The sequence below is a fragment of the Phodopus roborovskii genome, unplaced genomic scaffold (genome assembly GCF_943737965.1).
Source record: "Phodopus roborovskii unplaced genomic scaffold, PHOROB, whole genome shotgun sequence".
Classification (NCBI taxonomy): domain Eukaryota; kingdom Metazoa; phylum Chordata; class Mammalia; order Rodentia; family Cricetidae; genus Phodopus; species Phodopus roborovskii.
The window spans coordinates 15,800,230-15,944,408 of NW_026126563.1; the positions used below are offsets into that span (position 1 = coordinate 15,800,230).

The 144,179-nt window shown below is 42.4% G+C and overlaps 2 protein-coding genes and 1 pseudogene across 6 annotated transcripts; 1 reads left to right on the top strand and 2 right to left on the bottom strand.

The window, feature by feature from the left end:
* Positions 1–25,153: 25,153 nt before the first annotated feature.
* Positions 25,154–77,961, bottom strand: Ss18 (SS18 subunit of BAF chromatin remodeling complex). Of its 5 annotated transcripts, none has more exons than XM_051202138.1 (11): positions 77,794–77,961; positions 74,603–74,679; positions 65,931–66,015; positions 53,900–54,053; positions 50,409–50,630; positions 38,617–38,784; positions 37,888–37,992; positions 35,026–35,118; positions 34,123–34,245; positions 31,295–31,428; positions 25,154–26,757 (listed from the first exon to the last, which is right to left on the bottom strand). In XM_051202138.1, the coding sequence occupies exons 1-11, from the start codon at positions 77,860–77,862 to the stop codon at positions 26,731–26,733; spliced, it is 1,257 nt and encodes a 418-aa protein (XP_051058095.1). In that variant the 5' UTR covers positions 77,863–77,961; the 3' UTR covers positions 25,154–26,730. The 5 variants fall into 5 exon arrangements, with proteins under 5 accessions (XP_051058095.1, XP_051058096.1, XP_051058099.1 ...); XM_051202139.1 differs by lacking the exon at positions 77,794–77,961 and adding an exon at positions 77,159–77,177; XM_051202142.1 differs by lacking the exon at positions 37,888–37,992.
* An 18,190-nt stretch (positions 77,962–96,151) lies between these two features.
* On the top strand, positions 96,152–131,606 carry Psma8 (proteasome 20S subunit alpha 8). Its single transcript, XM_051202026.1, has 7 exons — positions 96,152–96,273; positions 106,709–106,835; positions 107,918–108,042; positions 112,718–112,840; positions 126,639–126,758; positions 126,980–127,042; positions 131,316–131,606. Exons 1-7 carry the CDS (start codon positions 96,172–96,174, stop codon positions 131,406–131,408), a joined length of 753 nt encoding a protein of 250 aa, XP_051057983.1. The 5' UTR covers positions 96,152–96,171; the 3' UTR covers positions 131,409–131,606.
* Positions 113,267–114,193, bottom strand: LOC127234934 (40S ribosomal protein S2-like; annotated as a pseudogene).
* Positions 131,607–144,179: the final 12,573 nt, after the last annotated feature.

Below are 144,179 nucleotides of genomic sequence, written 5' to 3' on the forward strand. Positions count from 1 at the left end.
GAATTAATTATAGTCTTTGCCCCCAAGAAGTTTATAATCTAGCACGAGGATAAGACGGTAGTCAGATAACTTACACAAGAGAGCTTCAAACAAAATAGAATGTGAATTCAAAAGAAAAAGATAGGTAAAGAGACAGAAGTTTCTGCCACTGCAAAGGGCCTTAAAGGGGTTTTTTAAACGGGAATCTATTAAGCAGGGTGGGAGGACCGGAATTTCACGGAGACACCCTAAGGGCAAGAACCCAGGAGACTCGAATCCTGTTGCTTCTCAAGTGTATCTTCTGTGCAAAGTTACACTGAATATTAAGCTATATATGTTTTAAAGATTGGCTTGGTTGTCACCATTGCTGCTTCTGATCATCCAGAACCAGAGTAATTGACTCTAGTTTAATGGCTAGTGTGAAAGTACAGGGTTGTCCATGCACTCTGTTTGCCTGTGACAATCAATGTAAAAGGAGCACTCCAAGTCCAAGCTGCCTCTCAGTCCCTGCAACTGTGTTCTTGTGTCATAGACACATGACCTACGGGGCATCTACCTTTCACCACCTGCCCACAGAGACAGACAAGCAATGACTTTGTGGTGTTTCCTTGCTGGCGATGTGTCCCTTATTTCTCAGGTATCTTCCCTTTGAGAAGAAAGCCCACTATAGCACACCTTATAACTCAGTAGGGACTAGAGGGATGCTCAGCAGGTAGAGGGGATCTCTGCGCAAGACTGATGGCCTGAATTCGATGCCTGAAACCCACTCATGGTAGAAGGAGAGGATGGAATCCTGAAATGACCTCCACAGGTGTGCCAGGGTGCACGTGCACACACACACACACACACACACACACACACACACACACACACACACCACCCCGCACAGCAATGATAATAAATGATACTTTTTAAAACATTCAGCAGCATTAACTATACCCGACATCGAGGCTGCGCATCCTCAAGTGTATCTCTGTAGGTTGCCCAGCTTGCGAAATGAGACCAATTCAAGTCACCTAGATAACGTAAACACTGTGGGAAGATTAATCACTCAGGGTTCACTGAGCGCTTTCGATATGAAAAGCACGACTATGTCACGAACAGGGCTGTGACTTCGGGGGACACAATAAACAACAGGCAGAAATGAACTTCTAAGACAAAGGCCCTATTCTCATGTAAATGCTCGGTAATAAAGGCTGTGGGAGAAGGCTGCAAGGAGTGTTAAAATATAAACAAGTATGTTCCACGAGGAGTCAGCAGATTTTATCAAGTTAATAAATTACTACAATAGTGTGCATAAAATCAGACTCATGCAGAACCAGCCCTGAGAATATCGTGTGTGGCTCCTGGCATCATCTGGCAGGAAGGAAAATCTTAGTGACTTTTGGAGAACATTGGATCTGGGAGATTTTTAAATTAGGCAAGGGTGATGACCCAGTTTGGGTATGAAGGCTTAACAATAATACCAAAGAAGAATAAAGTCTAAGGAGAGGTCTCAGAAATGTAACTAACTTTAACCATTCAGGGCTATGCGACAAAAAGAGAATCCCAAAAACTGAAGGCAAAAGGAAACGTGCGTGCGTGCGTGGCGGGTGTGTGGGTAGGTGGATGGGTGCATACATATCCAAGTGGTCTCCCAAAGAGGTCAGAGCGGGACCTGAGGCTCATTTCTCTGTTACTCACCACCTTAAGCCCTTGGGACAGGAAATAAGCAACCTGAAGCTCCCCATTTTACTAGGCTAGGCTGGCTGGCCAAGAAGTTCCCATGATTCACCTGTCTCTGCCCCCACCCCCAACAGTGCTAGAGTTGTAGGCACCCCCATGACCATGGCTGGCTGGCTGCGTTGCGTCCCTTTTTTTTTTTTTTTTTTTTTTTTTCCTTCTCATGTAAGCTAGAGATCCACACTCAGGTCCTCATGCTCACACAGGAAGCACTCCTATGCACTGAGCCACCTCCTCAGCACCCCCAGAGAAAAATTTTTAAGAACTCCACCATATACTGCTTATTATCAAAACCTTAGTATAAAATGTAAATGGACAAAGTTTATAATTAAATATAAAATTGAAGAAAAATGCTTTCTGATTTTTATTAGTGTGTGGGAGAAGAGAGTTGTTATTTTTCCTGGGATTGTGATTTGACCAAAGGAATCCTTACACGAAATATAAAGACTACAGCATTGAACATCAATACACTAGAAGCAGATGTGCTAAGCTTAAAGATCAGTGTGAAGCTTGTAAAGTCACTAAGAATCCCAAGGGAGGAGGTGTGTGTTAATTAGCTATTGCGGAAATAATGCTGTATAATCAACCACAAATCAGTGCCACACAAGGAGAATCTCTTGTCTTCCTGACGCTTGACATGATCTGTGTGTCTGTGTCCTCCTTAGACCACTGGCCTAACCCAACTTCCATTAGTTACAGCAGTCAGAGCAAGACATCTTTGGGAAGCAGACTCACATTTCTAACAGATTGTGTGTGGGTTTTTTTTTTTTTTTTTTTTTTTTTTTTTTTTTCCCTCTTTTCTTTTTGGTTTTTGAGACAGGGTTTCTCTGTAGCTCTGGAGCCTGTACCGGAACTCGTTTTGTAGACCAGGCTGGTTTCCAAGTCACAGAGATCCGCTTGCCTCTAGAGCCTCCCAAGTGCTGGGATTAAAGGCGTGCACCACCAACACCCGACTCAGATTATGTGTTAAAAAGGAGAGGTGGAGACAGAGTGACTTTTCTAAGGCTGCTTGGTTTGGTAGGGGCAAGCATTCTCTTAAAGACTGTCAATGGTGAGTCCTGCTGTAATCCTACCTTTCAAATGCGGGAAGCTGGAAGGAGCCCAGGTGATGTGACTTTTGTTTTACTTTTATTACACATGTGAATATGTGTGTGTTTCTGTGAGTGTGGCCATGTGGAAGTCAGAGGACAACTTGGAGGAGCCAACTTTTCCCTTCCATTATGTTAGTTCCGAGGATAGAACCCGGTCACCAGGTCCAGCATAGCCTTCATCTGCAGAACCATCTCATCTGACCTGTAATTTCACTTTTTAAAAAAAGATCTTAGTTTCAAGTATGTGTGGACTGGAATGAAGGTAACCACGGAGGTCAGAGGAAGGCACCAGAAAGCCCAGAGATTCCATTCCACATGGGTGTCCGCCACATGTTCTGAGTGATGGCAGTCTAATTCCGCAAGAGTAGTATTCCTGGAACTCTTTAGATAGCTCAGTGATTAAGGGCACTTGTTCTCACAGAGGACCCAGACTTGATTCCCAGCACCCAAATGGTGGCTCCCAACATCTATAACTCCAGTTCAGGAGATCCAACACCTTCTTCTGAACTCCATGGGCACCAGGCACACACACGGTATACACACATACACGTAAGCAAAACACTCGTAAGCACAGAATAAACCAAATCTTTAAAAATGTGAAACAGTTAGTACTGCTCTTAACCACAGCTCTGGCATGACTTTTTAACTGATAACTATCAGTTAACTATCAGCCCCAGTGGGGGCTGACTGGGGCTGACCCTGTCGTTACAGCAGTCCACTTGCACCTAACAGTTCCTGAATGAGCTGAGGCTGTCCATTACTGCACCGGGAACGCTGACAGAGCTGCTCCCTCCAACAACTCTGCTCCAGCCACCACCGCTTTGGACAGCTTACCCTGGGTCCAGTCATTAGAAGCCTCGCTGAACTCCTGATGACCAGGATTACTCCCCAGTTTCTCACAGAAAACTTCTGTTTGGTGCAATAAGAGGCCTGTCGTTGCTTTTATGTGGGGTTTGTGGCTGATTCAAAAAGAAGCTTTGCTAGGATTGGTCACTTCCTCTTGGCGAGATACTCAAGTTGCTTGGTTCGCTTTTTAAGCCAGCTAACAAACACTCCCTGCGCTGCCTCCTGGTATTGTAACAGTGTGGGGATATTTTGATTACAATCTAACAAATAAAGCTTGCCTGAGGATCAGAGTGCAGAGCCAGCCACCTAGCTAGCCATAGAGGTGGTGGCACACACCTTTAATCCCAGCACTCGGGAGACAGAGGCAGATGGATCTCTGTGAGTTCAAGGCCACCCTGAGCTACACAAGATTGAATCTGTCTAAAGGAGAAACAGAGCTCACACAAAGGTGATCCCAGCACTTGGGATCCCATGCCTTTATTCCCAGCACCAGGGAGGTGGAGACAGGAGTGGCATGGCTGGATGGAGTGAGGAATATAAGGTGGGAGGAGACCGGAGAGAGATGCAGTCTGAGAACCCCTAGAGACAGGACCGCCCCTTTGGTCTGAGGATTCAGGAAGGGGAGAACTAGTTGCTGGCTAGTTTGCTTCCCTGGTCTCCAGCTTTCGCTCCTCTTTCCCCCACTCAGTATCTGACTCTGGGTTTTTATTATTAATACCAATTAGAATTTGTGCAACATAGCAGCCTAGGAAAAGGGTCCTCCCAGTAGTTTGTTTTTCACACTAGTGCTCTTTGCAGGGTGTGGAGCAAGCCGAGCTGCTAATGCAGAAGGAGAGACTGAAGAAGCAATAAAGAAAGCGGTGGCCGTGGCAGAAACGGCACTGGTGAGACAGGAAGGAAAGAGTCCAGAGCACCACGGGGACAGAAACCTCCGGGAACAGAGGCAGACAGGGTGACAGACAGCCGTAGACAAAAGAATCAGTAGCAAGATAGGCAGCCATGAAAAAAGATGGCAGGCCACAGCTGCTAGAATAATTCCAGGGACTGGCTGGTGGTAACTCTGCTGGGTAACTTCGTGTGTCATCCTGTATGTCATTTCCACAGAGATAAGGTCTCTCACTGGACTGGACTTCACCAAGCAGGTTAGACTAGATCACCTGTCTCAACTTCCCCAGCCCTGGGATTGCAAGCACACACCATCATGCCCAGCTTGTTATATGTGTTTTGGGACGATGCAACTCAGGCTCTTATATTGCAAGGCACAGACTATACCTACTCATTTATCTCCAGTCCCCAGGAAGCAAATGCGTTTGTTTTTCTTCTGTTGCTATAAGAAAGTACTCTGACAAAAGCACCTTTTGGGGAACAAGTCTTTTTCTGGCTCACAGACCAAAGGCTCCATCATGGAACAAAAGCAACAGGAACTTCAAGCAACAGGTTCCATAGCATCCGCAATCGAGAAGCAGAGAGTGGTGGATGCACACTATGTTTAGCCTCCTTTCTCTTCTTACACAGGCCCAGATCTCATCCAGGAAACAATGCCATCCGGAATGAGTGAGTCTTCCAGCATCAATCAAAGACATCAAAATAAGCCCTATAGGCATGCCCAAAGGCCCGCCTCCCGGATGAGGCTAGGTCCTGTCAAGTTGACAATTAACACTAACCAATATATTTATATAAATGTTTAGAAAGCATTCTATAAATATACCAGTTAGTTAACTGCTGTTTAAAAATATTATACATTCTGACCCAGTAACTCCATTTCTGAAAACATGAAATAATATGTATACATTACATTTTTAATGATCATAGAGTGTGGCTCCTTATGCTATCTTCATACATCAGCGTGTACTTTGTAAATATTTATAACTTTAATGATATTTTTCCAACTAAAATTTACCCTTCCTGTTGTTTTTGTTTTCTCTGTCATATCATTTTAAACACTTTACTCTTTATCCAAATGCTATGTATATAGAAACCAAACATTTGATCAAATAAAATATATTATTATAAAACCAAAGGAAGTTTGAAGGACTCCCAGAGCTTGCCAAAAGTAGTTCTGGGGCAGATGCCAGATCTAGACATGGTTTGGTTGTGGCTTGTTTGGTTATGAGTACCGTGTGGACACCAGTTCAAATAACACCAGTGACCATTCTGGGCTCCTTGGCTGGCTGAGACTTCAAAGGCAATAAACCCAGTTACTTCCTGGCTAATTGGTATGTATTTCATAGACATAGGGATAGCCTCAAGGTTGGCTGGAATGTGGCAAATGCTTTTGCCGTCCTGCTTCCCAAGATGCACATAGCTGCATCTTCTCAAGCCAGACTGCCACTGCAATCCACAGTCACCCTTCTAGACAAATGGAAAGAAATTCAGCTCCCCACCCCTTGGGAACAGGCATTGAATGAGGATGAGAGGTAATTCTGACCATTCTGTGTGATTTTACTCACTTCCCTGTCTTGTGGTAGGATTTGCTTTCTTGCATTTTCTCCATTCTCTTCCATATTTTCCAGTGAGACCCTCTTTTTCCATGCCTGGTTCTTCAAGAGACAGTTCAAATAGAGCCTCTACATGAAGCCCTAGAAATATCCCTTCTCTACCCTGAGGAAGGGCTTGGCTCTCTTCCCTGAAGTTCTTATTGCTTTGTACTTACCCCATTGCACTAAGTACACACTGTCTTGCCCTGTGTTTTGTTGTACTCCTGCCTGCATTCTCAAAATGAGTTATGACACTTCATCGTCGTCGTCATTGTCATCATCGTCAGATATCTTATCCTTTTCTGCTGACACTATATAACTGAGCAAAACTTCAGGACTGAGTCAAGCCTATCTCTACCACACTGGGATTACGGAAGGATATTTGACTAAGAATACACAGTTTTGCCATTCCTGCCTTATAGCAACTATACACTAAACACTGCCCAAGAAGGCCTCCTTTCCATTCTCTTACAAAGAAGCTAATCAAAGCTTTCTTACCTTAGTCTTGCCCTAGTTTCCGCCACTTAGTTTCTCCATAGATTCTGCAGTTAATTGGACTTCTTCTTTGGAGAGAAAGACCATTCATTCATCTAGAACTGTATCAGTTCCTTCTTCTGATTACATGAGCCATTGGTGATGAGTGTATCGCGGTTAAATAAGGATCAGGATAAACAAATAGGCCGAATAGATGTTTATTCAGGGAGAAATAACTTACAACCTAGACAGATGACATCATTGTCAGTTTGACTGGATTGGAAGTCTGTGGTTCAGGTATAGGTGAGTCCAGAGGGCATCTCTTCCAGGGCCTGATGGTTCCAAACAACAATCTGGATAGAGAAACATTGATAGCAGCAGGAATGGAGACAGTAACTTAAAGAAAGAGATGGATAAGCTGGGAAATAGGTCAGAGATGTAGCCCTGTCTAGGCTACAAAGGAGGCCTGGGGCCCTGTGACCTTTCATGTGCCACGATACACGTAGTGGTTGAGTTTTCTAGTCCTACTCTGTCTTTGGCTTCTTTCTTGTGGGTCATGATGCCTTTCCACTCTCCCTCTTCGTATTATTCTTCTGCTTCACTAGGACACAGAGATCCTGTCAAGAGGTAGGTGACCTTCTCCGTCCATAGCCAAGGCCCTCTGAGATCTGTGTCTCCCACCTTATCAGACATCTAGTCTATGACCTGTGATCACCCTCTTCCCTGGAATGTCTCTTTAAGTTCATTGGTCTCTGTCCCAAATGAGTCTGTGTGGGGCACTCTTTTCTTATAACTAAACTATTAACAAACAGCCCAGTCTTCCTGAATCTTCCACTTACTTCCATTGTGACCTCTTTACATAAGTCCTAATGCCAAAGAAATCTGCAGCTACGGTTTCCACTCTCTCACCTCCACAGGCAGTGTAATTCTTCAAGATCCAGTACACCAGAAGAGTAAGAAATGTAGGAGAATCTGTAGCGTGGCCCAGCAGTCTAAGGCACTGGATTAAGATATGTAGGAGAAAATACATTCTGTTTTTACATGTCTGAGATACCTATCATTTTAAATGCAAATTTTCTGTTTCAAAGTTGGTAATGAGGGTCTCAAGCCACGATCAGGTGGTAAATACTTGCCTGGTTCTCTGCTGGAAGGTGGGTGTTTTCATATATATATATGTATATGCAGTTTTGCACTCACCACTTATGTGGAGGGTATAATTTATAACAATCAATTATACAACACTTTTATGGCAAATTCTATTCTACCAATGGATTCTCAAAGTATGTTTTCATTGACTTTTGCTAAGTTCTTGGGTCCACAAAAACACCTGTGGCTCCAGTTCAATAAAGGGATTTTGAGGGCAACAGACTTGGGCTAGTTGTGTGTGACCACAGGGCTAAGGTGTTGGACTTTCATCATTGCTAAAGACCAACCATGGGCAGTGGTACCAAGTACATTGTCTTATACCAGTAAAGGTAAAAATGATACAGACTTCCATGGGTGTATGCAAAGCAGAAACAAATTTTATTAAGGAAAATTACAGGAAAAAAAAAGTAAAAGTTGAGGAATTAAAGAAAGTAAGAAATTCTCCTGAGAGTGGGAGGGGCTTCCAAGAGAGGAAAAAGATATGAATATTCTTTGTCCAGAATTTTCATGGGAAGAAACAGGACAGAGCTGAGGTCATTGCTATGAGACTGATTAAGTCTCTGGACTACTCAGACAGAGACACCACACTATAAGGCCCGAATGCACTATGTATGGCCACCTAGTGCACGCTCTATCCACATGCTGTCCACATAGCTAGGACTAGTCACTGTCTCCTGTTGCTACCTGAAACTTGGCATGTGTTTCACGCAGTGCCTTAAACTCCTTGTCCCCACAGCTTCCAAGAGCACCTGCAGTGTTCCTGGTTATCCCCTTGCCTGTACCATGGTCTGGAATCTCTTCCCTGAAAGGGGTGGAGCTTTTAGAAGCGCTCCTTACAATTTATCCTATTATGTTAGCCCGTGAGAAGCAAGGATATGTGAAGGGGCAATAGTGTCTAGCATGTGCTCCCTAAAGGGTCTCGTGGATACTGTCTAGCTGACCCAAAAACACTGGCCAAGCTAACATCTTAGGGTTTGTATCTGTCTCCCATCAGGTCCGTTCACTTGGGTTTCTCATACCCAACTGTAGCTCTCTGCTTCTTATACCTGGTGTTCCTAGCCTTACTGACAGCCTGTAGTTTTCACCACAGGTCTGCCTCCCTTGCTGTCTCCTGTGAGATAGCTCCTACCTCAACCTCAGGAAGGACATCAATGTTGGCTGATGTTAATGAATAAAGAAGAGTAAAACAATAAAGACATAACCAGAATGTCCCTTGTTCGCTGAAGATACAAATTTTCATTGTTGTTGGCTGGCCCATGCAGCTAGCTCTTTTCAAAATATTAGAATACTTGCTTAATTTTTTCATACTAACCAATTATTTTCAATTAATCAATACACTATTGAGCTTAATTGGCATTGTCAACACTTTATGCATCACTTTCTAAAGTTGAGGCAATACATATCTTGTTTATGGCATTATCCAATTCCCCTTGTGTAAATATCCCCACTGAGGCAGTTAGTTTTCAAGCTTTCAGTAACAGCATCACTAAGTTGAGATGGGAGTAGCAAACTCTTATATTGAATTTCTACTATTCAGATATGACAAACACACACCTTCTCAACAACATAGAAAGGAATGTAGCAAAAGAAAGTGATACATTTTAAGTATGCATTATCTTTAAAAAAAAATCCTAATTTCATACCATTTTAGCAATGTCTAGATTTAGCTCATAAAATTCTTGAAAATGCAAAGACTGGTTTTTATGAGCTGGCTCACTACCCTATTGCTTTTAAGTAACATGAGGAGCTCTGGGGTGGGACAGCAAATAGGGAATATGGAACGCATTCCTGCAGGAAGAATACAATTAGAATGACGGTATTAAAAGGTAGCTGAGGGTGAATCCTTGCAGGGCACCAAGACATAAAAGTAGACAGTTTAAAAAGAGAACAATAATATGAGAACTTGCAGGTGGAGCCGTAGGAACAGTATCAGCAGAGAAGGTGCTCAGAGAGGCTGGTAAGAAGGGGATTTGGGGGAGGGGAGGCAAGCAGCATCAACAATAACAAGAGGTGACAATAACAAGAGCATCAACAAATTACCCATTCCTTCAGGAGGCCATTTATTCATTAATGCACCATCCTGGATGAGTACTCTTATATTATGGTTTGAGAATGAACTGTATTCTGCATGATTGACACTTGGCCCCCCCCCCCAGCTGGTGGTGCTGTCTGTTTTTAGGGGAACCAGGTTACTGGGGGAAATGCCTTTGAAGGTCATACCTGGTTTCCATCCCTTCATCATTCCCTGCTTCATGTCTACCATAATTAACTTTTCCTGGGGGGGGGGGCTGTAAGTGACCATCTCTTAAATACACATGAGCCACCAACACACCAAAATTACAACTCTATCAAACTCCAACTTGGGAACCAGTGAGCATATTGGGATTACTTATAGATTATGAACAAGAAGCTCCTCATAGGAGTGTAGTGACCCCAAAACAGCTGCAAAGTCCTACCCTAGCCTAGACGACAACCTGGCAGAAGCTGAGACCCCTTCCATTTAACTATTTCTTTCCTACTCCAGTATCTCCCAAGGTCACTTGGGAGAGAAAGGACACAAGAGAAACAGCTACAGTCTTAGTTCAGAGTAATGTGACCTTCCTTTCCTTCCTTCCATTAGTGAGGGGCAACAGCTGCATTAACATTGCCACAGAACTAGCTACTCCTGCATTGTTCTGCTCAGGCTACTGGGCCAGGAAAATCTCTATTCCAAAGTGGGGGTGGAATGGTCAAGTTATGCCTGGTGGAAAAAAGCTACATTGCCTACTACATGAGGAGAGGAACCTCACTTGCCTGTTGGTACCATGCTGCTCTGCCCAAGATAGGGAAGCACTCATGGACCAAGCGAGCTCTCTGAACTGTGGACAGATTAAACCTATCCTCCTTCAAGTTGTCCTCCTAGGTATTTTGGTCACAGCTGTGCATAACTGACTAACATACTGGATGGCTTGGAAATCTAGTGTATTCATTCTGTGTAGGTGTTTTGCCTGTAAGTAGTTAGACAGTTGTGAGTCACCACGTGAGGCCTGGGAACAGAACGTGGATCCTCTGGGAGAGCTGTCAGGACTCACTACTGGGCCATCTCTCCAGCCCCAAGGAAATCAAGTATTGTGGAGAGCATGAGTACAAGGGTGGCTGGGATTCTTACACTAACTCCTCTCTCAAGAGCAGAAAGGGTGGTAAAGTTAAAGTGATGTGGTGGTGAGAAGTTCTGGAAAATCCAGGAGGCCGTGTATGACAATCTCAAGTTGTTCCTCTTTATACAAGCCCCAGATGTCACCAAAACCTCCTAGGAACATATGGCCTGAGGTTTCTGGAATGCTGAGAAACACTACATAGGTGTCTATCTCATTCCAGAAAAGCAGAAACATTCTTCATGATGTGACACGTAGCCTTACAGCAGTAGGCAATGTCTGAGCAGTCCCTGGGTCACCTCTAGCAGGAAGCATTTCCAAGGGATTTTGTGGTGTACACTGATTAAATTGAGTTCTTCTGAAGGTTTCAGTCACCTCTGCAGTAAGGCTGGAGGTTCATGCTTGTATGTTCACAGTGAGGGGGAGAATAGTCAAAGATTGTGTCTCCGGGACTAGACTTGAACACAGCTGTCCACTTGCTGCTAATACTAAATTAACTTTCAAAGAGCCATGTGTGGTGGCATACTGGTTTTTTTTTTTTTTTTTTTTTTTTTAATGACATTGACCATAATTCATCTAGTCTAAAGCACTGCTTAGTACAAGAGGAAGACACATTAATATCTTATGCTACAAAGGAAAATTATTCCTGATTTCAGAAATAGTCACGTATGAGCAAAACCAGACTCAGATCAGATGTAGTTTAATGTTTTAATGTATACATCTTATTTTGTCTTCCTGAAGATAGCATTGGTGTGTGTGTGTGTGTGTGTGTGTGTGTGTGTGTGTGTGTGTGTGTGTGTACATGTGCACACATGCATGTAAAGGCCAGAGATTGATATCTTATATCTTTACCATTCTCCACTTCATTTTTAAAAAATACATTTTTACTATTTTTTTGAGAATTTCATACATACATATAATGTATTATTTAAGATCTTATTAATTTATTTATTACTTTTTTGAGACAGGGGTTCTCTCTGTAGCCCTGGCTGGCCTCAAACTCAGAGATCCACCTGCCTCTGCCTCCTGAGGGCTGAGATTAAAGCTGTGCACCATCACCACCACCCAGGTATTTATTTTTATTTTATGTATGTGTGTGTTACTTGCCTGTGTATAGTGCAAAAAGAGGCCACCAGATCCCTTAGAATGGATGTTACAGTGAATGGGAGCTGCCATGTGGGTGATAGGGACTGAACCCAGGTCCTTTGAAAAAGCAGCAAGCGCTCTTAAACAATGAAACATCTCTCCAGCACCATACAATTGTGATCATATCAACCCCAACTCTTCCCCCTAACTCCTCCAAGATCTACCCTCTCCTGGGTTTGTGTCCTTTACAACTTAAAACAAAAAACCAGTATTACCCACTATTACCCACTGAATCCAAGTCCTTCTTCCCATATACTCTTGAGTGTGGAGCTACCCATTGGAACATGGTTGACCTACAAGGGGTGACAACCATAAAGAAACCTGACTCAATGGCTCCTCAGCAAAGAGAGAGAGTGTGGGGGGGTCATCAGTCCTCACTCTTTCCATGCTGGCGTACTGACTGGCTTATTCTAGTGAAGGAAATCATGGCTGCTGGGAGTTCATGATTGCCGCCACCCTGTCATGTCTGGAAAAACCATTTCAGCGGCCCACCCTGACCTCTGCCTCTTACTCTCTGTCACCCTACTTCCACTGTGTTCCCTGAGCCCTGGGGACAAGAGCCACCCTATTTTTGAGTCCAGTTCTCTCACTGAACCTGGAGCTCACCGATTTGGTAAGAATAGCTTGCCAGCTGCCTCCAGGAACTCACCTGTCCCTTTCCCGGACTGGGATTGTAGGCATGTGCCATTGTGTCTGGCCTTCATGTGAGTGCTGGGGATCTGAACTCAGATCTTTATGCTTGAGCAGCAAGCATTTCCCCCACGAACCACCTCCCCATGCCCTGAAGATAACTTCTAATCTTTAGTTCCAATTGTGAATCCATGTAACATGGCTAATCTTTCTCAGTCTGAACTTTTGTTCATTTTCCCACACCATGGCAACCTCATTGAGGCATTAGCATAGAGGACGATAAAATTCCTCACATACTAAACAATGAACTCCTGCTGTTTATTCTGCATAGAAGAGGAGAAATTATTGCTAACAATCACACATGCCAGACAGAACCCTATCAGCCTGCATGTCTACTACAGGAACTTGAAAATTCTTAAAAGCCATAAAACGTTTAAAAGGGAACCAGTTTAACAGGTAGCTCGATTGAACACGGTTGAGTGAGTATTACGCAGTAAAGAAAGCCATTTGGAATCTAACAATGTGTGGGGAGGATTCTATAAAGGGATGGGAAATGGGACAGTCACACAGCCACGCTGTGAAAGTGTGTGACAAGGGAGGGCAGAAAAAAAGTGGCTATGGTAAGGCCATTACAAGATCATACACTTGGCACTATGGTTGATAGCATATTAGCTCCAGCTTTTCAGCAAGTAGGGTTCTAATGACTTAGCTCTGGTGGAGAGTGGCAACCACAGACTGGACAAGCATCTCGACACTTCAGTTTCAGTGCTAGGCAGACACAGTACTAAACTACATCCAGCTACAGCAAGAGATGGTGCTGCTCTGCACCCAGGAATGCCAGCAAGGACCAGACAGGACAGCTGCCAGAAGTCCAGAGCCCCAGGACAAGACAGCTGCCAGAAATCCATGACCCGAGGACCAGACAGCCACCCAGAAGTTCAGGGCCCCAGGACAGGACAGCTGCCAGAAGTCCAGAGCCCCCGGACAGGACAGCCACCCAGAAGTCCAGGGCCCCAGGTCCAGACAGCCACCCAGATGTCCAGAGCCCCAGGACTGGGCAGGACAGCCACCCCGATGTCCAGAGCCCCAGGATAGGACAGGACAGCCACCCAGATGTCCAGATCCCCAGGATAGGACAGGACAGCCACCCAGAAGCCCAGAGCCCCAGGATAGGTCAGGACAGCCACCCAGATGTCCAGAGCCCCAGGACAGGACAGGACAGCCACCCAGAAAACCAGGGCCCCCCTCACAGCTCCAGAGTATCTAAAACACCTGACTACAAGCCAAAATTATTTGGGGGATGCAGACATCATGTGGTTCACCCTGTTGGATTTTAAAGCTGCGTGGGACTGTTGACTTCCTTTTATCCCCTTTATTTTTATCTTTATGATGGGGGATTCTCTTCTCTCTGCCTGCCCCATGATTGCTATTTTGGAGGAAGTTGACTTGTTTGATCTACGGGAGCCATCGACATCCTAATGAATGGTAACTTGAGTCCCACCCACATCCCTTTTAGATGGTACTCAGCTGACAATCGGGGGTTTGAACTAATGCTGGAGGGCTCTGAGGGCTTTTGATGTATCCCAGGTTAGAAGGCATGTGTTTGGGTGGCACTGAACAGGACAGTCTCTAAAGGCCCTTGCCCTGGGTGACCCACTAGAAAGCAGGGCCTTCGAACTGTGACTTCGTCAGGAAGGCACCTTCGATTTGTGCTTTGGATTGCAGTCTTCTAAAAAGACGCTCAGAGACCTCTGTTACACTTCCATCATGTGATGACATGTAAAAACACCTTCCATAGCAGACATCTTAACTACCTATGCACTACCTGGGACTTTGGCTTCCAGAGCATCGGATTGAATTTCTGTTGTTCTAAGTCACCCAGTTTCTGGGATCTTTCATAGGACTTTACACAGGCTAAGGCCTTTGTGCTGCCACACTTTTGACTTGTTTTAGTTTAAAACACAAAAGCAGCGTTTAGCTCTTTCTGTGACTCTCTTCCTGTAGACCAAGCTAGCCCTCACATCTCAGTCTTCCTGCCTTTACCTCCTCAGTGTATACACCATCACCCTACACGTGATCTTTTTTGTAATAAAAAATATTATTTATGTGTCTGTGAACATGTTTGTTATGTGGCATGTACATGCCATAGAATACATGCTCTCTGGAGGGCGAACACCTTTTGTGAACTTGTTTTCTTCCACAATGTGGGTCCTGCGGATCAAACTCGGGTCTTCAGTCTTGGCTGCAAGCACTTTTATCCACTGAGCCATCTCCCGGGTCCTTGTTTGTTTCTGATGTGTTCATTTCTGTGTGTGTGCATGCTATGTGGGTACGCACAGGCCATGGCATGACTCTGGAGAGGGGACTGGCAGGAATTTGTTTTCACCTATGACCATGTGGGCCCCAGTAACTGAGTTCTGGCTGCCAGGCAGGGCTGGAACCCCCTTCATCTCCTGAGTCCATTTCACCAGTCCATGACCCGCTACTGATTAAATTGTGTTATTCTTGTTTTTACTATCTCCTCAAAAATACCTCTCAACATTCTATCTGAATTCAACTTTGATTTCCTCATGTACACTCACAAATTGAATTTCAGCCCCCTTTGGCTTTTATGTGTGTGTGTTGCCTGTATGTATGCGTGTACAGCACATGAACACCACGGATCCCCCGGAATTGGAGTTATGGACAGGTGTGAACACCGTGTAGATGCTGGGAACCAAATCCAGGTGCTCCTAAGTGGAGCCGTCTCTCCAGCCCTTTTTCTGTTGTTAAATAAAGGTGTTTAAAGCTGTCAGTTCGGTTTTAAGGACATCACTATCATCTGATCCCCACCTCCCCACACACACACAGAGACTGGACACACACATGTGTGGGTGCATGTGTATGACTGTTTGCAGAGGCTAGAATTTGACACTGGGTGTTGTCCTCATCACTTACTGAAGCTGTGCTTCTTACTGAACCCAAAGTCTGTGTGTTTGACTAGTCTCGTTGACCAACTTGCCCTGCCCACCTCAGACTCCAATTCCCCCCACATTTGCACAGCAAACAGTTTATCCACAGAACCATCCCCACAACTCTTCCCTCTCACAATTTTAAGTATGCAGTGCATTGTCATTGCCTACAAGTATAGGTTTTGAGTAAGAACTTTCATTGTAGCTCATTTCCAAATTTTCTAAATTCTTGATTTTTCTTTAAGCAGGAGATGCTGAATAATACATTTTTAAAATTCCTGGCACATGTATTATTATCAGAGAAGTGGCTTATATCCTACTGAGCCTTTGAATTGTGATCAGGCAGCTTTTAAGTCAGCAAGAGGTCAGTTTGAAAAACTGTGTTTTATACACTTGAGAAGGCTGTGCACTGGCAAGTGCAGCTTTCTGCTTGGCCTATTAGATTTTCAGCATCACCACTCTCCCATGAGCCACATCCTCTGGCCAGATGTGGCTACTGAGCACCTGAGAGTCGGCTAAAGACACTGTAAGAAGAAAATACTAATGGGATTTTAGACAACCGTACAACGGCTTTAAAAGTCTCATAAATTTAGATGTTGAACTAGCACTGTAACTATATTAGATTGAGAAAAATAGATCAAAATAATCTTTTCTACATTTTAAATGTAATTCCTAAAAATTTAAAAATTCCATCATCACCTTTTGTTTTGTTTTGTTTTGTTTTTTTTCCTTCCCTCAATTCCAGGGTGTGAACCTGGGGCCTCACACATGATCAATCAGTAAGTGGCCTACAACAGGTACACCTGAGTGTAGACAGACATTTCTGTTCCTACTGGTCCCACAGCCGTTTAGTATCAAATGAAACAGTTTGGCCGATGGCTCAGGCTTGTTATTTGGCTAGCTCTCTATTAAACTATGTATCTCCACTTGGTCTTGGATTACTGGTGGTGCCTGAACCCTTCTTCAACAACTACATGGCATCTCGAGGGCCACTCCCTCTGTCTCCCTCTTCCAGAATTCTCCTAGTCTGGTAGGCCCATCTATACTTCCTGCTCATCCATTGGCTGAAACACCTTTATTCATCAACTAATAAGACAAACATACATTCACAGCAGACAGAAGGGCATCCCTATCACCTGAGTGCACACACACACACACCACTTTTCTAAAATTTTGAAGTAGGGTCTCACTCAGTTGATCAAACCTTGAGCGTGTGATCCCCCTGCCTCAGTTTCCAGAGCCGCTGCAATTATAGCACACCACCAGACCCAGCTGACATATTTCCATTAGAACTGTCTGTGCTGTCGGGTTTCCTTTGAAGGGATCATTTCCCAGCACGGCTCCATTTGCATGCTATACTCATGCTTTATGTGGTCCACAGCTGTATCTTAAACATGTCGTGTTTGCAGTCCCTCTTCATTCCTCTAAGAATTGGTAGACTTCATTTTTGCTGTATTATTTTAGGGATCTCATAAAAATCAGACTGAGTCTTCCCTGCTCTAAATCCTTCCAAGGAATGAGTTCAACCTGGCTACAGTTGTGCCTACTGACGTATACAGATAGAATCCTATTGCTTTTGTTTGTATTTTTACTTTTGAGACAGTCTCATGACCCCAGGCTGGCCTTGAACTTCTAATCTTCCTGCCTCTACGTCCCAAGTGCTGAGATGACAGGGTATGTACTAACCTGACAGTTTTACAATGCTGGGAATCGAACCCAGGGCTTTGTGCATGCCAGATAAACACTCTACTCACTGAGCTACAATCAACCTGTATTTTCAAGGTTTCTTCTACCATTTCCCATCATTCATGGCTTCCATTGGATTGGTACATTTTCTTTATTTCTTCTAAAGATTTTCGGTGATTGTTCTGCTCACAAAATCCAAGCATACAGTTCATCGATCACACTCTCATCTTGTCACTGTACCATTTGAATGCTATTTATCCCTACAACACTGCTGCAAAATGAAGACACATACTCCCAGGCAGCAGCTTGTACAATACACATTGCATAGGAGCTTGCAGAATCCAGCGAGGCTGGGAAGGCTGACCTGTCCATCTTTGGTACAGTTGGCTGAGTGATGGCAGCTTTTGATTGGAAGTTGATGGTTTCTGGCTGTGTCCAGTTGTGTCCACTGGCTTCCCCTTACATCTTTTCCCCTCCGTTCGCCTCCCTAACCTGAGTAGATTGCTGGGGAAAGGCAGAGTGACAAGTGGAAACAGAACTTCACAAGCTTTAGTTGGCACATGTCAACATCCCATTGGCCACAGAAAGTTACACCCAAATGTGGCTGTCTATAGAGGGCACAAAACTCAGCTCTGTTCCTCTCCATCAAGGGGACTGTAAGAGGCCCAGCCCGAGGGGTGTGGCCTCAGAGGGATGAAAACTTGGAAGCCATTAGGGTCACCAGTCTGTTGTACTTAACATTACCATTTCTTCAACCCTAAAATAGTATCCTATCAAAAACTTACAATTTACCAAGCCAACTCCATATAATCTCTAGCTCTAAAATTCTACACCTTCCCTCTGGATAATATGCAACTTAAGCTCATCCTCTATGTATGGATGAGGTATCCTCTTGGTCACTGCTAAGTCCAAGAAGTCTTTGTCCTCATTGCAGAATCCGGAAGAGCTGAGCTGATGAGAGCTCCTCTTTTGTTTGCTGACAATTCTCTTCCAAGTTTTATTTAACACATAATATACTTTCTTTCAGGTAAAGATTTTCCCTCTCAAACACAAACAGAATGTCTGCATGTGAACCAAATTGTTATTTGATATGATTGAAGCTTACGTGTGTACTTGGTCTAGTTAGCTTTTCTTTGTGTCCTGCTTTCCTTACCAACCCCCTCTGGGCATTTTTTTTTTTTTTTTTTTTTTAAACAACACTCTGCAGTCAGCTTTCCTATGTCAGAATTGTTCCTTCATATTTTTTAAAAGAATGTTTTCTGGTGCTGTGGAATAGGACAATTTCTCACACTATCATCTAACACCCAAATTTTCTCTCCACGTCTGATCTGTAATTTATACCAATTGGGCATTTTTTGCAATGACTGTATTTTTTGCTTACAAGATTTCCAAATGGAGTTCCTATGTAACATATTTGTTCTGACTTGTAACTCCCCATCTATTTGAAGAGACTGTGTTTGACATCTTAATGTGCACTGCGTTCACACAGTGTGAATATGTGTTCTGAGTCTGACTTGATTTGAAGATGATCCATCTGTGTAATAAGGTCTTACTTCCTTTTCCCCTTCTCCATGTTTCTTTCCTTCTAGGCTTGTGTTTGTTCTGTTCACTCTGAAACCGAGTGCAGAACCAAAGCTTTGAGAATTTGCTTCCAATGGCTTTAGCCACCCGTCCCCTCTGTAATACAGATGTTATTCTTCATTAATGAATAGCAAAAGTGATGACAGCTGAAGCTGCTGCTTAACTCAAAGACATTTCGCAGCATCATCCAAGCTCCAGGATGACTTGGTTCCACCCTAGATCTCCATCTCCTATCACCACTCTGCTCCAATTCCTCAAAGCAAGGCCCCAGGTATTTCAACCAGTTCCTTTTTCAAAGCTGGACAGCAGCCACAGGGCAGCCCCAGCCTTAGTGTGTAGCAGCAGACCTGGCTCTGACATCAGATCCCAAGTAAGGACTTTAGTGTTTATCCATCTGTAGGGAACAACTTCCGAAGTGCCACCAACTTCATAACCCAGGTCTAGGGCATAATTTTCTCTCTGCGTATGTTACGATGCTACCTTTGGTCAAAGCTTTACTTGAGCCTGGATGTACCTGCCTCTCCTTAATTTTCCCCATAAGCAGCAGCAGGAAACAGCAGCAGTTACATCATGGTGTTACCAGGCACAGCAATGGGAGGAAACGCCGTCAGTCAACACCCTGCCCCACAAATATTCACATAATCATACACATATCCTGAACAAGCCAAAATGTGACTACCGGCTTCTTGTTCTATGTCTAAAAAAAACATTTTTGGCGGCATTAATAACTGAACATAAACTGGAACCATCTAACGACAGCAGTATTCAGTTCAAAGGCATTTAATCACGAGTACTCTGAGGGAGAGTTACGTGCTTCTGATTGGCTGTCTGGATGTGACTGCTTTCTATGAAAACTCGGTTGTGTCTTCTTGAAACTCCAGAAGCTTCTAGAGGGGTGGTGTTTGTCAAGAGGATAAATGACTCTGACAAGAGCCTGAGAGTCGTGAATAAAGAAAAACATCGAGTGTTTATTTAGAGAGTATTACTCCTCGGAGCCAGCGTTGGCACTAATGCATCCTACATTAGCGTGCCGCATCAGGAAATCCTGACTTCTTGGTGCCAAGGGGGTAATTAATATCAGTTCATGTTTTCAAAATGGCTGTGTTTACGTGGGAATGAGGACTGAGGATAATGTGGAGAGCCTGAAGTACAAAAAGCTTGCTGTGAAGCGAGCTCTTGCGAGGCAAAGAAAGACAGAAATTAGTGAACGGGAAATGGTATGTGTGTGAGTGGAGTGATAGTAGGATTGTAAAGAATGCTACCACACTTCCATGCTCTTAAATTAATTACTATCTTTAACAGACACAGTGCCCTAAGACAGCCCAGGTTTAGGAAAGAAGGTAAGCTATGTGATAGCTTCAAGCAGTACTTGAGTCCAGTCTTAAAAAGCTGTAAAACTTAATCATGTGTATAAAATAGTATATGAAAAATGATACTATATTCAAAGTATTTTTCCACTATTAAGTTCATCTCCCCCTGAGGCTTTGTAGACAAGGGTTACTTCAAACTTGGAATCCTCCTGCCTCAACTTGACAATTTTTTAGACCTTAAGCATCCCACCCACATATAAATATGGGTAATCTGTTTATTGTTTTCTAACCTAAGAAAAACTGGCATGTGCTGTACAATTAAGACAGGCACATCAATACGGGAAGCCAAAAAGCTACAAAATAATTAAGACCTGCAAGAGAGTAAAATAGAAGTCAAAATAAAATGAAAGGTGGGAAGGTCTCATACAAATCTCTGTCAAACAAAAACAAACTGTTGACCAAGTGTAAGAGAGATTTTCGCCGCCGCTGTTCTGTGCCCGGGCGCGGGGCACCAGCCCCAAAAACACACAGAGACTCGATAGATATAACTGTTGGCCCGTACTGTCACAGCAGCCGCCTAATTATAACCCACGCGACTATGTATCTCTCGGGGGGGCGGGGGGCATACGCTTTCTCCAGCCTCCACTTGCTCCCCTTCCTACTCCCTTCCTCCTTGTCTCCTAGTCCCTCCTATCTTCCTTTCCTATTGGCCAACAGTGCTTTATTATTAACCAGTATGAGAAACATATATACATAATGGCATCTCCCATCAACCAAGTTTACACAAAGTTACCAAAATGAGTGTAACTGGTTATTTAGTATATGCTGTGTATGTGCCTGTGCATGTGTGTGTGTGTGTGTGTGTGAGTGAGTGTGTGCACGTGCACGTGAATGGTTTTCCAGACAGGGCTTTTCTGTGTAGTCTCAGCTGTCCTGGAACTCGATCTGTATGACCACGCTGGCCTCATACTCAGAGATGCGCCTGACTCTGCCTCCTGAGTCCTGGAATTAAAGGTATACACCACCACTACCTGGCTTTTATCAGTATTTTTAAATTGAGTGGATCTATGAAGATCCTACTTAACTCACTCAAATGAGAGAGCACAGGATGGTCTTACAAAAGCTAGCCTCAAACTCACAGAGATCCACCTGCCTCTATCTCCTGAGTGCTGGGATTAAAGGTATGTGCCACCACCGCCTGGCTACTTGTCATTCTTAAAACATAACTTTATAAAGAACATGTCTTAGGGAAGTATGGCTGGTTATCATACCACACAACCCTGTCCTGGGGGGTTGTATAGTAACAAACTCTTAGTAACCAAAAGTGTCCCTTCCCTTCTGTCACAGTACAAGTTCAAGCACAGGCATCGTTGAGTCCATCTGGAGACCTGTGACTCTCAGTGCTGCCTCAACCTTCTAGAATGTTTTCTAACCTACGTGGACGGACACCCCACACAAGCAGGCATCATGTTCCAGGCAAGAAAACACAGAAAGGAGAAAACGCCAGTGCACATTCACAAATGAGCTAAGGAGGGTGGAGCCCGGCTTCGGCTTACATCCTATAGGCCTGAGGGTCCCGGACAATGAGCTGAAAAGGAGGATTTAACCATTTCCAGCTAGGCAGTCACATACTCACAGGACATGGGGTAACTTTTGTTAAAGATGAGAAAATGGTAGTAGGAATAGTCAATATTCTCTAGCGGGAAAACAAGTGATGGCAACAGAATATTCTAGATTTCTTATTCACCTGTTCGAACAGTAACTTTATTTTGAAATGTACTGCCAATAAATATCTTGTAGTATGAGGACACAGTTAACAATACTATCTTAAATAGAATGTATTTCTGTCTCAAGGTTTCTGTTGTTATAATCAAACACCATGAGCAAAAGCAACTTGACAAAGGAAAAGGTTTATTTCCCCATCATCCAGGAAAGTCAGACAAGAACTTAACAGCAAGAGCAGGCAGGAGCTGATGCAGTGGCCACGGAGGGTGCTGCTTACTGGCTTGTGCACTCCTAGCTTGCTCAGTCTGCTTTTTTACAGAACCCATCACCACCAGCTGGGGGTGGCTGTACCTACAGCCACTTAAAAATATATTCTCCAGACTTGCTGTTATCCTGAGAGTTCACCTTCCCAAAAGACTGTAGCTACATAAACCGTCACAAAGACTGACTTTTATTATGATTAGCTTTTTTCTGTGTCTGCACGCCTGTCTGTATGAGTGAATGTCCTGTGCATGCTGGTATACACTGAGGCCAGAGATCAGATCCCTCAGAGCCAGAGTTATAGACAGGTGGTTGAGAACCACGTGACGTGAAGGCTGGGAACCAAAACTTGGGTCCTCTAAAAGAGCAGCAAGCACTCCTGTTAAGCCACCTCTCTAGCCCCAAAACACTAAAATTTAAAAACATTTACCCATAGATATATGAAACATGTGCACATAAACAATACAGGCATACACACGTGTGTGTATACTCAAATGTGTGTGTGTGTGTGTGTGTGTGTGTGTGTGTATGTATGTAAAATATCCCCCCTACTCTGCTTACTGGACTCTACTGAAGTAATGAAAATTATATTCCATCATCTGCTTCTGAGATGATGGACTAAACAATAAACAATAAAACAAGATTTGCTATCTGAGACTTGGACAAATAAACAATAAAAAAGGATTTTCTATTGATTCCTTAATTTTTTCCTTAGTAATTCAATACAGGCACTTTGAGTCAGCTATAGAGATAATTATCAGGTGCAAAAAAATAATATCAAAGCACTTCTAAATTTCAACAAGTGATACATTTTAACATGTTCTAGACAGTTCATATTAAGTATGTGAATATTTGTTAAGTTTGCGAATAACTTTCATCCAATACAACAATACAGAGGAAAAGAACTTTATCTCTGTGGTAATTAAGTAGTTCTACTTAAATGGATCTATTTAGTCTTTAAAATGGAATATTCAATATACCTTACATATAATTACATTTTTAAGAAAAGCCATTAAATGGCATTGCAAATCACTGTAAGAAAATGACTTATTTAGTATGTGGTTAAACAGTTTTATATGGGGGAAAAGCTAACACCCTAAACGATACCAAGTAAAATTTGGAAATGGAAGCAGATAGGAATACTTAATAAATTTGCAAGGTAAAGAGATGATAAGACCCTATTGGGGGCGGGTACAGAAGACTTTTAACAGTGAAAGACATCATATATTTTTTTTTTGTTTGTTTGTCTGTTTGTTGTTTTGTTTTTCGAGACAGGGTTTTTCTGTATTGCTTTGGAGCCTGTCCTGGAACTAGCTCTGGCCTCGAACTTACAGAGATTGGCTGGCCTCTGCCTCCCGAGTGCTGGGATTAAAGGCGTGCACCACCAACGCCCAGCTTAAAAGACATCACAATTAAAAGTTTTTAAAGTGACAGATAAAAAGAAGACCAACATACATATAAAGTTAGCACATAAGAAATAAAGTGTACATAAACAGCCCAAAAGCACATATAAGGAACTCTGCTGGGTACTTTTATGAAAATTGTTTCTATAATAGTGAAAGGCAACTCAGAAAGGGGCATCTCAAATTAAAAAAAGAAAGAAAATGTTACAAAACAGCAAAGCATGATTCTTCTCTTGTTGGAAAGAAAATAAGAAACGTCCAATGAAAAAACAAAAAAACCACTTTTTTTTTTTTTTTTTAAAAAAAAAAAAAAAAAACAACTATGAGAGTTGCTTATTAATTTTTTGTTGTTTTGGTTTTGTTTTGCTTTGTTTTTTGAGACAGGGTTTCTCTGTACGTAGCTTTGGAGCCTGTCCTGGAAGTTGCTCACAGAGATCCGCCTGTATTGCTTCCCGAGTGCTGGGATTAAGGCCGAGCGCCACCACTGCCCAGCACTTGTTAATCTTTTACTTCATGTAGAAGGAAAGGCAGCAGTCTGAATGTACAGATTCCAAAGAACATTATTATTGAAAATGAAGAATTCAGGGAGAGAAGATTCCTCCGAGTGCAAGGCATTCTGTGAAAATGAGGAGTCGCCGAGGTCCTCACTGACACATGTATGAGCTATGGAACAGTGTTGGCCTCTGCTTATGAGAAGGTGTACAGACACCAGCTGATCAGCCTTGAGTGCCAGGTGGATGAACTGGGTCACCACACACAGGACCACATGTTCCGACTCCGCCCTTTGCCTTGCAAGTTCATTAAAGCCCCAACAATTGCCAGCAAAATAAGCTACAGGATAGTGCTAACAGCTGCACACATGGGCTAGCACACTTACCATTAGTCACGCTACTCTTGTTAAGATTTTGTGTGGTGCTACAATATTTATTCATTAGCGTTCATTTAATAAAATGAAAGTTTTACCCTTTTTTTTTTTTTTTTTCTGTATGAAATGTCAACTCTGGTAGAAAAGCTACTGGTAAAGTTATTGTTCTTACTAGGTACCAAAGGAGTAAGGAAATCTTTGTCACCACCAATTAAAAACTTTTACGAAATAGGACTGTTATAAGACAATTAAACCTTGCAAATGCACCAGTCTCCAGGAGGAAAGTCCTAGAGGAAATTCTGCTTATTAAAATTGCAATTTTAGTTTCCATTAAAGGAGAATAAGACAACAGAAGATGGGATGGCAAGACAAATTATTTCTTAATGTCAGTTGAGCTCATTTCAAATGAGATAACGTATCTCCACCAGGTTGGGATCAGCACAATTTTGTCTCCTCAACTCATTTATCTAATTCAGTCATCTTGATTATAGCCTCATGGACTTCATTTTCAGAGAAAGAATTCTGCAGCAAACAGCCTACACAACACACTGATTACTGAACAGTTAATTCTAATTAACTTGGGCATGGCAAGAGAATTTTGATCAAGTCCTAGAATACAAATACAGTCTATTTGTACTGGACTAACTTACATAAAAACCCAGAGTATGGTCTCCAGACAAAACAGTAGAGTCAAAGAGATCTAATTTAAAGAAACAAATGAGAAAATTAAAATCACAAATAATTTATTCTTTCGTTAGAGTTGATACAGTTTTAAATAGCAACAAAGTACACAGTGGTGGAGGCTTCCCATACCTTATCTGCTCACACCTGATGCCTATTTTCTATTGACCAAGTTATTCTGACCTTAAAACACGCTCTCACTCACACAGACACAGTGAAACCCCTCCTTTGATTACAGTATGCTGAGAACGGTGTGCTCTGCTTCTCTGAATTTATGGTACCCTTCTGTTCTGTTTCCAGCTAGAAGGGGCAAAAACTAATTCAATTACGAAGATTATGCCCTATTCCCTGGATACAGACAACTGTGAGGACACAGCAGCTTACCTCTGGGCTAGATGTTTCAAAGTCTGCTCAAACAGATGTGTTTAGAAGTCTCTCAGTGCATGCTTTCCTGTCCAGTGCAATATCTGAACTGACCTAAAATAATCCGTCTCAAATAATGATTGTGTAAGTCATACTTGAAAACAAGGAACCGTAAAACACAACCTCAAGGCTTTCCATAGAAATGAGAAATGCCCCATCAGAGGCATTCTCCTGTCACAGCAACTAAGAAGAGAGGAACATGAAGATCCCCCTCTACTCGTATCCAACTAAGAAAGTTCAAATACAAGCGTGTAAAGTCTGCCCCATGAACCAATTATACTAATGCTAAAAACAACAGTATCATCAGATCAACGCCGAGTCCTCTTTGGTGCGGTTAGAGTGTGCTGACCATACTCACTTAGCTCCCTGATACTCAAACAAGGTAAAAACCAACACTTTTTCCTTTTCAGTTATTGCTGTTTTGAGACGTTTCACACTTCATTTACACGGACCTGCCAACATTCGCAGATGCAACATAATTATTGCCTTGCATTTGATAACAGTATTAGAATCATCTTTACAAAAAGGTTTAATGCACAAAACTGGAAGGCTTTTTAAAAAAAGGTCTTTGTACTCAAAAACTGTATCACAGTGCCCTTGCTACCCTGGTGGATACGAGATGTGGGTTTCCTCTAAGAACTAAATACGTGTGGTGTGAAATCTGTCTTCTCCTTCACCTGTGTCTTCAGACACCACAGCGGCCAAGAACCCACACACTCCACATCAACAGCGCTTCTGACTCTGCCCAGTGCGCAGTGTACCGCTTTGCATATTCATCACATGAAATAAACATAATATACAAAATATTGCTGCTGTAAAAAGTGTACATTCCCCCCTTACCCTTACAAAATAATCTGTGGAAAAGTATGAACCCCCCTCAACCTTCGTAAACATACAAAGCTGTTGACACCTTTCAGTCTGTGACAGTCCATTTGGAACACAGTTCCAAAATCGCTGCAAATGACTTTATGTCAATGTATTTTCTGTCCAATGTTGCCATCTAGAGTAGAAATGTGAAATCACTAAACCCTTTACAAACTAATGCACAATGGCTGCTTGCTAACAACACAGCCACTTATGCAAAGATTTCCCCAAACGAGGCGGAATGGAAGGCGTCTTCGCAGGGAGGTGTCCACAGGGCACAAATTGTGACAATATGGCTGCTAACAGATACTGGCTATTGGAATGTAAGGATATTTTCACTGCTGGTAATTTCCATATTGACCCTAAAAGATAAATTTAAAAACAGAATTAGATAAGAGTTTGACCTAAGTTGGTTTAAGACAGAAAGTTACAAATGTAATTCATAATGTTATCATTTCAGGAAAGCAACTAAACACCCATCCAGTAAGTCCAAACATTTATTTACTAGGTATTATTGCTCTAATTTTCCTGATATTATGTTCAACAGCAAAATGGTCCTAAATTACAGACAGGATTAGTACTTCAAAGTCGGATTTGGTGGCACACACGTGTAACCCTAGGATGGGGGGGGGGGTGCAGGGTGAGCAAGTGGCTCTATGGCCAGTGGAGTCAAAATGAATCTCTGGGTTCTGTGAGAAACACATGCACATATGTAACGAAACAGTAAAGCATTGTAAAAGGGTAACTGCCAGCATCCTGTAGTTCAGTGCTCAATGTTACAGAACCGAAGCCCTACACTGAACTCAAGTTCCAACTCTGCTGCTACCTTTGTCCTTGCTTAAAATACTCGGAGACTCAGTCTCCTCACCCGTGAAGGAGACAGTACAAGTTTCAGCTCGAGGTCACAATTTCCTTTCCCTCCAGGGCTGTCTTAAGGTATAAACTATACCTTGTGTCTATCATGACCCTAAGGAGACAGGACATGAGAAAGGGTTTTGACAAGCACGGTGCCCTGGTTTATGTCTGCAGTCCAGGCCACTACGGAGGCCAAAGAGGGCTGCTTCAATCTAGAAGGCTGAGACCAGGAATATGGTGAACCTTGTCTCAAAATAAGTAAGTTACCTTATTCACGGATTAACTGTAACACACCAAGCCTCAACACTGGAGGGAAATATTTCCCTGTGCATGTGTGAAGTTGGATGCTAATGATGAAAGTTTATTGTACATGATCGCTGGGGAGGAGCCTGGTGAGAAGGTTCAGCAGGCTTGCCATGAGGCCAGAGACTGAGCTGGAAGGACAGTGTAACTCCCACAATGGCCTGATTGCCACAGGTGTGCCACATTACTCCAGTAAATGTATTTTTTTGTTTTTGTTTTTGTTTCTTAAAAGCCTTTAGTGGTTGTTGTTTACACTAATTTTTAGGGAGTTCCTTTTGTCTCTATCTGGGAAAAGACCTTATTCATTTGTTTCCGCTACACTCACCAACAGTTTGCAGAGGCTCTTCTGATTTGTTTTTCGTATCTGAGACTGCTGTCCTGGGATGTCTGTGCAGTGGTCCCGAGTACAAATACTTCTTGGGTTTTGTGTGTCTGGTGAGTACAGGCCAGGAGGAAACCCTATCTGGACTGGGAAAGCGCCTGACTTTGTCAACAGTGCATGTCCCCAATGGTTTCTACTGCCCCCAGTGTAAGTTCGGGAATGCCATCGAGTGGGCTGTTCTGTCACACTGAGCTGCCATCACCTAGGAGGCAATGACACCTGGTAACTGTCTAGCTCCAGGCTGCAAGTGCCGAAGGGGCAACAGTCCGGCACTAACTAGCTCATCTACCACGAGACTTAATGAGGGAAAAAAAAAGTCTGTGTCCACACACGTAGACCTGGCTGTCAGGTACTTATATCGAAATGGCAGAAAGCCTTATCACAGAATACTACTTAGCTATAAAGAATCGCTTATAATCACAATATGAGCAAACACCAAAACAATTATTGCCAAGAAGTCCACCTGGGCTTTCAAGGTGGCTTAGCAGGTGGCACCTGTGATGACCTGAGTTCAGTTCCCAGGACCCACATGCAGAAGAATGGACTACCACAAGTTGTCCTCTGACACCCACACACTTGTTGCAGAGCATGTGTGTACACACACACAAGGAATAAATTTAAAATATGTGAGAAAGTAAGGGAGTCAGATAACATATAGGGGTCCCTTCTCTTCTACAGTGACAGGGTGCCTATCGGGGACGTCACGGATGGATGGGTACAGCGGGAGCCTTAGGGCATTGAATGCTTCATTATCTTTGTTTTGATGACTTCGTAGGCGTATGCAGCTAAGACATATTAAAGATATATTAAACTATACAATTTTAATGCATGGCTTGTTAAATGTAAATTACGTAAATCAGGTCTCAAGAAAGCTATTTTGTTTGTTTGTTCGATTGACTGATTCAGTCTGATACAGAGCCAGCCTCCACCTCACAATGTACCTGAAGATGACTTGAACTCATGATCCACTGTCTCGATCTCCCCAGGACTCAAGATTACAGATGTCAGGCACTACCCCTGGCTATTTCAAAATGGGCATTCACTACTGTAGCCATCGGACAAAGAAAATTGGGAGGGATTGCAGGTAGAGGGGAGTTTCGGGAAGAGGGAGCTGCAAAATGGTTCTGAGGTAGCCTGACATCTTGCTCAAAGAAGAGCAAGAAGAAGCAACTCATGGTGTGAACACATAAGAGACTGGAAAGAAGTCATCCTTCCTGGGACAATACGGGTACAACCCCTAAATCTTCATGAGACTGAAGCCACCCCTGAGAGAGGGCGTTAGAACTTGGCTATTGTTATTAAACGTCACTCCAGGTCCTATGTGGACAATGGCAGAATGGAATCAGACAAGTCTGAAAGGGCAGACCCAGAGACCAAATGTGTGATAGTGGACTGCCGACTTGAGATAGAGAAGGTTTGAAAAAACAGCCAACTACTGGATATACTTTTAAGGAAAAAGTTATGAGGTGTGTTGCTTGGCTCAATGTTCAACTACCAAAAGAGTGGTGTATAAGCTCAGGGTGACTCAAGGTTGTCAACCCAAGGAACTGGTTCCAGAGATGGAGAACACGAATGTCCCATGAACTAGTGTTTGCTCTCGATTTCCCTACTGTAAATTTATATGCCTGAACTAAATAAACGGCTCTGACAATTGTATTACTGGGCTAAGGAATCTGCTTTGGTTTTATGCCAACATCCATCCTCAAAAACAAACAGATCAAAGACTAGACAGGCAAGGCAGCCTGGCTGTAACCCCAGAGCCAGAGGAACTGGTATGTGCTGGGTTCTGGTGATAGATCCTGCCTCAGTATATGGACACATGAATACACAGCACACACAAATTTAAAAACCCGACAGATCAGGGGTATTTTCTGTAGGATTGCTCAGTGACTCACCTCAATCCCTCAGCTTTGTCATCTAGCAGTTCTCAGGACAGGTGTCCTTTGTGTAGAATTGCTCTATGACTTACTAAGTACCTAAGCTCTCTCATCTAGCAATTCAGATAAGCAGGAAGAGCTGCAAAGGCAAGACAAGTAGGAGACTGATGTAGATGCTCAAGGCCTGTAAGTGTGAGAGAGGAGCATATGCCAAATGCTAAAGGAAGGGAGATGCAGACCGCTGCTCTACAAGCCCTCAGCACCCCGTCTCACCTGTTCAGCATGTTACTAAAGTCACCTTTTAAAATGGTAGAGTTTGGAATAAATCAAACTCTCTAATCAGAGTTTTAATTTTTAAAAAACTGTCTTAAATTAACTGCGTGTATCTGTGCATGGGTCCAAGCACATGTATGCAGTGCCCATGTGGCAGAGTTGGAACCCCTGGAGCTGGAATCCTGGGTGACATGATGCTGGAAACTGAGCACGGGTCCTCTGCCATTGCAGCAAGTGCTCTAGCCATACTCTGGCCCAGCAGTTAAGAGCACTGGCTGCTCTTCCAGAGGACCTGGGTTCAATTCCCAGCACCAACATGGCAGCTCTCTGCTGTCTGTAACTCCAGTCCCAGAGAACCTAGTGCATTCTTCTGACCTTCCTAGGCACTGCACATACATGGTGCGTAGACATACATGTGGGCAAGACACCCGTACACACAATATAAGCCAAAAAATAAACTTCCGCGCCCACCCTTACCCCGTGTGTCAGTCTCCTGTACTCCCGTCTTCGCTGAAGGAAGGGAAGTACCAAGGGTTACAGGCGAGCGCGACAGAGCGCATGGCAGAAGCGCTGGCTGGTGGCCCTAATGCGAGTTAATGTAGTGTCTGGGCTGCTCCTCGGGTCCCTCATTTAAACTATATACCGTCTCCACGTTGTGACTGTATCAATGTCCTCACTGAAACTCCGCCTCACAAACCCGAAACTTTCCGGTAACAAGTGAGAACGGGCACCTGTAAGTGCCTATGGCACAAGTCTGAAGAGTTTGATTAAAAAGAACAACGTAGATGAATACTACTGGGTTCCAGGCAATCTTAGGACAAGACACATTTCAACACCTGAAATCTAAGGATTAGAAAAAAAGACACTTGGTGGTAGACTTGGTGGAAAAGTTCAAGTGCTAAGAGCTCTGACGGCAAAGGGAGACGTTTGCCAGGTGAGCTGCCTTGGTGAGCTGCGAAATGAACGCATGGGCCCATGACTCAACAAACATGAAGGACTTCAGAGAAACAACTGATGGACGGTGTGCCGAGGGCTATGTGTGATGGTCCATGCCTGAATCCAGTTCCTGGAGGCTGAGAGTGGTAGATCATGAGTTCAAAACCAGTTTGGGCACCACAGTGAAGTCTTGTCTCAAAAGTCAGTAAAACAAACCAACAGCCGCAAGTGCATGGAACACTGTGGTGACTCCACAGCTGGTGACTAACTTACCTGGTCGTACCCATAAGGCCTCTGCTGTGGTGCCTGGGGTGGTCCTGGCTGTGCCGCTCTATAGCCCCCATACTGCTGACCTTGACCCTGAGGATAATTAGGATACTGAGGGCCTGGACCACCCTGGGAAGGACCTGCAAGACAGTTCATACCAACAAATGCTCAGGTTAAGTTACAATGAGTCTCCACAATTTCAGCAAGGATTTCAAATGAGATGTAAGTATGTCCTTGTGCCTAAATTAAACAGGACAGTTTAGCACCCTGACTTTCTCAGGGTGTGCTGTGAAATAAACGTTAATGGCTGTAGTAAAAGAGAAAGCATTGGAACGCTGCTTCAGTGGCATGAGTGTGCTAAATGGACACACTGGGAGCTGGTAAGATCAACTCACGATGCAATAAACCAGGGCAACTCCACAATAATAACAAAGTAATCTCAGCATCCATCCATGAGTCAGTCAGTATAACCAAGGAGCAGGCCCAAACAAGGACATAATTTCTGAATAATGTTGGGGAAAATCAATGCTATTTCTAATTGTGACTAAATTTATATTTTAAATTATCAAAATGGTAGGGTTACACCACCATCACTAAACTTATCTCTATAGTATCTTACAACAAAAAGCCCAAGCCGTATGTGAAAGAAAGAGAGAGCTAGAGACAACACTCACAGGTTCAGGGAACTGACTGTTCTTGTAGAGGAACCGGGGTTTGTTTCCCAGAACCCACATGGCAGCTCACAACCATCTCCAACTCCAGCTCCGAGGGACTCCCTGCCCTCTCCTAACCTCCTGAGACACTAGACACACACATGGTGCATATTCATACATGCAGGCAAAACACTCATCCCCATGTAACACAACCAAATAAATCTTATAAGAAAATTACACTCTAAGAACTAATCTCTGTCAACACCTTAACTTTACCATGAGCCAAAGACAAAACAGAAGCAGCAAAGGACGGACCCCGCCTGCTCAGCAGGCCCTTCTCCTTTGGAAACTCAACTAGTGACTGCTGGGAAGCTGACAGCCTGGACTCTTCCGTGTCTTCTCCCACAGCCACTTAAAACAGTGACTGCAGACAAAGAGTCTCGGGAGAGAATAATCAATTTTCAACCTCAAATAAATTCTACCAGATTATTCGATTACTGCAACTTCAGTAATTAAAACTCTAAATCAGAAGAAGTTTGACAAGGGAGGCCTATAAAATAGGACAATGGGAAGGCCTCCTTTAGGATTCCTGGCATTTAATGAAAAAGTTTCTCTCTTCTCCCAGTGAAAACTATTTTTTACAAGTCAGTATATTTAGCTCATTTAGTGACATCAAACTTGTTGATCTGCAACGGCAATAAAATTTATTTGAAATACAAAAGTCATGAAAAGGAAATGCCATTTAGGAAGGGCAAGAAAGGTCTTTGGGAAGAGAAAAAAGCCACGAACAAGTACTTCTCATCAGTCTATGATGAGACTTCTCTTCCTTGGGAAAAGACATGCTGCCAGAGAGTGTCAACGCACATGTTGAGGGGACAAAAGAATCCTGGCTGCAGCTGGGGTTCCTACAAAGATGGTGCCAGAAAACTGAGAACAGCAACAGTCCAAAGTGATTAGCTACTCCCAAGAAAAGGAGGCTGTATTACCACTGACACGCAGCTGCCACATCATGCACACACCTCGTCCTTTACGTGCAAAACGGTACAAGTTAAACTGAAGACAGACAGATAGACACACAGACAGACAACCAAGTACAATGACTTAAAGGCAGACATTCTAATAGACATTTTGGTGTTGACAGTCTTAAGAGATTGAACCCAGGGCCTTGTGCATATCAGACAGAGAAAGCAGAACGAGCTATGAGTAGTTCGTAGGAAACCCAGCTGTGCCCCCCTGAACTCTGTATGATGCACAGATTCAGTAAATACACTCCCTCAGATGTGGTAAGTACCCTCACTACAAGGACATAGGTCTTCATGGAGCTGAGTGATCTGTGCCTTTGCACAGTAAAAAAAAAAAAAAAAAAAAAAAAAAAGTAATTTTTTACTAACAGTTACTTGTGTACCTACTTACCATTTATCTAAGCGCATGCAAAGCTACTTCCTAATCATCCAGTTCCAAAAGACCCACAAATTCATGTCATCTTACTGTTAAATGGTCTTTAGTTTGTATGCCTTCTGAATGGATTACTAGTTTACCTAAGGGAACACCTGTGTGTTTGTGTCTGCGTTTATACTGTGTGTTCACATGTATGTGTGCGCTCAGGCTACATCTCTGCTTTCTATTTTGAGGTAGACTCTCACTGGCTGATTCCTTGGGTGAAGTTAACTGGCTAGCAATGCTGCCCATGGGCCCTCCTGTCCTTGCCTCTCCAGTGCCGGCAGGAAGGATGGGTACTCTTAGGTGGGAGCTGGGAATCTCACTCAGGTCCTCAGGCTTGTGGGGTGAATACTTTACCAACTCAGTTATTTAGAACCATTCTAAACAAACACATCATATTAGCAGAACTAAAACAATGCTTACAGAATTTCGAGGACTGGAGAGAGATTATACAGTGGGCAAGGGCACTTGCCACCAGACCTGATGACCTGAGTTCACTTTCCAGGACATACATGGTGGGAAGAAGTGACTCCTACAGGTTATGCTGCCATCTCCACATGCTCTGTGTTCCATGTGTACACACACACACACACACACACACACACACACACACACACACACAAAATCAATGCTTAAAAATTTAAATAAAATGGAAGTTAAATATCACTTGCATATTAAAAAAACAAAAACAAAAAACCATGACATCTTCTCGATAGGACAGCAGAATAAAGTATCTCTCACCGTAGCCCTGCTGCTGCCCTGGGTAGCCCTGCTGCCCTGGGTACTGCTGCTGCTGGGGTGGGTACCCTTGCTGTGGAGGTGGTCCTTGGTAAGCGTCTTGCTGCTGGCCGTACTGTGAATTTCCTAAGGAGAAACGGAGAAGAGGAGGAGGGAGCACTGAGGAGGGAGCACTGAGGAGGAGGGAGCATTGAGGAGGAGGAGGGAGCACTGAGGAGGAGGAGGGAGCACTGAGGAGGAGGCTGCCTCGTTGGCGGGTTTGTTTCTTCCCCTCTAAGATGCACAGCCAACAATACAAGAACAAACTGAAACGCCATATTGAGTTTTAAAAAGTTAACAAAACAAAGAAAAAACTCAAACCAAACAGAAGGATTTCGGCCAAACAAACTGCAGTTAAAGCCAATTGTGCAAGGTTGAACTGCAGCTCTTTTCTGCGCCTCTGCCATACGAGCATTACAGTTACTGGAGCATCACAGTCCTAAGATCATGACTATGCTAAATAAAATAAAAAAGACAAAATTAAAGACAACTACAAGAGCACACACTAGCTACACAAGATCAGCAAGCTGTTCCCTAAAGGCACTATGCTGAGATGTAAACAATACATACGTACAAACACACACGAGGGGTGGGGGATGGGGTCAATGGATTTATGTTCAAAGAGGAAATTCCCACGGAGCAAAAAAGCATTTTTAAATGTTTTAGTCTTTTTACTGCTGTTAGAAATGACACATCGTGGTTACATTCTAAATATTTGTAAGGTTGTTTTGGGGGCCCTGTAACTTTCCAGACAGCCAGCAACTAGTACTCTACAAGAGCTTTGCATGGGAAGGCACTGTCCTATGCAAGAACTGCATTCCTGCAGAAGGGGTGTGCATGTGTACGTGTGTGAAGGTATATAGATACCTCCTTCGTAGTAATGTTGTGAGGAATCCTCATAAGGCCTATCGTAGCCTTGTTCAGGATACGACGGTTGCTGATAACCGTAATCATTATGACCTACATCAATTCGACAAGAGACAGGAAGAAACGTTAATGGCCACTGAGTGAAAACCCTACAATTAAACTTTAAGATAAAACTGAAGAAAAAAAAAAAAAAAAAAAAGAAAGAAAAAGAAATGGAAATACATAAAAATAATTTTAATTGCATTAGCAAGTATTTACCAACGTGAGTACTTTCACAGTGAGATAACGTGCAAACTTTTTCAAAGCAAAGAGCAGTAGATTTAGAAATGTTATACTCATTCTCTTAACTTGGATAATCCTCACTGGGGGCAAAAAACCCTTATATGATATTTTTAAAAAGAAAATGAGAATATTTAGGCCTTTCACATGTGGGTAAATCAAGTTAAGTCAGAACGAACAAAGGATGCTATGGTCATATTTTATCAAGCCCCTGATCTGCTGGTCACCATTTCCACAGCGTGTGCTGAAAACAACACAAAGTCTAGAGTGGGTCCTTCAGGTTTTCCCTGAAAGAAGCTGAAGTGAGTTTTTAACACGCTAACATTTTATTGCATCAAGTACATGGGGCTTTCACAGTATTTTCAGGAGCAAGAAAAAAAAAAATAAGATAGGGTCTCACCCTGGGTACTTCAAACTCTAGGTAAAAAACCAGGCTGGCCTCAAATTCACAGGGATCCCCTGCCTGTGCAGTCCAAGAAAAAATGCACTTCTTAATGCTGTCCTTTTAGGCAACTTAAGAAATAGTTCTAGAGTATCCTGACTATAAAGTCCATAAAACTTGTATTTTCTGAGTTAGAGAACACTTAAGTTTTATCACAGTAACTTTCACCAGTAGACTAGACTATTTCTCGGTCTTCTAAGTTTCACTTTTTAAAGCCATAGGAACTAATGCTTTGGTTGCTAAAACATGGTACTAAGGTTCCAGGAGGGCCTAATTAGGAGGAGGGAACCACAATTACAAATAAAGGTCACACACATTGTTTTAGTGTTGAAAGCCCCAGGCCACTTTCAGGGTTGGCCAGATGTGACCAACCAGCTTACTAGGACCAGTGGCCTGTCAGAGACTACAGATGTGGTCCAGGCATTCCCTTAACCACTGTACAGCCGCACCCCTGCTGTTGAGGGTTCACAATCTGTGAGCAAGACCTTACAAAGACCACAACATTCACTGCCTGGCCCTCTGCATGGAAAACTCAGCCAGGTACTCATCCAGGCATTTATGGACAAGATAATATAATTGTTGATATAAACAGAGTACTCTGTACATGTCAAGTCATACTTCTACACACCTGTGAAAACATGACTCCATTTAAATTGAAAACATATACTAGCACAAGTAATTATAATAACTAAGTTTTAATATTTGTAAAAGTAGTGTGTCTACTTTGAATAGAAAGGTTTAAAATAAGATAAACTTCACATTTGAGGAAATATTCAAGACCAAAACCCACCAAGTTCAACATAATTGCTTAGGATGCACTTTAAAGTTGATTCTAAAGCTTCATTTATTCTCAGATTACTTATATTTACTGGGCAGATGTCACCTTATGAATTTTTCTGTAAACATACTATTATCTTATTAAAGTTTCTAATAAAAAAAACTTAACAAATGTATCTACATAGAAATAAGTAAAAAAAAAAAAACAACATTCTGAATATTTCATGGTAAGAAAATCTGAGATAAAAAAATATACTTGTTCTAACCAGAATTACCTAGCTATACCATCATTATTAAAAATGTCTATTGTGTGTAAAGTTCAGCAGGGACCTGCCTGTTCTCTCTGCTTCACCAGGACCTCTGTGGTAACAGTCAGTGCCTAATGCAAACAGACACACCTTCATGCCTTACACACTAATGAAAAGCAGCAGATGAAATGCCTTTGCAACAAACCAAACTCCATCTCCTTGCTGGCCTGCATTAGGTTCTAGCGAAGAGGGCCTAACATTTTAGCCCAAAGTTTCTTTGCCGTATAATTTACATTAAAAATAACAATGGAATTTACTATATACACTAATATTTTGGCAAACCATTTCATTACAAGAAAACTAATTATGTAATATAGCCATCTATCAATTAACCAGTTCTGTATGTTTAGATGTACTCTTTTTAACATTAAAGTACAACATTTTCAAACAACAAAAAGATTTTTAAAATGCACAGTAAAAATGTGCTTGTGCACCTGGATCATCATTGTATGTACTTTCTTAGTGTGTAGCACTTCCTCAGTAGAGTCAACTTCTCATAATTCACCTTCCCTTTTAAAGGGGGCTTCGGGGAGCCCCTAAATTACAAATCCAAATGCCGTGTTTATGCGGTACTAGTTAGCACCTGTCTACTGTTGTGCTATGGACACATTTTCTCAAAGGTGCAAGCACATAAGCCACAGTTCATTCACAAGAATGTACCATAAATAAAATGAAAAATACTCAGTAATTATATTCTCTATAGTTCTAGAGACCCATATTCTTTAAGCCAAAGAGTAAAACTTTATAGCATGTGAGTTAAATCTCCACAAAGATATTACAAAAAAGAAAAATTTGTTTCAGGTTCAAATGAACAACCCTGAATATAAAAGGATCTTCCTTTTACATGAGAAAAGATTATAGTGACAGAATGCAAATATACCTTGAATTAATTACAAACAAATGCTCTTATTGTTGGTACTATAGACTACCCAAATGTCTCTAAATGAAGAAACAAGTGGTAGTTTCTTCACCTTTCATTAAAAAGCTGTGAAATGCTGTCTACATCAATACTGGGCAGGGATAGAAGACGGGAAGGTTAGCATTAGGAGAGATTACCATCAGGGTAATACTGCTGGTTCATGCCTTCTGGAGGACCTTGTCCACCATGACTGTATTGGTCCCCATAATAGTCTTCCTGGCCTGAGAACTGCTGTGGTGGGCCTGAAAAACCACAACCAGTCAAGACGTAAATCATTTGTTCTCTATGTCATCACAGGCGTTTTCTAATCTCATGCTATGAGAGGCTACTTCTCAGATGTAGACTTCCCTGCAACACTCTGGCCCTTCAATTAATTCCACACACACTTACATATACACACAGCAGGTCCACAAGTCACATCTATAAAGTTAATATGAGACCATACAAATAATAGCAAACAATACCAACTCAGACAGACAACCTCTTCAGAAGGGGCTGAAGCTGGTAGCAAACTCATTTCCTTTTACTTTAGTATTAGAGCACTTACAAGGAAAATTGACTTTGTTCTTGGTCATAAATTTAGTAGCATCTTTAAAAATGGGCATTTTCTGTTGTAAATGAATAATTTTGACAGAAAACTTTATGATGTGGTATTTTCCTAGAAAATAACAGACAAAAGGAAGCTGTGTGCTGGGAAGCTCCTATACCTCATGACCTTCCGTACCCTAAACCCTGCTACCTTAGGGAATGTGGGGGGAATCCAAAAATAGCCCTGGATTTACCTAGACAAAAAGTTCATTAAAATTTAAAGCCTTTCAATGACTGTTATTTACGTTAAGCAAGGAACATTCCAAATGGCCTCTCACCCTGCTGCGGTGGTCTATAGGGAGGCATCTGTCTCTGGCCCATCATGTGATTGCCTTGGTTAACTTGACCCATCATGCCCATGGGGGGTTGCTGTCCTTGGTAGTGCTGTCCACCTCCAGGGGGCATGTTGTATTGCTGAGAAGGAGGTTGCTGATGCATCATGGGACCTGAGGACATGTAAAACATTAACACACAGTATTCTGGTACACTTCAACATCCTATGATAGATGCAAGAATATCTTACAATATAATACACAAAATGTGCAATCAAACAAGGAAAACTGACTTCAGGTATAGATGAGTCTTTGCATAAAGCTCACACGCCCAAATTCATGTGCCAGTAAGGAAAACAGCTAACCTTCAGGTCCATGTGATGTCACTTTTTTAAAAGTCAAAATGGAGATACATACCTTCTTCCTGAACATAGGCATTTTCTATACCATAGTAACTATACCACTTTCTAGACAAAACTATCTTACTACAGTATTAGAAAGGCTATGAAAAATAAACACAAATGTTCCATATCAAATCAGAATTCAAACCAACAAAAGAAACCAAACTTGAGGATTTCTATTTCATTGTTCTTTTGCACAAGGGAGGATAAAGATTTGTTTGTTTGCATGTATGTATGCATACATGTATGCATGTAAGCTCTCATGATTTATGAACATCACATACAGGAAGGAGCCCAATGAGGCCAGAAGAAGGCATCAGATCCCCTAGAGCAGGACTTACAGGTGGTTGTGAGCTGCCCAGTATGAATGCTGGGAACTGAAATCAGGTCCCCTGGGAGAGCAGCGAGCATTAACCACTGAGCCATCTCTCTGACCCCACCCTTTCATTCTTTTCAATAGACATCTATTTAATAGTGGTAGATAGAAACCTATAAAAACACTTCATAAACAGATCAGTTAAATTTATAAACTTCAATTTGAGGACAAATTAAAAAAAAAAAAAAAAGCAACTTTCCCCTTCCCAAATCTTTTATAAGCTTTATAAAAGCTTTCTTTTTTAAAAATTATTTTGTGTGTATGGGTGCTATGCCTGCATGTGTATCTCTGTGCACCATGTGCATGTATGCCCACAGAGCCGGAAGAGGACACTGGATCCCTTAGAAATGGAGTTACGGACAGCTGTTGGCTGTCATGTGCATATTGAGAACTGAACCAGCCCAAGCCATGTCTCCACCTTCCAGGACTGCAGAGCTTCTTAATAAATAACTAAAACCCTCTCACCCCACCCACCCCTTGTCTCTCCTCCTTAAAAACTACCAGCAAAGGGAATGTAATAAAGCACAGGCTCAGAAAAAAGACCTACACAGTCTCCCGAGTGAGGAGCCAGGGGAAGCAAAAGCCCATAACCAGCAGAGGCCATCAAGTCCCACAGCCACCATCAGTGTAAGCCACTCCCTTACAGGGCTTCAGAGCTCCTCCTTCTCCCCCAGCCACCACTGCTGTCTCAGGACTGCTTGTGTGCATCATCTTGCAACATCCCCCTTACATACCACACCCTTACCAACTAGAGAGTACAGGAAGGTCTACAAGCAAAGGCGCACAGGTGAGCCAAAGGCTCATTAATAACATCCAAATCAACATCTAAAAAGCAAGCAAGCCCACTCCTGGGAGTTCCAGGGACAGTGTGAGCCCGGAACTTCACCTCCCTGACACTGTCTCATCTCCAGAAATGCTTTTCCAGAGCTATCTTCTTCCTAACCACCTTAGTCTGTTCTGCTTTGTTTCACATACATTTCTCTCCAATCTTTATTATCATGAATGTAAGCTTACACTGGGGCCCTTCAATGTAGAAGTAAATTCTTCACGGAAGGGAGAAGGCTCAGTAAGAGCAGTGAGGAAGCAAACACTGGGCACACAAGAACTTCACATGCATTTCCCATGACCCTCTGGCAACCAAGGAATCCAAAGACCAGGACCAGACAGCTAATAGTACTCAATATGGGGACAGTCTCAAGTCTGAGTTCAAAGTTCAGGCCTGCTTCTATCATTTTACTTCTCAAAAGTAAAAGTTCACAGACCCAGAGCAGACTCTTGCCATAGCAAAGTTCTAAAACAGTCATGAATTTCACTGATTTTACTTTTTAAAATCTGTGTATTGAGTGTTGTGCCAAAATTGCCACATTTTATATTACTGGAGTCCTTAACTCCAATGAAAATTTTGTCAAGAAGCAAATTTCTGTAGTTCTTATTAAGTACCAGGCCCAAGGACTGGCACATGTGACAGGTATTGTCACATCTCAGGGACTTACACTCAGACCAAGAAGAACCTAAAGGTGTTAAAAGTTCATTAATTCACAAAGAATCTTCAATGGTATTATTTTAAAAACATCCTTCACACACACACACACACACACACACACACACACACAAGCATCTTCAGACACTATTTTCCAGGAAGTTATTTATATTAAACATTTTTTTGAAAGCTGTCGTTCTCAGCACTAACGACTGTGTCTGCTAGGAGACCGTCAGTAAATGTGGAGATATTTCCACTGATCCCAAAAGAGTTACTACTGCCTCCCGTGAGTGGAGGACAAATACACAGCTAAATGATTCCTTAGTATGTCACCCGGTCCCACAACAAGGAATTAGCTACACCCTCCAAACTCACACAGCAGCGAGGTAAGGGTTCTGGTTTGCTCACTGCTGTTGCCGTCTTCACAATCTACTCCTGGTGACTTAAAACTAAAAAAGGAGTGCGTTGTGGATTAACAAACAAAGCCAGGGTACATTTTAATTAGCAACCCCTCAAAAAACTTGCAGTTTAAAGTAGACTACGGAGCAACTCATAAAGACATCACTGGTAAACATCTGTTGGTGACTGAACTGAATTCCAAAAACTCTCAATGTATGCGGCACATCAACGATCTGTTGTGAAAAAAAAAACCCTGTCTACCTAAGTAGACAGCCACAGGGATGGTCTACATCAGAATACCTAGCTTGGGATTAGAAAGAGAATGCAGTTGGTATCGGGCTTGCCTAGCATACACAAAGCCCCAGACTGGATCCCCAGCACTGCATACACCAGGCACAATGGTGCATGCCCATGATCCCAGAATTTAGGCAGTGTAGGCAGAAGGATCATGAGTTAAAGGTCCGGTCCCCCAGAGAAGGGGAAAGGAGCAAGATCTCCTGAGCAAATTGGGAGCATAAAAGGAGGGGAGAGGGAGTTAGGAGAAAGAGAAGGGGAGGAGGAAGAGGTGGGCATGATGGAGCAGGAAGATTGAGTCAGGGAAAGACTAGAGCAAGAAAAGAGTTACCATAATAGAGGGAGCCATTATAGAGAAATCTGGCACTAGGGAAATGTCCAGAGATCTACAAGGATGAACCCCAACTAAGAATCTAAGCAATAGTGGAGAGGCTACCTTAAACACCCTTCCTTAATAATGAGATTGATAACTACCTTATATGCCATCCTACAGCCTTCATCCAGTAGCTGATGGAAGCAGAAGCAGACACAGCTAAACACTGAACTGAACTGGAATCCAGTTGCAAAGGAGGAGTGATAAGCAAAGGGGGTCAAAACCAGGCTGGAGAAACCCACAGAAACAGCTGAACTGAACAATGGGAGTTCAAGGACCCCAGACTGACATCTGGGAAACCAGCACAGGACTGACCCAGACCCCCTGATGTGGGTGTTAGTTAGGAGAACTGGGCAGTCTATGGGGTCTCTGGTAGTGGATCAGTATTTATCCCTAGTATACAAATGGACTTTGGGAGCCCAGCCCACATAAGAGGGATAGTCCCTCGGCCAAGACACACGGGGGCGTGCCTAGGCTTTGCTCCAAATGATGTGACAGACTCTGAAGACTCCCCATGGAAGGCCTCACCCTCTAAGGGGAACAGAAAGGGGATGGGATGGGATAGGGGACTGGAGGGGTGAAGGGGAGGAGGAGAGGGAGAGGGAACTGGGATTGACATGTAAAACAAGCCTGTTTCTAATTTAAATAAGTAGAAAATTAAAAATAAATAAATAAAAGAATTAAAGGTCCATCACAGGAAGGCCCAAGCTTCAGGCCTGGAGCAGCAGCCTCAGAGGGAGGCCCGAGCGGTGTTTAGGGAGCCAACAGCCCCAGGTCTGGTGGCCCAGGAGCAAGGAGGAAGGACCTGGTGAGACGCAGCAGCAGCTTCCAGCAGTGGCTTTCAGCTATGGCAAGGAGTTCCTCTGGGAAAGAACACCTGAGACCCAGCCATTTCAAAGCTGGAGATGCCCACTACTACACTGACCACTGGACCCTCAGCCCCATCTCTACCTCCAAAGGGAGGAGCATCTGCTGGAGCTTGGCCCCACCTGCAGCTCACGGAGCGACCACCGGAGCCATGGGCCCACTCCCACCAGGAGGAGCGGTCACTGGAAGCCCTGCTCTACCTGTGCCTGCAGGAGCGGTCGACAGAGCCACAGCCCCCAACTACACCAATTGGAGAAAGAGAGACCCCTGAAGCACAAGCTCCACCTGTACCGGTTAGAGGAAGAGATGCGTAGACAACAAGAACACACTCAACAATATAAAGAGCAATACAGCACCACTAGAAACTAGTACTGCTACAACAGCAGGACCTGAACATCCCAGCACAGATGAAGCAGAAGGACACGACCTAAAAAACAACTTGATGAGGATGATTGAGGCCCGTTAAAGAGGAAATGAAAAATCTTCCTAAAGAAATGGAGGAAAAGACAAACAAAACGTTGGAAGATATCAATAAATCCCTGAAAGAAAACCAAGATAAAACAATCAAACAAGTGAAGGAAAGGATTCAAGGCATGAAATCTGAAAGAGGCAATAAAGAAAACACAAACCAAGGGGATTCAAGAAATGGAAAATCTGGGTAAACGAACCACAAATAAGCATAAACAATAGAATACAAGAAACGGAAGAGAGAATTGCAGGCATTGAAGATAATTTGGAGGAAACAGATTCATTGGTCAAAGAAAATGCTAATCCAACAAATCCATAACACAAAACATGCAGGAAATCTGAGACACCATGAAAATAACTGATCCTAAAAATAATAGGGATAGAGGGAGGAGAAGTCCGACTCAAAGAACAACCTAAAGAGGAACATACTTTGGAAATACTAGAAAACAACAAACAGAGTGGACCATAAAAATGGTTCCCTCGCCACATAATAATCAAAACAAACAAACAAACAAACAAACAAAACAGAATAAAGAAAGAATATTAAGAACTGCAAAGGAGAAGGGCCAGATAACATATAAAGGCAGACCTATCAGAATTATACCTGACTTCTCAACAGAAACAATGAGAGCCAGAAGGTCCTGGTCAGAGGTTATGCAGACACTAAGGGACTGTGAATGCCAGCCCAGACCACTTTACCCAGAATAACTTTCAATAACCGAAGGTGGAGAAAACAAGGTAGTCCATGATAAAAACCAAACTTAAACAATACCTATCCATAAACCCAGCCCTACAGAAAGAACTAGAAAGAAAACAAAAACCCCGGCTATCACCTATGTCCACAAGAACACAGGAAATAGATGAGCCCGGCGATAGTGGAGCATGCCTTTAATCTCAGCGCTTGGGAGGCAGAAGCAGGCAGATTTCTGTGAGTTCAAGACCAGCCTGGTCTACAGAGCAAGTTCCAGGACAGCCTCCAAAAGAATATAGAGAAACCCTAAACCCTGTCTCAAACAACCAAAAAGAAAAAGAAAGAAAGAGAGAGAGAGAGAGAGGGAGGGAGGGAGGGAGGGAGGGAGGGAGGGAGGGAGGGAGGAAGACACAGATGAGCAACAAACCCCAAAGAAGGGAATCGAATACGCAATGCCATCACCAACAACAAAAACAGGAACTGGCAAACACTGGTCATTAATATGCACTAATAGTTGGTCTCAATTCAACTATAAAAAGACACAGGCTAACAGACTGGATATGAAAACAGAATCCATCCTTCTGCTGCATACAAGAAACACACCTTAAACTCATAGACATTACTTCAGAGTCAAGGGTTAGGAAAAAGTTTTCCAATCAACTGGACCTAAGAAACAAGCTGGTATAGCTATCCTAATAGCTAACAAAATAGACTTCAAACTAAAAGCAATAATAAAAAAAAAAAAAAAGATGAAGGTCATTTCATATTCATCACAGGAAAAATTCATCAAGAGGAAATTTTAATTCTGAACATCTAAGCCCCAAACACAAGGCTGCAACATGTGTAAAAGAAACATTACTAAAGATTAAATCACAAATCAAGCCCCACACACCAATAGTGGAAGACTTCAACACTTCACTCTCACCACTGGGCAGATCTGCCAGACAGAAGCTTCACAGAGAAATAAGGGAACTAACAGAGATTATGACTCAAATGGACTTAACAGACATCTATACAACAGACACAAAAGAAAGTACTTTCTTTTCAGCACCTCATAGAACATTCTCAAAAATCCACCATGTACCTAGTAACAAAGCAAAACTCAACAGATATTAAAAAAAAAAAAAAGGGAATAAACCCTATCAGATAGATTATCAGATCACTACAGCTTAAAGTTAGAATTCAACAGCAACATTAATTTCAGAAAGCCCACAAACACAAGGAAATTAACTGAACAATGCTCAACTGAATCACTACTGGATAACTGGATCAAGGAAGAAATAAAGAAATAAAAGACTTCCTAAAATTTAATGAAAATTACCGTATGTTTATGCCCAAACTTACAACTTACAGGACTCAACAAAAGCAGTACTTAGAGGAAAGTTCACAGCACTGAATGCCTACGTGAAGAACCTGGGGGGAAAAAAAAAATCACACACTAGTGAGTTAACATCTGAAAATGCTAGAACAAAAAGAAGCAAAGTCATCCAGAAGAAGACAGCAAGAAACAGTCAAATTGAAGACTGAAATCAGTAACACAGAAACACAGAAAACAATGCAATCAATGAGACAAAGAGTTGGTTCTTTGAGAAATTCAACAAAATAGACAAACCTTTATCCAAACTAACCAAAAGACACAGAAAGAATATCCAAATTAACAAAATCAGAGCTGAAGAGGAGGACATAACAACAGATATTGAGGAAATCCAGGAATCATCAAGTCATACTTCAAAAACCAGTACTCCACAAAATTGGACAATTTTCTAGATAAGTACCACATACCAAAATTAAATCAAGAACAGATAAACAACTTAAACACACCTATAACCCCAAGGAAATAGAAACCCAACCAAAACAGCTCAGGCCCAGATGGATTCAGTGCAGAATTCTACCAGATGTTCAAAGATCAAATACCAATACTCCTCAAATTATTCCACACAACAGAAACAGAAGAAACATTGCCAAACTCTTTTTATGAGGCTACGGTTATCCTGATACTCAAACCACACAAAGACACAACTAAGAAAGAGAATTACAGACCAATTTCTCTCAAGAACATAGATGCAAAAATACTCATAAAATACTGACCGAGGTCTGACAAATGGAGAATTCACAAAAGGCCGAACTAGACTCCCTTAATATAGGCGACAATGGTGTGATTGAGACAATTTATGAGGTCACTGGCAGTGTGTCCAAGATCTAACCCTAATACACAAACTGACTTAGTGGAGCCCATTCTGTATGGAGATACACCTTGTCCAGCCTGAATACAGGGGTGTGGGGGTGGAGAGGTGCCTTGTTCCTGCCTCAATGAGATGATGGGACAGGCTTAGTAGCCTTCCTAGGGCAGGCCTCACCCTCTCTAAGGAGCAGGTGGAGGGTGGAGGGGAGCAGGGGGAGTGAGGGGAGCGGATGATAGGAGGGAGGAGGAACAGGGATCGGAATGTAAAAAACCATTTAAAAACATAGGGAAAAACAAGAATTAAAGGTCACCCCCAGATATCTAACAAGTTGGAGCTACAGCCTGGGGTACAAGCAAGGAAGAGGATATGTGAGGGCTTGGAGGAAGGAGAGAGGGAAAAGGGAAAATGGTGCAGTTATTTTACAATTTTGTAAAAAACAAAAGCTGACGGGTGACAATACCACAAAAAGACGTTGGTTTTTTTAATTTGTTACAGCAAAAAGATACATAGCTTACTAGCCAGTCAATCATCACACAGATGCAGTGTGACCAAAGCAAAACACAGCTTCTGAATGTCTTGAACAAAGAGTATAGAGGAAAACTCAACCTGAACTAAGACACCAATGACAAGACTATCACATAGAAGCTGGTTTTAAAAATTTCTAAAGCCAATTGCTGCTAATATCCATTTCCATAACCACAAATGTAGCAAAATATAATCAGTATGTAAAATGGGATCAACTTGAGTTTTTGTTTGTTTCTAATAGTCTTGCTATATTGCTCAGGCTGGTTCACACGCCTACGTAGGTTCTAGCAAGCCTGTTCAGCCTCTGCAGCTAACATGGACTTGAGGCAGATGTCAGGGCACCCAGCTTTGTGCAGATCTTTAAAATGACAGGGGTTTTGTTTTGTTTTACAAGACAAGGTTTCTCTGAGTAGCTTTGCAGACCAAGCTGGCCTCAAACTCACAGAGATCCACCTGCCTCTGCCTGCAAAGGGCTGTGATTAAAAGCATGCACCACCAACTCCTGGCTAAAAACAATGTTTTTTTTTTTTTTTTTTTTTTTTTTTAAGTGTTTTTTTTTTAACTTTACTTTAACTTTTGTATCAATTTAAACTTTTTCACAAACTATTAAAAAGCTAAAAGCAGTTTTTACGTATGAGGTCCCACTAGAAAGAGGACCTCACAAGAGAGACAAATAGGGACCCTACAGGGGAAACTGAGCTACAGTTCATGTGACTGGAAAGCAAGGAAACCAGCCAGAGGGGCTGGGCACAGGGCAGGTGGACAAGATGCCCAGTACTTTATATGCTTGTTTGTAAAATTAATTTCAATATTTTTTAAAGAATTAAAGGTCCAAAGGCATTCCACAATTCTACCACCCCGTCTTAATATCCTGCAAGGCTACATCAGCACCAGTGGTTAGCAGACTATTTCTCTACTTCTTAAGCAATTTGAAAGATAAAGATGAATACAGTATCTACACATTAGATGTATTTCATATGGACTAGTAAAATTATAATTTAAAAAATTGGGGAGTGCATTTTCCCCCATTAGTTTAACATTCAAAGTAGAGATGTGATGTGGGAGTGGGCAACAGAATTCTTGTACAATTTGCAAAGGGAGCTAGGGACCATGAGCTTAACAGCTAAGAATGAATGTATGGAGTCTGTCCTGCAGAGTGCAGAGGCCTCATTTAGAAACTACTGCTACTGGGGATGGTAGGGTAGGGTGAGATACAATACACTAGTTAACTGCCATTCAGTTCTCATGTTCTCTATCTCACACTCACTGACTTTAAAAACAAAACAAACAAAACAAAACAAAAAAAAACCTTCATTCCTTTCCTGGTCTCAAACCCAGGGTATTTCATGTATAAAATACTCATTCTACCAATGAGCTATATTCCTGGCCCCTAAACATAAGCTGGATCTCAGAATTTCACCAATATTTACTTTCCATGACTCAAAAAAAAATTAAAAAATAAAAAAAATTGGTAGCACATGACTATAATCCCAGAATCTAGAAGGCCAAGGAAGGAAGAGTTTAAGGCCAGCCTGGAGTACACAGCAAAATCCTATCTCAGAACAACTGAATAGGGTTGGGGCAGGCTCAGTGGTTAAGAACACTTGTTCTTGCAGAGGACATGGGTTTGGTACCCAGCATTGTACCCAGCATCCACTAGGTGGCTCACAGCCATCCACTAGCTCCAGCTCCAGCTCCAGGGGTGCCCTCTTCTGACCCCCCAAAGCACCAAGCACATAGTATAAATCTTAACAAAGCAACACCCAACCCCACCCCCCAGGTGGAAAACAACAGCAAGTACTTTTAAACATTTTCCTGGTGTTTCTTGACACAAGGATAAACACTATGGTGCTTGTTTAAGGATTTTTTTAAAGCCACTTTTAATGCAAAACCAAAACAGAAAAAGCAACCCTTATTAAATTTGAGACTTGGGAACAAAACAGTACAAAGGACTGGACCCAGGACTTTGGGTCCTATGAGACATTTTTAAGAGGTTAAAGTGTAAAAAAGTTCCTTTTCATTTTAAAAAATGTTCAAGCTTTCAAAAAAAATAAAAGGTATCTGGCAAAGTTTTTTATGTCTAAATAGGAAAAAAAAATGTAGCTTAGTTTTATAAAATCTAAAGAAAAAATTGTTTTATGATGAAACAACAAAACATTCTTAATGAAACTTTCATTTGCCAGACCAGCTTTTCATTCAAAAGATCCAGATAACTAACTTGAGCACATCTAATCAAAATTATAAAAAAAAAAGCCCAGACTATATTTTGAAATTACAATATTTCATCGTAAGTTATTTTTTGTTTTGTTTTGTTTGTTTTCCGAGACAGGGTTTCTCTGTATTGCTTTGGAGCCTGTCCTGGAACTTGCTCTGAAGATCAGGCTGGACTCGAACTCACAGAGATCCACCTGCCTCTGCTTCCCGAGGGTTGGGATTAAAAGCGTGCGCCACCAACACCTGGCTAGTCGTAAATAATTTTAACACAACCACTTCTTCCTTTAACTGAGTATCTCTGAGTGATCTAATTCTTTTCTATACTCAAGATCACAGTTCGCTACATTTGTACATGAAACAGCTTCAAGGTGGCAGTATGCCAAATGCTTTAATACAGCAATTAGCAGAACTGAGCACCACTTACTGGTTTCTAGTTATTATTCACGGGATAATTAAAAGAGAAACATGGTAACAATGTCACTGACGCTGGTAAGTATGCTAAGCAGCTAGCTAGGGCACAGAGGCACCCATACCTTCAGAAGGAGCGTCTCTGCCTCAAACACAAGATAGTCACCAGAAGTGCCCCCAGCACGTGAACAGGACCAGGCTGGTAACTTTTAAGATAGTGTGCTGGTGAAGGTAAATTGTATGCCACAGTATTCTAACACGAGACAAAATGTTGCCTTATCCAGTGACCAGCATTGTGCAGCAATTCAACAACATAGAACTCAAAATAAAATCTACATAAGCAAACAATCTTGAATAGGCAAATTGAGCATTTTAATTTCTAAACACAAATAAAAAGACTCAAGGCAACTTCAGCTCAATGTTGTTTTCTCATGAGCACAACTATGATACACTTCACACTTAAGACAGGGACTGTCTTAAATCTCCAAACAAACCAACATGGCTATCACACTCTATTCAAGACAAAGCGTTCAGTGCTGAGGTTCATGCTTGCAATCCCAGCAATCGAGAGGCTGAGGCAAATTGTGGCACGTTCAGGCCAGCCTGGCTACATAGTGGGAATTTATCTTGAAAAGCATCCCCTTCTCAACAGAATGTCTGTTGAGTCAGCCAGAGCCCCAGGGCAGTTGGTTCTATACAGTGTCCACTAGACATAATGGGAAAACATACCCACGAAACCTCAGTAATACAAGACTGGCATGTCACCACTAGCTAACATGCCAATACGCACAGAGGAAATCCCACAAGGTCCTACACCTAGATGAAGAACTAGAAGTGCTCAATGGCTGCAGGGGGGAGGGGGAGCAGAGGGAGGGAAGGAGGGAGGGACAAGCTCCCAAACATGTTATCCAACCCTAACTGGTTAGCCATATACACAAGGAATGCTAAATGGACTCAAGTTGTATATGCATGTGTGCATATATGTGCACTTGTGTGTGCACACACACACATATGCAGGCACGCAGGCACTCGCACAAATACACACAAATGGTAATAATTAAGAGAGCGATCATGAATTAGGAGGAGGAACATGAGGGAAGGAGCGATGGGCATCGTTACCTTGATTTGGCTGCATGTTCATGTTTGGTCTGGGACCATAGTTGCCCATTGGTTGCCCTTGACTCATTGTCATCTGGTTCTGCACAGGCATGCTCTGGGATGATGGCACAGAATGGTTGTAGCCTCCCATGGAGCCATGGCTACTTGAAGGCATATTCATGGAACTGTTTGTCATGTTGAGCTGATTGGGTCCAGGTCCCTGCATTGGCATATGGTTAGGTCCTTCGAGGAGAAATGGTCAGAATGGAAAAGGAGTTAAAGAGATGCACAGTATCAGTCTTTTTCCATTTCTATAGTAACAGCCTAGTCAACAGAGAGTAAGTGAAGTCTAAACGTGTATCTCTGACAAAGTACATGGTGATATTTCCCCCCATTCTCAGGGATGCTATTTTAGGGATAGGGATGAGGAAACTGATCTTGGAAAGCCAGGAACTATCTAGGAGGAAGGAAGGAAGACTAGCTCACTAGTACAGTGAGACTCAAGGCCCAACCAGGTGTGTGGTGCTAGCAGACCACAGGGAAATGTAGCACAAGGGTATGAAAACATTCCCCAGTACACAATGTAGCCAATGATAAACAACAATGGTAACATTTATACCCAGGGGCAACAGAAACAGGATTCAGCGAGGAGGGCATTTGGAAAAAACATCTAGTGGGATTAATACCTCATTCTTTCCACTAAAACTAATTTCATGTGTATAAAAATTTAAATACTGACGGAATACAATATGTAAAAGATAATTTCAAACATTAGAACTTTGAAAGTAATCTTGGAAAGGGAAGGCCATAAGTAGACTTAAAGAGCCGTAATAAATTTAACTATATATAAATTTAACTATATAAAAATAAATTTGAGTATAACAGAAAACTGAAGAAGAGGCTGGTGTCATGGCTCTGTTGATAAAGTGCTTACCATGCAGGCATGAGGACCTAGGTTTGGATCCCCGGAACACATGTAAAACAGAGAAACCGCCCCCCTGTAGTCACTGTGGCCTGCAGGCCAGCTAGCCTAGCCCAGGCAGTGAGGTCTAGGTTCAGCGGGACCTTTCTCAAGCACTGACCCAGCACATTAGGAAGAAACACTTTCACACATCCACTGCTGAAGGAATGCAAACCTAAGGTAAGTACCATTTTCATACAGAGCACTTTGCAATGACTAGCAAATTTTAAAATGTACTGGTTTTATGACAAAGAATATTGTGTAGCACAGACTGGCCTTAAATTCTCTATGCAGCAAAGGATGGATGGCCTAGAACGTTTGAACCTCCTGCCTCTACCTCTGAAGTGCTGGGATTGCAGGCATTAATGATACCCAGGTTGAAATGTATTTTACACCCATCATAAAATCGACTTGTAATCCAATCATTTTAAGATCTGGGAATTCTACACATAGAAAGTTTTGGAGTACCCATATGTATGGATGCAAAAACATATGAATGTGCATAGACATACAAAACACTGGAAACTTCATTTCCCTCATCAGGCAATGGCACACAGACTACACACATCCATAGCGAAGGGTGTGAGTGAGGCTGGAGAGACAGCTGCTCTTCCACAGGACTCCAGTTTGATTTCCCAGTGCCCACCACAGCCCACAACCGTCTGTAACTACAGTCCCAGGGGATCCTACACTCTCTACTGGCTTCCTCAGGTACCACCAGTATATGTGGTACAGATACACAGTGCAAGCAAAACATCTATACACTTAAAAAAAAAAAAAAGATGTGACGGGGATACCCACTGAAGAGAATGAGACAGCTGTCTGTACCCCGAGTGGAAAGTTTATGTGAAGGGTGTTTTCTCAGGGAGGGGGAGGAGACCGGAAATTACAGGAGCCCCTGTCCTTTCTCTCCACACCCACAACTAAGCACCTAAAGAAGCAAGGGTGCAGAAACATCTGTGCCTTTCGATTCTGGTTCCATAGGCATGTGAACTAACTTTTACTTTCTAGGCTTAACTAAAATAAAACAAGAGATTGTCGTTAACAAATTGTTAAAATCTGAAGAAGAAAAAGAAACCCCTCAGACTTAGAGATTATTTGACGAAGATCAAATGATAGAACTGGCCTTGAAATTTAGATTATATTAATGAACTATTAAAACTATGCTAGGGGCCGGGTATGGTGGCGCATGCCTTTTAATTCCAGCACTCGGGAGGCTGAGGCAGGTGGAACTCTGTGAGTTCAAGACCAGCCTTGTCTACAGAGCAAGTTCCAGGACAGCCCAGGTCTACACAGAGAAACCCTGTCTTGAAACAAACAAACAAAAAACTATGCTATAAAATTAAAAACAGATGGAAACAATATAAGCTATTGACCTTCCAATTTCTCTTCCACCAAACAGTAAACTTTCCTTGAAAACAGTAATGGATATTTAGTATTCTAGACAACCTCACTATTAGTTGACAATCTCTACTTATAAAAAGGTATTTATGGGTGTGTCTTAACGGGTAAAAGTACTGACTGCTGTGTAAGCCTCTTGACACAGTTCCACACTTGGAATCTTCTGCTCAGTCTCTCCTCTTTGTTTCTTTTACTAAGTCCGTCATCCTTGGACACCAGTGCAACCAACAACACAACCAGCCACATAAAGAGCCTATGCTGTGCATGTTAATCATCCGGCTTAATAATAAAAATGGTTCCCTTATTTTACTTTACTCTATTGCTAATTAAACAGTGCTCTTTTCGTTTTGGCTAATGAAAATAATCTTAGTCTTCAGAAAGTAAAAATATTCCCATATGAAAGGTGAAGCATGCTTTACCAAAACTTATGCTATAGACTATTTGTTATAAAAAACAAAACAGCTTAAGGTTTCTTTTTGGCAAAAGGTTAAGTAGATAAACACTCAAATAGCCTAAAAAGGTTACTATTGTACTGATTCTAAAGTTAAAATGGATAATGGGGATGGCTCAAAATGTAAGGGCACTTATATTTTCAGCTTTTAATATTGCTTCTACATCAATTTTCATATGAATGATACTCTACAAACGTATGTACTAATAAGAACCTAGATTTAGCTTCAGAATTATCTGCAAAGAAATACTAAATATACCAGCACTTCAGGGACAATTCTGTCCCTGTCCCCAGGTGTTCTTTTGCTGTGCTCCTGTGTCTGAGATCAATACATTTTTAGGTAAATAAACATCTTGGTACTTTTTCCATGAACAGATTTTAACTCTGAAGCTGTGGCACAATCCCTTTTCCCCCAAAAGCTCCTAAAGCTAACTGTACTGCATAGTTTCAGACAGACTAAATTTAGCCAGTTCTGTTTGTCAGAGGAATGCTGTGTGTCAGCTACATCAAAGCCCAAGGGCAGCCTGATAAACACTGAATACAGGTCACGTAGCTCTGTAGCTAACAAACTCGCAGAGAGCGTGGACTCGGGGGCTTTCAAAGCAGTTTTGTCATCAACAATCTAGTATCCCCTGAGCCCCCATGTCGTTTCAGTTGCTAAGCAACTCTGGTGTTAATGTCTTCGAGGAGAAAACTTACCAGGCATCTGGCCGTTCATCTGGTTCTGCATGTGTGGGGCAGGAGGGCCCCCACCCACCATTCCATCTGAAGGCATGTTGTGAGAGCGAGGAGGGGGCGGGGGGCCGCTCTGACTCATCCCTCCAGGACCCATAGGCATATTCTGTGTGGGCGGCTGAAAGAAGACAGCTTAGTCAAACATGAGACACAGCAGACTCGTGGATGAAAGACTCACATGGAAGGGCTGCTGTCTATGTTACCAAACTGGATAGAAACAAAACACCAAACGCATGTTAATGCCTTCTGATGCGTTTAGTGATAGACTTATTAATATCACATTTAATATCCCTCATAACTTCAAGTGCCTTGGAAAGTAAACTATAGTTAAAGTGTGTTCTAACTAATAATCTCAATGAAATGGAATTTCCTAATAAGCTAGACCCAGATTTTTCATTTATTGATGACCTCAAATATGTCCTTTCATTATGAACATCTCTGTTTATTAATGGTAGACTTTTACCTGCAAAGGAGCTAACAACAGAACAATATATAAAAAGAACAAGAAGTCTCAAAGAAGGATGCCTTTTACGCCTAGATGAGTTTCAATAGTGGAAGAGCACTTAACAGCTCAGCTTATTTCTGTGTCCATCACTGGTTGGGAACATTATTGATGGTCTGGACACAAGACAGTGGCCTCTAAAGGATGCCTTTGGCAAACTTCCTAATGAAATTTTAAAGAAAACTACTCACTAAATCTGAGTTCACAAAAGGAAATGAATCTCAATTTCTCCCTCCCCCTTCTCTACACACACACATACACACACACACACACACACACACACACACACACACACACACACACAGAGAAAGAGAGAGAGAGAGAGAGAGAGAGAGAGAGAGATGGTCTTCAACACCTGTCCCTCTTCTTTGATGGAAAAGGAAATGTTGGTTAGTTTTTCTCCAAAGTCTCATTCACGACCTGTGATTAGGAAGACATGTATACAGTCCTTACCCTCCACACACCTCCTCCTGCCTTTCCTTCCTCCTTCAGACCTTACCCTGATGCCCACTTCAGCAACTCCTCATATTTGTCACTCTAATTAGTTACTATGTAGCTTCCCAGATCTGAATATAGCAGCACTTGGCAGACATTGTAAATATTCATTGTTAATGAAAGACAAACAGTTGCAGAAATATTGGTTTGAGGCTGGCCTCAAACTCACAAAGATCTACTTGCCTCTGCTGCCTGAATGATGGGATTATGGATGCACCACCCCATCCCCACCCCGCCCAGTAGTATTGATCATTTCCATTAGCACCACTAGGGGGTTTAAAAAAAAAAAAAAAAAACACAACTTTTAATTTCTGTATTAGTAAATCCAGATCATTAATCTTTACTAAGAATTTTTAAATTTCATCTTCAGGTTTTTGTCTAACTTGTATCTTTACACACTTAATAATTTAGTTGTTTTTAAAAAAATTTAATTATATATATCATATCCAAATCTGATTAAGTCTTTGTAATTCAATATATTACCTCGTGGCTCGTGGCTCGTGGCTCACACCTCGTGGCTCACTATTATTATCACAAGGTATAACAAACACACATTCTTGATAAGTAATTAAGTACTGGGAAACAGAAGGAAGCTGGAAGAGGAACTGGAGGCTATCCCTCCAGAAAGAGCGTCAAATGCAAGACCACACCATGCCCTCAGCCTTCTCTAGTGCACTGTGCACAGGAAGAGCCCCGGCAATAGTTCTTTGGGATGTTTGACAAGCAGAAAAAGAAAGCCTACGTGTAAGACATCAAGAGAAGACCCACAGGGAGGGAGTGAAGCGGATGCTGGGAGTCCACGACGGTTGGAGTGTGGGCCACCAAGTCAGGGGGCCTTCATGGAGGGAGGACAGAGCAGGCTCTTCCCAGACCGAAGTCAAACACAAAGACTGGCCTTCACGAGGCTAGCTCGAGCCTTGCTAAACTTAAGGTATGCCTTGGAAGAAAATAACATGGAAGTGTATTGCTGTACCTGTTCAGCCACAAACCTGACATTCTGTTAAAAATCACAGGGCATTATAAAAACAGGAGTAAACGTTCAACACCAGCAGGATGGCTGCGACAATATCAAAGTAAAAACTAGGCGGGAAACGGCGAGTGCTGGGGGGGAAAGAAACTCTCACTCATGCTGGTGGGAATGTATTAAAAAAAAAACAAAACCAAAAACGTGCAGGCACCATGGAAATGCCACTTCTCAAGTCAGCACTGGATCTAGCAATTCCAACTCTTGTACATATTCTAGAGTTGAAAACTCACATTCATGCAAAACTTGCAGATAAAACATTCACCAAGGCATCCCTCAGAAGAATCCAGGTGAAATTAATGTACTGTCTGCCAGCACGGAATGCATAATGAAAACATGGGAGGTCCTCACAGTGGAGTGATATTTGGTTACACATTACAGTAGCGATGAAAGAGGCTACATAAAAGACTCCCAGTTACAAATGCCTGGGACAGGCAGACCACATGGACATTAAGAAGGGGGAACTGAGATTTAGTGGCATCAGATATGATTTTTTCTTTTTTTTAGGATTTCTCTCTTTTAATGTATAGGTGTTTTGCCTATATGTATATATGTGTACCACATGTTTACCTGGTGCCAGAGACCAGAACAGAGCATTGGATCCACAGGAACTGGAGTTACAGATGCTGTGGGAACTGAACCCAGGTCCTTCCACAACAGCTCTGGTGTTCAACCACTGAGCCAGCTCTCCAGCTGCGCATATGAAGTTTTGTGTTTTTGATTTTGAAGTGACACAATGGTAAAGGTCACTGCACTGTGTGCTTTACAATAGCTAACATAGTCATTGTTATCATTGTTATATACGAATTACATTTCAATCCAGAAGGGTAAATAAATGAAAGAATACTAGTAACAATAAAGCTTTAAATTATGATTTTTTTTTTTTTTTTTTTTGTTATGTGTGTGTTGGGGATGGGGGCATTGTCAGAATGCAATTTGAGGGAGTTGGCTCTCTCCTTTCATTTTGTGGGTCCTGGGGATCAATTTTACATTGTCAGGCTTCACAGCAAGCACCTCTACAGACTAACTAACCACAATAACAAAACATGTAAAAACATTCAAATTTGGGGATTGTTGAAAACTTAAAAATAACCATGCTTGGTATTAGCAAGAATGGGAGTAAAAAAATAAAACCCAGGAAAATGGAGTTTCTATAGAGTCCTAGGAATCTAATAAGGGAGCCAGGTGTAAATCCCTGAACTAGAAATAAAATCACAGGAATTAAGAAAGCAATAGTTAGAAACAGCAACAGGACTGAGAAGTAATGTATAGAAATACAGAGATGTAAAAGAGAAAATGCAAACAAACCAAAGAAAGAGTGGACAAAGGCCAGGGTCAGAGCTGGGTCGGGGCCTATCTAGCAGCCACAAGCCTGAGCTTGAGGGCTCCATACCGAAAACAGAGTATGAAAGTGCATACAATTGCCTATCTGAAGCTACAGAACCCAGAGAAAACACAGCAGGAGAATTCTGGCTAAGGATTAGCTTTCCAAAACTAATAACCGACTCCTTTAAAGCACTAAGAACACATACAGAAGGTAACACATCAGCCTGTACTCTATGCTAAGATTATATCCTCTTCGGCTGGAGGATACAATAAAAAAATTCCTTAAGGTGAGCAAAAGCTAGAACGTGTTACAAGAAAGAGGTGCACTAAAAACTAACCAAGGTCTGAAGACCTGGCTAAACAGTACAGACCTGAGTCTGTTCCAAACACTCTGTAAACTCCAGCTCCAGGGGATCCTACATATTCTGTGGTCTCTGGAGCAAGATAGACATATAGTGCAAAGACATGCCGGCAAACTCTCATATATGAAAAGAAATTAAATAAATTTTTTAAAAAACCAAGTAACTATATAAGAACATGAGTTCGGAAGAATATGGAGGAATGAATCAATAACTATACAATTAACATAAATCACCATTAACGATGGCATAGAGAGGGCTGGGAATCGCTCAGTATTAAGCACAAAGGGATAGATAGCTCATCAGGACCAGAGAGAAAAAGAGGATGCTCTCCAGGATGACCCATACACTCCACTGGCAGCGGGGGGGGGGGGGGTGCACTTCTTATCACAGCTTCAAAGACCTGAGAAGCAACCTGAGAGAACTAACAAGAGAGGAAGCCTCTGGGAAAGAGTCAGACTCTCAACATACTTTCTCTAGGAATTCACAAAAAGCCAAAATCAAAACAGCTGAAACCAGGAGGCCAGCAGAACTAACTTACAAATCACTAACAAAATCATATGATTCAAGGAAGCAACCACATGAAACCAGAAATAAATTTTAGTTGAATGATAATTAAAAAAGCAACATCAATCTGTGGCGGGCCAGCATAGGGTGCACACATGGAATTCTACCCTTTGACAAGGAGAAAGTGGGGAGCATCAAGGCTGAGACACCCTGAGCCACAAAGCAAGATCCTGGTTCAAAGGGGAAGGACAAAGGAGCGTGAGAAATGCTGTTGAGAGCAAGGGAGGACGTGCCATCTTCATTCAATGCATAAAGGTAATGGATTTCCCTAGTGTGAACCTACGGATGCCATGCAACACATCTCAAAACCATAGCTCACTTTTCCAAACTCATTTTAACATGTACAAGTACATGCAAAGGTTTAGAATCACCATGGCAATCTTAAGAACAATTATTAGCAAATATGAAGGCTTTAACTATAAGGTACAATAATAAAAACATGTGGTTGATGCAAGGATAGATACAGAGACCAAGAAAATAGAGAACTCACACTAAGAAAAAAAAACTAACATTAAAGTGGTCCAGGAACACTTTCCAATAAATGGCTCCAAATCAACAGAGTATGATAGATCATAGATAAACTTTTCCTCTTGCCCTACCAGAAACAGAACCTAGGGCCCCATGCATCCAACTAACTGCTGGATAAACTTTAAGAAAATATAGGCAAATCTTCATAACGTTGATAAAGGAAAATGAACATTTACATCAGAACTACTCATCCAAGTTCAATTCTCAAAGTAGAAGGTATGTGAAAGAGACAGATAACAGAGATGTACTTTGAGTTTGAGGCTCAGTTTTTATTTAAAAAAAAAACTCCTACAATCAATTATAAAAGGTTCAAGGAATTAAAAACTACCCAAGTAAGGATACTGGAAACTCTGGGGATGGCAGCCTTGTCTGACAGGAACAACAAGCACATGGCCTTACGGAAGCTCATCTAAGCCCATCAAGGGATGGGTCTACTGTGTGTGAGTCATATGTCAAAGATTACTTTATTTGCTACCTTTCCTGGCAAGAGAATTATTGGACACCCACTGTCTACTGGCAACATCCCAGATACTTATCCATCTCTAAATCCAATTCTAATTTTCCATGTCTGTCACCGCTCACTGTCTATAACTCCACTAAGCAGTAGGACAAGGACGGGCAAGGGCCAAAATTACATTGTTTGCTAATTATCGGCACCTCCAATCATCCAGTAAAGTTGATAAATACTTGAGAAGTGATCGTGAACTCTAAACTAGGGTCCTTTCACTGAATGTCTGTTTCCCCCAGTGCTGGGAATCTACCTGATCTAAGCCAGGATCCTGTCCATGCCCACACTGTTTCTTCACCTCTTCTGCAAGTCCCCAGGGTGTGACTCCCTGATGATCTCCCGCGCTCAAGCCAACTGACCCCACGTCTCAGTGAAAGCTTCTGCCCCGACAACAGTGGAGCCACCTCAACACACCTCTCTTCCTCTCCCCAGTGGCAGGGACTACACTCGAAGCACATGCTCTTGTAGTGATACATTGTTTGTGATCTAACAAATAAAGCTTGCCTGAAGATCAGAGTGCAGAGTTAAACCACTAGTTAGCCACACACCTAAACTAGTAGTAGTCAGCCACAGAGGACAGGCAGTGGCAGACACACCTTTAATCCTAACGCTCGGGACACAGAAGCAAATGGATCTCTGTGAGTTCAAGGCCACCCTGAGCTACATGAATCAATCAGTTTAAAATTGGAACAGAGCTCTTTGATCCCAGCACTTGGGATAACACGCCTTTAATTCCAGCACTACAGAGGAATGTAAGGAAGCTCAGAGCAGTGGAGGCTGAGGATTCCTGGAGACAGGATCGCCTTTTCGGTCTGGGGTACAAGTAAGAGCTAGTGGCTGGCTGCTTTGCTTTTCTGCTCTTCAGCTTGAACCCTAATATCTGTGTCTGGCTTTTTATTATCCATGCTACATCCTCTGGCCTCTGCTTTAAACCTGAGATGTGACCACATCTACCGCTTCCTGGACCACCATACTAGTGCAGCTACAACCATCTCTGGTCTAACAGTGGCCCTCTGATTCCCTTCAATCCACCCTATTCTGCATCATACTCTGCATAGGATCTTGTTACAATAGAACAACTTCTTAAAAGCCTCCAAGGGCTTTAATTTTCACCGTAGAAGCCCAAGTCCTCAGAGTAGTTCACAAAACAACCTTCTGTTGGCATGCTTCCTCCCTTACTTATTATATGCTGTCCAAAAGCCTGTTGCATCCCAGCCACTCCTCAATGAGCGCAGCCTCCTTCCCCCTTGCATATCTTCCCAGGAACCCCAATACATGTTTCCTGCTCTTTGTCTTCCCTCTGCACAGCTTACCATCTTTCACCCTACACATCTTTTACTACACCTGCCTTGCCTGATGGAAGACAGAACCCAAGACCGTGGGGGTTTGTTCACTGACACTTCAAAAGTACTAATTACTACAGCCTGACACACTGTAAGCAATATACAGTATAAATTAATAAGCTCAAAATTTCAGTTTGCCATAAAACTATCAATCAGTGATCAAGCTATGTTCAATATCTCTTTAGAATATAAATACATCACAACAAAATCTTTAGCTTCCTCGTCTATAGTGTGATTGGCACTAAGAACGCCTCCCACAAGGAGGCGCTAACATGACACAGAAACCTCAGAGTCAAACTAGCAACAAGAGCCACTTTGTGACATGTGCCCACAACCTGCCTACAGCTGATAAAAGCCACACCATAGACAGGAACCTCGCCGTGCACTGAGCCAGTCCGAGTTTAGTCTCTCATGGTACCTTCTATATACACACACACCAAGGAAGGTCTCTCATACTCACTCATTCTCACAAGAAACATCAGGATCCTCAGAAGCAATACTGAATTTCTGCAGGTGTTAGATGTCATCAATTAATTTTCATAACTAAATCATCCTAACTCCACAACTAGAAAGCTAGAAGAAACAAAAAATAAAAACAAACAAACAAAAACCTCAATACTAACTACAATAACTGACTGGGTGACCTTCCATAGTATGCTCCCACCTGTATCTGCAAGATGACCATCCTCCAAACTTCCTGGGGGCTCGACACTTACTCTATTAACTGGACTCTCCCCAGTTTTAGTAGGAGGCTCCCAGTCAACTCAATCTTTCTCATTCATGAGAGCAAGTATTTCCTATGTAACAAACTGAATACCACACTTCCCCCCAGTTCTGACAACCCAAGTGTATCCAACTCCAACATTCTAATCACTGAAGAGTCATTCCCAACCCATTTAATTGCAATGGTGTCTACTCTTGTAAGCCAGATTGTCCTGGACCCTGTGACTGTCCTAAGTAAGACTCCCAAGTGTTGGGATTATAGACATCACACGGCTTAATTTTACATAAGAAAAGCAAATAAGGGGGGGATTCCTCTTTTCAGGAGAATTTTCTAGAACATGCTTCAAAACAAAACAGTGTGGCTGAGGTCTGAGGACACGCTTATGGGAAAAACATGCTTTAGCACATTTAAAGCTCTAGGCCTGACCCCTGAGAACACAGAAAATTAAATTGTACCTGTTGTAAGCATTGTAGCTCAGATGAAAAAGTATCCTGGCAGTCTAGCCAAAGAATACCACAGTCACACCACACAACAAATCTCATACAAGAGATTTACTGAGAGGGAAAAAAACCAGGAGAGTGACTGACTCTGCTCAGGCTGAGAAACAGCAGGACACTGAACAGAAGGCAGAGTTTATATGGAGTTTCTTGAGGGCGGGGTGGAACTTTTCAGGGTGCAGTTTTCCAGGGTGGGCTTGGTCCAGCTGTGAGGGCACTGAGTGTTCTATGCGTAGAACCTGGCAGCTGGAGGTCCTCAGCAGAGACCTGGCCACTGCTGTGCCTGGAGGGTTTACACCTGGAGGTAAGCTGGCTGCCACCCATCTACATCCCCCTGCCCTATAGCACTTAGGTTACCTGTGGGTGCTGGGACCCAAAGTCAAATCATCATGTATGGTAGTCTGAATGAAAGCTCGTACATTTGAATATTTGTTCCAGCTGGCAAACTGTTTGGGAGGTGTGGCCTTATTAGAAGAGCTGTGTCATGGGGGTAGGGGTGGGGTTTGAACCCTGCAATTCCCAGCTAGCTCCTTCTTGAGAGGTTCTAGCAGGGGAGCGCAGCTTCTCGTATACCCTTGACCCTCCTCTATTCAGGGAAGGTCATCCTCTTTGACCACACTCGCAGCTATGGGAGGGACACACATGGAGCTGCGAGAGAGGAAGGGGACACCCGCCTAGCCAGCCTGATCAGCCAAATCAACGGGTGACAGATGTCGCAGCCAGATCGCCCTCACATCCGCTAGCTCTTTCTCTAAGTTCTCAGCTACTACTCCAGCACCATGCCTGCTTCTGCCTCCCCGCCATGATGACCCTGGACCAACCTCTACAACTGTAAGCCCCAGTAAACTCTTCTAGAAGTTGCCTTGTTGATGGCATTTTACCACAGCAATAGGACAGTGACTAAGATACCATGCCTGCACAGCAAGCTTTCTTTCCCACTGGGCCCACTTCTCCAGGTCCAAGTACTTAAGGATATATACGACTTCATTGGCAAAAGCTAGAATCCAACTCATGGCCTTGTGAATATCAGACCATTAAATGTTCAACCAACATTAAGGAAATGAAAGACGGTACATGTGGCAGTTAATCCTGAATGCCAATTTGACAGCTTGAGTGGAGCCCGGGAGAACGTAGAGCACACTTCTGGGTGTCTCTGGAGCTCTGAAACCACCACATCACGAAGTTTCTGACCAATCAACTTGAAGCCACTGTTAGACTAATTCTGAGTAGACTGTGGGAAGCAGTGAAACGGGAATGTGGGGACTAGTTGGAAGATGTGGTCACTGTGCCTTTGAAGGTCTACATTGGCCCAGTCCCTTCTAACTGTTCTTGCTTCCCGGCTGCCAAGAGGCGAATGGCTCTCTTCTGTGACCTTGCTCCGTGATGTCTCCATCTTCCTGGAAAAGCAGTGGAGCCAGCTGACCAGAAACTCCTATCTCTGGAAACGTATTGCCAAGTAAATCTTTAATTCCTAAGCTGCTTGCTCAGGTACAGTGCCACAGCAACATAACTGCACACTCACCACTCTGTTATTTTTATATCTCTATCAGTTCGCTTACATTACAAAAGCTTATAAGCTTATACACTTATAAACATGGGCAAAAATAAGGAAATCTAAAAGCTTAACATTTCTTGAAACTTAATAAAACAGACCTATATAAACATGCTTGACATTAAAACCAGAGCAGCACTGTTTATACATTATTATTTATTATTGTATAAACCAACCCTATTCAAGGGTAGAATTCTACTACTCAGCTGCATCTGTTCTTAGCTCATCCCCAATACTTGCTCCTATTTGTTGGTTTGGGTGATAGAAACAATGCTTCAGCACCCAGCTTTATACAAATGCTTTTGTGTCCTTGTATAAACACTATCAGGTTATAGGGCTGGGATGACGGCTGGGTCGGTACAGTGCTTATCACCCAAACATGAAGACTGACTCCAGATTGTGTGCACCCATGGAAGGGCTGGGAGAAGATGAGAGGTGGAAAACACACCCAGATCCCTGGAGCTTACTGGTCCCGCCAGCCTACCCAGACCAGCGAGGAACAGGTTATAGATAAGACACCCTGTCACAAAAAAGACCAGAGAACGACTGAGAAAAATAATGAAAGCCAACCTCCGTCCTCCACACAGCCCACACATGTGAACACACCTACACACATACGAACATGCACACAATGCACACACATACAATGTTTAAAAAGTAAATTATTTATTTTCCAATACCTAGGTTATATGAGAATTTTGATTTTTTTAGCATAATTTATTTGTATATTGTCTTAGCCAAGAGGCTAAGATTCAAGATCCACCACCCTTCCATGCAGATGGCAGATGCAGTTAGAGCAAAGCTAAGTAAGAAACAAAGACAGGCAGACAGAGGGGCTCAGACAGCAGCACAAGCCCGGGACATAACTCCATCACTGAGAATAGGGCTGTCCTCTGATCGTCACAGTGCTGTGGCGCACTGTGCATGCACACCCCCACCCCGAATCAAGTGCCCAGCACTATGCACTTCAGGTGAGAGCCGGAAACTTAACTCAAATACTAAAGGAATTAGTATAAACACCTAGATTTGGAAGACTCGATTTTATAAGGTGTCAACTCTTCCCAAAGTGACTTAAAGTCCAGGTAATAATGAAAATCCCAACAGGCTTAGGCTGGACAATAACCTGCCATGTTGACATTTGAGTTGTATGGACATTTGAAGGGTTAACTGTAGCCGGGGCACTCTTAAGGAGAGAAGGAAGAACAGCTATATTATCAGGTATGACAAGATCATGGAATTTATTTAGAAAAACCAACACAACAGAGGTCCAACACAGATCCATGACACAGGTGGTCAAACAAACCAGATTTTTAAAAAATCATTTTCCAAAGATGCTAAGACAAAGAACTAGTTGTTTGGACTCAAACAGAAGCAAGCCAATTCCCACATTGTCGGCAGAAATCAACTCAAGGGTAATGAATATAAATATCCATACAAATTACTTCACGTTCAAAACTAAACGTATCAGATAACCCCAACAGAATGTAGCTTAAGGTCAAGGATCTTATTGTTTTTATATAATTCACTATAAAGCAATTGACTGCAAACTTATAGATAAGAAGTGATACTAACAAAATCTAAATTGGGAAAAAACAGTTTCTGAGGGTGAGTGAGCATGTTGGTGCATGCATTTAGGCAGCAGAGGCAGGTGGATTTTTGTGAGTTTAAGGCCAGCCTTGTCTACATAGCAAATTTTCGGCCAGTCAGCACTAAACAGTGAGACCTTGTCACAATAAAATAAAATAACTGAAATAATTTATGGGAGTAGAAACTCCACCTATATCTCAAATTCTTAAAACCATTTTTTCTGGTTCGGTCTGCTAAAAATGCTCAATAACCATGAAAATCTTGTAGTAAGTCCTGTTCCAAGCATTCAAATTGGTCTCCGAGTACTAATCCCCAAGTAAATGAAGACGAAGTGAAAGGAAACGCCTTGAAAACAACCAATTCCATTCCTTGGGCACAAAAGATAACTCGTGTGACATCTGAAAGTACCACACCGCCCTGACACCATCGAGAGGAGCTCCACAGTACCCAGAATAACATCAAACCCAGCTCTGAGCCTACCTAATTCTTAGACGCAAGGACATGTTAGAAAACTGGGAGACAGAATTCAGAGTATGATAACATCTGCACAACATGTGGCTCAGTTTCCCCAACACATAAATGAAGATATTCAAGGATAAACCGTCAGGACATTCTAAGGTGCTGAGAGACTGGTTAACTTTGTTGTGAAGGATAGCAGTCCTGATAACTAAAGATTCATATGCAAGTGTTTAATATTGAAATGATGTGAAATACCCCAGACTCATTAGCAATCTACTTAGTAATTAAAAACAAAACAAGTAGGTAAGTGGACAGGTGAATGGACACAACTTCCCAGAGTAGGGAGTGTTTTAGGTGAATTAAAATATCCAAATAAGATGAGTGAAAACAGTAGGGAATGTAGGGAGTATAGAATAGACTCATGTTCTCAAGGGTATTCAGGATTTGCGACACAAAATTCAAAATCACCAAAACAAACTGTCAAATCACACAGCTTCAAACATTGACTCTTTCAAGGCACTTACTGCTGGCAGGAGGGACTGCATATTCTGATTAGAATCTGCTATTGTAGCAAGGTATACCAGGTTCGTATGCAACATCTGCTGATACCTATTGAAACAAAAAAAAAAAAAAAAAATACAATATTAGAAAAAAATCTTCCTATCTGTTAAATACAAGCAGCATTATAACTATTTTTAGAGCTTAATGAAAGATGTGTTATCTGAACTCATTAGCACTTCAACCTTTCCTATTTCCTCTGCAAAGTAATTCCAAATGACACATAATACACATTAAGGTAATGGGGAACAGAGTAATCTCACCATGAGCTAGAGACGATCCAGTTACGGTCTACGGGCACATACCTCATTTAATATGTAAACCAGTACTATGAGGTAGCAGCTCTTACTCTCTCCTTACCACTGAGGAATCATGGTCTAGATAGAGACCTCTGAGTTGCATGATTCCAAGACTAGTCAAAAGAATAACTGACATCCAGCATCAGACATACAGTGTATTTATTGGGTTTTACAGGAACTAAAATAAAGAAGTTCAATGAAATATGCTTACCACTGCACCCCACCCCACCTTCCTTCTGCTTTTGCCCTGGTTGGTTGTTTTGAGACAGGGTCTCACTACATACCCCTGGCTGGCCTGGAACTCACTCTGTAGACCAGACAGGCCTCAAACTCACAGAGATCCACCTGCCTCTGCATCCCAACTGCAGACATGAACAAAATGATAGCACACTAAAAGTATTAGCAAGTCACTTTAAAACAATAAAACAAATTTTTAATACTTGGGTAAATATAACTGGGATATGGCTTTTGGTAATACCGCTTAATAATTTGCTAAAGTCACTTTATAATTTTTAAAGTTAACTCATATAAAACAAAAAACTGGCAGGAATCTAATCACTGTCTGGGCTCAGTACATGACTAGAGCAAGCCCCACACATACAAATTTAAAACGTACAGCAAAATGTCCAGAGAGCAGACACAGTGACATAGGCCAGTGACCCAGCACCTGAGAAGATGGCAGAAACATGGGCTAGGCTAGGGTTATAGCAAGGCCGGGCCTCAAAAACCAAAACTCATTTATTATAGATACTAGCTATAAATTAAAAATGAATGTGTCAAAAGAATTTTATTCAACTAAATGAGGTATCCTAATTCAGACTCAAACTGAAGTACTTCCCTAACCTTGTCATAAACCAATCTCCCTTTTCTAATGGGAAAGAAAGGCCTGGTTCTTCCTGATCCACAAGCTCCCATGCCGAGAAGCCTGCACTTCCAGATCCCCTCCTCACATATGCCTAATCTGACCGGAGATGTATTTTTATAAGGGTCCTTGGGTTTTAAACAAAGGCCATCTGTAGTCTATAGATCAGGTTGGCCTCAAACTTAGAGATCTGCTGAAATTCTGGCCTCTGCCTTCTGAGCATGCCACACACCCAGCCCTCAAAACTTTGTTCATTTTTATTCGTGGTGGTGGGAGCAGTATGAGGGCCTTGAGTTGCAACCAGAGTTGCTTCTCGCCTTCCACCATGTGGGTCCAGGGGAATCAGACTAAAGCCAGGCTTGGTGATGGCAAGTACTTTCACCGCCTGAGCAAGCTAGCAGGCCCAAGCAAGCCACTTGTAGTTGAGACACACTGATTTCAAAGACTACATCTTAAAATCCTCCTTTTCTTCTGGAGTTTTAGCATGTTGGTATGATCCCCAGTGCTTTCTAGGAACACCAACTACACCACGGCAAATAAAAATGCCCAAGCTGAAGACTGTGCCTACACAAGACCATAGCAAAGCTTGATGATTATTATGCTGATTAGCCCCAGCCAGCCTTGGAAGGACACTAAGTGTCCCAGGCTTCATTTGATTGTCTAACAGGAGTGACAGCAGACCTTTAAAGCCACTTGTACCTGTGTCTATACACACAACACAGCTCAGGTAATTTCAGATACCTGCTCGCCACATCAAATCTAACTTTTAATTAATTTTAAATGACTTTAAGTTTTCAGAAGTTTCAGGAATGGGGGGGTCAGCTTTTACATCTCTCTTCCAGATGCTACTTTATAGCATTTGTCCTATCATTGACTCTTGTCTATGCACACATATTTTTGCTATAACCATTTAACAGTCAGTTGCAAACATGATACTTCATTATCAATACCCCCAAACAAGACAGTGCATCTGCCTACAAATCCTTTCCCTAACACAAGAAGGTGGGTAAAAACAAGTCCTTTTTGTTGCTTTGTTTTTGTTTTTTGAGACAGGGTCTCCATTTTATAGACCAGGCTGGCCCCAGTACTGACTATATGAATCAGACTAGGCTTTAACTCAGCAATCTTTTCCTATTTTGGGGACAGAGCTGTGTCTGGATCCGTAATCCGCTCGCCTATAGTTGAGACTATAGGCAGACAGCAATCAACCAGGGTAAAGGGAACCCTGAGTAAAATTGCAATAAGAAAAAATAAGTAATGTTCATCAAAAAGCTTACGCTAAGACCAAACAAGTATTAAAAAAATTATTAACAAATACTTGCTTATTTCTACTATTTCTGCATCTCTTCTGAGTTTGGATGTAAGTCACCTAAAATGAAATTTAAAAAAGAAACAACAAAAAACCCCACAGAATCTGAACTCAGCTCAGACTACAGAATGAAAGTAAGAACATTTTCCTGAGAACTTTCATTTTCTAGTAAGTCTGAGCTCGTCTCTACACTAGTCAACAGTGGAGTGGTTCACCCAGCTCCCACAGTTCCCTGCCAAGCAGGACCATGCCACTTCAGCCGATGCAATGCGCTCTGTGATCTTTACACGATGACAAAACGGGCTAACACTGCCTTTTATTGGTATCCCTATCTTTAAATGCAACCAAACCTTGTTAACACAAGAAAGCTGAATATATACACTAATGGGAGATTACCAAGCACATTCAACATCTGTTTGTTCGGTTTGGGGTTTGTGGAGACATGGTTTCTCTGTAGCTTTGGAGCCTGTCCTGGCCCTTGCTCTGTAGGTGCGGCTCAGCCTCCCGAGGGCTGGGATCAAAGGATTGAGCCACCACTGCCCAGCCAAATTCAGCATCTTAACTATGACAACCGTAACTGGTGAAAGCTAGCCGAAGACACAAGACCCATCAAAATCTTATGTTTGATGACTAACCGGTCCTAACAAGTCCTGACAGATACTTACAAACGTTTATGGTCACAAAAAGACTCCACTAAAATCACCACACATAAAATAGCAGGCTTAAGTTTATTAATTAAAAATTAGTATGAGCCAGGCAGTGGTGGCTCACGCCTTTAATCCCAGCACTATAGGTCAACCTGGTCTACAGAGTGACTTCTAGCACAGCCAGAGTTGTTACACAGAGAAACCCTGTCTCAAAAAGAAAAATAATCTGAGAAGCTTAGATTTAATTTAAAAATAACTTTAACACAGAACACTTACTGAATGGTACTATAGTTTATAGAATAAAAGTTACCTTGGCAAACAGTAACAAACTAAAATTCCATTAAATGATGACAAATACTAATTTTTGACATTAAAACTTATGAAACACCGAAATAGTTGTATCCATCCTAAAACACCAAAAGGAGACTGCTAATTAAAGCAAACTCTGGACCGATTCGGATAACATTCACACCACATAGAAGGAAGTACTAAGTCTCAAACATGTGCTAACGAACGCTGTAAGGAGCCTATGCTTCAGACCACTGACACAGACACTGTGGGTAGCCTGTGTCTGCTGATGAAGACAGCCAGACACATCCGGAACGAATCACCACTAGACTCTGGGAGGATGGGCTCCTGTCTTGTCTTACATGCATAAACTGTCAATGGTTAGAACACAGCAAGGGTTTGCTTGGTTCACTTTTTTTGAACAGGGTCTCATTATATGGTCTAGAGTGGCCTTGAATTCATGGTGATCCTCCTGCCTGAGCCTTCTGTGTCCTTGTGTGTGTGTATGAAGGGAGGATTTATGCTTTCCAAGTTCATGTTTTCTTTCACAATGGGGTTGGGGATCCACTGCCTGTGAGATAGGGCTGGGGTTATTTACTTGACCAAGGGCAGCTCCCCAATGTCACACCACTGGGGACCAAGACTCTGCATCTCCTAGCTGAGGTTCTCCCTGCACCACTAACTGCCTACAGCCCTAGAGAGTGTGGCCTCAAGAGACACTCTCACGCATGGTGGAAGAAGTTATTTTTAATTTAAGAAGTGGCATACAAAGGAAACATTTAATCAATGTCGGACTATCAATTCCCAGATAGTTGGCATTTTTTAATGTTTCTCTACATTTTCTTTTCACTTTCCCCATGAGGAAACAGGAGCATTTGTCAGTGTTGAAAGCACAAGATTTTCTTTCTTTATTCACAAACTGCCCTGACAACTTGAGAAAGAAGGAATACCAAAAGAAGTCAGAAGGAAGGCAAACCCGGCAAGGCAGAGCGGCAGCTCACACCTGCTGATCAAGCTCCTCTGAGGCTGGAAGGGAAGGAACACACACACACCGTAATACAGACACCACTCTACACACACAAAATACTACACACGCCACCACAATACACAGATACCACACTCTACACACACACACACACACACACACACACACTACACATGCTACCATACTATACACGACACATAAGTACCACCACACACACGCGCACACACACACTAAAATAAAAACATAAAAGCAGGGAGACTTTCCAGGAAGAAGAGTTTGGCAGTCGAGAGTAAGAGACCATAATGGGAGAATATCAGAGTACATTTTTATCGGTATGAAATTGTGAAAGAATGTATGATCTTGAAAAACATAAAATTCCAAACCCTAAAATTCTGGACAGCCCCACATGACACAGCAAGGCCCTTTTGATTAAAGGTGGGAGTTATAAAATTCATGAGAAAGTAAAATTTGAGTTTCCATCTTAAACCAATCTAAGCCCCAGCTGCATGAAATAGGAGAGAAAGTCCTACGATGCCTATCCCGGCGTGCGGAGAAGGCATGATGACAAGTCACCATGACAAAGCTGGAAAAGCTGGTCGCAGCTGGGACACTTCGCTACCCCTAACCCGGCCATACTTGAACACGAAACCTGTCCTCCACCACAAAACCCTTCGGCTCCACCTAAAAGCCTTAGTGCAAACTCACTCCAGCAGCACCTCCACACCTGGCTTCAGGGCAACCTCACAAATGAAGATGACCCATGGCAAAGGCACATGGACAGAGCCAGACAAAGTCTACTGAAGAAACAAAGTACATAAATGGAAATGGCCATACTAATGCAAAATGTGCAAGTCATTAGAAAGAAAGCTCTGATAACAACAGTTTGGTTTCTACAGTTCAGCCTATATGCAAACAGATAAAACAACTGCAATCCGCTCTTAGAGAACTGGATGATTCCAAATTTGTACAAGAAGAAATACAAGGTAAAACTAAAACATTTCAAGGGGGAGGAAAATAAAATGCTTTAATCCCAGCACTCAGGAGGCAGAGGTAAGCAGGATCTTGGTGAATTCAAAGCCAGCCTGGTTTACAGAGTGAGTTCCATGACAGCCGGGGCTACACAGAGAAACCCTGTTGGAAGGAAGGAGGAAAGGGAAAAGGGAAGGGGAAGGAAAGGAAGGAAATAATAGCTATCAAGAAGACAGACAGAAAAACTCCCAGTAGTCAAATCTGGGACAAGCCAAGAAAGAAAACACAGTATCAGAATAGCGCATGAGGTAGAGAATATAGCAGGAAATGTACAAACCCATTTACACATAAAGACCTGGAATAATGAACGACGGGAAGGGGTGAAGGATGACTTCCTCACAGCAGAATTGCAAATACGCTTAGGAGTGGTGGATCTGGTCATCTCTTGACAACCACCATAGTAACAAGCACTGGAGGCTAAGACATTAGTGGACACTAAAATTGGTACGCTGAAGTATAATGAGAACAGGTACATGTGTGTCTCAAGGTGTCTGCCTGGTGTTATGCATACAATTGACAAAGAGGGAATATTAACTCTGGTGGAGAAAACAGCAGGCACCACCTTAAGGCAGCAGACTAAAGCTACCACCAGCACTGATCAAGCTGCTGCTCAAGTAGAATTAGTCAGGACATCACTTTACAATTGTGACAGCAATGCCACACATAGGGCACAGTGTCAGTTTCGGTATGCAGAAACATACTTGGGTCCTAAGTGAGGAGCATCCCACAGAGAAACTGCATTCTGCAACAGCATCAACACTGGAACACTGAGACTGAGGAGCAGCTGAAGATAAAGCAAACCACAAGACGTGGTACCCACTGAATGCAAACTATGACCCAGTCACTTCAATAATTTAAACTCAAGCAGTGTAAGCATCCACACCCAACTTTAGGGAAAACTGGCTTCCTACAAGTAAGAGAATCGTATCTGCACTCACTCTCAAATGTCTATGTAACAAAGAGCACTTGCACTAATCTATTACCGTCTGAAGAATCTCAGTAAAGGACATGCAGTAATCTCTAGTACTATCACTGAGCCTTTTTCATTAAGTAGGAAATGCTTTGAAAGGAGCATTTGTTTGAAAACTGGTAGTTTTCCCCAGTCAGATACACAGAATTTTGTAAAAGACGGTCAGTATGTACTTCTGGCAGTGGTGGGTGGATACCAGGTCAGGGATGAAATAAAGCAAACATACTCTGGCAGGTTATCTGTCAGATGGAGCATGGTCTGTGATGTAGTGATTCATTTAAGAACTGAGCCTAGACAGTCACTCAGCGGAGACAGCACTGACAAACAGAAACACGATCCTAAACTTGATCCTTGCTAACAAGAAAGAAAAAGGGAAAAACATCACTTCTATAAACACTACACTATCACAATCTATATTATATGTGCATTGATATAAATACAAGGAGAAGGAAATAATGTCATGGGAACTAAGGCATAACTACCAAAAGTTTTCTAATACTAAACATGAGGGTTTTTATTTTTAAAATAATTTAAACAGAAGGAAAGAATCAGAATTCAGGGGTAAAGTAAATCGGTGGAGAGCACGAACCCAACAGAGACAGAAAAGCAAATCCCAAGAGCAGGTCAATGAGACTTCGAGGAAAGGATGGGCCCCGGAATATGGCTGAGAGAAATAGCCTTAAAACTGGGCCCTACAGTGCGGCAGTCACTGGACACAGCAAATGACCCACGGCTCAGGGTGGAGATGAGTGTGAGCTCTCTCCATGCTTTGCTGTAAGGTATACATCACGGTGACAGTGTTTTCTAAACAATGAACTAAGTAAGGCACATCCATGCCACTTCTTCGTCTAGGGCATCTACTAGAAAACAAAGCTTGTATTTCCATGTATCTGATGGACACTGATGCTCTGAATGCTTGACAAATAGGCGATTCGACCACATCAGATCTTCTTTTGATCCATTTGGGGGGGGGGGGTTGTTGCTTTAAGACAGCATCCTGAGGTGTGACTCAGGAAACTAGAATTTGCCTGCCTTAGCCTTGAAGGTGCTGGGATTCCTGGCCATGCCCGGCTTCTCACATGAATCTATTAGGGTCTATCATTTACCTCATAGAGACTACTTTAAAATGAAAGTTTGGTCCTTGTAAGTGACAATCAGTTCTCTAAGACATAAAGTTTTGCCCTCTCAATCAGTGTGTACAGCAGTAACTAAATAACTGTATTTACCTGAACAGTATATACCTGAAGAGTGTGCTTTTCTTTTTCTTTGTGCTTTGAAACAGAATGTATCTGTGTAGTTCCTGGCTGTCCAGGAACTTGCTGTTGACTAGGCTGGCTGAGAACTCAAAGAACCACCTACCTCTGCCTCCTGAGTGCTAGAATTAAAGGTGTGTGCCACCACTGACAAGCAAAGATTTTTATTTTTCTATAGATGAGGCTCTATACAAGTTTAAAGTCATTATTATAAATATAGGGTAAGAAATAAAAAAAGACACTGCCTCCCACCACAAAGGGCTTTTCTTTTGTAAAACAATCATTTAAACACAAAGCCACATATTCAGAAGCAATATCATGAACAGAGAGAGAACTGGAAACAACCCAAATGACAGAATACAATGGAGATCATCTGGCATTCTACAGAATGCGAGTGGCAGCATTGATCAACCTTGGAAACATGCCTTGTGAAAAGTCAATCAGAGCTGGGTGCTTGGCACACCCTCATCAAGTGCACCAGACAGGCAGAGACAGGGTTGGGAGTGTGATGACAGCTGGGCTTCATGAGACCCTATTTCAAAAGGTACAGAGGGAGGGAGAAAGAAGTCAGTCAAAACAGACCACACACTGTTGGACTCCATTTACATAAAAGGTCCCCAATAGTGTGAGTCTACACTAACAGATGGTGGCCCACTTCTTTAATCCCAGCTCTCAGGAGGCAGAAGCAGGTGGATCTGAGTTCTGAGTTCCAGGCCAGCCTGGTCTACAGAGTGAGTTCAGGATAGGCAGGGCTACACAGAGAAACCCTGTCTCAAAAAAGAAAAAGAAAGAAAGAAAGAAAGAAAGAAAGAAAGAAAGAAAGAAAGAAAGAATGAATCTCAATAATGGCCAATAGACACGTTTCTCTTTGGGGAGATGAAAATTTTCTCAAACTGACTGAGGTGACAGTACCACAAAACTACAAGTAAAATTTAAAACTGTAGTTCAAAAGTAAAACAACAACTCGCAAATACGAGGAGCAGTTATGGGTCTTACTGGGAGCACTCGGACGCCTTTCCCTTATTCTGGTAGTCCATTATACACTGAATAAGATGGTTATTTTCATCCAGCATCTGAAAGAAAAGAATGAAAAAGCTTACTGTAAATGTAGTGCATAAAGTAAGATGAAAAACTAAGGAATGTATGACTGTAATACACAGAAGCACCTCAAAGCCATCATTACAGATGCAAATCAACCAAGTGAACATGGAAAACAACAGCCCCTTACACTTACTTTCTGTTAATGTTTCTTTCTACCTACTGCTACAAAACATTGTAGTTCATAGTAATAAGAACTCATGAGATTGAATTAACTTAAAAATTTTCATTACTGTTAAAATGTACAAATCACTTATAAAATATGCTATACATGATTCACATAGATAATTCCACAACACTGATTTTTGTAGTTTAGATTTTTCTAGAAATGTCACATCTACATGGAAAAGGAACCTACTAGAGTGGTCTGTTCATGTACAGATTATAACTTGGGAGACAAAAAAAACCTCTACTTTTGTATATTGGAACTGGTGTCACATTTAATCAATTATGTTTAATACCTACTCCAAGTATTCCTTTTCTTGAAACTCAGAAGGAAAACTTATTATCCCTTCTCACTTATTTAGCATTAGTGAGTATGCCCCCCACACACACACACACAGCTGAGTACCAAGGTGCATGTGAGATCAGAGGACAACTCTGTAGCACTGGTTCTCACCTTGAACCCTACTAAGCCATCCTCCATGTTTTTATTTTTGAATACAGAATCATTTAATTACCCCTATGCTGTCTGTAAATACAGTTTCCACTAGCTAAAGGTTGAGTCCCAATTGGTTTTGGAGCATTCTAATGCTTTGTAGTACAAAAGGAGAAAAAATATCTGTCCTTACCCTGACTGAAATACACACATCAATACTTGAAGTAACAGGCTACCTTCTTTTCCAAATGTATAAATTATGATTCTCTAAAACAATACACAATGTTCTCTATACATTTATTATATTTAATGGAATTTGAGTTTATAATATTATATTAAGGTATCTCAGGAAGTGTAAAAACCATAAGATAAACCAGGTGGTGGCACACGCCTTTAATCCCAGCACTCAGGAGGCAGAGGCAGGCGGATCTCTGTGAGTTCAAGACCAGCCTGGTCTATAGAGCGAGATCCAGGGCAGAGCTATTACACAGAGAAACCCTGTCTCAAAAAACAAAAACCCCTAACATAAATTAATCATCATTTTATCATCTGATAACAATCTAAGCAACCTTAGCTCTGAGAGTTAAATAATTCATTTCTGCCAATGATACTTAACAAATAGACCTATAGAAGATTGTTTTAGTGCCAGCATGCTGTCCCTAACAAGTCACCTAAGTTTGTAGGAGCTTTAAGATCAGGGTACTGCTGATCCTGAACCCACCTTTCATGATTCCGTGAATAACCAGGTGACAACACCAAAACCACCATCTCAATCATTTAATGAGATTTTTCAATTAAAAACATTAACTGAGATTTCCTGAGCATTTATCATAACCTTCCATTACTAAGGACAAACACTTCTCATACCAAGGATATTTTGTTCCATTTTTTGTTTGGTTTTTTTGTTTATTTTTGGGTTTTTTGTTTGTTTGTTTGTCTTTTCAGACATGGTTTCTGTGTAGCCCTGGTTGTCCTGGAACGCACTCTGTAGTCCAGGCTGGCCTCCAGTAGGGAGTTCCATCTCTGCCTCCTGAGTGCCATCAGTTCAATACTCAAACCAAGGAAAGCATGACACATTAAACGACCCCAACCATTTGTCTGTCTCCCATCTAATCATGTCTGACACTGCAAACAAAACTTTAGCTGGAATACACTTTTGAGGAACTGGAGAGATAACCCAGAGAGCACTTAATGCTCTTGCTGAGGGCCTGGGTCTGGTTCCCAGCACCCACAATGCAACTCACAACTGGCTGTTAACTCCGGTTCCAAAAAATGTGATGCACATGACATACACACACATACATATAAAATATAAAGTTTTAATCCATTTTTCACTTCTCATATGAGAATGAAAACTAACCAGTTAGCACCTTGTAGATCACTCAAGATAAATAATAAGACACACTAGAAAAAAACTACCGAGAAAAAGGAAACGACAGACTTTTTCTAGAGTTCAAAGCGAAAGCGCGGATCCCTCCAGAAACATGCTTCCTGCACGTGTGTAAGGAGGCTGTTCACCAGACTACCACTAGAGAAAGCAACTGCGTTTCCAGGCACTGCCAGGCGGGTTTCTTCAAAGAAAATAAAGCAACAGTTGGGCAAATGTCAAATGCCACACTACAAAGACCCTGACAGTAAACAGAACCCGTTGGCCATTAACGCACGGGTCTGCAAGGGTGTCCGGATTGGTACAACAAATTGACTTTCTCTCCTCAACCTTGCTCCAGGGCAGGGGACAAGATGGGACTACTCCAGGCAAACTGTTCAACTTAACAAGCGACTTTTCAAAGTCCCCCACGCTGAGATGGAGAACAGTGCCTTGCTCTTAGACACAGGCTCAGAGGATAATAAAGAACCTTTGTGTCCCCAGTTGGCAGTCCCAGAGCGGCGACTGGGGTGGCACTCTCCTCTGAGGACGCAGCTCCCAGCGCTTCTACCCTGATTCAATACAAATGGCCCGCCCGTCGGTGTAGACCGCCAACTCCGGGCGGCGGGGAGCAGGCTCGCCCTCCGGAACCCCAGCGTCTGCCCTGGGCGCTCAGACGCATCAATCAGGGGCGGAGGGGGACGGATCGCGGGCGCTGCTCTGCGAACCCCCGGTGCGCACTGGCTCCTTCCCCGCCAGCCCGGAGCCCCTGCGGAAGGTCCCCAAGTTCTCCCCCCGGGAGGGCCTCAACTCCGAGGAGTTTGCGGCGCGACACTCCAGGCTCCGGCTTCCGCGAGAGGGGTCCCGGCGGGGCGGGGCGGGGCGGGGCGGGAGTCCGGCCGGCCGCTCCCCTCCCGGGCCCGCGCCGCCCTGCCGAGCGCACGCACGCCCCCACGGGGAAATCGGGCGGCGGTTGCCGGCGCTTTTGTGCCGGCAGAGCAGGCGCCAAAGGGCTCCGCCGGCTCCCCGGCGCCCGCCCCCACCGCCGCCGCCGCCGGGCCGCTCCCCCGCCCCACGCTACGCCACCCCGCCTCGGCCCGCGCTCGGGCGCCTCTCCGAGCTCACCTTCTGGATGGCGGCGGGCGTGATCTCCCCCTTGCCCCGCTGCCTCGGGGCTGCGAACGCCACAGACATGTTGCCACCGAGCCCGCGATCGGCGAGTCCGGAGCGCTCCGGGGGCCGCGGAGCTGGGGGCCCGACGCCCGCCTCCCGGCCAGGTCCACCTCACCGCGCGCGGTGGGGGAGGCAGCTCCGGGCCCGCGCCCATCGCCGACCCAGCCGGGCTATGCGCGGAGCTGCCGCTCCCGGCAAGGCGTCTGCACAGCTCCTCGCGGCCAGCGCGGCTCGAGCCCCGCGCCCCGCCGCCGCCCGCCCGGCTGTCTGTCCCCGCGCGCTGCCGGCCGCACCCCCGCGTCCGCGCGCCGATGGTAGCGCCGCGCCGGCCGCCTCCGCCCGGACGCTCAGGAAATGGTCCCGCCGCGGCGGAGGGGAGCCGCCCGGCCGCGCTGTCACAGGAAACGCGGGGCCCGCCCGCCAAACTGTCCCCAACTGTGCCCGCGACCCTCTGGGGAAGAGCGGCCGCCCCGGATCGCCCGGGCCGCCGCCGAGAGGGACGGGGGACAGCCTGGACTCGGCAGACGCTGCAGGGTCAGCACCGAGAACGCGGATTCGCTGGTTTAAATGGCTCCCTGCGCTGCACGTGCGCACCTCGGAGTCGCTCGCACGCTCGCCAAGTCTCGCCGGCCGCGGAAGAGTTGAAAGGAACCCGACCCGCAGCTTACCTAGGGATAGTCCCTTCCCACACTTGTGGATCCACTTGATGTGACTTAGGGCCCTTCAAAGGGAGCTGTGAAAAGGCACCCTCTTTTCCAGTTAAATACTTAGTGCTTGTTAATTAGGCCCAAGCTGCCAGGCTTCAAGTCAGTATGAGGGGAATAAAACCAACAGCTGCAAATTAATAAAGGAACGCGTTGCTGGGGATTAATTCTGCAAACTTAGACTTCCCAGCCATACAAAAGGAAGGTTAATATGCTGTGTTACTCATCTGTGGTGCTCCAAAAAATAGTGCCTAGATTGTTAATGAAGTGGAAAACCGCGTTTTTAAAATGTTATTTCAAATAAATTTCACAGGTCAGTTTACTTAATTCAGCGCTGTTTGGAAGTGGTGGTGGTAGAAATGAACACCTGGACAGGAATCTCTCAAGGATATTATGCTGTTATAGAAAAGACAACAAAAACAAATATGCATATGTGTAAAGTTTAACAGCAAACAAGGACTACAGGGCTGTTCCTGTGACTTAAATGGATGAATATTAGGCTTTCAGAATGGTCCAGCAGCTAAAAGGTGCTTGTGCCCTGGCCTGAGTACAAACTGGGACCAACACCATAGAAGGAGAAAAGCAACTCTGCCAAGTTTTATTCTGACCTTCATGTGTGTTCCCCACACACATCCCGTGCGTGTAAAACATTACACACACACAAAGGATGAAGACTTAAGAATAAAGGATGGAACTTTATCCCTCCCAAATGATGGCAACTATTCTTGAGAACTGACTTGTTGCCTTTCCCTATGCTAAGGAGAGCAGTGTAATACAAGTGGATTCAAGTAATCACACGGAACTGAGAATACTATCAAAGGCTGAACAGTAACCACTGCTAACACGGTGTATCCAATGCTCGTTGTGGATGGTCATGACTGATTTACCAGTAATAGCTGAGTAATTAGGGACAGTGTTTCAGAGGGAAACATGAATCTGGAAGAGTTACCCCAGTTGTATCCACTTGACAATGTGGGAATCCTACAGGCCACAAACACTTGTCTGAATTTCTACATTCCAGTCCCTAAAAAGAAAAACAAATCCATCTAAAAAGTTGCCGCATTCCAGGGAAGACTTATAGATTCTTTAAAGCACAGCTTACCAGTGGAAGGGGCTCTACAGACCATGGGTTATAAGCTTTCTAGAGTTTGGAGCAGTGGGATAAGATCCCATGCAGGAAACAACCATAGTGTTTTCTGTGTTTGGTTAGCACTAATGTATTTTATATGTCCCTTTGCATTACATCTGTTGGAAAGCATTGGTAGAAAGGGTAATGCAAAAATGCAAATGATCTCCATGAAAGAAGGCACCTACAAAGGATGCTAGTTCAAACTTCCTTGGTAAAGACCCAGTTAGCCTTCCCTGGAAAAGTAGAGAATTCAGAGAGAGGGGGAGACAGAGGCCTGGATAGGGCCTGACCTAGAGGATACTAGTGTTGCAAACACCATTATTGTTAGCATTACTGCTGGGGCAGTGCCTGGCAGAGCAGGGAGTAGAGACTGGAATCGCCCAAGTCTGGTCTGCCTAAACAAGACAATTGGCTTTGAGGACTTGAAGCAAATGATCTCAAGGAGCCACCTTCCCAAACAGATACATCAGCTCATGCATTAAAGAACCCAGGTCGTATAACTGAGCATCCGAGGTTTGCGGTATAATATTAACACATCAAGAATGGGTCAAAGTGAGGAAGCTATCAGCACCAACAATTAATTCATGATTATTCACACAAACAAACGTAAACAGAATCATAGAGCCAGTACTGACACGGTGCTCATGGGAAACTTTATGTTTGACTTTCAAATGTTTCACTTTTTAATTTTTCATGCTAATTGTTTGTGTCCTTTCAATATATTTCAGCAAACTGAATAAATGAAGTATTCCTTGATAAAGGTGACAATGGTGTGACCGGGACCATATATGATACCACTGGCAGTGGGTACAAGATCTAACTCTAATGCACAAACTGACTTGGTGGAGCCCATTCTGTATGGAGAGATACCTTGCCCAGCTCAGACATAGGGATGTGGGGGTGGAGAGGTGCCTTGGTCCTGCCTCAACAAGATGATGGAACAGACTTAGTAAACTTCCTAGGGGAGGCCTTACCCTCTCCACGGAGCAGATGGAGGAGGGGGCAATAGGGTTGCAGGAGGAGAGGAGGGAGGGGGAACTACATACACACACAATAATAAAATTAAATAAAAAATCCAATGATAAAACCACTGCAGTAGATAGAAAAATTAGTATTTTTTATATCATAAATAAAATAGAGTATCATTTGTAAAGATACCTACTGCAATTAGTAATTCATAAACCTTTTGGTGTTTTTTGAAAAGTTTCTGCACTTACCACTCTATTTGATTGTTGTGTTTTAAGATTATTTATATTTTATGAGTATAGATGTTTTGCCTGCTCGTATGTCTATGCACTACATGCATGTCTAGTGCTCTCAGAGAGAATATAGCATTGGATCCCTGGGAACTGGGGGAACAGATACCTGGGAGCCACCCCTTGGATGTTGGAATCATGTCTAGTACTCAAGAAGAGCAGTGTATGCTCTTAACTGCTAAGTCATCTTTCCAGTCCCCATTTTTGTTTTTTGAGACAGGGTCTCACACAGGTAACTCTCTGTGTACCTGAGGATGGCCTTGAACTCCTGACCCTGCTTTCTTTGTCTCCTAAGTCCTTAGATTACAGACATGCACAAGCGCATCCAGTTTATACTTTGTACTCTTGACAGAGTTGTTTGCCTCCAAGACCTTTTGCTTAAGTGGGGTATAGCTCTCAATAGCTACCTCATAAAATACTGAAACCCAAAAACAGTCCATTCGATGTGATATCCCCAGACGTCTTGTACCTCTAGAACATTTACTTTGTACTCATAAAACAAAATGAATTTTTGAAAACAGTAAAAAAATAGAGCCATAGTAGCATCATCACAAAAATGCTTTTAAGATATGTTTTATTGTTTTCAATTGAATATGCATGTGTATCTGTGTATATGTGTGCATCTGAATAGGTGTGAGTGTATGCATGCATGTATATTAGTGTGTGTTTGTGTGTGTGTGTGTGTACTTTGGTGAAAGATTTGTTGATTTAAGGCATTTCTAAAAGGTCTCCCATGCATTAGCTGGCAATTAAGTCATCCAAGCAGAGGATCAAACAGCCTCTAAGAAAGTAACAAAGAGTGACAATCGTGTGGAGGGGGGAAAACCAGGTGTCCACAGTTATCAATGAAGTAATTTAAAGTGTACATGTATTAACAGAGACTTTTGGACAGGAAAGCATAGCCCATAATCAATGAGGGAAGCTGACTGACAAATGGTCCCTAAAAGTCCAGATAATGTCACTCATTTACCATTCAAAGGCCTCAGATCACCCTTTGTTGGTATATCCAATCAACTAAAGAAATAAAGCTTCGGCATTTAGAGGAAAGCCAGACATAGTGACACATACCTGTAATCCCAATACTTGTGAGCTGAGGCCAGAGAATCATGAATTCCAGGCCAGTCTGAGCTAAACTGTAAGGCCACACATAAAACAAAAGAAGAAAACATGGGTAGGGGGGGGGGGTGAATGACATAATAAAAAGCATATGAACATGAGATTAGAAGCACACAAAAGGTAAACTATGAAAAGGAAATTCCATAAAAGGAGCTTAAGAAGACTGAGGTATCTGAAGGAGGACTTAGCAAACTGAACATGTGTCAGTGAAGTTATACGGTGTACAAACAGGAAAGAAAAAGATGAGGGAAACAAATCACATTCACTGCCTCCAAAACCTGTGTCACAGCTGTAGGAATACCAGTACAGGACAGTCAGATATCCATAAACCCCTGAGTATAATAAAGTTAAATCTGTGTGTCCAAGAAACCCCACTCAGTTAAGCATGATAAGTCAATCATCCCTGAACTCACCAGAGTGGATCATTGAGAAGGCAGAATGCTGAAAGCAAGACAACACAGCTGATTCTGACAAATAGCCTAGTGAGATTAATAGCTGACGTCCACAGGAAGCTATAAAAACAGGAGAGGCATGACAAGCAAAGCCACCGTGCCAACAGATCCAGGTATTCAGTTTATGGCAACCGATACCTCAAAACAGCAAAACAGCAACTGCAAAATGTTAACTCTCAGAAGCCTCCTATCCTGTTTCTGGCAGCTTGCTTGTATGGGCAGGAACAGGGCTCAGAAACATGTTAGTTACCTAGGCATGTTGCTTTAACTGCATGAAAGGGAATCATGTGAACGTCTTCCTTGAATTTGAATCAGCTGTCTTTGCACATTTATCTTGCTCTAGCAGAAGAGTTACAACCTGCTTTCTTCAGGCGAGGGCCCATTTAACGTATTTTGCACCACGACACTGTTGTCAGAGTAATGTGATCATCACACTTAGGGTTTGTGTTATGCACAAACCCTGTGTTTTTTCAGGTAACCGAAGACAAAACTTGGGAGACGGCAAGAACTGATAGGCCGTTGCATAAGCTAATGCTGCGTATGCATCAGGGTGCAGCTTCTTCGTGTCTGGAGACACTTACTACCCCTGTGAGAGGATGGACTTATCAATTCAGGTGAGAGTCCTGTCTTCAGATGGCACAATCCCTGACCACTGCTCATCCACAGGTCCCCAGACAGATGTGTGATGTGCTTACTAACGTCCAAGTCTCTTCATAAAACCAGAAATGCTGACGGTGGCATGTAAGCAAACTGTTCATACTTTACCAACATCTCAAAAACAGCAGAGCGAGAACTGCAATAAAAACTGAAGCTTCCCTTTAGAAATCATAATTTTATTTCACAATGAATTATTATCAAGGGGGATAGAGGCCAAATTAGATTAAAGGAGTGCTGTAAGAGTTTTACCCATTATTCTCCATGCTGATCCTATTTCAGTACAATAAAGAATATTCTTGACAAATTTTGTGGAAGGCTTTATACTTAAAAAAAGGGGGGGTACTGGAGAAATGGCTTGATGGTGTCCACATGTATGTGGTCACACACACACATACAAGAATTAAATAAATAATAACATTAAAACAAGTTTCAGGCATCAGTTTTTTACCATTTTCTTTTTTAAAAAAAAGTGTGTGTGTGTGTGTGTGTGTGTATACGTGTGCGTGCACGTGTGTGTTTCAATATGTGCACATGAATGTTGGATCCCTTGCTGGAGTTACAAGAGTTGTAATCTGCCTGACATGAGTGATAGGAACCTAATGCAGTCCTCTGCAGGGACAGCAAAAACTTTTAACCCCCCAAGCCACCTCTGCAGCCTTCCATTACCCTTTTTAAAACATCTAAGTCAGGTAGAAACTACAGGGGAAACTGTGCTTTTTACTAAGCTTTGCTAACTTTAAGATTTTCATTTTACATTATTACATGTAGGAGGTGAGTGTCTGCATATATGTGTAGATGCCCATGAAATCAAGAAGACATTAAGATTTCCTGGAGCTAAAGTTACAGGGGGTTGAAAGCCACCAGATGTAGGTGCCGGAAACCAAAATTCAGTCCTCTGCTCTGAAAAAGCAGTATGCACTCTTAACCACTGAGCCATCTTCTCAGCCCCCTAGTGTTGCCAACTTCAGATTGGAAGATAAGGGAGGGTGTGGAGAGATGTCTCAGAGGGTAAAGCAGAGAATATGTGTTTAATTCCCAGCACCCACATGATGGTTCCCAATTGTCTATAGTTCCAGTTCCAAAGGATATAATACCCTCTTCTGGAATCCACAGGTACCAGTCATATATATAGTATACATGTGTGTAGGCAAAACATCCATAAATATAAAATAAAATCTTCTAAGAAAGATGACATGTATATATTGTTACGAGCAGGTTTCCCTGCCGGCCTGGTCCCACAGCCACACCAACCCCAAATAACACACAGAGACACTGTATTAGATATAATGCTGATGGCCAGTTACTAGTTTCTTATTGACTAGCTCTTTCTTAAATATTAACCCATTTCTATTCATGTAAGTATTTCCACGTGGTGTTATCTTACCGGAGAGAGGGGCCAGAGTTCTGCTCTGTTGGTCCTACATGTTGAAACTCCTCCCTACTACTTCCTCCTTCCTCCTAGTCCCGCCTATCTTGGTTTCCTATTGGCCTACAGTGCTTTATTCATTAACCAATAAGAGAAACATATTTACAGAATGCTATCTCCCATCATCTCCTCTTTTCTGTCTAAAATAAAAGGAAGGGTTTTAACTTTAACATAGTAAAATTACATATGACAAAACAGTTATCAAATAAGAGCCATAGTTAACAATATTTAGTCCATTAACATTTATCAAGATTTAAAGAAAATATTCCATCAAAGATGATATCTATCTTTGTGAGTCTAAAGTCCTATATGTAACTTACCTTTAATCCTAATTAAGGAAAACTATAACCATAACTACCGCTCTTCAACTCCATCAAAGACCACAGAAGGATAGTATATAAACTCTAGAAATAACAGAGACAACTCGCATGGTTAGTCACCCAAAGTTCTGTAATGTTTTATCTTCAGCCTATAGGTCATAGTGTGTCTGGAAGACTTCTCAGCAAAGCAAGAAACTTTAAACTGTCCACCTTATTGGCAGTTTGTCAGTCACTTTTCTCTGTCCTGTAGACTGTCTGACAGACTCTTCCTTGAAGCAAGAATCCTGTAGCAATGTCCATCTTGTATCAGTAGTCACTTTCCTGTGGGTCCTGTATGTCCAGTTTATATAGCATAAAGTCAAACAGTCCAGACAAGGGCAGTATCTTGCCCAAATGGCTAGTCTTGTCATATTGAAAGCAAACTTTATAACGCGTTTCTTCTGACGCAGGTGGTGTTGCCAGGAGCCATTGTACCTCATTGTTAAGAAAAATCCTAAACCATTTTACATGCCATATTCTGTAGGTTTTTAAAAGGTTTGAAGAATATTTATCCATCTCACATATATCTCTGTATATCTAGAAAACCTAACTAACTTAATTATAAGTTTTGACTATTATAGGTAACTATTCAAAATTTGTACTAAATTATACATTACATTTTTAAGTGAGCTATATAAACACAATACCTAAACAAGAGGAGAAATATACATATCACAAAATTGACCTTAAATTTGTATCAATAAATGAAAATCCATTCCAAAACAAAGTATTCATATCTATACCATAATCCCCTTTTTACTGTTAACGAGATTGGTTGTGGTCATTAACCATTTATAATCAACACCATATAAATGAAAACAAACATTTGTAAACGATATTTGGGAATTTGGGAGTGTTTCTTTCCAAGCTGCTTCCTGCTGGTAAGGGGTGCTGTCATGGGGACCGTAAGAAGACTCAGAAATCCTGGCTGTAGTGGTTTGTAAGGTTGCCTTGTCCCAGGTGTTTTGAATGTTGGATCATCTGGGACACTTCTTCTGGGGGTCTTGTTTGATCAAACCATGTTAGTCTGGAAGGAATCCACAGCTTTTCATTTTCTGTGGAAACAAAAATAGAAATCCTCTTCCTCAGTAAACTGTCCTTAGACTTAATTTTGAAATCAAGGCATTTTTAAAATATATAAATTGGATTAATTTAGCAGTATTTATAATCAAGTGTATTGTAGAAATTATTTCTTCCTTAGCAATTGAGCAATTTAAAGACAACATCATAGCATACAGTATCCAGACTCTTTGTGTGCTTTCCATCTTCACTTGACTTTTTTATTACTCTATTTCTTTTACTGTTGTTTTTACATTTTCTGAGACAGGGTTTCTCTGTGTAACTTTGGCTGTCCTGGAATTCACTCTGTACACCAGGTTTAATTTGAAATCACAGAGATCTGCTTGCTTCTGCCTCCCGAGTGCCACCATATCTAGCTACTCTCTCCAGCTGTTCATACACACCATTGAATTGTTGGCAGTGCTTCTTAAAAGCAGTCAGGAAATCTCTCTTAAAGGAGCCCTGCAAATCTCTGTTTGTCTATAGCAAAACAGAGCCCAATCAAGAAAAATGTTACCAAGAAGCCTTGCTTGTCTCTTGTTTTTGTGGGTTTTTTTGTTTGTTTGTTTGTTTTGTTTTTTGTTTCTAAAACCCTTTATTAAGGTTTTGTTAAGTTTTAAGTGGAAGTTCTTATTAGCCACGTTGCGGTGCCATTTTGTGAACTTCAATCCCTTTAAAGAGGGTGTGTGTGTGTGTATGAGAGAGAGAGAGAGCACATGTATGTATATTATGATTCACACGTATAGGCTAGAGGACAGATCACATGAGTTTTCTCTCTCCTTTCACCACATAGATCCAGGAGATCAAACTCAGTTTTGTCAGGCTTGATAGAAAGCACCTTTACCCCCTGAGCTATCTTGCTGTCTGAGTCTACCATTTTCTAGTTAGTTAAAATCAGTATTTCTCAAAATAAAAAATGCAAAGGAAGAATTCTTTTACCAGCAAATCTATCTTTCAAGGATAGTTTTGGATTCAAGGAGAAATTCAGAGCTGTGGAGATTGTTCAATTGCTGAGGTGCTTACCATACAAGCCTGAGGACCTGATAGCCACATAAAAAGCCAGGGGTGTGGCAGTATACATCTTTAGTCTCAGGATGAGAAACAGGAACAGGCATATCCCTGGAATTCACTGGCAGGACAGCCTGGCCTAATTTGTGCACTGTGGGTGGTTTCAGTGGGAGATCATGTCTCAAAAAAATCGGAGGGTGAGAAAAACAAAACCAATGTCAACCTCTGGCTTCCACTCACCCACACACACATGCAAGCACACTTGCATGTGCATGCACCCATACACACACAGAGATAATGAGGGAGAAATTAAGACACTCCCTACAAGCAACAATTGAGAAATTGTCACTATATTCTTACATATAAATATCAAAGAAAGAAAAAAACTATTTATTTTTGAGGCAGGGTTTCTCTGTGGGAGACCCACAGTGACTGCATTCCATCTTGACTTAAGATCGGAGAGTTCAAGCTTGTTTTTGATCAAGTAACAGGATGCTTGGTCAAAGGCATGGTTACTAGATGTATTGGGAATTAAGAAGGTGATTATGCTTGTTTGTCCCTTGAACCATGGAAAGGAAGTCTTTTGCCCCCTTCCCTTTTGCGTTGGGTTTAAAAGGGGTATGAGAAATAAATTTGAGGCTGCTACAGTATTCACTGAGAGCTCTCCAGACCCTTATCTTCTGTCTTTTTAATCTTAGCTGCAATGCAGCCTCTTCAGTCCTCCCAAGACCCACTTCAGTTACAAGACCTTGTGATTAGACATAATGGCACACACCTGCAATCCCAACACTTGGGAAGTAGAGGCAGGAGAGGAGGGTCTAGACTAGCCTCCGCTATACGACAAGATTCGGGCCAGCCTGGGTTACATGAGGTCTTTAAAAAAACGTGTTAAAGACCTAAGTCATATAATTAAAAGATGTAAAATCATTCTGGAGAATATGAATAATTATCTTTAAATCAACTAAATACCATTCATATTTTTTCATCCTCTATCGTTTATTTTCTCTTTCCTTGTCCTCTCTAGGGATTAAACTCGGGACTCTGTGCTAGGCTTGCACTCTAGAACTGAACTACATCCTTAGGTTCTTTTGTTCCTACCCCCTTTTCGTTTGTTTGGAAACAGGGTCTTATTATGTGGTACAGGCCAGCTTGCTCACTGTGTGTGTAGACCAAGCTGGCCTGGAACTTCTGGCAATCCTCCTGGCTGTGGTTCCTGAGCCCTGAGTTCTTAGTCATGCTTAGCTCTTTTCTTGTCTTTGATAAAATTTTATTATTTTTGGCTAAACATGCCTTTTGAGCAATCATTAATTTAAAACATTTTTTAAAAAGGGCCTTGTGTAACCCAGGCTGGTCTCAATCTTGTTGTATAGCGGAGGCTAGTCTTGAACTCACGCTTCTGCCTCCACTTCCCAACTGTTGGGATTGCAGGTGTGTGCCATTATGTCTCATCACAAGGTGTTGTAATTGAAAGTGGATCTTAGGAGGACTGGAGAGATTGCTCTGCAACTAAGAGCACTTCTTACTCTCCCAAAGGATCCAAGTTCAATTCTCAGAACTCACATCAAATGGCTCATAGCATTAGTATAAATTAGAAGTTCATCTGTCCCTTTACGCATTATACATTACTTTTCATGCCAAGTTTAATGCTCTATGTAAGCTCTTAAGAGTGTGTGCTCCTTTTATACAATTGATATTTATTTGTGTTTATGTGTATGCATATGGTAAATTATTATTTTCATTTCTTCTTTGATCACTTCTTTCTACTTGAACGTTTGTCAGTGTTACCTTAGTGAGTGTCTGCTGGTGACTAACGTGGGCTGTTTGTGTGGAGAATGCCTTCACTCACCTTCAAGTTTGGTGGTCATACTTTACACTAGAATGTTATGTTATGTCCCTTTGTCATGTGGAAACAGAGGTCCTGTCAATACAGAAATCAGCTGCCTTTTACATTTTTATCTTTAGATGGTTTTAAAGATCTTGTTGTCTTTCATTTCATACAGGTTGGTTAAGTATAAATTTTATTATGTGTGGTATTTGTTAGTTTTCAGGCATCTGTACTGGCCTGTCCTTGGGGTTCTGGCAGGATACGTCCTCAGCTGCAGCCACTAAGAGCACCCCCTGTGCACATTTGCTATATTCCCTTACACAAGGTGGGCCTTGTCCACCTCTCTCTCTTTCTCTTTCACCATTCTTGTCCCCAGGGACTGGTCTCTGTCCCCTCTCTGCCTCCCTCTCTGTCCTCTTCCAATAAACCTCCCTTGTGATCCCTGTTGTATGGTGTGACTTCTTCCCACCATTTTAAAAATTATAACAGTATTCACAGTTTTCCCCTAAATAGTTTGATTCGTCTGTCAATTTTGAAATATTCAAAATGAACACTTTTATCATCCTTCCTCAACTGTATACATCTTCTGCCTGGCATCCCAAGTACACACATAAGTAGATGTTTTAACACATCTAGCCAAATCTTTCATCACCTCTATCAGTCTCTGTCTCTACTTTTATAAAGTTTTAATTTTTACTATCATCTACCCACATCTGCCTTCAGCTCTGTGTTGACCACTTTTGCATTATTTTCTGTATCTTTGTGAGCCAATTTACAATCCATTCATGGAGCTCTTACTCCAGGTAAGGTACATTACAGTTCTCTACCTCTCATCGTCTCAAAGTCTTAACTTTGTCTTTAATTGCTTAATTATGATTATCTTATGTTTAAAGACATGCATCTGATAGTTCCATAACTCAGTTCTATTAAATGAATCTCAATTAATATTACAACAATTAAAGTGTCCTAAGTCTCACTGTCTGTTTTTGTGCTAACTGTTCCTCTTACTCTTAAGGGGCACCAACTCTTTTGTTACTTATTTCATGGTTATTTTTGATCACAGACATTGTGTATGAAAAGAAACTCTCAAGTATCCAAGCTGCTCTTTGCTTCTGGCAGGTAGCTAGTCACTTAGAGTAATCTGATCTCAGGCTGTCAAAGCTGTGGCCCTTACTTTTCCATCTTAAAAAAAAAAATTAATATCTTAAGAAGTACTTTTAAAATAGCAACATCTATTAATATTGAAAGATTAGAAAGTTAAAGGTACTTTAGTTACTAACTCATTAAAAAATGCTTTTTTCATACTCACATACTTAACATATTTCTATACACAATTATTTCATTTTAAAAAACAATTTTACTGTTTCAGTTGTGAGTCTTTCTCTCTCCCTCTGTGTGTGTGTCTGTGTCTGTGTGTGTGTGTGTGTGTGTGTGTCTGTGTGTGTGTGTGTGCACGAGCACGCATATTCATATGGGGCCTATAGATTCCCTGGATCTACAGGTGTTGATCCCCTGAAGCTGGGATTGCAGGCAGCCGTAAGGAGCCTGATGTGTGTGCTGGTCCTTTGCAAGAGTAGCATGTATCTTAACCACTGAGCAATCTCTCCAGCCCCAAAACCGTTATTTTAGCAGGAAGAGTGGCACTGCCTCTCCTTTGTTCCCACCTGTCTCTTCCAGTGCTTGGGACTGAACTCAAGACCACATGCATGCTGGGCAAATACTTTACCACTGAGTCTCTTCAATGCCCGGCTTAATTACTGATAGATTCTCATATCTGCTTCTATATTTAAACTATTACAACATGGCACTCTGAATATGTAGCTAAAACATGCTTACAAGAATGCTAGCAAGCAGAAGAGTACTTGAAGTCTTTCTTGAACACTTCATAGCAATTGTAAGGATTCAGGCATTACGCTGGCCTGCCCCCTGTCACCTGGCAGAACGCACTCAGGCAGTACTCTGGTCAGCCCAGGGTTCTATGAGTACTAGTCTGCAGGCAGGTGCAAAGGACCCCTTTAAATGTCAGACCCCTGCTCACTTATGCTCCCTTTTGCTTTCTCTTTTGCGCTCTCTCTTGCTTTCGGTTGTCCATCAGTTACCCCTTTCTTCTCCCCCCCCCCCGCCCCCCCTCTCTCCTCTCCTGTTCCCGGTGCCTCTATGTCTCTTCCCTTCCCCCTCACTCCCCTTTCTAAATAAACTCCTCATTTAGGCTCTATCTGCCTGGAGTGTTATTCGCTCACCTGTTTTGCTCTATGCTCTCCCACGTGGTCCCTTACCTTGGGATACCACTCACTCGGGACCCTCACTCGGGACCCCAGCCCTTTCTCAAGCTTTTATTCTTATAACTGCAATGAAAGATCAACACCAATAGTTCAGTGCTTTCATATTATTTGATATTCTTTGGTAGCAAACCAAAACTCAGGAAATTGTTTCCTATAGATTAGTTGGCATTTGTAATCTAAAATAATATCAAAAACCCCTTTTAGTACTTTGTTAGATTAAAGTTCATTGGTCTATCTAGTTGAATGCTTCTTTTACTTACATATGCTTTCATATCAAACTTTCATTATTATAAAACACTAGTATACAACTATGCATATCTTGAAAATATGCTACATAAAAAAATCACACTTATGGCAAGGTAGAATAGTGCACACTTGTAATTCCAGCACTTCAAAGGCAGAGGTAGTAGAAACATTACACATTTGAGGCCAGCCTGGCCTATGTAGCATGTTTTGGAGCAGCCAGGGATACATAGTAAAACCTTGTGGCAAAAATTGTTTAACAAAACATACTAGATAATATCACTATCATTCTTTTCTTAAGAACTGGTAAGTTCATCATGATGAGTAAAAAGCCTTCCGAATCCTAATGTTTTCCTGAAAGACTGAATCTTGCCTTTGGCATAAAGTTGGCTACTTCCATGCTGTTTTTTGAGAAGCAACAGGCTCACTTTTTTCATGTTGAAATGTCTGTCTACCTAAGTGAATAGCTCCAGTCTGTCAGTCAATGCTCATGCAAAGCAAGCATTCCTGAAGAAAAGAAGCTTGTTTATTCAACTGAGGGGTCTACATGCTGCCTTTCTTATTCCAAACCAATAAGATTTATTTGAAGGCAGCAAGATTGCTTTCTGTGTGCTTCCCACCTTACCATTTATAACAGTAAGATAGTTATTCAACAGTCGAAAATACAACAAAGAATCTAGTGATTATTGAATGAGATTCTAAACTTAAGTTGACATATTTTTCCCTTGTGGATGCTGGGTGGTAAGAAATAGCACATGTACTTGTCCAAGTTTGTTGCTATTGCCTTGATTTATACCAAGGATCCAGCAGCAGCATCACATACATTTTCTTTTGCACTATTAATATAAATATCCATGCAACAAAAAGATAAATATTAAGTTAGTGGGGCTAGAGAGACAACTCAGCAGTTCAGAGTGGTTGGGCTGTTTGTGCAGAGGACCCAGGTTTGGTTTCTCGAACAAACATGGAACTTACAACCATCTAGAACTTCAGTTTCAGGGAATCTAATGTCTTCCTTTGACTCTATAGACACTAGGTGTGCATATGGTACACAAACATAACACAGGCAAAACACCCATGAGTATAAAAGAAAAATAAATTTTAAAAAATATATATCACTAGTAGTCTACTATATTTTTGACAAAGTAAAACCCTTGAAAGTTCTCTAGGTACCTCCAAAGATAAGTGATTTTTCAGTTCAATAAATATGATTTTCTTCCAGTATTAGATTGAAATGATTTAAATCTTGGTGTTATTCTCTGCAAGAAAATCTCTCTCTCTCTCTCTCTCTCTCTCTCTCTCTCTCACACACACACACACACACACACACACACACACACACACACACAGGTCTGAACACTTTTTATTGGGATGTTTACAAGCCTGTTAATTGCAATTAAATTCTTTGAGTTAAAAAGCAGGAATTCCATTGACAATGCATTTTACTAACTTTAGCACATCTTGGAGCATTTGGTTTTTATCCTAAAAGATTTCTTATGTGTCAATGTGTATGTGTACAGAGGAGCAAGGGAGCACTTGCTTCCCGGGAAATGGACTTACAGGGAGTTATGATGTGCCTGAAGCTGCTGCAGGAGTAGCACCCATTCTTAATTGCAGCACCTTCTCTCCAGCTCCCAATTTTATTCTAGATATCAATGACCTCATCCTCTTTCTTATGGGCCAGCAACCCTGGTGAATGCATCAGTGAGCAAGAGACCTCATCTCAAACAAGGTGGAAGGTTTGAGGATTGCCACCATATGATATCCTCTGGCCTCTACATGCATGTATGCCATGGTAATACTCACAACACATACACACACTCAAACATACATACTTACATGACACACACACAACACATACATTCAAACATACACACGAAACACACAGACAACACACATTCAAACAAACACTCAACATACACTCACATAACATAAACTCACACACGATACACATTCAAACACACACACTCAAATAACACACACATGCACACACACATACGCATCAACTTAAATTTTTTATTTTTAAGGCAATAAATCATTGTTTTGGTGATAGTGTTGGAAGAGGAAGGCATGTGAGAAGACAGCCCCTGTGCCACAGGACACATAGATTGGGGTCTTTTTCTTTTGCTTGGATTCTATACCATATCTTTTGGAACTCAACAAGAGCTCAAATGAGTACCATAACATCTTTCCAGGTTTTCAATTTCAATTTTTGTCTATCAAAAGTCCTCTTTAGTTTTTAAACTATGCTATAAGAATAGTAAGAATGGAATTATCTACATAAAGACACCAAGCCTGATGGAGTTTATGAAGTCTGGATGCAGTATTTTTTTTTTTTTTTTTTTTTTTTAAGCAACATCCTTCTACATATCTGCTCACTATCTTGGAACTTGCTATGTAGATCATGCTCTGAGACCACCAACTTGCTCCGTTTGCCTAAACCTCACAGAGCTCCACCTTCTTCTTCCTCCTGGGTGCTGGGATTAAAGGTGTGCACCACCATTCCTGGGCAACCGTTCTTAGTATTTCTGAAATGTGTCCTCTAGGAAGTTCCATTTACAAAATGATTCTAAGTCAAAACTAGACATGGGACTGGAGAGATGGCTCCGTGTTTATGAGCACGTATCACTCTTATTGAGGACCGGAATTCGGTTCCCACGTGTTGGGAACCAGCAGTCTGCTGACCCTGCCCCCCTGATGTTGGGTGGGATGCTCATGGCCATGTCTCTACTGCTCAAGCTTTACCTGGCTGCCAGGGGACTCAGTTATACATGCGCGTTTCCCTTTTAAAGCAAGTGCGCCAAGCTTGCCTCTCTCTTGCTCCTTCTTTCTCTCTTGCTCTTTCTCTCTCCCTTGCTCTCTTCCCCCCCTCTCTCTCTCTTCTCTCTTTCTCTCTTTCCTGCTTTCAGTTGGCCACCAGCTACCCCCCTTTTTCTCCCCGATATCAATAAACTCCAAGTGGGCGCTGAGTCTCGTGTTTGTGTTATTGCAAAAGAAGAACATCAGGTCCCTCCTCAGGTACCTCACACCTGCCTTGTAGCTACATATCCAATGGTCTGACACCCTGCTTTCCTCTTGACGCCTGCATTCGTGTACACACCACACACTCACACACACACACACACACACACCTTCACACAATGCACATAATTAAATTTTCTCTAAATGTACCCATGTCCCTTATGCTAACCCCTGGCTTTTTCATTGTTCTATAATTGTGCAAGGTCCAACCACCTGGCTAATATAAGGAACTACTCTCTTAACTTCCTGTGAGTTGTGCTTTTAAATAAAAGGTCACAAAACATTTACATCACTTTATATACACTTTTTGCAGAGAAAATTATAGAGATGGATCACTTGTTTGTCAAAGGTGGCTGAAGGGGGGAACAATTAAGTGTGTTTTGCAAGTGGACAGCACCGGGAGCTTGACTGTGGTGTTGTATAGCAACCCACACCTGGTAAATTGCACAGGGAAGCATACAGAGGCGTGCGTGGAGTTGCTGGAATCTACAAAAGCTCTCTGGGGTATGTCAGTACCAGTTTTCTCGTTTCCATCATGTAGATATGCAAGCATTACTATTAGACTGGACTTGGTAAAAGAGGCCCTTTCTCTCCCTGTAATTTTGAGGCTTCCTATGAATCTATGATTGTAACAAATTACTAAAAGGAGAGTGAATGTTTAACAAGAATAATCAAACACTTCTCCCAAACATCTTCTGGTAAATGCTGGTTTGTCCTGACACTGTAAAATAGGCTCATAGAGAAAATAACTTTAGTCAAGAGTTTCCCCCCATAGATAAAATGTTTAAAGAGTAACTAATATGGGAGAAAACAGTTGGAGGAGGAGGAAATGAATACCAACTACTTCCAGGAATCAACAAAAATCTAAGATTTTGAATTGAGTGAAATGAGTTTCCTTCTTTTGTGATGTTCCCTTTTTTGTTTTAGTTAAAGTTGGTTTCACCAATTTTAAGATTCTTCCCAATGGAAATGGTATCGAATAAAAAAATACATGTGAAGTAATAATAGCTAAATGTACCTGCCTGTTAGTACCCATCTGGCACCATTTTAAGTTATTACACCTATAAACAAATTCTAACTTCAGAACACACGGCTGCAGATTTTTAAGATTCCCATCTTACTGATGAGGACAAAGACTTGTTTCACAGGCAATAATGTTGCACCAGGTTATATGCAACTTTTCTACAGCTCAACTTCAAAAATACTTGGGCCATGCCTTTGGTCTCTTAAATTTTTCTTTAATTAAACTGTATTACCCTAGTTCTTGCTATTAGTATTGTTTGATGTAGTAGTTTCTTGACTCAATGTCTTATTTGCTCATAAGGCTCTATTTTGTTTACAAAACTGGGAGAAAGAAAGGAAGAAACAATAACATTGAAAAACTTGGGCAACTTAGTAGGCTTGTCTCAAATTTTAAAGAAAGAGATAAGGATGTGTCTTGGGGATGTCCAGGCTGTGCAAGATGCCAGACTCAAAGTCAACCACCAAACCTATAATACATTTTGTTTTCGTCGACACAGGATTTCTCTGCCTCGAACGCAGAGATCCGATGAACAGCATCTAGCCTTCAGGCCAGGACTCCTGGATAAGTAGGACTTGAGGGTGTGGGGAGCCAAGGCGCTCAGACCTGGGGGGCGGGGCCAAAGTCTGGGACTCCAGGACTTCCTGGAGGCGGTTGTGAGCACGCGGAAGACCATGTGCAGCCACTTCCGGCAGTTAGCACGTGGTGGGTCTGGCTCCCGCCTCATCCTAGGCAGCTTTTGAGGCTGTTAGGTTCTTCAAAGTCCTTCGTGATGGCTTCTCGGTACGACAGGGCAATCACAGTCTTCTCCCCTGACGGACACCTTTTCCAAGTGGAGTATGCCCAGGAAGCCGTAAAGAAGGGCTCCACCGCGGTAAGCTGCTCCCCGAGGCTGCTGTTGCTCCCCCTGCTGCTCCTGGGGCTGCTGCTGCTCCCCCTGCTGCTCCCCGGAGCTGCTGCTGCTCCCCCTGCTGCTCCCGGGGCTGCTCCAGTCCCCACCCCACCCCCAACAAATCCTCCCCCCCCCTTCCACTGGTCCCTGGAGCAGACCCAGCTTCAGGTTGGTGATGGAGGTTACACAGTGAAATTGGTAGACAGTTCAGCTCTTTGTCTTCTGCAACTGCCATTGCTTAACAACATCTACAGACACCGTAAAAGTGCATGTGTGTAGTTAGTAACTGTTGAAGACACCTAGAACATTCTCTCCCTCATGGCCTACTTCCTCAAGAACCCACTGACCCACGGTAAAGTTAATAGTTCTTCCGTGTTGGAAGCAATTGTTTAATAATGATAAAAGTTGAAGCCTGTCCAGGCCTATACCCCCATCCCCTATCCCAGACCAAGTCAAATACTAACTTTCTGTTAGTGAGAGGAACAGTTAGAAATGCTAATCCAAATGGCTCCATTAAATTGTTTCAAATTTCAACCCTAGCCCTTTGACATCCTCTCAAAGTTCCCAACCCCCAAGAATCCTCACTTTTGTACTGCTCCTGTGTGTGTGTGTGTGTGTGTGTGTGTGTGTGTGTGTATGTGTATGTTAGCGCACGCGCGAATGTTTTCAACTAAATTTCATGAGTCTACTCTGTCTTACACATTATCTAAGATATTTAGGACAGCTGTAATACTACTGTCAAATTTTAACTGAGTTCAATATTCATCCTAATTTATGAAAAATTTAAAGCAAAAAAGTGCCCCAGCGACCAAAGATCTATTTATTACCCTAGACTTCTGAGTCCTGATCTATGAATGCAGGATATGATTTTTAAAAAAACTTCTCAAAATTCATGAGAATTTACACTGTGTTTTGGAAATTGAGAAGAGAGCACACAGAACATCTCTCAGTCTCCAAGGGTCTGCTTTCTTTCACTCCTATACCAACCTGATAAATGGAAAGAAGTTAATCCACTTTTATTGTTAATCTATCAAATGTAAAGTGGCAAAAATCATTACCAAGAAGATAATTTTTTTTTAAAGTATTTTTCTATTTAAATGGGCCCACTAGTTAAGCTCTGTTAGAATTGTAAGTTTAAGGAAAGCCTGGTGTAGTCTAAACCAAGAGGGCACCATTTTGATAAAAACAAAAAGTTATATAGTCCCCAGCATGGTGTGTGCCATATGGTTAGAAAGTAATGCCCAAGTTTTAGAGCCTAAAATAAAGAGAGTAATGGGAGAAGATGGGGGTGTAATAAGAAGCCACACTGACTCATTCAAAACGTTTTTAAAATGCTATAGAACTGATTGATAGTTCCTTTGTAATGAGCTGTAAAGGGTAAGGGCATAAAAATACCTATAGTGGGCATGTGTAAAGATACAGTGGAAGGATGAGACTCTTACCTCAGGATTCTGAAATTATATTTGCATCTTTTTATGGAGTTATTCATTGTGTTTCCTTGCGGATGCTGTGACCTTTTACACAGGGTAAAGCTGCATTTGTTTATTAAAATAGGCTGTTAAATATTATGTCTATAAGCAGCGATACGATGAGTTACAAGTAAGCTAGACTGATCAGTTTTGACCAGTATGTAGACGTGATGTTACTAATATAAAAATATATGGGCCATAATTGGAGAGCTCAGGCTCTGCTTCCTGTTTGATAATTACCTCACAGCATGACATGGAGCCAGAGGGCTTTTTTTTTTTTTTTTTTTTTTTTTTTTTTTTTTTTTTGGTTAGGCTTCCTTTTCTATACAGGCAAAAATATGTTTGGATGGCCTTTTGGAAAAGTGCCACCCTCTTATGAGTACACGTGAACCCAGTGCTGCCATGTAAAGGTTAAGATTTATTCTCATTCCTTGCCTCAACCTTCTCTGACCTCATTCTTCCTGGGGCTGTATTTTCACTTATTAGATCCCAACACTGTAGTCTTAACTTTCAGTCTTCCTTGGTCATCAGCTACTTCTTTAATTAATGGGTAAATTCCTGGTTTCACTAATACATATTGCTGCCACTTGTTTTTCAAGTCAAGGTTTCTCTTTGTAGCCCTGGCTATACTGAAGCTTGTTCTGTGGACCAGGCTGGCCCCGAACTCAGGGATCCACCTGCCTCTGCCTCCCGAGTGCTTGGATTGAAGGTGTGCACCACCACTGCCTGTATTTTAGTTTACTTTAATGTTGATTTGTATCTTTTGTTCCTTGGTGTTGGAAATCAAGCCCAGGCCCATATATGTTACATATGTGCTCTGCTGTTAATCAATACCCTTACTTATTTTTTAAGCGGTGGTGGTACACTCCCTTTAATCACAGCACTTGGGAGGCAGAGGCAGGTGGATCTCTGTGAGATCGCGACCAGCCTGGTCTACAAAGTTAGTACCAGGACAGGCTCCAAAGCTACACAGAGAAAAAAAAGAATCTTCATATTTAGTAAAATGCTCGTAGGGTAAGCATGAGGACCAGAGTTGAGTCTCTGGAACAGAGTGGTGGCTGGCACACATTTGTGCTCAGAGTGGAAGCAGGAGGGTCCCTGGGGCTCATTGACCTGTCAACCTAACCTAGTGTGATGGGAAGCTACCCTGTGAATGCTGGGGATCAAACTTGAGGCCTCCACAAGGGCAAGAAAAAGTGTTTTTAACTACTGGGCCATTTACGTAGCCTACAGATTCTTTCTTTGTCCTTTGTTTAATTATTATTTAAGATATGTTTGTTTTATTTCTGTGTTTGAGTGTGTGTGTCTTCATAAGTTTATGTGTGTTGGTACCCTCAGAGATCAGAAGAGGGCATAAGATCCTGTGAAACCAGAGTTACAGGCAGTTGTGAGATGCCTGATGTGGGCGTTGGAAGCCAAACCTGAGTCCTCTATGAGAGTAATAAGTGCTCTTGATTGCTTAGCTATCTCTCCAGCCCCCCCTAGTAGATTTTTGTTGTTTATATGGGTTTTTTTTTTTTAGTAGTAGTAGTAAAATAAACACCAAAACAGATCCTGCTTCATAGGATTAATGTGTATTGAAAGAAGTTAGATATGTAAGATGTAAATCACATAAACTAGTAAGTTGTATACATTATTATTTATGATTCTTTTTTAAATTCAGTTTTGTCTATGTCCTTCTGGCTTTTTTGTTTTGTTTTTTTGAGGTAAGATTTCTCTATATTGCTTTGGAGCCTGTCCTGGAACTAGCTCTGCAGACCAGGCTGGCCTTGAACTCACAGACATCTGCCTGCCTCTGCCTCCCGAGTGCTGGGATTAAAGGTGCACACTACCTGTTCTCAAAGAATTCACCCTCTGGCAGGAAATTTAGAGGATTAAGAAAATAGTGATAGTTGGGAATGCTGGCACATTCCAGTGAATCCAACACTAAGGAAGAACAAGATGGAATGCTGTAGGTCCCAGGCCAGGCTGGGCTGTGTAGGGAGACACTGTATTAAAAGAGAAAGAGTCCTTACAAGGCCTAGGTGAGTGCAACAACAGAGAAAGTATGAGATGTTACAGAAATTGCAATTGTAAGAGAAACCCTCCTGAGAAAGCATATTTAAGAAATCGTTGGAGGGATGGAAGGCAGCCAAGTGAGGAAAGAAGGAAGAGTGTTTTAGACAAAGGAAATACTGTATGGGAAGACAAGGCATGCAAGACAGCTCTATTACAGAGTGGAAAGACATTCGAACTGCTGAGGAAAATAAAAGGAAGAGATGAAACTAGAAACCAAGGCCAAGACACAGAGTACCGTAAAGCTATTGTAGTGAGAATAAGCTTGATTCTGAAGGATCCTGAAGGGATTTTGGTGGGACTGTTCTCACTTTTTAGGTTATTGCCATTTTCTTCTCAATGCAGACTGTATGTATCCACTCTAGCCTTTGTCACGGACTCAGTTCTACCAGTCAGTCCACGAGGATCCTGGTAACTATTCTTCTCCGGGGAGCTGACAGGGTATGAGTCCCAAGATGCTGGTGGCTGCATTTGTGTCCTTCACGAGGATGCCTGTCTGCTTCAGAACCAAGGACAGGGATTATGCACAGGGTGACTGGTAAAGATCATTTTGTGCCGGGTCTCCATGCTGTCCTGGTTTGCTTAGTGAGAAACTGCTCCTACCTATACAAAGGTAAAAGAGAATGGTGACTTTTGGCCGGGCATTGGTGGCACACACCTCTAATCCCAGCACTTGGGGGCAGAGGCAGGCAGATCTCTGTGGATTTAAGGCCAGTCTGGTCTACAAATCAAGTTGCAGGACAGCCAGGATGCACAGAGAAAAGAAAAAAGAAATAAAATCTAATACACAGCCAATAAAGCTCACAGACTGATGTGCACTGGAAATCATAGTAGTTTTGAGGTCTATTCTTCCTATCCCAGTCTTAAAAGCCATTGAAAGTTGGGCTGAACAAATACTTCTGTTTGAGAAAGAGACTTAGTCTGCAACCCAGGCTGGCCTGAACTTATAGCATCCTCCTGCTTCTGCCTCCTGATGGGTCATCAGGTGGAGGCCAAAGAGAAAACCTAGACCTAAACCTTGAGTTTTCAGAACCTGCCTTGCTCAGCTTCCAGTGGGAGGGGAGCAGGAATCATATAGGTTTCTGGAAACAACATTTGGCTTTTAAGCAAAAATGTGGGATAAAATGGAACCATCTTTTAATATTTTGTTTAAGGTAAGAGAAACTTTAATATATTGGTGAAAAAAAAAGCCTATAGATAATGTTGAGGTTTATTTAAGTGTATTTCCAACTTTTCCTTTTGTAGTATTGTAAATATACGACTTATAAAGGAAATCATCCAATGTTATATAAGCTCATTGCCCATCTTCAACAATTATAAACATTTTATCTTTTTTCCCCCCTCCAGTTCTGGGAATTGAACCCAGGGCATCCTCCACCGCTGAAGTACATCTCTAGCTCTCTCTCTCTTCCTCTCTCTTTCCCTCTCTCTCTCTCTGTGTGTGTGTTTATAGTGGGTAGCTTTACTGTGTGGGTGTTCTCTAGTGCTGTAGTAGGAGCAGCCTTGATGGTCATCATTGCTCCATTGCCCTACTTCCCCCTTCTCCAGGCACAGACTAAGGTATTCCAAACTGGCCTCGAAATGTCTATGTAGCTGAAGATGACCTAGAAATTTTGGTTATCTTGCATCTCTCTGCCTTCCTAGTGCTAGAATTATAGATAGGTACCACTATGTGTATAAATTACATGAAATTTTATTGCTCTCGAATATTCACACTTCCACAGTTATGGACCTCAACACTTTTCATTCCACAAAGATCCCTCATGTGACACTTCCTTATTCCCTGCCTCTACCCTAACACACAGCCTTAGTCCTGCCTTCTCTCCCTGCACAGTCAGATGTCCGTATATAAAGCTGTGTCAATTCAGAAATGCATATCTAGGCACATCCTGTAGTCTTACTAACTTGGGAGGCTGAGACAGAAGGAACACAGGAACACATTCTGAAACAGGAGCATGTTACATAAATGGTACCATACAGTATAAAATCGTCTAAGAATTGCTTTTTTCCCTGAGAGTCATCCTTCCTTCCCACTGCTGTTCTACCACTAACATCCCCTGGTTGAGAACCTGTTAACTATTCTGCTGCTGAAGAACATTTGGGCTATATCTAGTTTCCCATCACTATGAATAAAAGGTGTTATGAGTATTCTTACTTGTCTTTGTATGAATGTAGATTTTTATTTTTCTAGTATAAATTGCCAAGTATGTAATTGCAGGATTATAAGGTATTCACGTGGGTCATTTATCAGAAGACCCCAGAGTAGCTGTGCCTTGCTGCATTCCCAATAGCACTGTATAGTTGATCCAGTTTATCTGCCTCCCAGCAGACAAGCATTCAGGGTTTTTCTATTTTGCTGGTGTATAGAGATACCTCATTGTGGCCTTAATTTGACAAAGTACATTCCACATTTCTGGCTGATAACTCTGTGTTGTCTTTGGTGAGATGTATCATGTACCAGGTCTGTTTTTATTATAAATGTGTTAAACTGTTAAGATTTGGAAGTTTTTTATATGTTCTAGGTACTGGTCCATTTCCAGATGTGGTTTCTCTCACCCTACAGCTTGTATCTTCATCATCTTTACATGTGTTTTATATCACACATTATTTTATCCCATTTTTATTGTAAAGATGAGTCTTCTGCCTTTCCTTGTGTCAACACAGGCAATTAAAAATTTTACTCTTACTTTTAAAATGTATTAGTTTATGGTTAAATTTTTAAAATTGCTTTTTTAAACATTTCTGGAAATGTCCTTTAGTTTCTTCATAGATTAACCATATGATTTCTCTTGTTTTTTTTTTTAAATTCATACTATTGCTAGCAATTTTATTGTTTTCTTCCTAATCATTAGTATCTGGTTCTTACTAAATTTTCATTTTCAGCTACCTTAAATATTTGTATCTCTTTTTTTTCTGTACTTTTAGTTTCTTGAGACAGGGTTTCCCAGGCTGCCTTCAAATTCATTCTGTAGCCAAAGATGACCCTTAACTCTGTTTCTCCCACCTCTCAAGATTCTAGGCATGTGTCATTGTAGCTAGCATTATTAATTGATTTTTTTAGCTTAAAAAAATCTAACCCTAATCCTAACTCCTAGCCCCTAACTTTGAAAGCTACATAGGATTTAGATTTAGCAAGACATAAAACTGATCAAAGACAATGTCTGTAATGAGTACAGACTCAGGTTCTAACCAGTATACCAGATATCAGGAAGGATTGCCCAAGCCCAGGGACCAACATCTGCATCCTGACCCATGAAGAGGGGGCCAGCACTAGTGACCCAACCTCACAAAAGTCTTCTTAGGAGAAACAATAGTGTTATAAGTCATCCTGAAGGATGCCAAGAGAGTTGGCCAATATCTTTCATGAGACCCCAGACTCACAAAGGACTACCCTGAAGGACCACCATTTTTATTACTAGCACATGTGACCCCCATGTGCTAGTCACAGATAGGACAAGCATCTGTGACTTCACCACCCAGGAATGTGACCAGTATCTGGTATCCTAGAAATAAATCTGAAAGAGTTCAACTTCCAATCAGGCAATATTTATTTGTTTTTGTTTTATGTGAATATGTGTTTTGCCTGCATGTGTGTCTGTACCCACAGAGGCCAGAATAAGGCAACCCCAAGAGTCATACTTTTAAGAGTACCAGAGACTGAGCCTGGTGTACTTCAGCCATACTAAAACCTAGTCCCTCTTGAACATTGCAGACATTTCCACTGAAAGAACGGCAGTGACTTAAAAAGTAATCTGGGCACAAGAGATGGCTCAGTGGTTAAGGTCCTAGAACTCACAAAGTGGGTCACAACCACTTATAACTCCAGTCCCAGGGATTTTATTCACCTTTTCTATCCTCCATGGGCACTAGGGACAGATGTGGTGCATAGAAAGGCATGCAGGCAAAACCCAGACATATAAAACAAAAATACCTTTTTAAAATCAAAATAGTGATCTTGCCCCAAACTCAAAAACATAAAACATAAAGATGTCATATCTTCTTCAAAAATTAATTTCAGTAAAGTCCTAATGAGGGTAAACAAGATGAAATCTCCAACAAAGAATTCAAAGGAATGATTATATTTGAAGAAATCAGAGAGTGCACAAACTCCTGAATGAACTTAAGAAAACAGAAGCACCCTGGAGAAAATAGGGAAGTCAAAATAGGATATAAATGTAGACTTTAATAAGAGGAAACAGTGAAAAGAGTTGCAAATTAAAATACTGCAAGTGAAATAATAAAAAGGGAAGAAATCTGGAAACAATCCCATGCATAGCTCCTTTAAAAGGGGATGGGGGTGTATCATACGTACTCACGGGGAAGAGGCAGCGGCAGGTGGGATCTTGAGTTTGAGACTAGGCTGGTTTGCATTGAGAGTTCAAGACCAGCTAGCCTGCATGGGTCTGCAATAGGTTCTGTGCATATGTATTATGGTGTGTAGCTTGGTGTTTTTGTGGGACTCCTAACAGTGGAGGTGGAGGTGTCTCTGACTGTTACCTGCACTTTGGACACTTTTCCTCCTACCGGGTCGCTTCATCCAGCCTTGATATGAGGGTTGGTGCCTAGTGGTATTGAACCTTGTTATGCAGTATTACGCCGATATCCCTGGGAAGCCTGCTCTTTTCTGAAGGGAGGAGGAGTGGATCTGGGGGGAGAGGGGAAGTGGGTTGGTGAGTGGGAACTGGGAGGGTTGGAGGGAGGGGAAATTGCTATCCAGATGTATCGTATGAGAGAAGAATAAATAAAAAGAAAAAAAGTTAAAATTTGTATGGACGCACAAATACTTGGCCTTCATTCCTTGTCTTGTTCTCAGGACAAAGTACCCAACTTAAGCAGCTAAAGAAAGGATTTCTTCTGGCTTACCCTCCTGGGTACAGTCAATTCATGGTGGGCAAGTCAAAATTGGCAGGAGCTCGAGGCAGCTGAGCACATTGTAGCCACATTCAGGAGGCAGAGAACAGACCTGTGGAGTGACACTGTGGGCAAAGTGTGCTGCCCAGCCTGACACTGAGTGCAACCCTAGGAGCCACATGGCAGTAGGAGGGAACTCAGTCCCCAAAGTTGTCCTCTGCTCTCTAATTGTATGCACGACACGAGCATGCACCCACACATAAACTAAATAAAAATACGTAATTTCAAAATTAAAAAAAAAACTAATCAGAGAGTACTGAATGTCTGTGCTCAGTTAATGTCTTTGTTCAGGCCAGGAGCCCAGCCCATAAGAACAGTGCCACCCGCACTTCCTGTCTCAGTTAATGTAGTCTAGATAACCCCTCCCAGGCATGCCTAGAGACACATCTCCTTTAAAAGTGCTACTTACTTATTTTTATTTGTATTATATGTTTTTGTGTGTGGGTTTCTGTGCGTGCCTGCAGAGGCCAGAAGAGGGTGTCAGATTCCCCCTAGCTTTAGTCGGGAGCTTTCTGACTTGGGTGTAGGTAACTGAATTTCGTCTTGTGCAAGAGGAGAATGCTCTCTTAGTTGGTGAGCCACCTCTTCAACCCCAGTTTGGGAGAGAGGAAGGAAATGAGGGAGGGAGGGGAGGGAGGGAGGGAGGGAGGGAGGGGAGGGAGGGAAAGAGGAAGGGAGGGCATCTGTGTGTGCTGTGTTACAGATTGGCCTCATCCTTTTGTTTGTTTTTTATTTTTTTCAAAACAAGGTTTCTCTATATTGCTTCTGAGCTTATGCTGGAACTTGCTCTGTAGGCCAGGCTGATCTCCAGTTCACAGAGATCCGCCTGCCTCTGCCTCCTGAGTGCTGGGATTAAAGGTGTGCGCCATCACCACCCAGCTAAGTCTTAACTTCTTAAACTGTGGTTTGTAACCCAGATGTGAGGTTGGTGGAAAAACTGACAATATTAGTGATCAGAGATACTAATTCAGTTTATCGTTCTACCTTTAGGATATTATCCCTATACATGTTCTAATACATGGGGTTTGCATTTCAGTATATGTATTGGGGCACAGCAAGCCCCCAATTCTTGGGCCTCTAAATTTGAGCTACATGGGAGAGCTTCTGTGGCATTTTATCTGCTGAACTTTGTTCTGGTGTTGGGGTTTGAACCCAGGGCGTTTGCTTGTTGGGCAAGTGCTATACCACTGAACTACCCCCTCAATCCCTTACCTTGATGGAATTATATTTTAAACCAACAAATAGGAAAGATACTTTTTTGTTTGTTTGTTTGTTGAGACAACGTAGGAAAGAATTCTTGTCCTCATTGTGTCTGTACTGTCTGTGTGGTATATACACTTGACTGTACCTGTACATGCATGTGTGGAGGTCAGAGCAGAATGTCAGTCACCTAAATTCTACTCTTTCCACCATGTCTTGAAAGAGGGTCTCTCACTGAGCCAGACACCTGCCATTTCAACTAGGCTGGCTGGCAAGGCAGCTTATGTTTGGCATCCATCTTTCTCTGTCCACCAGGGCTATACATAGACATGCCTGGGCTTTTACGTGGGTGCTATCTTTATTCTCATACAGCAAGTTTCGTACCCATTCTCAGCCCCAGCCTTCTGTCACTCTTGGTAGAATCCTTCGTCAGTATTGGTCCTGCCGACACCGATTTGTGTGGATCAGAGCATCTTCTTTCATTCTCCCTGAAGTTGTACATTTAGATCTCATTTTCCTGTGTTTGTGGGAGATTAAGAGCCTCAGAGATTCACCACTGATTGTATTTTGTTTGCAATTTCTACTATTTGTCTTACTTCTTGTGGGGGGGGGGGCTGGGGACTAGGCATCCACTCAGCCAGTGCCTGTGCATCTCATTTCCTAGATGGCTCCTTTTTCATTTTAGTAAGTGTGTAAGAGAAACCCTTTAACTGTTTGACATGTGTTAGAATAGTTGGTCAGTTTTAACTTTAAATTTACCTTTAAATGTAATGGCTTTGCAGGTTGGAATTCGAGGAACTAATATAGTTGTGCTTGGGGTAGAAAAAAAATCAGTGGCCAAGCTTCAAGATGAAAGAACTGTGAGGAAAATATGCGCCCTTGATGACCATGTCTGCATGGCTTTTGCAGGTTTGTACGGACCTCCAGTGATATGTATGGTATTGTAATGTAATAGATTGGGGTAAAGTTGCCTGTGGTTGTGCACGTACATGTGTTTGCATGCATGTGGAAGCCAGAGGTTGATGGTGGATGTCTTCCTTTATTTCTTTTCCAGCACATCTTTTCTTCATGCCTTTGATCCCAGAAGAAGCAGGTGGCTGTCTGTAGGCTCGAGGCCAGCCTGTTGACATTTTCAACATGTTCTGAGTGAATCTGGGGTCCTTTTAAAGTAGTATTAAAAGAGTAGTGAGAAGCTCAGCAGCAGTGGCTCAGCAATTAACAGTGTGTAATACATTCGCAGAGACTTGAGTTTGTTCCCAGCAACCATGCCAGTCAGCTCACACAGCTCGAGGAGCTGCTGCTCTTTTCTTCCTCTTTCGGTACACACACACACACACACACACACACACACACACACACACACACACACAGGCATGCACACATGCACACATGCATGCACACACTTCAAATTAAAAATGTTTTTTTTAAAAAGAAAGTGGTGAAAGAAAGAAAATGGCTGTAGAACTGTCACGTAGCAGTGTTGTCCTTGATTTATACAATCAAACGAATGTGTCAGTTACAGCTACAAACATGCTGTCTCCTCATAGACAGACAGGCTGAGAATGGTTTGGATGAGGTTTCGGCTATTTCAGAAACTCAGTCAGAGTCTACGTGTCTTAACATCCTTGATTTTCAAAGTTTTCACTTCGATAAAAACTTGAGGAGTGATACATCACAGTTTTATCAAGTGTAACTTGAATACAGTGCTTCAGGATGGAGTACCGTCCTTGCTCTCATAAGAAAAAAATCCAACTTACCAATAATAGTGTTTAAACCACTTACTGTTTCCTATACAAGTGAATCAAGACGTGTGAAATTAAATCTTTAAAGGAAATAAATCACAGTTAAGGCACATGACATTTTCTAGTTCTTTGATGAAGGTGTTATTGAAGGGAAAGGATGCCATAAGCAAGAATTGTTAACTAAAATTTTTGACAAGGACAATATATTTTGAGAAATGTACACATTTTGTGTTTTGACTGTTTTTACAGGTCTGACCGCTGATGCTAGAGTAGTAATAAACAGAGCCCGGGTGGAATGCCAGAGCCATAAGCTTACAGTGGAGGACCCAGTCACTGTGGAGTACATAACTCGCTTCATAGCAACTCTAAAGCAGGTGGGCAGGTACTTTTAACACAGTCTTCCTTTGCCTTTCTACTTTCCAGTCATGGGCCCTGTCATAGAAATACTGCAATAGCCCCAAGTACTTAGTCTACTGAGTGTTAAGTTCCTATTCAGTCTCAAAATTACTTCCTTCACTTACTCAGGTAAAGATGGTTGCATTAATCACCAGAAATCAACGTCAGTTTCAATTCTTGGAATAATTTTTTTAAAGAGAGTGTTAAATTTTCAAGGGAAATTTTTATACTTCTGTAAACACAATAAAATATCATTCCTTGCTGGGTGGTGGTAGCACACGCCTTTAATCCCAGCACTCAGGAGGCAGAGGCAGGAAGATCTCTGTAAGTTCAAGGTCAGCCTGGTCTACAAAGCAATACACAGAAATCCTGTCTCAAAAAACCAAATGTATGTATGTATTCCAAAGAAAATGTCCATTATTTCACCTGCAAACATGTTTAGATATGCTCTCCTCTGAATCCATGTACAGCCATATGAAAGCTGGGAGTTAGTGTGCTCTGAATCCATGTGTGGCCATATCATTGGAAGCTTGGAGTTAGTGTGCACACAGGGCTGAGGTCTCACTTCCTGTCTGCATACTGTGTGTGGCAGCAGACTCTTCTGGATATTCTCTTGGAGCTATAATATTAGAAACTGTGCCCATGCCTGATGGTCATTTGATAATGGGCATCACTTCAATTTCTTTCTTATTCTCCTTCTCTCTGCTACCCTAACATTATTCTGTTTTTGGTCCTGGCTTATTTTATTTTGCAGTTGTATTGTTAAGTTTTAGTAGAGGGTTCCTAGATTGGAGATTATAATTGATTTTAAGGCTCTTATTATACATACCAAACTGCTTTCTAGAAAGATTGAGTTAGTTTTTATTGTGCAACCAGCTATCCCAAAGGATTCATCAATGGAGTTTCTTATTTTTCTTTCTTTTGTAAGTGTTATATAATGTGTTTCACAGTTAGTGAGATTGAATTTTCCACATTGGTCTACTCTTTATTTCTACTTGTGCAAATTGTCCTTCAACAGGAACATTGTTTTATTGTGTTTGTTTGGGTTTTTTTTTGTTTGTTTTTTTGTTTTTTTTGTTTTGTTTTTTTGCTACCTAACCTTGAGCAGGATGCTCCCTGTAAAGCTTTATGTCAGTTTATCTTCTCTTAAAAAAGAAAAACATATTTTTTTAATTACACTTACTTATTCTGGGGGCTGGGGCATGTGTCACAGTACATACATCATACATAGAGGACAACCCATGGGTGGGTCAGGCCAGGCTTGGTAGCAAACACCTTTACCCACTGAGCCATCTCACCAGGCCTACATTCCCTTTTCAAACCTGTTTCTGAATTTATAGCTATTCATGTAGATATTTATTGTGTATTGAATAAATTCCTCCATGTCTGTCCTATCCCCTATCTTTGCCCCACCCCCATCCCCATAGCCCCCTCTGTTCTTCTATGCAGTTTCTCCTTTACTTTCATGTTATGTACATACATGATTCCATGTTTCTATAAAACATGAACCAAAAATAAGAGAAAATATATCATTTTGTCTCTTTGAGACAGGCATAATTCACTTAATATGATGGTTTCCAGCTCTATTCATTATCCTACAAAAGACAATGTGGTTCTTCTTTGTGGTTAGGACATTCTGTGCTCATGAATACTGTATTTTCTTGACTCTTACTTTCTGTTAACGAACAGTTCTTAACTGTAAAGGCTGTAACGTTAAGACAGAGTCCTGGCTTTCCTATACCTTACTGCCTTTAGAAGATTCCTTTGCATTTCTTCGCGTCTCCTTACATACAGATGAGTGTTAGAATGCACCTGCTTCGCTGGCTTGCACCTTTACCTGCTTTGGCAGAGCAGATACCCTGGTTCTACAGGGAGATTTTTTTCATTGTCTCTTTGTAAATCCAAATACTACAGTTTTGAGGTTAATAACATATATCAAATCTCTCCATTTTGATTTTTAAAAGCTTTGTTACATCATTTTAGAAGGAATTCCAAAATTTTTGTATTTGTACTTTTGTATTTTGTTTCAATTTTCTCAGTTATACAAAGGGATCTACCAAAAGGAAAGACACAGAACAGCATACATACAAGATTCTTAGGTATGGTTTTTAAGGTCTCTTCTGGAGAATCGAGGCTTTAAATAGACTAATGGAAATGTGGTTGAAAGTCTGTGGCAGTAAGATTGCCACTGGACAGGATTGGCCCTCTGGGACAGAGCTAACGCATGTTCACCTACTTATTTAACTTCGTTTATATGACTTCTTCACTAAAATGAAGATTGAACAAATAAGTTTAAAGGTCTTTTTCCTAAGATAATATGTAAAGGCATCTATATTATACCTCAGTGCGAACAGAAACATTAGACAGTGCAGAGGAAGACAACATAACTCTGATTTTAAAAGAGATCATTTATGTTCATAGCTCAGTTATGTGCATTCAAACTTTGCTTGCAAAACATGAAATATAATAAACTTGAAAAATAAGAAAATAGAACCGTATGTAGATAAGTCTGAAAGAAAGCCAGTAAGAAGCTGTTTCAACCCACAGAATTATACAGATCCACATCCAGCTAGAGTTAAGTAAAGTTACCTACACATTCAGTCTTTTCCTTAGCTTTCTGTCAGGGCTGCCTCTTCCTAGGACCAGTCACCATGAGAATGGCACTCTCTGGAGCGCAAATCCAGGAAGTTCCCTGTCATGAGAGTAATTAGAAATATAATTGGTTTTAGTGTTGTCATGTCCTGGGGGTGGGGGTGTGTGCTTTTTTTTTCTTTTTCAAAAGAAACAAAAGATTCCTTTTCTTTGCGACTGAAGAACATGACCCAGCGTGCAGGGCACAGAGCACATTTGATAGCAACTTAATCATGTGGGAGTAGTCCCTAACAGTAACTGCTGAGTGTCCCTCAAGCACACAAGGGTGTGCTTTCAAAGCACAGCCCATTAACTCAGCTTTCCTGACAGAAAAGCACAGCCCAGCCTCCGCTGAGTCCGAAAGATTGCATACTATCTCAGCTGCGGTTCTATCGCGGTGAAGAGACACCATGGCCACGGTGACTCTTACTAAAGAAAGCATTTAATTGGGGCTGGCTCACAATCTCAGAGGCTTAGTCCATTTTTATCATGGTGAAGAGCCTGATGCTACCCAGGCAGACTTGGTGCTGGAGAAGTAGCTGAGAGTTCTGCATCCTGATGTGCAGGAAGCTAGGAGAGAGAGAGAGAGAGAACCGGTCCTGACATGGATGTTTGAACCCTCAAAGCCTATTCTCCAGTGTCACCCTTTCACCAGCGAGGCCATACCTACTCCAATAAAGCCACACCTCCTAATCATTGTCAGCTGGTGTATATGATGGTCCTATGAGGACCATTCATTTTTTTTAACTTTCTTTTTCTGTCTCTTTTTATTATTATTATTATTTCTTATTTTACATATCGATCCCAGTTCCCTCTCTCTCCCTCCCTTCTGTACCCCCCCACCCCTCTCCTTCCCACTCACCCCCCCATACTCCACAGGGAGGGTAATGCCTTCCAGGAAATCTATCAAGTCCTTGGGAGTAGGAGCTAGGCCCTCCCTCCTGCCTCTAGGCTAAGGGAGTATCCCTCCATGGGGAATGTGCTCCCAAAGGAGGGCCATTCTTATACAGAGCAGGCAGAACATGTTTTAAGAGCATGCTGAGCGGGCTGAAGACTGAAATGCATTTAATATGGAAGTAGAAGAGGGAGGGAAGGCACCCAGGAAAAGGAGGCCAGGGAAGTGGGGAGCCTGTAGGGGAGGGGGTGGCTTAGGCCAAAGTTGATGACTGATATGTATGAAGTGACCTAATGAAGCATATTAGTTTGTATGTTAACCTACAATTTTAATTTAAAAATGGAAAATAATAAAAGTTGAGTAGGGAACTTTTAAGACAAATAAGATATATAAGCAAAGTTGTGATTATATGTTGCAGATTGCATACATTAATTTCTTTAAAATGTCATTATAAATTAACAGTAGTCAAGAAACACTAAAACATGTATACAATAAAAGTAAGGGCTGGAGAGATGACTCAGTGGTTAAGAGCACTTAGCAGAGGACTGGATTTTGGTTCCTAGAAGCTCATAACTACCTGTAACTCCAGCTCAGGGAATTCTGTACACTCTGGCCTCTGAGGGTCCTGGCACTCAACATGTATAATCCCACACGAAGACATACACAGATACATAATTAAAAATAAATGTTTTGTACAAAGAGAATCAGAAGAGTAGATAATGTTGATGCTTATTTACCGGAATTTTATTTGATGAATAGTAAGTGTCTGTGGTGATTTGAATAAGCATGGCCTCCATAGGCTCATAGATATAAGTGACTATTTGAAAGGGATATAATGAGTAGGAGGCAAGGCCTAGTTGGAGCAGGTGTGTCACAGGTGCCAGGCACAGACTTTCCCTCTCTCCAGCTTGTGGATCAGGATGTAACTCTCTGCTGTTTCTCTCAGTATCACTCCTGTTTGCTGCCAGGCTCCCTGCCTTGATGATAGTAGACTGAGCCTCTGAAACTGTAAGCAAGCTCCCAATTAAATGCTTTCTTTTATAAGAGTTCTTTTGATCATGGTGTCTCTACATAGTAAAAGAATAGTAACTAAGACAGTGTTATAGTAAAATAAATTTATTTTTCAGAAGTATACACAGAGCAATGGACGAAGACCTTTTGGTATTTCAGCCTTAATTGTAGGCTTTGATGATGATGGTATTCCAAGATTGTATCAGACAGATCCTTCCGGTACTTATCATGCTTGGAAGGTGAGTAATGAGTTTGTTCATTTTCATAGAAGTTGTCGAATAAATGCATTAATTGCAAAATTGAAATACATGAAAATGCTTTATTGCTTTCATGAACATGACAGAATTATGTTGCATTAAATACTGAGTGTGACGCAGACTATAGATTATAGTCATTTAGCTCCTGAGAAATGTCTTTTGTTTTCCCACATTCTTTCCCCTGCTTTGAGCTGTCTTCTCAAACATGTACGCATGGCTGCTGTCCTTGTTTTGAGGATGCCCCTAAGGCAGCCCGTGCCCAGTGCTCTTCTTGATTCCTAGTTTATTTTCTGTTTCCCACCAGCATACTGTTTTACATGGTATTGCCTTATTTATTGCCTGTCTCCCCATGTCCAAGGACAGGGATCACTGTCTGTGTCTTTTTTTTTTTTTTTTTCTCTTAACAGACTTAATTCACTTTATTTTTCTTGTATAAAACCCCTTATGTGGTGGCAACAGCTGGAGCCTGGGTCCTCTGAACAGAGACTCTGGTATGGGTTTTCACAAGATGGTCAGTGAATTCCTGATAAGGAGACTTGGTGAACACAGTCTCTTTCCAGAGGTCAGGGGTCAGGTACCTGTAGGTCTTGGAGATGGCATCAAAGGTGGCCTTGGCAAAGTTGCCCAGGGTGGCAGTGCAGCCCCTGGCTGCTCTGTAGCAGTCATCAATACCGGCCATCATCAGTAGCTTCTTGGGCACAGGAGCAGAGACGATGCCAGTGCCTCTGGGGGCAGGGATGAGACGCACCAACACAGAGCCACAGTGGCCTGTCACTTTACATGGAACAGTGTGGGGCTTGCCAATCTTGTTCCCCCAGTAGCCTCTCCTCACAGGGACAATGGGAAGCTTGGCCAAGATGATGGCCCCTCGGATAGTTGTGGCTACCTCCTTGGAGCATTTAACACCAAGACCAACATGACCGTTGTAGTCCCCAATAGCGACAAAAGCCTTGAACCTGGTCCACTGGCCAGCCCTTGTCTGTTTCTGTACTGGCATGATTGTTAGAACCTCATCCTTAAGAGATGCCCGCAAGAAAAAGTCAATAATCTCAGATTCCTTAATGGGCAGAGAGAAAAGGTAGATCTCCTCCAGGGACTTGATCTTCATTCATGTCCTTAACCAGGCGGCCCAGATTGGTGACAGGGACCCACTCCTTGTCTTCAGCTCTACCTCCACGAGCCCCACGGCCTCGACCACTGCCACTGCCACGGCCTCGACCACGACTGCGGCCCCTTGAGACCGCTGTCGAAGCCTCTGCCACTGCGGCCTCCTAATCCTGGGCCCCCGGGTTCTCCGGGCTCTCCCGCTGCACCGGCGTCATCCGCCATTTGGTGTTTTCCCGAAGTAAAAGAAGCTGTCTGTGTCTTATGTTAGTGAAATACTAATGTTCAGAACATTACATACAAGAAGAGCATTAATTATAGTTAATGAGTAATCAAGGGAAGTACATAACAATATCTTCTTGAATCTCAGCTGGAAGTATTTTCTCTTGAACTTTTGAAACCTTATCAATTCTTATTTTTAAAAGTCATTCTTTTCTAATTATTTCCTCTACTCCATAAAAATGTACGAGAAAGTTTATGTTCTAAGCATTCAAGATTTAATTTATGGAAAATACTAATCATATACTTTATGATGAAAAAATACAGTATTCAGATCATTACAGTCTGAATGTCTTTTACTATAATCTTGTTTAACTGATCTTTAAAGATAGTATTTAGTAACATTTAATTCTAAAAATTGATTTTGTGGCTGAAGCAGTTCTGAAGTATATATTCCTAAATATGTACCTAGGAAATTATACACGCTTATGAAAACCTGTTTTCTTTCATTTACATATGGCTTATAAATTTTTTAGATGTATATTCTTGTCATTACCATTCAACTTTTGTATTCTAAGATGTTTGTTTACTATTTATTTCTTTAAAATTTGCAGTGTAAAGCATTAAAATGAGCTAGCTGATAATGAACACTGATAAACACTAATATGAATGGACATAATGAACACTAGTATGGGTGATGTGGTTATTGATGACAAGATTATCCTATGTCACTCTGACAGAACTCACTTTCATAGACTAAGGCCCCTGCCACTAATGGTACTGATGATTTGGGACATGTTTTGCTTTTTCCAGCATTAGCCATGGTGCTTAAAATTGAGAAATAGTACGTTATATGTCCAAGATAATACTTTCTCCTAGTGATTTGCTTTTGATGGTAAAGGTATGACAAGCTCCACGTATTTGGGAGGAGGCGTTCCTCTAACGAAACGAGTGTTTCATTATTGAAGCACTTTTAGGTCTTCCGAAAAGCACTGGGGATATTTCAAATGTGGTTAACTCCATAGTTAAATAGTCCCTTCAAGTTTTCCTTTTTGCTGTTGTTGTTTTTGAGATAGGGTGTCTCTGAGTAGCCCTAGCTGTCTTGAAACTCACTCTATAGACCAGGCTGGTCCTGAATTCACAGAGATCCACCTATCTTTGCCTCTCAAGTGTTGGGATTAATAGCATGCACCACCACACCCAGCTCCTTCAAATTACTTTAATTTAGAAACACTTTATCTGCATCTTCCCTTTCTAGACTCTGATCATTTATGGAATCCACTTTGGGAGCTGACGCCTTAAAGATCAAACCTCAGGGCTGAAAAGATTTTTTTTTTTAATTTTTAAATTTTTTATGTGCATTGGTGTTTTGCCTGCATGTATGTCTGTGTGAGTGTATCAGATCTTGGAGTTAAGGACAGTTGTTAGCCTCCATGCTGGGAACTGAACCCAGGTCCTCTCTAGGAGCAGTCAGTGCTCTTAACTGCTGAGGCATTTCTCCAGCCCTGTAAAAGATTTAAAAATTTAAAAAAATATTTATCTTCTTACGTGAACGAACACTTTGTCTTCGTGTATTCATGTGCCAAGTTCCTGTGGAGACCAGAAAAAGGTGTCAGTGTAAGCATGGAAAAATACAGCCTAACTCTCCAATGACCTCAGGAAGCTAGAAGTTTAAAAATACTAAATACCTTAAATTCCAGACCGTGCCCTCAGCCAGTAAATAGGCAAAAGGTCACACTCCTTGCCGCTTACCAGACTTTGTAAACGGCTTGTGAACCCCCCCCCCTGACCTAACCTAACTGCCATTTGTCACCCCACCTAGGAGCCTGCACAAATGCAGACCTCCAAGGCTATAGGAAACTGATTGGTCTATAAAGCGCGGGCTTGGATGGTTTAAATTGATTGGTCCCCACCTCAAGGGCTCTGGATGCTATGAGATGATTGGTTTACGATGCGGGCTTTGTTGTAACCTTATAAAAGCCATCTCAATTCTATACTTAGGGTCCTCAGTCTTCTACCCTTGCGTGGCGTATGAATGTGGACCCCAGTGCACTTGGAATATAAAAGACCTCATGCTTTTACATCAAGACCACTTCTTGTGAGTGGTTTGGGGTGTTGCCTTTCACACTCAGGGAGCGTGAAGGTCCACGCTCTGCGGGTCTTTCATCAGATCCCCTAGAGCTGGAATTATGAATGATCATGAGCCACCATGTAGGTTCCGTGAATTGAATCTAGATTCTGCGTAAGAACAACAAGAACTCTCCACTGCTGAGCCACCTCTCCAGCCCATTATTAGTGTGTGCACATGGGTATGCATGTGGGGTCCCATGTATGCCACAAGGTCACAGGAGTTGCTTTTTGATAAGTTTCTACACTCCAATATTGTCTTTCCACCAATGTAATGGATTAGGTCAGGCTGAATAGAAGTCTGGGTTTTAATCCGAGCGTGTATTCCTTCCTGGGTGGTCCCAGAGGAAGAGCAGAAACCATGAGGGAGAACCACGTGGAAATAGGTGTGATCTTGAGAAAGTGGGAGGAGCTGACCCTTGGCAGGCTTTCTCAGGGGTGTGGTCTTGAATGGGAGGAGTGAGCCAAGGTGGAGCTTCCAGGGAAACCATTTCCCTTGAGCTTGCTATGAATCCTTGCTGGCCCATCTTGCATCCTGTCAGACTCTGAAGGCTATTTAATGGAAACATCTAACTCATTATTATTAAAAACATTTGGCTTATCTTGTTTTCTGTTGTATATATTTCGAAATTCATAGGAATCTTAACTAATTTTATATATTATGAATAAGGTTTCTTATTTCTGTATCTTTTATGGCAATTATATATATTTACAATTAAATATGATCATATCTAGCGCCATTCTACTTTCTATGTCTCCTTAACTTGTCACCCTCCTGTGGTGATGTTTTGTTTATGATAAAACAAACAAAAGCTTACCTGAAGATCAGACTGCAAAGCTAGCCACACAGGCCATGCAGTGATGATATACACCTTTGATCCCAGCACTCAGGAGACAGAGGCAGATGGATCTCTGTTAGTTCAAGGCCACCCTGAGCTACACAAAATCGATCCAGTCTAAAAGAGAAACAGACTCACACAAAGGTGATCTCCGCACATAGGATCCCATGCCTTTAATCCCAGCACTACAGAGGAATATAAGGAGGGAGGAGACGGGAGCCGAAGGCATTCTGATGTTTTGTGGACTGCAGTGCAGTCTGAGGAGCAATGCAGTATGGAGCAGTCTGAGGTTCGGTGGATCCCCCCTCGGTCTGAGCATGTGTAGAGGCGAGAACTCTCTAGTAGCTGGCTGCTTTGCTCCTGTGATCTTCAGCTTTAACCCCAATGTCTATCTCTGGGCATGTTACTCATGCTTCTGTGTGTGTGTGTGTGTGTGTGTGTGTGTGTGTGTGTGTGTGTATGTGTGTGTGTGTGTGTATGTGTGTGTGTGTGTTTTAAAGAACCTCATTTCAATTATTGTTGCCCATATGTGCATGGCTATGGAGCTGCACTGAACCAGTGACTACATCCTCAATAATAACTCTCCTTCCAACCAATATTTACTGCCAGTTGAGCCCAGGTGGGATCTGGAGGTTATTTACCCCTTAGCTGCCGGCAGTCTTCCCCATCTCCCGAGGTCAACATTTCACAGCACTCTTTTCCTGGCCTCTGGCTCTTATGTAGGACCCTGCATGGACCCCCCAAGGCACTTTGAGCAAGCCTAAAGCTGTTGGCTGGAACTCCTTGCCCCAAACCTGTTGTTGGTACTCTTTTCATTTTGATAACACATACCTCGTGACTATATACACCTCAAATAAGCCTAAAATGTTTTTAATTTTTCACTGTGCTATAAGTCAGTATTTAAGCCTGTTCCATCCCCTCAATCAAGGGCATTCGGCATTTGGCGTTCCGACATTGCCGTTGAACGAATGACCCACTGTCTTGTCTTTATTTCAGTCTCTAGGCCTTCGCCTGATTCATGGAACAGATCGTAGCACGGGCGCTACACTCTTACATTCTTCTGCATCACCTTCCATGCTGCTCTGAGGCTGGGTGGCGATGGGTTAATATGGACGTCCTGTTGACTGAGCACTTTGACCACTACGCGTGTTTCCATTGGCTGCTGCCCACTGCACAAAGATGCTTCTCTGACAGAGTTGGAGAGTATCGAGGTCAGTGGGTGTGAAGATATTTAGAAGGCAGTTTGACATTTAGCAAAATAGTAATAGCAGGGTTTACCTTTGGGCCTATGATCTCCTAGCCATGAGCTTTTGACCAGGATTGTAGTGCCAGACTTGAATTCCTCCTGGGAAGCAGAACTAAATCAAAATAGTTAGTTAACCCATAACAGTCGTGACACTATTGTACCAATGACACCTCGTGTGTCAGGTTAGTACTGTAGCATGAAGGGCCCCGTCCTGGGAATATCACCAATGTATTCTCTAGCCGAAAAATACTTTCTAGCATTATGAACAATAGCCAGCAGAATGAAAGTTTTCTACTTGATTTGAGATTGATTTCTCCATGTCCTGCATCAAAATACCACCTCTCTTTTTCTTACCATAGGATAACATTTATGTTGGCTAGTTTTGTGTCAAGTTGACACAAACTAGAATCATCAGAGAGGAGGGAGTCTCAAGAAATATCTGCACAAGACTGAGCTGTAGGCAGACTTGTAAGATGTTTTCTTAATTAGTGACTGATAGGCTTGGGGGAGCCTTGCCCATTGTGGGTGGGGCCACCCTTGGGCTGGTGGCCCTGGGCTCTATAAGAAAGCAGGCTGAACAAACCATGGGGCTCAAGCCAGTGAGCAGCCTCTGTGTGAGTCTACCCTGTTTTGAGTTCCTGTCCTGTCTTCCTTCGATGATGAACAGCAATATGGACCCTTTCCTCCCAATTTGCTGTTTGGTCATGATGTTTCACTCAAGCAGTAGAAACCCTAAGACAAATACATCCAAGTTTTTCTTTGGAAGTTATTGACTCTTCATCTAGATGTTGCACTCGTCAACTGAGGTTTGATCCTTTCTGGGGTCCCATTACCTCAAGGAAAGATAGTTAAGAGACTTTGACTTCCTTGGTTTATATCATAAGAGCTGGAACTATGGGCAGAGAACACAGGCATTCCAGGGCAAAGTCTAGACTTTGACTCCTGCAAACTAATTCTATGAATACTAACTCTGAAGCATGGGTGATTATTTTAGGAAATGGATTGGACAATACTGTCAGGATGAACATCTGTTGAAGGTACAGGGGAGTGAGAATGGACTGTGGTCCTTCAGATGACCCCATGTAATCTCTAGGTCTACGATGACTCCTCAATTTTGTTTCAAGTTCTGGTGAAGGGACTAGATGTTAATGGCTCTTCTATTCATTGAATGTGGCTGTCCCTGGAAATGCACATAGGCTCTCTCTGGTAATTTGACCTGACTCGGGTATTTGAACACTTGTTTACCAGTTGGTGGTGTTGTTGAGGTAGGTAGTGTGGTTTGATGAAGGAAGCAACTGGGGATGGGCTGAGAATTCTTAGTCTGTTCCTCCTTTTGTTTGCACTCTGCTTTGTGCTTTGTGATTGCGATTAAAAATGTGATTACCACGCTGCCTGTTACAACTCCCTGCTGATATGCTGTGCCCGCCTTTAACTATTCTACCCCGTGGAACAATAGGTCCAAATAAACTTTTCTTCTATAAGCTGCCTTAGTCTGGTGTTTTACTACAGCAATAGAAAAGTAACTAATACAGAAGTTGATAGCAGAGAGTAGCCTGTTAACTATAAAGAACTTTCATGATTTTTTTAGAGAGGCATAGATGACTTTGGAACTTTGGACTAGAAAAGTGGTATAATGCTGTAAGCAGTTTGTTGAGGAAGGATCCTAGGCTGTAGTGCTAAGAATAACAAGGCCTGAAGAGGCCTTGCTCAGGAATTTTTAGAAGGAAGCAAGGATTGTAACAGCAGCTGGACTACACAGGTCATTCTTGAGTGTTTTGGCAAAGGATCTGCTAAAAGAACAGTATGAACACTAAGAAGCTTAGTGTTACCACTAAGAGAGGGGCTGTAATTGGTAGAGGAGATGTAGCCTGCTCTTTACTAGAACAAAGGGAACGGTGCCTTTAGGGGCAAACCTTATGCAGCTGAGCTTCAAACGTTCTAAAAAGAGAGCCCAGGGCATTTTTTCCCTCCTAGAAAGCCAGCACCAGCAGAAGCTGCTGGCAGCAGCAGGCAAGAGTCTGTCTGTGTGGAACCAGAACCAGATGATGTGGTGCTGGCTTTAGATATGGAGGATGCCACACTGTACCATTGCGCATCCTTCCTTCATGGTTTCAGAGAGCCAGAGGCTAGGAAACACGTGACAAGGGGTGTCTGAGAGATGAAATGGCTGTGAAGTGAAGCTGTAAAAGTGAGCCTGGGTTTTAGTGGACCCCAAGACGCACATGAGACATATGCCAAGGAGAGCTGCGTTCCTGGAGTTGAGCTAGCTGTGAGAGAGAGAGAGAGGGAGACAGAGAGTAAGGGAGTGGGAAAGCGAAGGTGCAGGCAGGGAAGATGGAAGGCTGAACCATGTAAGTCCTTTGACACTAAAGCCCCAGGTACTGTTTAGGTGGAAGCCCCCTCCCCCCATCACTCCAGACCCTGCCCCCTTTGAGAAAGGCCACCAAGCGGTGGCTCTTCCCCCCAGAGCTGCTCAAGACCATGCCTGCAAGGTATTTAAGACCTGGTCTCTAGACCTGCCATGGGATTCGTCTCCTGCTCCCCCACCCCCAGATCACCCAGGAGCTGCTTTGCTGTTTGTTAGGCTGGATTTGCCTTATTGCATCAGCAGAGAAACCCACACCGGGATTTCCAAAATACTCAGCAGATACTGGAACTGCAGGATTTGGTGTTTGTTTGCCTTGCTGTTTCCCATCTAGTTTTGATTCAGTTTACTCACTCTACCCAATTCCTCCCTTTTGTAAAGGAAATGTGTATACTATGCTATTGCATGTTGGAAGTATGTAAGTCTTATTTTTAGAAGGAGTTAAAATGAATACTTTCAAACAGGAAGATACTTTGGGGTTTTAAACACCATTGGGACTGTTAAAGACTATGAGGATTTTTTTTGATGTTGAACTGTATAAATGAATTTGGCAATATGACATGGCCATGCGGCTATGGGGGACAGGGAATGGGATGTGCTGGTTTGACTGAATTCCCCCACAGGCTTGACTCTTTGAACACTTGATTCTCAGTTGCTGGCACTGTTGTGGCATGTGAATCCACTGGGAAAGACGGAAGAAGACTTAGCATCAGTTCAAATTGAGATGAAATGAATTTATTCTTACTGCTATAGGGTCCGAGGAAACACTGGAGGAAGACCCCAGACTCAAACAGTATGCAAGGACAAAGAGTGTTTAATATATTCCAGCATGTATGTGGACTCCACACCTATACAAAATGTGACGGCCCTGGGAGCGGCAGGCAGCCTTCTTTTAAGCACAGCTGAAGGGAGTTACAGGGTCAGCTACATAAGGGTTAAGCAAGCAGCGGTTACATTAGTATATTTTTAACTGGCTGAGGTCTTAGCATTTCTGGACACATCTGCACAAGCTTGGGCAAGTGGGGGTGCTGTGAGGCAGACTTAGACCCCCGGTGTTTGTTCTCTCCCTCCATCCTGAATGTAAGGGCCTTGTGGATGAATGGCCCCCTGTTGGAAAAGACACCTGTTCTGCCCTTCTCAGAGAGCTGCAACTTAAATCAGTTGTAAAAAGTTGGAGTGCAAAAGGACAGCAGCCTTAGAGTCAAACAGGATGCCCTGCTGATGAAGCGGTTGAAGAATGGTTTTTAAAAGTGGATAGCAAAGGTGTACATTACAACTATCTATGGGATCCGCAGGTCCCTAAGTTGTTTCTCTTGCCCATTGTATAGTAGTTGTACAGGAAGGAAAAGACCATGGCACCCCAGTCTCAGAGCACTAGGGGAGTTTTCAAAGGCAGAAGGCAGACAGTTAATACCTCATACCAGGAACACAAGTATCCAACTTTTATCTCACCCGAAAGATGCTAGATCTCACAGACACCCAAGGGCGAAGGTCAACATCTCCGAAGGAATGCTTGGTACCATATTAAGTTTATTTAGCCATCACAGAGGAGTTGTGTGTCAATTATTACATGGGTCTGAGTACTCCGGGGGAAGTGTCACTACTCAGCTGGGACAGAGCAGGCATCAGATTGGGGCTAGCTGTCACATCCCTGCAGCACTGTCTTAGGAGGTTTAGGAAATATGGCCTGCTAGAGGAAGTATGTCACTGGCTTGGGCCTTGAGATTGTGTAGCATCATCCTGATTTCAGTTGGCCCACCCTGCCTTGTGCTGTGGTTGAGATGTGAGCTCTCAGCTTCCTGCTTCTGCGGTCAAGCCTGTGCTTTGCTGCTACACTTGCCTCCATGATAGACTGGAATCACTGACACTGTAATCCCAGATTAACTTTCTTACAAATTGCTTTTGGGCCTGGTGTTTAGTCATAGCCACTAAAAGTAACCAATACAAAACCATTCTTGTGATACTTTGGCAAAGAATCTGACTGCCTGTGCCCTTAGAACTTTCTTGAGGCTGCATTAGAAATATTGGACTAAAAATATAGATTTCAATATTGTGGAACATTGAATCTGGGCCGCGATTATTACTGATCTCCCTGTGCAGCTCTACAATGAAAACAAGTGGCAGAAAGAAATTCAAAATACAGAGTTTGGGCAGAAGAAGAGCAGCTAGGAAGCTTCATGTTGCAGGAAGGCATGTGTTAAGGTCAGCGTACTCAAGGAGAGGATGCCCTCAGCTGAGCAGACAACTTGTGGCAGGAAAGCAATACTACACAAAAGGATGTCAGATTCAGGGGTGAGCGTCCATCTCAAGTTGGCAGCCAAACTTGGCAGTGTGTCCCACATGGTATTAGCTTTTGATGCATGAAAAAATGCAAGAGTAATGAGTGTTGTGGAGTCTCCTTTAGTTTCAGAGCCTCTGGGGCCAATGTGTGCCAGGGTGAGTCCTGTGAGATGAATTTGTGAGACATTTTCTGATAAGCCACTCTTTACTCCTCCTCTGGGAAGCAACCAGTTAATGAAAAATTACAAGAAGAAAATTAGACTCAATATTCAAGCCAGGCAGAAGGGTTTGCTTTTAATGTTAAGAGTAGATACTATGGACCAAATGTGGTTGCAAAAAACTTTTACCCCAGCACTGGGGAGGCAGGGGCAGGTAAATCTTTGCGTTTAAGACCAGACTGGTCTACAGGGCAACCTGGGCTACAGAGAGGAACCCTGTCTTGAAAAACCAAAAAGAAAAGTGTATACCACTCTTCCATAGGAGCTGAGTTCAATATCCTGCACTCATATCAGGTGACAGACTTTTTGGCTTCTGTGAGCACGTGCACTCACATGTATATTCATATACACACATACGAAAAGATAACATCTTTTAACATTGTTTCTATCACATTCTATCACAAACACTTTGTGCAGTGTGTAATGTAATTAACATACAAACTCATAGCTAATCTCAGTGCCGAGAGTGTCAGTGTGACATCTATCACTTTACCTAAGGCTCAGGGAACATTTCAGAGGAGAGGACAGAAAGATTTCAAGAGCCTTTGTAGACAGAAAATTCTGTCCTGCCCGGTGCCGAAGTCGTTTAGTCCCAAATGAGCACACAGAGGCTTCTATTAATTAGAAACTGTTTGGCCGATGGCTCAGGCTTCTTATTAGCCAGCTCTGTCTTAATTATTAACCCATTTCTATTAATCTGTGTATCTCTACATGGCTTTGGCTTACAGGAGAATACCCGGGCATCCTACCTTCCTGGTAGCGACATGGCATCTCCTTAACTCCACCTACTACCTTTCTCTATGCCTGTTTAGATTTCCCACCTGGCAAAATCCTGCCTGTGCATTGGACGAAACAGCTTTATTCATCAACCAATAAGAGAAACATATATTCACGGCATCCAGAAGGACCTCCCCTGCCAAGCCAGAAGTCAGGGCTGCGGTGAAACAGTGTCTTTTTGACAGGGCAGCTCTGCTGCGTCTGTAAACTTTGAGCAGCTGTGCTTGCCTGCACAAGATCAACTCAACATTCTAACATGGATTCCAGGGGCAGAGATGAGGATCCCCGCACCTGACTGAGGAGCAGTGGACAGCTGATGGCTTCTGAGGGATGAACAGTCTGGTTTTGTCCGTGGTGTGGTTCATGATAGATAACAGTGCTTCAGTGGCTGACCCCACATCCACATCCACAAGGATGTGGGCAGCACAGATTGGATTCAGTGGATTGTTAGGAAAAAAGGTCATAAATTTGGGGAAGTAAAGGTAAATCTAAGAGGAGTTATGGAAAACTGGGGAATGAGTATGGTCAAAATACATTGTATGAAATTCTCAAAGAATTAACTACAATATTATTAACAACGCTGAATGGAAGCAAAGTATTTACAGATACTCTTACTTGTCTTGGAAGGTGTGTTACTTTCTGTGACTATGGTAAAGGATCATGACCGAGGCTATTCATTGAAGAAAGGGTTTACTTGGGCTTTCAGTTCTGGAGGGATCTGTCCATCATAGAGAGGAGGAGCAGGAGTTGAAATTATATCCCCAAATGTAAACATGAAGAAGAGGAAGCCAACTGGGAGTAGGTAAGGCTTCTTAGCTCTCAAAGCCTACCCATGACATACTTCTTCCATCAAGGCCTCATCTTTCAAACCTCCCCAAACATCTCTTCCAACTGGGGACTGGTTGTTCAAATGCCCGAGACCACATGGGATATCTCTCATTGAAACTCTACACATGGTGCAGTTAGTTTTCACAACAGAGGTGGAGACAGATTCTACAGGCATTGGAGTATTCTACAGTGCACGGGGTTAAGTGCCCCAGTTTAGCCTACGCTTCTGTTTGTTCATCCATGAGTTGGTGTTCATAATGTATTTGTTTGGTCATTTTCATGATCAACTGACACAGTTTGCCTAAGATACTTCATTTATATAAATAGTGCTTAGTTTATATACATCTTGATCTGTATATTTAATCTAAATCAGAAGAAATGCTATTTGTATGTTAACAGTAGCCATGCTGTCAGGGAGACCCACTTGCCTCTTTCCTTCATTTGATGAAAATTTACAAAGAATAACTAAAATAATGAATGAACTAGAAGCCCTTTGTGATTATAGAGTCAAAGAAGATAATGTATATTTAGTAGGCTGCTAAACCTAAATTATAAGAAAACAATGTTTAGTTCTGTTCATATAAACTTTTTCACATTTTCACTGATGATTTATAACATGAATTAATAAAAGACTCAGAGACAGGTATTGGGGTTCAACCTGAAGATCAGGGAAGCAAAGCAGTCAAGCTACCAGAGAGCTCTTACCTCTATGACATCCTCCTATCTTGAATGTGAATGGAGAATGAATGCCTAATAGTGAGACCCTGTTCCTGTCTTAAATACCTCTCATGAGTCCTGGGATTAAAGGTGTGAGCTCTAACTCTCTTGTAGACGGATTCACTCTAATATATCCCTGGGCACCCTTGAACTAACAGAGATCCATCTGCCTTTATCTCCTGAGGCCTAGGATTAAAGGCGTGTGCCTGGCTTCTATGGCTTGTGGCTGACTTTGCTCTCTGAATCCTCTGGCACGCTTTAATAAGTCATCAATAATATATTACCACAGGACTTCACTACATAGCTGAGACCACCACCTTGTGCATGTAGCCCAGGATAGCCTTAAAGGTCTTCCTGCCTCAGCTTTCTGATGATAGCTATTGATGACTGATGCCTCATCTCTGTCCCTCTCTTTTCTCTCCCTACTTTTTTTTTTTTTTTAATAGTTTCTTTTCAAGACAGGGTTTCTTTGCGTAGTCTTGGCTGTCCTGGAACTCCATTTTGTAGAGCAGGCTGGCCTTGAACTCAGAGACCTACCTGCCTCTGTCTCCCAAGGTCTGGGATAAAGGTGTGCGCCACCGCCGCCCGGCTCCTCTCTGCCTTTTACTCCCTATTTTACAATGGTGCTCCTCCCCTTGTCTTTGGAGTTTAACTTTCTTAGTCATCTCTACTTAGAAAGACCTTGGTAACTTAACATGAAGGAAGTGGAAAACACTGTCTAGGCCAAAACATTGGTACATTTGAAAATAAAGGTGATGTCACCATTATGGATTGTTTGCATAATAACAAATGAGTCCCTGAAATGTTTGTCAGGCCTTCACTTTGTGATTCTGTTATTTATTTATTTAAATTGCTTGGGGTTTTTCCAGGCAGGGTTTCTCTGTGTAGGTCTATCTGTCCTGGAACATGTTTTTTTTTTTTTTTTTTTTTTTTTAATTTATGTATTTAGGTTCACTTTGTGATTCTGTTATTGCACACTGAGGTAAACCTGAAAAGCCTGAACACATATATGGTCGCAATAAACCCACTTGCACTAATAATTTTGTTTTAATTTTTCAAGGCAAATGCAATAGGCCGGAGTGCTAAAACTGTCCGGGAATTTCTAGAAAAGAATTATACAGAAGATGCTATTTCTAATGACAATGAGGCTATCAAGCTAGCAATAAAAGCTTTGCTAGAAGTAAGTGACCTTGTAAGGGATGTTCTGAGAATATGCATTTGGTTTCCTTATCTTGTTTTCTTTATTAAACACACAGTTTTCAGGGGTGGGTTGTTGTTGTATATATAGTGTTGAAGAATCAAAGCAGGGCCACATACACGTACCAGGCACATGCTCTACTACTTACTGAGCTATACCCGAGCCAGCTGAAGAAGTTCTGATGTGTCCTTGTTCTATACTAGGTTGTCCAGTCTGGTGGGAAGAACATTGAACTGGCTATCATAAGAAGAGATCAACCTTTGAAGGTAAATTATTGATCAGAGTAGAAAATATTACTAGCATTGTGTGATGGGCATTAAAGTGTTGTTGGTACCTGTGCATTGCCATTGCGAGCATGATACATCCATGAAACAGCACAATGATTTCTGCTTGGGCTGAGTTGCTAATCTCTTGCTTATTGCAAGCAGGTGGTTACTTCTGTCTCTGTGAAGACTTAGGGGATGAGAGCCCCAGGCAGCTCTGCCCAGTTAGTATCCATGGCTGTGAGTAGGAACCCATACAGTCTGCCCACCCAGAGAGCAGTTGGCTTTCTGGTTCCCGCCACCCTTTCTGACCACTGCTCTTTTAGACCCTTGTTCTGAGGGTCTAACCCAAGGCTTGTGCATGGAAAGTGCTGTACCACTGAAACACACACACCTCAGTCTTGTGTGCTGGGTTTTCATCTGTTGTCTCTACATTTCACTTGAAAATGCCTTAAGCCTCTTTCACATTTTAATTTTAATCCCCAGTACCATAACCTTTTCCTGTTTGTTGGTAGCAGTCCTAACATTGCTTTTATGTCCTTGTTCGACCATTATGAGTTATGAGTTAGTCAGAACAAGTTGTCAGATCATTGTGCTGGAGGACTCAGTGGCTAAAGAGCACTTGTTATATGCTTTCCTGTTTGTTAGCAGTCTTATAGTTCTCTATACAGAATGTACAAAACCTCCAAACACATGGGGGATTGTCCTAAAATATGCTTAGAAAATTGATTTTATATATGCTTTCCTTTGGGTTTAAGGAAAGTATTTCAGAAGAAGTTTGTGCCAAATTCAGTACTGTGTAGAACAATGAGGGTGTGTGTTTTGCCATTTTTTCCAACAGCTGGGACAAGATGATAGGACAACAGCAAAGTTTCAAGAAGTAAGAGGAGTGGTGACAGACCTTGGAGTCTTCCCCCCACAGGAAGAAAAAACAGTGTAAACACAGGCTATGAGGATGGTCTTCCCCCCACAGGAAGAAAAAACAGTGTAAACACAGGCTATGAGGATGGGCAGTGGGTTCAGTTTTTACCTTTTCTGACAAGGCAGAGGGGCCCAGAAGCCATGAAAATCAGGATTCTTTCTTTAGCTGTGTCACCTGCATACCTTCTGGGATGGACATACAGACACAAGTTATGTATGTATTCTTGATGAGTGGAAGAAGGGTACATTTACTGGAAGAAAAGTTATAGAACAGTTCCAGGCTGCATAGTGAATAGAACACATTGAACCGAGTAGACCTGCTTTAAAATTTTGAGATGTACTGGGCAGTGGTGATGCACACCGTTAATCCCAGCACTCTGGAGTCAGAGGCAGGCGGATCTCTGGGAGTTCGAGGCCAGACTGCCCTACAGAGCAGTCTAGTTCCAGGACAGCTTCCAAAGCCACAGAGAAATCCAGTCTTGAAAAAAACCAAACCAAAACAAACAAACCCCAGAAATTTGAGGAGTACTGATGTGAGTTTACACTACAGCATATTATTTTGTTTCACAGAATGACATTGAGCAAATTGGGCCTCATCATTCGTTTTCAGTTTCCTTTTATACAAAATGACACTATCCAAGCATTGTTATATAGCCTAGCTTGCCTGTCATATTAGCGCCAGGGAGGCCAAAGCAGAGGATCACAAGTTCCAGGCAAGCTGTGGCGATATAGCAAGATCTTTTACCTCAGAGAAACATGGGGTAGGCATAGTTTTAATCCTTGAACTCAGAAATCAGAGGCAGGCAGATCTCTGTGAGTTCAAGGCCAGCCTGGTTTACATAGTGAGTTCGAGGTCAGTTAGTGAGACCCTGACTCTAACAACAACTCTGACTAAAACTGTTAGTAAATGAAACAGCATGGGACAGTAGTGTGCTAATCTGTAGATTCTCACTGAACAGCACTCATTTCAATGAGTGCCATTAAACAAAAGGGAACGATAGAACGTGTCTACATATGTTCTCATACACAGGTAGAAAATACCAGAGTTTGGTTCTTGGCTCCACTGAGCCAGTCTTCTGTAATATCTAGATAAAGCAGCAAGACCCAAGCAAAAATATAAATCAAAAAGACAGTTAATATGGGGTAAAAAGGAATAATAGTAAAGAAAAGGGAAAAAAATGTATTTACAAAAAGAAAAAAAAAACCTTCACAGAATAATTCTTACAAGCAATGTCAACAGTTTTTAAAGGTGGAATTCAGAAAATAGCTTTAACAAAGCAAAATTGAAAGAAACCTTGGTGCTGGCATGATGATTAATGATGGTGAGTGGTGAGCACCTTCTAGAAGCAGTGGACATGCTGGAAGAAGGTTGTAATGGCCACCACTGGAGGTGAGGCAAGAGCTGCAAGTAAGAGAGCTCAGGAGCTCAAGGGAAGCAGGTCACAGACTGCCCTCCCCACCCCAGGGAGTCACAGACTGCCCTCCCCACCCCAGGGAGTCACAGACTGCCCTCCCCACCCCAGGGAGTCACAGACTGCCCTCCCCACCCCAGGGAGTCACAGACTGCCCTCCCCACCCCAGGGAGTCACAGACTGCCCTCCCCACCCCAGGGAGTCACAGACTGCCCTCCCCACCCCAGGGAGTCACAGACTGCCCTCCCCACCCCAGGGAGTCACAGACTGCCCTCCCCACCCCAGGGAGTCACAGACTGCCCTCCCCACCCCAGGGAGTCACAGACTGCCCTCCCCACCCCAGGGAGTCACAGACTGCCCTCCCCACCCCAGGGAGTCACAGACTGCCCTCCCCACCCCAGGGAGTCACAGACTGCCCTCCCCACCCCAGGGAGTCACAGACTGCCCTCCCCACCCCAGGGAGTCACAGACTGCCCTCCCCACCCCAGGGAGTCACAGACTGCCCTCCCCACCCCAGGGAGTCACAGACTGCCCTCCCCACCCCAGGGAGTCACAGACTGCCCTCCCCACCCCAGGGAGTCACAGACTGCCCTCCCCACCCCAGGGAGTCACAGACTGCCCTCCCCACCCCAGGGAGTCACAGAATGTCCTCCCCACCCCAGGGAGTCACAGACTGCCCTCCCCACCCCAGGGAGTCACAGACTGCCCTCCCCACCCCAGGGAGTCACAGACTGCCCTCCCCACCCCAGGGAGTCACAGACTGCCCTCCCCACCCCAGGGAGTCACAGAATGTCCTCCCCACCCCAGGGAGTCACAGACTGCCCTCCCCCACCCCAGGGAGTCACAGACTGCCCTCCCCACCCCAGGGAGTCACAGACTGCCCTCCCCACCCCAGGAGTCACAGACTGCCCTCCCCACCCCAGGGAGTCACAGACTGTCCTCCCCACCCCAGGGAGTCACAGACTGCCCTCCCCCACCCCAGGAGTCACAGACTGCCCTCCCCACCCCAGGGAGTCACAGACTGCCCTCCCCACCCCAGGGAGTCACAGACTGCCCTCCCCACCCCAGGGAGTCACAGACTGCCCTCCCCCACCCCAGGGAGTCACAGACTGTCCTCCCCACCCCAGGGAGTCACAGACTGCCCTCCCCCATCCCAGGGAGTCGGTTATGTCCCTTCGACATAGAACATGAAGGACCATGTTCTAGAACATGCTGTTTGCCCCTCAGTTGGAGACTATAAAATCACTGTTAGTTTGTGTTAGTTGGGGAAGCTTTGACAGACTTATCGTAGACTCAGTAACTGAAACAAGAAACACTTATAACTCTCAGCCCCAAAGTTCCGAGATCAAGCGCTAGTTCCCTTCTAGTAAGGATTTTCCTCTCATGTTCTCACAGATGTATGTGCCCACATTTGATCACACTGTCTGTCTGTCCAGCTATAACGTGGGCTGGAACTCCTCTCTCATCTCCTCACATATATCCTGGAACAGGAAGTAGAGACAGAACAGTTAGAGGCAACAGGCTATAATACTCAAGGACCCTACATTTCAACCATTCCATTGCTTTCCAAAACAGCAGCACCAGGTTGGCACCAAATGGCCAAAATTCATGACCCTGTGGGCACCTTTCACACGGTCACCATAGCAGTAGTTAAGCTCTGTAAGAGCAGCGCAGTAGGATGAAGATGTACTCAGAAATAACCCTTGCATCTAAATGTTACAGAGAGGCAGTGTGTGCACAGGATGTCTAACCAAGTGTCCCGCCCCGCCCTGCAGTGACACAGATGCCACAGACTTGATTTAACCTCATTAGTACAAATACATCGTTTTGTATTTTTGGAGGCATTTTGATGCATTTCTGAAGTTATACAATACAAAGATATGTACAAAGAGAAAATACTCAAGTATTGGTTATAATTGAAAATACTTGTTCTTTTTTTTCAGATGTTTAGTGCCAAAGAAATTGAATTGCAGGTAGCTGAAATAGAAAAAGAAAAGGAGGAAGTAGAGAAGAAAAAACCAAAGAAGTCAACCTAGTTCTTCACTCAACTCTGGGAGCTCCAGTTTTGTTCAGATGAGAATTTCTTCCTGAGGTTTTAGAAGAAACAAATGGGTTGGAATCAACCTTTGAGTTTTTCTATATTCATCTTCAAGAATGTCAGGTTTGAAGTTGTCTTCAAACATTGGTTAATGTGAAGATTTTCTTTGAAATTCCTCATTCTCACACTAGCCTGACACTGTGAAGCTCGCCCAGTATAATGCTTTTCTTCATACAAGCAAAGTCTAGAAAAGAAGATGGTCTTGAAAGTTGGTAATGTTTTGAAGTTTGTGTTGCCTTCACTGTTAGCTAAGGAGCTCGTCATCTTGAAATAAGCTGACTTACACTGCCGAGCTGCAGCCCTTGATGAATGGTAAGAACATCAATGGGTTGGTGACAAAATCATATGTGCTGACTCAGGAGGCTGAGGCAGGGGGATTGCAAGTGTGAGTGTGATAGGTGCTGATATAGTGACCAGAATAAGCTCAGTTTGTTGGCTTTTCTTTTTTAAGACAAGGTCTCATTTAGCCCAGGCTGGCCTCAAACACCCTGTGCAGCCGGAGGATGACCTTGAACTCCTGAGTCTCCTATTTCCACCTCCCAAGTGATTACAGGTGTTGTACGGCCATGCCAAAGGAGACTTAGATTCTGTCCTTATTACTATATAGTTGGAAGATGAGCGTTAAAGCACAATGATTTCCACTTGGGATTAGTGCTGTGAAACTCTGTGTCTGCCTTCTCTTCTAATTTAGAGGCTCTATAGGAGTTTTAAGGCTGGATTCCAGATCACATTTGTCTTTGTTCTGACACTTTGTGTATGGTATGACTTAATAAATGCTTGTAAAGTTGTTAACTTATGTATTTACTCTTTTAAAGCTGGGCATTAGGAGATAAGGGTGGACTAATCATCCATCTAATTACTTGTCAAGAACTCAATTTGTCCATCTGTTTGGCACATAGTGGGAAGGTTCCAGAGTCAGTGAAAAATTATATACATACATATATGCATACACATACATATGTATATATGCATGCACACATATAAATGGATTCTTAAGTCAAAACACTTTCTGGATGGAGTGACCCTAAGAAAGCTGGAGGCCCAGTGTTTTGAAATGGCCTTCATATACTGTTCATCCCACTGATACATGCTGAGCAGATAGGAAAATTGACAAGAACTGACCCTTGTCCAGAAGAGGTCATAGTGCCAGACATTTGAACTCATTCTTAAAAATTTATGAATGCTAAAAGTCTTACTTCCTTTACAACCTGTGAATTAAAAAAGCTGTGTTGTTAATGGTTTTGGGAATTAAAAAAAAAATCTTCTATAATAAATGTAGCATAGGATACCAGATCCTTTAAAAAGGAAATGAAACATTTTATGTCTTTATGAAGAAAAGAAGGGGATAAAACAGGAAACATGTAAGTAAGAAACGACAGTTTATTTAAAAGGAGAACCCTTTTCAGGAGGAAGGGGATGCACTACAGCTCTATGGATCAGCATGGAAGACTCTCAGAAACAAACGATTGAAAACAACACGGTGTCTGAATACTTGGTCCCCAGCTAGTGTCACTAGGTTGTGGAATTGTCGGATTGTCGGAGGTGGAGCCTTGCCGGAGTAAGGTCTCCTCTTTTGGAATGGCAATGTTTACTCTCCACCACTGTTTATTGGAACTATGTAACTTGGCTTTTATTGTACAGGGTGTCACAGTTAAGAGACCATGAATCTTAAGACAGAATCTGCACTTAGACTTCCGAACAGTGTTGGAACTGTGTATTAGTTAAGGTTTCTATTGCTGTGACGAAACACCATGACTAAAACGCACAGTTTTTGTCTGGTCTATGTGTCACTTGACACAAGCTAGAGTCATCAGAGAAGGAGTCTCTGTTGAAGAAATGCCTCCCTGAGATCCAGCTGTAAGGCATTTTCTCTCTCTCTTTTTATTTTACACGATTTTTAAAATTATTTTTTTTATTATTTTATATATCGATCCCAGTTCCCTCCCCCTTCCTCTCTCCTTTACCACCACCCCCCCCCCCCGCCATTTTCTCATTTAGTGATCAGTGGGGGAGGGTCCAGCCCACTGTGGGTGGTGCTATCCCTGGGCTGCTGGTCCTGGGTTTCTTCAGCAAGCAGGCTATGCAAGCCATGGGGAACAAGCCAGTAGGCAGCCCTCCTCCATGGCCTGCATCAGCTCCTGCCTTCAGGTTCCCGCCCTGCCTGAGTTCCTGTTCTGACTTCCTTCACTGATGAACAGCAATGTTGAAGTGTAAGCCTAATAAACCCTTCCCCCACAGCTTGTTCTTTGCTCATGGCGTTTCATCGAAGGAATAGAAACCCCAAGACTGTATGTATAAGACAGTACTTGCATCCCCTTCATCCTAATAGTATCCAGATAATGTAAAATATGTGTTTGTACATGCTTGCTGACTACTACCTGTTAGAATTCCAAGTTCTGTGTCATTTTATTTCCTGGTAGATGGCCAGTGCCTAGTACATAAGGGTATACTTAGTAAAACCTAAATGATTCTACAGACCCATTCATTTAGAGTAAAACTTGAAAACCCAGAAGCAGATACCAGTTCTTTCCAGTCTTTTTGATTAAAAAGTAATGTAGCTGGGTGTGAAGATTCACATTCCAGTACTCCAGAGGCAGAGGCAGGTGGATATCTCTTAAGTTCAAGGTCAGCTTGGTTTACATCTTGGTTATGCAATGAGACACATTGTCTCAAAACAAACAACAAAAAAGATAAATAAAATCACTGACTAATTTTTTTTTTACTCATTGTAGCTTAAGACCATATTTATTAATAATGAGCAAAACAATTGTAAAACATTTTTACATGTTCTCCAAATGGTAAGTGGTTAAGCTTGATTGCCATCTTAACTGGGCCAAGCAATACCTAGTAAAGCACTTTACTCAGGGGGTCTTAGAGGGTGTTCCCACTAGGCTGGGAATCTGACCGGAACCATCACATGCCAGGCCCCCTGGTTCTGAGCAGGGGCTTCTATGGCTGTTTCCTTTGCCTGTGGAATCATACCCCATCTTCAGCCTCAGTTACAGGCTAACACCAACAATGCATGGAGCCGCCTAATTTCAGTCGTGGACTGGGGCTGTATCATTTGTCATCCCCCTCCCCCCTCCCCCTGCTTTCATATTTATTTGTGTGTGTGAGTGTTTTCCTGTAAAGGCTGTATATGCACTACATTTATGCCTGGTGCCAGGGAAGGTCATAGAGGGCATAAGATCCCCTAGAATTAGACTTACAGATGGCTATGGGTGTTGGGAACCCAAACTAGGTCCTTTACAAGAGCAGTAAGTGCTGAGCTTATCTCCAGACCCTGTCCACCCTTCTTGAAGCTTCTATCCTGGACTGGGCAGCTTTGACTCACTGACTATCCAGCATGCAGACAGACAATGGCCATTCAGCGTCCAATCACAGACATCATAGTTTTGTTCCTCTATAAAATCCTTAGTGATATGTTTATATGGTCAACAGTACGTCTCATCTTTGAGCTGTACAGAAACATGGGAATGATTGTATGTTAGCGTCTCCCATATTGCACTAGCAGTTCAGGAACAATTCAAGGCCATCTAATCCAGGCATGGTTCTTGAATTTTGATGACTGTGCTGTTTCACTATGCCAGTTTCAATTGTGATATTTTGTTTCTAAGAAAGACTCACTTGGGTGGTGTCCAGTAAGAATACAGGAAATAAAGGCTGTGCTGGTGGGGGGTGGGGTGGAGAAGCTCTGCTCTGCGGGGAGGCTGGGGGGGTCCAGAACTGGGAACAGCAGCATCATTTTATGTCTTAGTAAGCAGCAGACCCAGACATGAGGGTGCAAAGCTTTTTTGATAAATTTTTTTCAAAGATTGATTTTCATTTTGTGTCTCTGTACCACATGTGCAGTTCTCCTGGTGTCCACAAGAGGGTGTCTAGACCCTGGAACTGGAGTTAGAGATGGTTGTCAAAAACTGAAGGCAGACAGTTGCTCTGAGGAGCAACCTGCCCATGCACCTGACTACTGAGCTCTCTCCAGCCGGCCTTGTACACTTTATCAGCGGTGTTGTTTGTAACAATACTAGGATGGGCCACTATTCCTTCATCTGTTCTGTCTTTACTATCTGACTTTTCTCAGTTTCATTTTCTTTAGCTTACTGCTTTTGCCAAAACATGGTTTTGTTAAAGAACAAATTGGTGAGTCAGTAAACATTTTAAGACTTCCAGTAGTTCTTGGTGTAATAAATGAGAAGAACACATCACAGGAAGAAGACAAGTTTGAGGAGAAGCATTTGTGTAATTGTTTGAATTCTCGGTTGGATTAAGTACTTTTTAACGAACCATTTTGTATTCAGAAGACCCACGGAAAGACAAGCTATTATTTTCTGTCTTGAATATTTGGCAAACATTTTCTCAGAAACAACAATGAAGAACTGTCTCTTCAAGGAGAACAGCATACCTTGTTTATTAGCAATGACTAAAATTTCAAGGAATTATGGGTCTAGTGATGCTGACCGGTAGTCTTAGCAGTTACCCAGGATGCCGAGGAAGGATTCCCAAGCTTAAGGCCTATGTAGACTACACAGTGAGTTCAAGGCCAGCCTAATTAACTCTGCAAGACCTGTCTGAAGAAGTGAAGAGAGATGGGCCTCCATTGGTAGAGTGCTTACTTTGTGTGCAGGAAGTCCTGGCTTTAGTCCCCAGCATTCATTATAATAAATGGCCTGGTGGCACATCTCTCTATCCTTGCACTTGTGAGGTGGAGGCAAAAAGCTAGAAATGCAAGGTCATCTAGTTTGAGACTAGTCCAGGCTACCTTCAACCTTGCCTCAAAATAGTTTGGACTGGAGAGATGGCTTAGCAGTTAAGAGCACTGGACATTCTCCCAAAGGGGCTGGGTTGGATTCACAGCACCCACGTGGTCGCTCACAACCATCTGTAACTCCAGTTCCGGGGATCCAGCATCCTCTTCTGGCCTACGCGGCACTATGTGGTGCAAAGACATACATAGATGCAGGCAAAACACCCATATACATAATATATATATCACATAATGCATATATGATTGCATATACTATGATATATGTGTTACAATATAATATATAAGATTATATATCCTGTATATATGTAAGATTTCAAACAAAAATTAGAACTTCATAAAAGTGCATACATATACATTGAGATTGTCAGCTTTCTTCTGACAAGCTAATCTTCTGAATTCTAGTCAGCAACTCTTTTCATGGCAAGCCTCCAATTAGTTATTCTACCTAGCAAACAGGAGCAAAAGGAATTATCCTGTGCTGAGACACCATTTGCTGAGTTTGCTAGAATCTATAAGGGCAAGGATAGAGTTCACACAAATTTAATTTTCCAGAGTCTGGTTTTGTCTTGCCTCATGATATTTGAGCCTGTAATCACTTCTGCTGCTTTATAGTGTTTGAAGCCCACATTTGCATCAATCCTCTAAAGTTGGAGCCCTGTGAACAGGATCTTGGTGAGGGGTTGATGTCTGGAACAATGATTACCTCCAAAAGCTTCCTATTCCTCTGCCTAGCAATCCTTAATGAACTCATTTTCATCATCTAGGATGTGTGAGTCCTTTGGAATGTTAGTATTGTTTCAGTTTAAATACTACTGTTACTGTTCACTTTCGTATCTCCCCAAGAAAGACACTCAATGTTCCAATAGGTCTTCCATAACCAAGACTGAGTGGATCATCTGCAGAGATCCTGAGGTGGCCATCCTCCTCTGTATAATATGGTGTTATCAACATGCCTCCTAGATGAAGTTTGTCAGCAGAGTGAATATGATCCCAGAAAGCAGTCTGTGTGTGACTAGACTGTAGTGTGTTGTGTGACCAGTTATGTGGCCCCACTGAAGAGATAATCTGAGGCTGGACTGCGATATGTAGATTGTAGCACTCTCCAGGAGCTGTGATTAGGCAGAATGGTTAAAAACAGGGCCCCTTGAGGAGCTGAGTTCAACCTGCTTCCACTTGACCTAATGGCAAGTCTGCTGTCCGGCCTCTCCCTCCCTCAACTCCTCATCTCTCTTCCTTTCCCTCTTCCCACCCAGCCCTCCAGGTGAACGTGTTGGTTTGCCGTCTGCCCAGGTCTTCATGGGAGCAGGCATCAAGTTTCCTGACATGCAAGTACAGGGTTAATACTTAGACATTCATCGGGGCTCCTTTCTCACTTGTGTGTGTTTTCTTGTTTATACTGGTAGTTTTACTCTTCAAGGTTGTTTTGAAGTCTTGTTATTTTGGCCAGCTCTTGGTGGAATGTAAAGTTTCATCTCATATGAAACAAGGAAAACACGTATAAACGATTCTTGAAGAAATCCAAATGGTAGTAATGCCATTTGGCATTACTAAATCTGGAGCTTTGCTGTAAATAGTCTAGTGGGTTTATTCTGTTTCATTTTGTCATAAATGTGGTTTGGACTAAAAATATTGATAAATCTGTCTTTATTTTTATGTTGAGTTGTCTCTTGACTATATATCATCATTGTAGAAAATTTGAAATATTTTTAATTGTGTGTCTGTATATGTCTCTGTATGGCTATACTCACTTGAGTGCAGGTGCCTGGAGGCCAGAGGCATCAGAATCCCTGGAGCTGGAGTTACAGATGGTTGTGAGCCACTAGACATGGGTGCTGGGTCCCCTAGAAGAACAGTAAGCACTATTAACCACTGAGCCTTGCCCGAGATTTGTCTTATATGAAGAATAAAACATCATTAACAGTATTCAGAAGTAGTGTGGCAGGGTGTGATCCATACAATTGATGGAAAATCAGTGCTTGTTTGCTAAGTTCATGAAAGATGCTAGAGACTAAATAGCGGTTAACTAATGGAGAGGAATGAAAAAGAAAGGGCATATCATATATAGTGCTCCCTGCACCTGCAGAAGCAGGTGATCTTATGGAGTAGAAGCATCCCACCCTATACACACCACACACACACACACACACACACACACACACATACCACACACACACAACATACCACACACACATGCATGCACACCAGTTGCTCCTCTAACAAGATTGCCAAGATTCCTTGTAAGTAACATTGTATGTATGTATGCATGTATGTATGAGTATATGCACACATATATATTTATATATACTTATATAAGAGGAAGATCTAGGACAAATCTTGTCTCAAAAACAATAAAAATGTGCATCTGTCCTTGTTTAACTGGAGCTCTTAGCAAGAGATAAGCACAATACAACTTCAGCGCTCAGGGAACATTAGGTGTGCAGGGGGTACAAAAATAGCCAGACGAAAGGGTAGAGTCCTCCAAATCCTACCCAAAGTAACTCCATTGTGCAAAACAAGCCACAGTTAGATGATATTTGCCTGGGACACTTGGTTTAAGAGTAAGGATAGCGTCTACATAAGCTTGTAAGTTTCCCAAGCATAGGAGCCTGTAATCATCTCTACTGCTTTAACACTAAGTAGCTCTGTAAGCCCAGGTTTGCTCAATTCTGCTGTAGACTTAACAGTCTTATGAAGTAGTAGTTGGACTTTGGGAAAATGCAGCCATCCCTGTAAATGCCCCTTAATAAACTCAGTTTACTCACCAAGATAAACATGTAGTTTGTATTTATTTATTTTTGGGGATGGTGGTGTCAATTTTACATCTCCCTGGGAAAGATACATGCAACAGGTTCCCAACATAAAGCTGATGAGATGGATGCTATGGCGAAACATAGAACACCCTTTTCCTGGGAGATCTGTTCCTAGCCCCTGTGGTGACTAAATCCTTACATGTGCTATGCTGTTTTTTCCTGTACACATATGTGATGGCTAATCTTGGTTGTCAAATTCACTGATTTGTAATCAACTGAAACCCAAGCTGCTGTCATGCTGAGAGATTTTCTTGATCAGATCATTTGATCTGTGGAGGTGGGAGGATCCATCCCAAATCTGGACCACACCTTCTGGTGGCAGCCCACAGAAAAGGACAAGGGAGGCCTTCTTGCCCTCACTCTCCTGGCAAGTTCATCTACCTGCTGCTGAGCACCGGTCAGTAGTGTTAGAACCTGCTTCTTCATGGCCCCAGTGCAGACTCAGCTGCTCTCTAGGAATTCCCAGGGCCTCCAGCACCAGACTGCGGACAGCTAAGACATCCAGTCTCCTGGAGTGAACAACAGGTCCTGGGCCTTCCCATCAAGTTGTAGAACCTTTGGGATGTGAGGGCCACCAGGCAGAAGTGTGGGACCTTGAAGGTTGATTGTACATGCCTTTGGTTCTTGTCTGTGCTGTTTCTGGTCACCAACATGTGAGGGGAGATTGTCAAATGCTCGTGTCATCATGAGCAACGTTTATCTTCACAAGGATGGGCTGAAACTATGCACTAAGACAGTAGACCTTCCTCCTTCATGTTGCTTCTGTCAGGAATTTAGGCACAGCAGTAAGAAGAGTAAGTAAATAAAAGCAACAGGTGCCTGCTTATCACACCTGCTGCACTCACCTTTCCTGTGACGAAATGATAAAATATTTAACTAGATGACATGGAGGGAGTGATACAGACTTGTGATGTAGCTTAGGTTACAACATTCAGGTTCTTTCAACACGAGAACTCAGTTACCAGTTCATCTGGTAACTGCGATGGCTAAGTGACGAGTGGCAGGAAGAGCAAACAGCGTGGACATGCTACACAAACTGGTGATTGACATCCTAGGTAGGAGAGTAGGAGGAAAGAGATTTCATCGTGCTAGAGTAGTGCATGGTTTAACACTTCCAAATTATCTCTGGAACGTTCCATTTAATTTCTTTGAGTTACAGTTGGGCCTGAGTAACTGTTTGTGAGCAACTGGACCTCTGAGAAGAGGCCTGGGCGAGGAGGGGCTACTGTATGGGCTTTTGACAGCGAACCAGTCTTTTCCCAATACACATTACGTAATGAAATGAAGCACGAGTAAGACCCACTCAGTAGCATAGCTGAATGTGATGGTACCTGTCTGTAATCTTAGTTAAAAATTTTTAACTGTAAGCCTTTGACATAGGAAATTTGGTAACACATGTGCTAGTTAACAAGTTCTGGTCGACTATAAGTCTGCTTCCCCTTGCTCTGTTTCGTGATGGTAGAGCTCAACCATGACTTGTGAAACCCTTTCTCCTTTGTCAGCTGGTGAAATGTTACTCTTCGTCTAGAGAGGGTGCTGAGTGGCGGGGCAGGGCTTAGCCAGGGCAAATACTGGGTCCCTGGAGTCTTGCACTCCACCCACACTCAGTGCAGAGGAAGTCAAGCTAGATTCTTAGGGGATGTCCACTCCCGACACTCCTTTCGTATCTATTTATCTGTCTACAGCATCCTATGGTGCCTGGCAGATCTTTTTGCACTGATGACCTCTCTTTGAGGGGGTCTGAACCCCAGCTGTGGTCACTGATGCTATTTTATATTCTGTAGCACACAGACTAACTCAAGGCCCAGTCTTGGTTGGGGTACACACCTGTAGTCCCAGGAATGCTGACACTTCCATGTTCTTAACTACACAACAACAACAACAAAACAAATAGAAAAGAAGATAAAAAACAAAACAGACAAAAACCAGACCCAAAAAACCCATACTGAGATAACTAACACATAAGATGGTATGGATGCCCTTACTGCTTATCACTTTTTAAAGGGTACACTTTTCAACACTTTCATTCAGGATTATGTTTCCAACAGGTGGATTTGGATGAATGTGCTTAAAGTCCAGCAATGGTTTTTGGTGCTGTTCACCGGTTACATATAGACACTTTTTTTCATATAGACTCCTTGAAGTGTCCACTCATTTTATCAGTTAACCATTTTCCATTGGATAATACATTTTTCTTGAGACAGGGCTGTAGTCCAGCCTGTCCTTGAGCTGTGCTGTAGACAGAGCTGAGGATGACTTTGAACTCATCTTCCACCTGCAGAGTGCTAAGATTATAGGTGCCCAGCTAGTAAAAGTTCTTGTTAAAATAACACATTTCAAATAAAAGAGTGTGTTGTGTTGCCTTTTTACTGTACTATGGGGTTGAAAAGCTGTTTCAGAGATGAAGAGTACTTCCAGAAGTCCTGAGTTCAGTTCCCAGCATCCACATCATGCAGCTCACACTAACCTGTAAGTCTACCTCCAGAGGATCCTGTACCCTGTAACTCTACCTCTAGAGGATCCTATACCCTCTTTTGGCCTCTAAGTAAATTATGCGTGAAACAGGCATACACACAATCACTCTCCCACACATACTTATAAAAAATTCTCTTAATACAAGTAATTTATATATATATTTTTTAGTAATCTCAGCACTTAGGAGGTGGAGGCAGGAAGACCAGAAGTTTAAGATCATCCCAAGCTTATCTATCTAGTGCAGGCTAGCCTGAGCTACGTAAGACCTCGTATCAAAGGGGGAGGGCCACTGCAGAGGTGCCTTACTTGTTAAAAGCACTGACTCTACAATTATGAAAACCCAGAGTTTAGGTCCCAGCACTTATGTAGCAAGGGGGTGTTCCTGAATAGTGATGAGGCTTGGACATGTGTGTACGTTCAATATTTACATGCATATATATATAAATATTTAACAAAAAAGGCTGGTAAGATTGCTCAATGGATAAAGATGTTTGCTAAGTCCAGTGACCTGAGTTTAATGCCCAGAATTATAACCAGTCTTTCTTTGGACCACCAGCTCCCAAATAATGACACAGAGCCTTCTATTAATTATGAAAGCTTGTCCTTAAGTTTGTTCCCAACTAGCTCTTAAAACTTAATCTGCTTACATTAATTTACATTCTGCTATATGACTCATTACCTCTTCTCAATACCATATATCCAATTTCCTCTGTGTCTGGCTGGTAAAGAATCTTTCACCTCCTATTCTTTCCCAGAGTTCCCATCTCTCCCCAGAAGTCCCTCCTATCCTCCTACCTAGCTATTGGTTGTTCAGCTCTATACTAAACCAATCAGAAGGTGCCTTAGGCAGGTGAGGTTAAAGAGTGACACATCTTCACAGTGTAAAAGATTATCTCCATATCTCCATTTTTTTAGTTCAGTAAAAGGTCCTTTCTCTAACATCTATAAACTATATACAATAAGAACAATTATCAGGTAAGAATACATTCACAATCATTTGTATTTGGCAACTTTGGAGAAAGTACTATATTATCTATCCTATCTTGGTGATTCCAAAGTTATGTATGTAAACCATTCTATGATAACTTATATTAACATCCTAAAAATATCTTTCCTTAAACCTTAAAACATTTTCTTAGATAAACAACTTAAGCTTTTATGTCTCTCAACCTTAAAAACTTTACATCTCTTGACTTTTCTGAATTTGGTAACAAGGAAAACTGCAAAACTACGCTATCAAGTTTTCAACCCCATCAGAGACCTGAGAAGGATAAATATTATCTGATTACTCAGAAAACAACTTCCAAAACTATAGAAACGACAGAGACAGCTGGATGCCTGGACAGTAATCCAAGGCTCCTCTGCAATATTGGGGCATCCATCTTCAGTCTACAGGAATTTTGAACGACAAGGCCTACCTTGTCTTGGCAAATTTTGTCAGTCACCCTCTTTTGTGTCCTCCTTGTTCAATTTGGACAGCACACTGCCAGCAGTTGAGGCTAGGGCACTTTCTTGCCCAGTGACTCATTTGCCACTCTGAAAGCAAACTCCACATAGAGTTTCTTCAATGCCCTGTGGTATGCTATTTCCCATCCTTATGTGGCCTATTCATTTTATATTACTTTACTCTCTTTAAAGACTTTATTATTTTCAAACTATTTTTAATGACTGTCTATATCCAATTTCTTTACCTTCAGCCTCTAAGTACAGTTTCAAGCATACTGTACCTGTTCAAAGCTTTTTTGGGGGGGTCTGGATCTGGCTTTTTACATACCTGCAGCCATTCTCTGACCATGTGAGCCAAGCCTTAACGTGCTAGGCCACACTCCATGACTGACCAGAGAGGAAGGGGCAGTTACATGCAGCAATCACTCACAAGCCTGCCAAGAGACTGTGATGCTAGGAAGCTGTGCTCAGCTCCTTATCCAGACCTTTTCTCCGGTTTCTCAGGCCCAACACTTGGATATACATGCCCAACATTAGGCACCACATGCAACTGGTCTTCCTTTGGACTTTCAGCTCCTGAATGATGACACAGACACTTGTTATTAATTATGAAAGCTTGGCCTTAGCTTAGGCTTGTTCCTAACTAGCTCTTACAACTTAAATCAATCCATTTATATTAGTCTATGTGGCTCATTATTTCTCCTCAGCATGGTATGTCCAACTTCTTTCAAGTCTGGCTGAAAAGACTCCCTCAGAGTCTTTCCCAGAGTTCCTATGCCTGCTCACAAGTTCCTCCTATCCTCTTCTGCCTGGCCATTTGCTGTTCAGCTCTTTATTAAACCATTCAGAAGGTGCCAGCCAGGGTTACATAGTAAAATCCTGTCTCATTAAAAAAAATAATAATAAAGGAGGTCAGTTATGTAGTGAAAGCTTGTAAAAAATGTAACTTACCTTCCTCTCAAAGGGAAACAGCAGTTCATTGTGTGAAAGAGTGCTTTGTTGCAGGAGATGTTTAAATGCATTGATGACAAAAACACCATGGACTAGTTTCAAATTATCACCCATGAAGATATCTGCTGCTAAATACAATCTGAATCCTAGGCTAGAAACAGCTTCAAGAAGATTTTCTCAGGCAGATTTCATGTTTAGTCAGTCTTGATTCCTTTTTACACTTTAAAATTGTGTTATTAATTTATTGTTATTTGTATTTGTG

Excerpts from the sequence above, each read along its gene's own strand:
- Ss18 (XM_051202138.1), bottom strand. The coding sequence starts at position 77,862 with ATGTCTGTGGCGTTCGCAGCCCCGAGGCAGCGGGGCAAGGGGGAGATC. Across the intron at positions 38,785-50,408 it reads GAACATGCAGCCAAATCAAG|GTCCCATGATGCATCAGCAA; the intron begins GTAACGATGCCC and ends ACATGTCCTCAG. Across the intron at positions 31,429-34,122 it reads AGGGCAGCAGCAGGGCTACG|GTCCTTCCCAGGGTGGTCCA; the intron begins GTGAGAGATACT and ends ACTGTCTTGCAG.
- Psma8 (XM_051202026.1), top strand. The coding sequence starts at position 96,172 with ATGGCTTCTCGGTACGACAGGGCAATCACAGTCTTCTCCCCTGACGGA. Across the intron at positions 106,836-107,917 it reads TGTCTGCATGGCTTTTGCAG|GTCTGACCGCTGATGCTAGA; the intron begins GTTTGTACGGAC and ends CTGTTTTTACAG. Across the intron at positions 112,841-126,638 it reads GTACTTATCATGCTTGGAAG|GCAAATGCAATAGGCCGGAG; the intron begins GTGAGTAATGAG and ends TAATTTTTCAAG.